This window comes from Ptiloglossa arizonensis, chromosome 1, assembly GCF_051014685.1.
Source record: "Ptiloglossa arizonensis isolate GNS036 chromosome 1, iyPtiAriz1_principal, whole genome shotgun sequence".
NCBI lineage: Eukaryota > Metazoa > Arthropoda > Insecta > Hymenoptera > Colletidae > Ptiloglossa > Ptiloglossa arizonensis.
The window spans coordinates 683524-800062 of NC_135048.1; the positions used below are offsets into that span (position 1 = coordinate 683524).

Genomic DNA, 116539 nt, shown 5'->3' on the forward strand with positions numbered 1-116539 from the left:
AACAAAACCTGTTATTGTATTAAATCAGTCTTAGTTCAGTCTTATATTGTGTGAATGTAACTAATATCTCATTTCAGATCATTAGCATCAAACTAAATCAAATGAAGGAATATTTACATTTTTTAAAAACTGGAAACATATTAAACTTTCAAATATTATACAAAACCCGTACTTTATGTACAGGAAATGTCATTAGATAGAACATTATATTGATTTTATAACCATTATATAATACTGTTGAGGACAAAAATGATGATGACGATGTTACCAATGTTTTTGCTATGATGACAATAAAATGTAAACTACCAAACTAATAAGCAAAGTAGATATAATAATCATTATAATAAATGAAAAAGAATAATAATAACTTTGCTTATTTGTATATACTGATACCAAAATGCAATAATACAAATTGAAAGTATCTTCAAAGAATGATATGTTAAAATATCATTAAAACATTGAATTGCATTAAATTGATAAAGTGTTATATTAACATGAGAAAAATTATATTTTTTCTTTCAGTTTTTCCTAAACTTGTCTTATTAGATATTTTCTTTCTTCGTATCCTTCCATTTCAATTCCACTTCCATTTTCACATTCTTTCATATAATTTGCATTCCTTCTCAAATAGGTACATCCATAAACAACCTTTTAATTACAACAATCATGCATACATATGTATGTCTAACATCAAATTGCATTTTAGTCTCCTTGTATATTTAACAAGAGACAATATCATTAACTTACACAAATAGTTAAGCATTTTTATGACGCTCGTCATGATAGTATTCTATACTGTTATTTTTCATTGGACTTTGTTCGGTCACACAATGATAAAGTACTTCTTTTATATACATATTAGAGAAAAATTATACTTTTTAAATTGTATATAAAAACATTCATATAAAATAATTAGCTACTCGGATACACGGATATTTTAAAATAAAGTAATGCAAACACAGAATAATAGTCACAATATTTCTAATTTGTATCTTGTCATTAAATTGACATTAATAATCATACTTCAATCCAAAAATATAGATCAGTGCTCTTCTAATAAAATATTGAATACGACATACGTGATAGTCTCATTTTTATTAATAATTTTCATTATATCAAACTCTCCATAACTTCTGTTGAATTACTTTCAAATTACCAATTCTAACATACGTTTCAACTGAATACTGACATCATTTTCATTACATAATCTTTACCTCCTCATCATTTGCAATCATTGTCTGATAAAATAATAAAACAAAGGGCCAACTATTTTAGCATAAAAAATAAATAAAATTGTAGTTGAAAAATTCTTCAACATGAATTAAGTTTTCTACAATCTAATGCTATCTCATGAAATAGTCAATACTGAAGAAATTGCCCTCATTTTATTCCACTACTTTACTCATATTTTTTTTTTTTGTTTCTCTTAGCATCTCACAAATTTACAGATACCTGATTACTATGTATGAATAATGCGAAAATAATATTCTCTTCTGATGGGAACCTTCATAACGATATGACTTCAGAACAAAAAGTTCATTTTGTACTTATTGCTTGGCACTCAAAGTGAGAAAACCCGAAGCTTTCAAAAGACTCCATATGGATTTCCATATTATATACAGTCAGTAGGAAAATATTGCCTCTAATACTTGATCTGTGGGCTTAAGCGTTACACGCTTATTTCTAAAATCGAGAAAGACAGTAACATTGTACTTCCATCACTGTCGCATATTCAACGCATATAAAATTTTATTTTCATATATCAATCAACTGATCTAAATAAGAAGAACTCGATTATTACCAAAATCTACAACTGCAATTCTACCATCGGGACATAAAGCGATACCCGATGGTCTGTCCATTTCATCTTCACCTTTTCCATAGTTGCCAAATCTCCATTTTAATATACCAGCTGAATCAAATACTTGTATTCGGTGATTTCTAGAGTCCGCTATAATAATATTACCATTGTCATCAATTACTAAACCCTGTGGTCTCAGGAACTGTTTTGAACCACCTGCACATTCGCATTCAAAAATTCTAGCGTGCATAAAATCAGCATCGATAATTACAACTCTGTGATTGTTAAAATCCGTCGTAACAACATTGCCTTCTGGATTAAACGCCACTCCACGTGGAGAATCAAAATGCTTCCACATATTTGGAGCCGACTCGTAACCATATTTTCGTAAAAAAACACCCTCAGGACTAAACAATTGGACACGATGATTTCTTGTGTCAGATACAACTATTTGGCATTCGGAATTTACCGCTACGTCCCATGGATAATTAAATTGTCCACAACGACATCCCTTTTCGCCAAAACTTAGAAGGAATAAGCCTTCCATTGTCAACACCTGCAAAAATAATAATAATATACAATGATATTACGGAACAGTAATAAGTTGTTCAATAAGTTTTATCAACATATAATGTAATTATCAACTGACACAAGCTTATTCCAACAAAATTGTTATTTAACTGGACATAATTTCGAAATTTGTTAAACCTTAATACAAGAGTGAGTCTGTAAGTCTTGCACAGATTATGTCTAAATGTTCAGTCTGGTTCATTTCACTCCAAATTAATCACTTTTATTTCGATGTTAGGAATTTTATTTAGATTGCTATATATATTATTACCACCTATGTAAAACTGGTAAAGAGAGGGATGGGACGGCAGCTAAAGCTTCTTTTTTTTTCATAAAAGAATTTTACCTACCTCACTGTTAAATATACAGTCATTCACAGTGAAAATCGTACAATACGCATTAATACGTTAAATATCCATATTCTATTTCGAAACGATTCTCATTAAAGTATAAAACTAATAACTACAGTATGAGGCAAATAACAATAGTAGAATAATATGAACTCATGATTCATCATTTGATTTCCGGTATACCTTTAAAGATATTATAAAAACAATAAGTAGAAGTATTCCTATAGTTCAATATATTATAAAAAAATTTAAGGAAAGAATCGTTTAAAAAATAAAACAAAAATTAGTCGAAAGCAATAAATCGAGAATGATGAGAGATGGAAAATTCGAAAAATAAAAAAGAATTCAAAAGAAAATGCACCAAACATTGTAGCTGATATTATTAAAATATTCACAAAAATCTATAAATACTGAAACTGTTCGAAGAGTGTTACGAAAACACAATTACAATGCTCGTGTAACTTGATAAAGACCTTACGTGCATTAAAACTAACTTTTAGTATGCAATCCTCTTGAAGGCATACTAGTGGAAAATTATTCATTTAAAAATACAAACTTTTTGACATCAATTTCTGATTACTTTTTAGTTTCTAATGCTGATATACAATACATAATCTGGCTGATTCTAATGCTGATATACAAGACTTAAATTAATAAACTAATAAAATAATAAACAATTTCAGATTCGTTATCAGCGGCCCCAACAGATTTAACTTACTGATTTTCAAACGAATTGAACAGTCTTTTCACATTTTGTCTATGATTTCGCATAAATTCACTACTGTAAAGCGTTCAACAATGTGGGTTTGGGGGAGGGGGGCTTGAAACGCCAGAAGCCCGTCTCCAATGCCCCCTGTAGCCCGACTACTCAAGATCTTCATAAGAATTTAGTTTACTACATAACTCGCATTTGGTATATCGGATTACGGAGAATTCCACATAACTTCCGGTCTCTCGCCAGAAGCCCGAGAAATCATTAAAAAATTTTCTCCGCTTAAAAAAAAAAGGAAAAGAGCCACCCGTCTCAGAAAGATCTGAGTTTGAATCTGAGTCTTAACAATCCGACCGATCGATTCTTTTTCTCCTATAAATATCTTTGCTTTAATCGCAGAGGATAGTTCTTTTTAAGTCATATTTCCTCTTATTCGTAAAATCATTTTTGTAATACAAAAATATTACACATATTTCTATTTTGCAAATGTGACACTTAATTTTTAAACGCGCATCCAAAGCTTAAACGATTTGAAAAAGATATTTCCATATTATGTGTTCGTTCTGCTTTTAATTATATTTCCTTAACTTGCAGAAGCTGTAAAATTATGATCAGTAAATCAGACGTTTTATTTGAGTTTTGTAAATTTGTAAAACATTCAGAAGCGTCGATATACTATATGTTACGCAGTGGTATGTGTCACTAATCTTACGTATTAAGTTTATATTCAAATTATTATTCATGAGTCGGTGCAATCATTAGGTTTCATGTTTGAGAAGTTTATTTATATAATAACTATGTAAAAAATCATTTAAATTAAGAATTTATCGTTCGATAAAACTTATTGAGCAACCTAGTACTATATTGTTCAATAAGTTTTACCGAACGACAAAACTTATTGAACAACCTAATATTATTTTTGAGTATCTGTAATTCAATGTAAATTTGATATTACACTTAATGTTATTTACTGCTTATTAAGAAGACAACATAACTTTAAAAAATTATTACAATGAATATTTATTTTTATTACCTGTATACGATGATTATCTTTATCAGCTACAACTATACGGCGACGTGCATCAACTGCTACGCCAGCCGGACGATCGAATTGTCCTGGTGCGGTACCATGGCTACCAAATCTTCTCAAGAAAAGACCATCTTGTCTATATATTTGTATGCGGTTATTTGATCTATCTGCAACTACTATTTGCCCATCTCTATCGCATGCTACACCCCAAGGTCGGCAAAGATTATTTTGTGGGTCACCATCGTTCCCAATGATTTTTAATGGCTTTATTGACAAATCAGTGTTTCGATTTATTTTAACTGTAACCGGAAAAGTGTTTGAAGGAACTGGTCTCCCTCGTGGCACTGAAGTAGGAGGAATCGAAGCTGTATGTCTAAGAAATATTTGAGGCGAGTTTCCACGACCTCTTACAGCTCGACGATCGCCTATAGGACCTGGATTATTCACTACAACAGCTCCAAGATTTGCGATAACATTAAGTATAGACCCCTCTAAGCCGTTGAAAGAAATCCAGTTTTCTTCTTGTGAAGGGAGACATTGTCGACTTTGACGAATTTGAAAAACCTATAATTAACGAAAATAATGTACAACAATTTTTCAAATTTGTAAGAGAAACATAATACTTGTTATTATTTTATAAACAAGGAAAATTACTACATTCTAAAATAATCCTTATCCAATATTATAAAAGTAATAATTGTATACAATTCGTACACATATATTATTTCATCTACGTATTCTTATATTGTACTTTATATACATAATATGTATGTGTATATAGAAAACAGTCTGTACACATATTGTAAATATAGTAATGTATATCAAATTGTAAGACGATGGAAATTCGGTTATCGCTACTTGAAGACAGAGAAATGAAACTTGATTGGTTTACGTTTTGACAGAGTGTAAAATAGTAAGAGAAAGTGAAAGACAAATAGATCACGGCAGATAATCAAAGCAGATAAACAAAGGATATAATTAAATTTGATTATGAGGTATCTTCCTTGTCTTTCGTCAGATGCGTATTCCTTGTATAATGTTAAACTATTCAAATGTGTTCGTGTTTCGTATCATTTTCATTATCCGAATCTCATCAACCCTTATTTAATTAAAGCAGTGTTATAAATGTTATAATGATATAGTCAAAAATAGAAATGTTTCTTTTTTGCTTCGGTAACTCATTAGTAACCGGAGTTACCGACGACCATGGCAGCTCTAGGTAGTGGTAAGAATAACATTTTTCCAACTTGTAATATATTTCTTTGGAAAAAATGAAGAATGATTTTCATCATCAACCATTAACAGTTGAAGACTTGCCCATACGTAGAATTACAATATGTACAGGTATCTCTTCCGCACATTTAGTAACATATTACGCATTTAAAGTGATAATAATGGACGAATTATTATATCATCACGATAAAGTGATGAATTTCAGTGATTAATTAATTTAATTCCGTCATGTATCTTAATAATCAAATTACAGGAAGTCGTTGTGTACTTCATTTAAGAAATAAGAGTAAATGAAAGCTTTCATATCTGAATAAAGAAAAAAAATGATTGGGAATTATGGGTTAATAGAAATAACTACAACTTTAACTTTATTTCTCGGGAAGGCATACAGTTCTTGCTACAACTTTACGGAACATATAGTAAGACATAGCTCAAGTATAGATTCCCAGAATCTCTTCGACGCATAGTTCGACTACATGTATATTTCTTTTAGAAGATTAATTTTTGTACATAAATACGTTAAGATGTATTTTATTTTCAACAAAAATAATAAAAAACTAATTACTGTATTACATATTGTCTTCTTCATATCGCGCGTCTTGATTTAAACAGAGAAGAGTTTATGTTGTTTAAGATTACTAAATTAAAAAAATATCTTTGCATATCCTATTAAATATTTTTTTGAAAGAAAAAAATTTTACAGAACAACATAATTACATATTCAAATTAAGTATTTAAAACAAACAGTAGGAAATACAGCCACAAAGAAATGTAAAAAAATATATTTCATTGTTAATTATGTAGTATTTGATATTAGCAATAGTAAATAATGATTTTTTTCTGTTGTTTAAAGTTATTTCGTAAATGCATTGTATTTTCTTAAATAAAAGATAATTTTAAATTGATAACTACTGTGTAATAATTTTCATCAAATTTATAATATTTTTTGTAATAGGCCTAGATTTTAATATGTCCTTTTTGATTCTTTTAACGTTTATTTTGGATGCAAACTTTAAATTATTACTTTCTCATATTTTTCTAATTTCTGTTAGTAGGTGTGATAATTTCTATTTTTAGACTTAATTTAAAAACTTAGATAAAGAACTAGTTTTTTGATAATCATTCAGAGTATTAATTTACAGTTTAATTTGGTTGTTTTTTAGTTGTTTAATAACAAATGCTTCTGAGCCAAATAGTTGAATTATTGTTTCTAGTAATAATCAAGGCTTTGGACCTCAATAAATATAGGTGGAAATTTAGGGATTGGGATTGCAATATCCTTTTCTTTATCTCTGTCTAAGCTTGTAAGTATTTCAAATTAGTTTATTTTTTGTGGTTCTTTTAACCATTTTACTTTTTTTTTTTATTATTTAGTTAGTTATTTAATGTGTTGTTGGAGTTGTTGTCTTTTGGTAAATTTTGTTTTCATTTTTAAATCATCTACCATTTTCTGTATCGGTTTACGATCTTATATTGTCATTTATTCTCCATTTTTCACTTTCTTAATTTTTTAGCGCTGTTGTGTATCAGGTTCAGTTTCAGTTACAAATTCTGTTTGCATGCCATAACCGTTTATAAATCAGTAAAGGGTGTTAGGGTGACCATTATTGATATTTATTTACATTTTCACTATTTTTATATGCACTAGGTTTAAATTTATCACATACAGATAAATGTTTAGCTCAAGCCAAACCAGAGTTAAATGAATTTAGATCAGTATACTATACTGTATATTGTAATAGAACTGTTACACGGATCACGAGCCACTGACAAGGGAAATGTCAAAAGTGACCTTTACCGATTTTAACGAAACTTGGTGAACTTATAGATTTACATATACAACAATCGTAACCGGAATTATAGCTATAAATAGTCAACATGTTACCAAAAGAATAAATGTAAAATTTGGAAAAATCACTTACAATTAGTTAGGTATACTTGAACAGCCTCACCAACACTAACTGTTATGTAGTGGTAAGCATAAAAGATTGATAATATTTTATTCTTAAGTTCAAATCCCATGTAGTGTGAAATTTTTTTCAATTAATCATATATTATTTTTGAACAATTAATTTAAAAGCTTAATAACTTTAGTCATTTTTATTCCTTTTTTTTTAAATTTATTTCATTTAATAATAACTACACAGCTAATCATTCATTTTATTAACTATAATTGTATGTAAATTTGTAAAAATAAAAAGATATATATAATTTAAGGTATAAGCAAAATAATTTTATTCTGTACCTGTACCTGCATTTGGGTGAAATTCATCACAAATGCAATGAGAAGAAGAAAATATTAGCAATCTCTTACACTTTCCACTATGTCACATTTACTATTGGTAAAAATGCTCTACTACTCAAGTATACCTAACTGAGCGATTTTTCCAAATTTTACACCTACTTTTTTCACAATTAATTGATCATTTATTACTATAATTCCATTGCGATTGTTGTATACATAAACCTATATACCTACCACACTTCACTAAAATCGCTAAAAGTAGTTTTTAACGTTTTCCTTGTTGCTAAACATGTATGTTTACTTGAACTCTACAAATGAGACTATATGATAAATTTAATAGAAAATTGACATTTCGGAGCCTTTTAATTTTTTGTTTGTAATCAAGAAATGTGTAAATATTTCTAGATATGTAATTTACCAATTTCAGATTCTCTCCTTTTTCTCATCATTTTCTAAGCAACAGAAAAGAGGAAATTAAATGAAATCTAAAAACCGTATTCTTGTTTGTTATCTTTCTGTAGTAAATATAATGGGTAGAAACTTGGTAAAAATTATTTTTGTTTTTTGAAAACTAACAATAAACTTTTGATAAGTCTAATTCAGTTTAGAGACACTTTTCATGTGATTGCCCTTCATATTAAAAATCGTGAATACATTCTATCGATAAAAATGTTTCTTTTAATTTATATAATCATTGTTACCTAGAACTATTTTTTTAAGAAATTGAACTAGTAATGTAGTATTAATAGTTTCATTTAAGTATTCTTATATATTTTATTAATACATACCTCAGCTGATGCCATGTCCTTAGTAAGTAACAAATTCAGTGGATTACTAGCAAGGGTTTTGGATTCCATTGCTTTACTAAGTTTATCAGCAGCTCGCGATAATCGGGTTATTCCAGATCTAAGTCCTTCATCTCTTGCTTTTAGAGCAGCAAATTTAAGAAACCGAGCTTTCTCGATTTTATCTAACAACTCTTTTTCTCTTGTTTCCAAAGCAGTAGCTACTCTTCGTACGCATAACATAACATCTGCAGTTGCTTGCCTTGCTTTTTGTTCCAAAATTTCTGCTGCTATCTATTACAGAAGAAAAGAAACTTTTTATAATGCATGAAATTTATATCTATAATTCTATATTATTTTAATCATAACAATACTTCATAAGATTAAAACTATTGAAGGCATATAACAAATAATTGAATCTCTTTTCAATTTCCCATAAGTCATATGCAATGTGTTCATTTTATTTAGAAAATTGTAACTATATTGAAAATACATTATACAAAAAAATGTTTCAGATAAATGTTATATGATACTTAGTGTTATATATCGTGATGATAGTTATTTGACTATGCATAGGTCTTGAAAAGGTCTATAAAGATTACACTTAATTTTTTTTATTAAATATTCTTGTGCCTGACGTCAAAATATTTTCAAAACATTTATGTGTATTTTGGACAACAAAATATTTTGATATTAGTTACAAGAACACGTAATAAAAAATATAGAGCACAATATACAAAATTAAACATGACCTACACAGGGCTTTTCAAGATCAACATAAGGTCAAATAATGATATCATTAGAAAAGAAACAGGAAAAATAAAATGTAATTTGGAAAATGCGTAATATTACACAAATATTCAAACGCCTGTTTCGGAATTCCAATTTCGGACACAATCCATAGTAGCTGTTGCAAACTATGTGAATTTTGTAAATTCTCTAAAAGTCAATAAAGACAAAAAGTTCAATGTTTCAAAAAGTCTATTGATCCTAGACCGTTATTCTGAAGTCATATGTTCAGTTTATTATAATCTTTTATTTGCGATAAGAATTAACTCGATTCTATATTCGGCTGCCCTTTCAAGTATCATGTATTTCGTGAATTTCTAATTGTGCGAATAATTATTTTAGCACTTAATATAAATATTTACTTGTACAGCATCCAATTCCTCTCTAAGAGCTGTAATCCCAAGTTTCGCTTCTTTCAGTACTTGATTTGCTTGCATTCCAGCACCTTCAACAGCTTCCATTAAATTTATTGTAATATGCCCATGATGATGATGCGTTCCACATTCACCACAAAGAGGTTTACTACAAGTTTGACAATAAAATTTGTTAGCATCGCGATGTACATCGCAAAATGGAGGTAGTCCTGTAGAATTCAAATTCGGCACGTTGATTATCGGAGGACTTGGTATTTCTTTAAGTATACTTTGTGTTTGATTGTGTTCATCCTCGTGAGCTAACTCCGTCAGATTCTGTATAAAACGTAATAATTTATTTTAATTAGTGCTACTAAGACAATATTATCAAAATATAAAGATTATATTGTTCTTATGAGATATCATACAGAATGGTGTATGCAACTAATTCAAAATGACGCAATAAATCGAAATACAGAATTTCCCCATAACAAAAGAAATTGACAAATCTTCACCAGTTTGCAACTTTTTTCTAAAACATTGCCACAAAATTATTCTCTCTAAATCCTGAAATGGCTCGCATTATGTTAATTATACCTCATTCATTCCCTTTTACTCTCAATTTCATTTCCAATATAAAAGCGTTTAAATTTTATCTGCGCGTACAAGAAGTTCTCAAAATTCAATCCAAAGCTGGCGACAACTTCTCATACCATACAGTATAAGTAATTGAAATATTGAGATCCGTATTTTAGGGTACAATATTTAAATTTAAAATATTTGAACAGGACTTCGGTGACAAGAGTTAATTTTATGGAAAGAAACATACAAGGCATTTCGAGAACAATTTAATTTTTTTTAAATAGAATTACTAGTGAATCCTGAGAAAATAAATATTTGGGCACAAGGCGTGCTTTAATGCATACATAATTTAATTTCGTAATTATACTCGTGTTTAAATGTATTCACTATGAATTCTTTTATGTTTAATCCCAATTTCACATATCCTTATTTGTTGTCGTCTCAAGTTTCTTGAGAGCGACTAAGTGCCGGTGAGAATTCGATCAGAATGAAATAAGTAACTCGAGCGATGTATCTAGAAGTAAAATATATTTCTTATGTAGTCGAGTGGACCCAAAGACTATACAAACGAGCATATTTAACTTCGCTACACGAAACGTATCGTACAATTTTGCAATGGGTAAATTTTTAATTCTTTATACACGGATAAGACCGAATTTAATTCAACTGTAGTTTATAAATAATTGACCAGTCACTAAGCGATTTGTACTGTTCGGGTTCTCTTAGTGTAAAAACAAAGAATATATAACAATTTACCGGCTATCTGCACCGCTCGACAGCAATCGACCGTTATGCAGCAAACGCATTGTTCATTTTTGGTCGGCACGAACGATAAAGGATTTCTTCACTACTCCACACAGAAAGAAGATTGGTGGATTTAAATCTGGTAAACGCGGTGGTCATATCTATGTATCAGACCTGCGTCTTATCCATCGTGTTTTGAACACGAGGATCATGCATAAGTAGACTGGATGACGTCTCTCTCGCGGTACAATTTAACATAGTTCAGTCAAGAGAGTAGTTCGTAGAAATTCTAAATATATTGTACTTGTCAATACCGTGGACAAATATAATAGATCAATAATATGATTTTCGACCATTCCTGCTCATTCATTAATAGCGAAGTTTCCTTGATTAAATCTTTGAATCATTGCACGAGGATTTTTGTGGACCCAAACCATCACAGTTTATCGATTCAGAATGCTACTGTTTGAAAAACTACTTTTATCTGTAATTAGCACATATTCCTTGTTTTTTTATTTATTATCCAACGGCAGAAATTTCAACCAGCAACACGTTCGTTTCGACGGAGTGCTTGAACGTGTTGAATTTTATAAGGTCGTAGGCCTTCTTTGAGAAGAATTTATCGCATTGTCTCGTGAAAGAGACAAAACCTAGTTGTTGAACTACATTGCATAAACCTATTAGTGGATAGGCACGAGCGAGAGCAGTAACTTATTATTTTTTACGCTAATGAAGACAAATTCGGCTATCTTCTCGATACGCAGAAATATGATGCATGTTGATTCTAGATCTTAATGGACTTCCGTTATTGCTAACTATCCTACGGTATAGTTTCTATACTAACGAATAATCTTCTCCTGTTCCGCTAACAGCACGTAACATTAGCTCAATATTCTTATAAATGTTCCGCACCATTCTAGTTACACTACGTTATGTGTGTGTCGTCGCAAATACGAAGGGACAAGGTTACTATTGTACCTCATAAATGTGCGAACCTTCGTTTTCTAAAACCTGGAGAGCAGGTAACTACCAAACGAGGCAGGTAGCATCGTAAACCGACACTCTGCGTACTACTCCGACGATACTCGACGTACAAGCTAATTATTACTTAGAATCATGTACCACCACCATCAAAATTTCGCATAAATTCGAACTAATAAATCCGGTGAAAATATCCATGCTTGACATCTTCATTAACAGAACCTATCAATCACGAACAAGTACTCAAGATAACGACCTTTCAACGACAAGACGTGAAACTATTCATAGTGAATAGTGAAAATTCTCCTTTCTCCGCCTTGTAAATACACCGAATTTTAATATTAAATACCTTGTCGTAATTCAAACACTTCTTTCAATACGATTGCACCCCGTTAATTCGAAGTGCAATCCAATCGAACAATGTCACGAAGATACCGTGGTGCCGCCAAATGTTGGCACAAGTTGTTTACATCGACACTCCGTCCGGAGTCCGTCGTTGCTCTTGCTATCGCAAACGACAACCGCCGTTGGCCGAAAACGACAAAAACCAATGGCGACCGTAGCAAGACCAAGTGAGAGAGAATACTGCGCCATTGGCGTAGCCTTTTAATCAAATGTTAGCTATTAAGAAACAGAATGATTTCGTTCCTGTTTAAATACTATCATTGATTCGACAAGTTGCTCGTAATAAAAAAATTAATACAATTCAATATACGCAATAATCACTAATATTTTGAAAATTATTTATAGCGAAAAGAACTAATTTGTATTTATTAAAAGTAATATAAATCCGCTTATACTCATTTCTATCTAGATAAATTCTATATAATTACAATTTATACAAAAACAAGTCATACTAAAATTAAAGCAAGCATAAACTTCAAATTTTCTTACATTACAAAACAATAATAAAATTGTTAATTTCATGTATGTTACATATTTCCTTTATATATGTTTAAATAAATTATTACAATTTTTCTTTATTCAATTTTGTCAATTACTTGTAATCTTAATATTATGTCTTCTGCTAAAAGTAGCACTTATTCTATGCTTCAACTTCAACATTATATTTTTCGCCTTAAGTTTAAGATACATTTTGAACATCTTTTTAGGTTTTAATACGTCAACTAGGATTCTGAAATTTTATTTAAAAAAAATTCCTTCCTTTCCAGTGAAAAAATTGGAATTCTTTTCAACTTTGAACCACTATGCGACGTCACGATTATTGTATCAAACTATTAATAGATCAACTGATCTTGCTAGCAGCGTATAGCGTTTATTAAATATCTTATTTTATTTGATATCAACTACAAAATGGGTACAAGCAGATTTATATTATATTATTTTTAATAAATGCAAATTAGTTCTTTTCGCTATAAATAATTTTCAAAAATATTAGTGATTATTGTGTATATTAAATTGTATTAATTTTTTTATTACGAGTAACTCATCGAATCAGCGGTAGTACCTAAACCGTAAGCAAATTATTCTATATTATTTATCGGGAATCTACGCCGATGCACCTTGCTACGAATTCATTCTCGCTCGAATTTGGGATCGCCACCATCGGTCTTTGTTACCGTGTTTAGCCAACAGCGATTGTCGCTTGTAATAGCAAAAGCGGTGATGGACTCCAGGCAGAGCGTCGATGTAAACAATTTATGCCAACATTTGGCGACACTACGGTATACTTTGGTACTTCGAGCCGGATCTAACTGTGTGGATGAATTCATCGCTTATTATTAACATTTTGTTCCTCCAAATTGGATTCTACATTTTAGATGCTTCGAGCCGGGATCAGCAACGACAACGCTCACTCATAAATTACTACTGAATCGTGATTTCGAAAAGAGTAAATAGACACAGATAAATTAGCTATTTACTTTTAATTTTTGACATTTTTAAATTACTCTTACAATCCAATATCCTTCGGATTCCGTAAATACCTTGTGTTTGTAGGGTTTCGATTTGTTTTCCACAGTTTTTCGTGGATTAAAATGCTCAATTACATTGTATACTTACTATAGAGTGACTTCTGTTAATTATTTTAGCAATAGTTCTTATTGATAATCTATCATCAAAATGGCTTATAATTAACACTCGAATTTCTAATAATATCTGTCCAAAAGTTCAGATTGATTTTCCATTTTTATGTATTAAACTATAATAAATTTCGTAAAAACTAACAAATTTGTATCGTTTATTTTACACATACTCGACATAAAATAAAAGCAATAGCTTGTAACGGTAATAATTCAGTTACCGATACCGCGCGGTATTATTTACGAAGAACGTATAAATACGTTCAATTATTAAATTCAATTCACAATGTTTGTGCCTTTATTTAATCCATAATACGTCATTATCAATCATATCATTTGACATAGATATGACATTTAATAACGATTGAAGTAATTGTAATTTCATCTTCATAACTGATGTATACAAATTTCTATAAGCTTTCTTTTGCTGTCAGACAGCATGTGCACTCTTAGAAATGTGTAGTTACGTACAGGTGCCGCAACAAAAAAGTTAATCGCAACTTACAATTAAAAAAATATCAGATTTAAATATGCTTACCAAAAGTTGGCCCGAGGCACACGTATCGCAGACTGTATCAATGCAATCCTTGCATATGTTATTAGTAGAGTTTCCAGTTTGAGAGAATTGTAAAGAAGCCGGGCCATTAAAATTATCACCATTTACAACTTCCAATAAACTGTTAATCAAAGAATCAACGCTGAGATCGTCTGATGATTGACCGTAACACTGAGAATTTGTGCTACTTCCTGAGGACGCAGTACTCGGTGAACTTGCATTCGAATAACCTGACTTGATAAACTGCCATGGAAATTTATTTGACATCTGTAATAAAACAAAATGTAGATCAATTATATATTAAGTTAAGTGTAGCAGTCATTTGATTTACGATAACGATGTACAATATCTATGTCTTCGACAATAAAATTAATTCTCAAGTACTATAAAAATAAGCAACAAAAATGTATTAATATATATAATAATATAGTTTCAAAAAAATAGTATATAGTAGGTACTATTTAGCCCGAATCATACATTTACAGGGCTTCAAATGTATTAAAATAAAATAGTTAAAAGGTTTGTATGTTCACATTATTAGTTTATTATTTGGTTGTATTGAACAAAATTTTGTAAAGAACATTAGACTATCCGTTAATGTATTGTAACTATCAAATATTATTGATAGTAATAAACTGTCAAATATTTAAACTCTTTAACAAAGGATTAATAGCATAACATTTAAGGCAATCTCTGCTAGATAAACCTTCAATCAGAGTTTTAAATTCAGGACGAAATATAGTAATATTTCTGTTTGTGTCAAAAATAATATTTATTACATAATACAATATTTATATTTCAATATGATTAATTTTTTTGTAAATATATTAACTCATATCTTACAGGTCCCGCTCTGTATACGTATACAGTAATTATTCATTGAGAGCTCAGTTTGATCTATGCTAGTATTGTCCAAACAAAAACTTGTGAGATTTATGGGTTTCTTCCACTTCAACATAAACGTAACACTAATATTATTCACAGATAATAATAAGTTACCAACGAATCAAATCAGATATCCAACCTCCAATTACACGCATTTTCGTTATTGGCTAGTTGTAAGTCAACTGAATATATAAGTCTATCGCGCGTGAAGAAGAGGTATTACAACAGAATGAAACGAAGAGATACTGAACGACGACTGGAACACATTGACGTAGACTTAAACTCAGAATATTAACTATCGACAGAACAAAAAAATATTCGTAATATAATCCCGATTAATTGTACGTAATAACAATTATTATCAAGAAAAAGTTTTTACAATTAAGTAAAATTTTCTTACTTGCTCACCCTACACATCTGATAAGATGTTTTCGTTTCCTTATTTAATTTTTAATTCTTCTTTATTTCGTCCGTATATTTACAAAAGTTTAATTATGTAATAAAATCCTCGTATCCGCGGTTTTGTACATTTTCCGCGGATTGGAAGACACTACTATGCAATGTGATCACTTAGCACTTAAATGTGGAAATCCCTGATGGGAATTGAGTGGATTAAAGGCCTAGTTCCCTTGGCTCACTATCGTTCAGTTTGTAGGGACTTGGCAATTTACGATCTCTGCATAGTACATACGTATACGTTGTGCGTAGCGTTTGTGCAGTTTCATACGACAGGAACGCTAGCTTCCTTAGCTGCAACATATGTATACGTTCTGCGAGAAAGGAACGCTTGGAAGGAAAAGCGGGCAACGCTAAACTGAATAGCGTTGATCTTCAAATTAAAACCTTGTCATTCCCCCCACTATTTCTGATTTATTGTTACCTTGCAAAAGCGACTACGGGTTGTAGAGGCTGACAGTGAACGAAAAACGGTACGAAACAAATAAAACAATGATACTTTGTCTCGCCCCGCTTTTTGGGTACTCAATACAATACTGATACAATGATACTGACGTATCATGCACGTTTAGAAGGGAACCTTTTCTCCATTAACGGCAACCGTGCACACAGCTGCATTACTACAAAGTAATGCAACCAAGTCTTTGTGACCAAGTGAACAACGGGACAAATGGTTCTGGTCAGTTAAGGAAAAATCACTATTCTCCGATTGTCCTTTCTTCTTTACACGTTGTTCGAACGTACACTGCACGGGATTGATGTGCAAAAGTATTAAACTACTAATTACATTACGGAACGACTTCAATATTCCTATATATCTAATCTATAGAAGATGTTTCGCTTGAATCACTATGGAACAACAAACCACTGACCATAGGTCATTATGTACACCAGATCTGTGTAACTCAGGCTGATTAGTATCAATAGCCAGAGGAAAATATGCAGTAACGCTCGCGATATCTCCAACCTCCTCATCGCTGATGCCGGTCCTACCATAAGCTATGAACGAAGAAAGTTGAATAAACGTAAGTGATAAGGGACCGCCAGTTGTGCAGCCCTGATATATATTATGAGTTAAGATTCGTGGTACCATCGAGGTCGGATGAATTCTATAGCTCAAAATTAAACGAAAATAAACATTAAGAAAATGTATTGGAAGCTTTGTTTACGAAAAAAAAATATATTTAAAAATCAATTTAATACACATGCACCTAATTGATAACCGGTATTACACATTTCACTACAGACAACTATTGTGATTATTTTTGTATAAAATAGATGATCAGGTACTGTTTACAATCAATACCAATCTATTAATGCGTTCGTAAGTTGTGCTAAAGATACTTTAAACGTCCTATAGTGAAATCCCTAATGTCATTCATCAGTTAGGTGCGCGCATACTAGATTGATTTTCAAACACGTTTCACTTGGAAACAAGAACAAACAATTTTGTTCTTCTTTATTTTTGTCTTATTTTAAACCATGAAATCTCTGACAGAGTTTGAATCACAAATTTTGACGTATAATGAATAAAGTATACCATAGGTTATCATTTCAGAGATTAGATCATTATTTATTAAACACATCTTTATTATGTTTGCAAAATTAATTCCGATTTTACCCTTCAATTTTTAACTAATACTTTGAATAACTTAGTTAAATAACACGCACGCACACATATATTACATATACTTAAATGCAATTAGAAAATCTATTTAAATATGCAGCATACATTAGAATACATAAATACAGAATTCTATATAAAAATGTAGTAACGAAGTATTGAAATATTTAATTATTTATATATTAAATATTATGTATACATGGTGCGTATTCTTTGTACGTTATGATGCCGGGAAATTGCGTTGATCTTTTGTAGACCTTAAAATAGACAATTTCGAAACAACGAAAGTTGTTTACACTTTTGCATTTTAAGGGCATTGAAAAATATTATTACTTCGTTGGCTATGTTCAAAATTTTTCATAAAAAAGGAAATTCTGATACAGAAGATAAACTCCTTCAGGTGCTCCATATCTTAAAAGTATATATACGTGGTGACATCAAAAAGAAACCGGACTACCTTTATATTCGACGTCAATGTTAGACAACGTTTTATGACTTTGAATCGCTGGTTTATATGTACTTGTGCACCGGTATGCCATGTGCCATCAAGCAGTGAGCACAGTAACGTGAATTAAGAGCAACTTAGTAGAAGTGTGATTGTGTTGTTTTGCGATATGAAAACGAATCTTAAGTTGGAACAACGGGCAAGCGTGAAGTTTTGTGTAAAACTTCAAAAATCTGCCACAGAGATATATAAAATGCTGCAGCAAGTCTATGGCAATGATAACACGGGCCGCACTTAATGTTTTGAGTGCCACTCGTAGCTCAAAGATGGTAGAACGTCTCTGGAAGACAACGAAACATTTGGAACATTGCATGCCAGCACAATTTCAGAAAATGTTAGCAAATTTGACTAAATTTCATCGTGCTAACTGTTCGTGAAATTGCAAAAAATTTCAGAGGCGATTACGCGAAGACGTTCGTTGAAAAAGACCGGAGCTGTGAAAAACAAAAACTGGTTCCTGCAACGCGAAAATATTTACAAAATAAGATGACGGTTATCTCACGCCCTCCGTATTCGCCAGACTTAGCTCCTTGTGACTTCTTAATTCTAAAATTGATTTCCAAAAAGTTCTTTGAAGCATGGAAGCTCCGTGAGGTCGCTGTACCAATGAAGAAGTAAGTAGATGGAACCATTTTGAAGGCGGCGGAAATCAAATTTAAATTTGTTGAATAATAACATTTTTATAAACACAGTCCAGTTCCTTTTTTATCACACCATCTACACGAATATATAGATGTGGAGCACCTGAAAAGGTTTAGCATCTTCTAGTTTCAAAACTTCATATTTTTGGAAAATTCTAAGCATAACTAGCAAAGTGGCACAATTATTTGTGCGTGTGTGTACATACGCACATACATATATACATACAACGGTTTATTAAATTTTTAATTAAATTACAAAATTTCTTAACTTACGAAACAAAAGACGAAAGTAGCATTTACGGATTCCTAAATGTGCAAGCCAGATAGAATGATTGTCGTAGATTATCTGTACAAAATTATTTGTTACTTTTCATGTTGCTTAATACACAATAGAATAATAATTGTTCTTACCTCAGTGCCATCCAGTATAGTGACATGTATCGACATTGAATGAGGAAATACATTTAGTAAATAATAATTTAATCTTTAAATTATTAATGTATTTCATACTTCACCTATCACAAAACAATTGACAGCATTTTCGTTTCATAGCGATACAAATGATCTGTCAGGCATACGTAGATTACACGTTGTATCGGAATTAATTCTGAAAACATAATAGAATAATTTAACAGATAATAATTGAATTATAACCCGGACCTATTATCAGAGAATTGTTCTTTCATAGTAATTCATGTAACATATCGATCAAATATTTTGAAAAGTTAATGTCGTTCCGTAATACGATACATAACATAATACTTCTGCACATCTAAGTCCCGCAAGACGAGCGAGTACAAGCTACGAAGAAGAAAGGGTAGTCGAAACGTGACGAATTCTCTCAAATGGTCAAAATCCATTTGACTCCGTATCTCGTGTACATACCTCAATGGCTGGTCATTTCAGTGGCTGAAATTTTAATCCTGCGCGACAGAAACTTTAAAGCGTTACCAAACACGCATCGGACTGCACTAATGCAACACTCATGCAAATTTAGATTCTCTATACTTTTTAATTATATCTTTATATAAACAATATTAACCGATTTGTAACTTTTTTCAATAAACATAACTACAAGCAGAACTTCAATTGGACAATTTTTACTTATAATTTATTTGAATCATTTCTGAACAATTGTTAACTTCGTATAATTAAAAATAGTCTGAATAAGGTCGCGTTTGGACTTATTTTTGACAGAACAACTTCATCGATACATTGATAATGCTCCCATAAATACATAATAAGAAATAGACAAGCTTTTGATTTGCATTAGTGGTTGCTACATCGATAAGTGTGCGGCACCGTTTTGAAATTTAGCAACCGGGTTTTAAATCCATATCTATCACCCGTTTGAGTCGATGCACAGTGGTTGGAACGCCGAAATACCCCTAAACTATACAAATTTTTTGTTCATATATTTATGACTAATTTTTGATAGTCAATTTACTAAAATATTTTGCCGTACAAATGGATTTATATAATTCTGTTTAATAAAGAAGAAAAATACATCCGAAGTTGATTTTTTGCATTCTAACTAAATTTTTATACATTTCTAACTCTTATATAGTTTTCAGATTTTTCTTTCATTTTTAAGAAATTCTAAATATTATTTGGAAGAGAATGCATAAAAATTTATTAAGTTTTTTCCGTCTAACGTACAATTAACAGAGACAAATATGTCATAATACCTTTCAACGAAAAAATTTAATTGAAGTATACAATTAATAAAATTTCATTTAATTGTTTCTCTATTAGAGAAAATGAAGAAAAACATTTTTATGTAGAATTTATTTCTCCTTAAGACTTATTTTAATCATTTCTTATTAGTATATTTTTACAAATAACGAATATGTACATACCACAAAAAAATAAGAACTATATATCATATCATTTTCGATAGACCGATTTTATTCAAATCTAAATCAAATCTTGAGAAAAATCGTCTATTTCAATAGTCAAAATGTGATCAGAGATGTGAAAAGCGTATATTTTCGTAAAAAAAAAACAAATATTTTGAATATTGAAATATTTTTTTCCAAACAGTTTAAAATTTAATTCGAGAGTTAAATTTTCAAAGTAAGAGTATTTGTAATATTTTTATATTGGAAAAATGATTTTACACATAAGACAAACGATTAATTAAAAAAAACTATCATTTGCCATTTACGTCAAATAAAATAAAAATTGTGTTTTGTGACGGCAACTTTTTAAAGTTGGTAAAAACTGTCAAATTTCGGGATCTGTAGTTTTTAAACAATTTTAAAAATAGGAAAATGATAACATAACTCCTACTCCCCTCCATTTATAGATAAATTGCAACATATATTTCAATTTGAACAAATGTGATCAATTTCGCGTAAAATGGCCTTTCTATCAAGAAAGTTACGCATACAATATACATATTAGTCAATAGGTATCTATAGTCAGTGATTAAGAAGGAAAATTCTTATTTAGACATTCTGTTTTTTTAAAACACAAACTTATTGCAGTCGTTTTAAACGTTTATGTCTTTCAAACAAGTCGATGAAATTACTAATGATTCGTTTAAAGGAATTTAACCCTAAAAACTGAATAATAATCATTTTTAAATCTAATGCATAAATAATTTATTTCGTACATATAAATATTCATTTATACAATTAAAATATGATTTATACCTTACAGAGTAGATCTACATTTACATCTTGTTCCTTTTCTTGATTATCTTGAATGCAATTCCCCCAAAAATTTGCTCCACGATTATAATTCTTCCCATGATTCATGATGAGATGGATGTATAACTAAAAGTCTTATAAAAATTCAGTATCAAGATATTGTTTTGCCGTGATACTTTCACCTGGAACAAAATTCATTAAATATTTATTTCGTAATATTTTTCCACAAAATATAAAAAAAGCAAGTGTCGTTAAAAAATAAGGCTTCTTAGTTCTGTAAAAAGAAGACTATTGCTCTCATTGCTGTATGTAACAGTTTGTTCAGATATTAACAATGTTCCTTATACAGGGTATTCCAACTTTAAGGTAATAACCTTTATCAATATATTATATAAGTCTAAATAAGAAAAAAATATACCTAAAGGAATGTAATATTATTGAGGTACGATTTCGCTACTACATAGCTGCATTAAACTAATAGTAACCACGATTAGCGTAAACAAACTAAATGTAAATATTGCTTATATACTTCACCATTATATCGCAATAATCATATTTGTTATTATATCCTTCGAAATTTGTATTCTTGTTTATAACTTTTTAATAAAGCGTTAAATAACTTATATTTATATAATATTTTTCTTTTCAGACGAACAAAATAATCTAAATTGAAGATCATTGAAGATCATTTCAAGTCAAATGCAATATAAAATGAATCGTTTGAAGACACTTTTAAAATATTTGGCCTTTTTTAAATGCCCTACCCTTGTTCTCAATGATCGCTAAACTAGTCACTCTTGAAAAATTGTCATTGTAAAGTAAATGAAAAATATTACACTATTATTACGGTTGACAAACAACAATATTAATTATAATAATGATTTATTATACAATAGTTTGAGAAAAGATTGTTCAAACAAAAATTAAGAATTGAAGTATTATATTTGATTCTTTTAAGTAAAAGACACCACAGAAAGTTAAAAACAAAACAATTGCTGATAAATTCTTCAAATTATTTTCTTAATTCATTTCCGCATATAAATCATTGTACAAAATACAAGAATTATGTGCAGTAACTCCTCGTTAAAACCTACATTCTGAAGTCCACTCAAAATGTTTTATGGAGAGATGGTAGTAAATTCATTTTTGAAATTAACTTTTTGTATTTGTATCTAATTGTAAAAGACAACTGTGTGCAAATGGTCCGGCAAGGAGTCTGAACGAAATACACCAAGAGTAAGCACATCAACCAACGAATTTGGTTGCAGACGAGCTTCAAAACGATATGCGCGCTTATCAATATTTTTTAATGTATTATTATAAAAATATTCAAACAAATTTTTATTTGTATATAATTAAAAATAGTCCAAATAAGGTCGTGTTTCAACTTAGATTTGACAATACAATCTGACAGATCCATTGATAATACTCTCATGACAGTGATAATTTTTAGTTTGCAATTAGTAGCTAATACACCAAGTTAAATAAATATTAAAAATATTTTTATATCACAAATTTGCCCCCTGGATCAAGTCTGAAACAATTTGAATAAAATATTTTCACATTTTGTGTTTTTTACTTTTCGACTGTATGTTATTAATTTGCTGTAGCGGGGCTTTAGAGTTTTAATCAAAACAAATCGACTATGGGTAGAGTGTTTGCTAACTCAAGCGCGTTTGTTAGTCAATCACTATACAAAACACGTTCGTAATTTTACAAAATAGACTATCCTGTAAGCAAAATACATTAAATTTGAGTGTTTTCGTAAGAATATAACGTTATCCCGGCCACAATAAGGACAATATGTCTCTTCCCGAACCTCGGACAAAAAGGGAATTAACAATCGGTTGATAACCGATTGATGAATAATAAATCGGTTGATGGTAAGTGTGAAATAAACAGTATGATAAAATCGTCGTTACATTTTTGAAAACCTTTTAAAGGCCTTCTCGCAATCTAATACGGAATATAAGAATTATCTTATACGGAATAAAGTACAGAGCTTTCATTGGAGACAACCAGTTTACGATTCACCTCTGTATTAATGATTACAATGCAAGTTCATAAATTAAAAACCATAATTTAGATATAATCTTAGAAGATATACATAGATCACAATACAGTAGCAGTTAATTTTGGTTAAAAACGTTTAACATTACATTTGCATATTCTGTTTCACAATAATAAGAAAAGAAATGTATTTTTCGATTTTTCGATCGAATTGATAGGTCAAATTTTTTAAATAAAAATACATTTCTGTATCATAAACATGATTTTACTAACAAAACAAAAAATTAATTGGACAGTGCAATCCTTTACAAATAAAACAATATAATAACAAAGTTCGTATGTTCAAAAATTGTAGAGATAAACATTCTTCTGTGAAAGCAGTTTCAGTAAAAATAGAAGAGAAGTGCTAAATTTGAACATCTTTATTTGTTTAAACAATTTTTCAAATTGCAAAATGTAACATAACCCTCGTTCGTTTACACATAGACTTTAACATATGTGTACTTCAATTTGATCAAAATCCCTAACATCGAGTACAAATGTGTTCGATGTGGCGTAAAATGACTCATATCCGTGCGAAAATTTATGGCACATATACAATTTAGAAACGACAAAAAGAAAAATATCCAATAAGATTGATATACAAAAGTGTTTTCGGAAGAATGGTCAAAAATATCAAAGGAAATTACTTAAAACTTAATATAATCCATGTCAAGAAGATTACAAGTCATTATTGAAACTAAAGGAATATAGCAATGTATTGTACTTTTCGTTAAAATCGTAAGTGTAGAAATACATATCTTTGATGTCCAAATTTTTGGATTTTTTTTACATTTAAATATGTCATATTAATATTAATATATTAATTATTAGATTAAACATTTTTTTACAATTAAACTTTATATTATAAATTCTATGAATTGAATTAAATTTTTATCCATGTATCAAAAATGAATATTGTGTAAACTAAATCAATATTGTTTTATACTACTCGATACCAGGTTAAAATTTATGGTTTGATATCGACAGTATTGATTCGGTATTATTCTTATTACTCATTGTCTGGTATACCTAAGATGAAATACAATTTCTACTCTCCTTATATCGCTAATAGAGGGCGGATACAGACAACGACGTTGTAGAACATTCGTGACGGAGTTCCCGCTATGACCGACTGTGAAGAAAATTATCAAATTCGCTGAAGTGCTGTAAAGTACGATTGAAAGGCAGTTAATGTTCATTTTGGGTAATCAGCAGTCCATTTTCATGTACAGAATGTATTTAGTAACTAAACCGGGCCATAATCCAGTTTCTACCAGAGATGAAAAAGAATTGTAAAGGAAAATTTTCCATTGTTTAACAAGTTATATTATCTTATTTAACAAGATCTATCATCATGTAGCGATTTTTTTTATTTTTTGAGTGCATCAGTGCAATTGCACTTTGCATTGTAAAATCGTGTAAAAATTGAACGCCCGTAAAAAATTTTTGAACGTAATGATCGTACTATTATTCAATTAACTAAAAACAATTCGAAAATGAGTGCAACAAAGATCACTGAAGAACTTAAAAATAATTTAAGCATCACTGGATCTTCTAACAACGTACGTTATTTTTTGCGAGTCAAGATTATCATGGTAGAACAGCTCGAAGAAAATATTGAAGTTTATACAAAGTCACGAGAAAACATCCATGGAGTTTTGGAACAGAGTCATCTTCATGGATGAGAGCAAATTTAATATTTTTTGCTCCGATGGATACATCACAGTGTAGAGAAAAAGAATATCAATTTCAGAACTTGCAGCCAACAATAAAACATGGTGATGATTCCATGTGTTTGGGGCTGCATGAGGTACCGCAGTGTGGGTGAATTGTATTTCATTGACGGAATAATAGATCACAAGATGTATATTAATATTTTAAACTCTCATCTTCATTTAAGCTCTGAAAAGTATAGGTATTGAAAATAATTTTGTGATCATGCAAGATAATCATCTTAATCATACTGCTTACAATATAAAATTGTGAATTGCATATAGTACGCCAGCATATTTAAAAACACCCCCGAAATCACTAGATATTTACTCGACTAAGCATTTGTACAATTTCATTTAAAATGGACTTAAAAATGCCTTAATCAACGAATGGAATAATATCACTAATAAAATCCCTTCTGATTTAGTTAATGCAGTACCTGTAAGGTTAGTTGCAATAGTAAAATCGAAGGAAAATTCTACTAAATACTAATCATATTATTAATTATTCGTCATTTTTTTATTAACAGTTATTACGCGTTCATTTCTGTCATTTTGTTTATTTTTTTTTTTTTGTTATTTCTATAAACAATATAAATATTATTATCGTTTATTTGATGTTGTTGTTCTGCAGACTTTGCAAAAAAGATGTAATATGTTTCTTTGAAAAATACTGTTTAATATTATATTATTATTTAGAATTTTAATCGTAATTAGTCGCTATACGAATACTTTTTATTAGAAACTTTAAATTTATTTTGGTCAGAGATTAATATTGTATCACAGAATGAATTCATTTTGTACATAAACTTTTCGGCGAATTGTAAATGCATCATATTATTTGTTTTCCTACTAATGGTTTTGTCCTTGGAATTCGTGCATGTAACTATTATTTCTAGTAAACAACGAGACAATTTTGGATACACTTCTTTCTGGAATTGCATAGTTATCATTGATGCCAATTATGATCCAGAAGTAAAATGGTGTTGTCTGATTTTTCATATAATTATGCTTTTCTCTCTTTCGATCAACTTTTTTGGTTGACCACAACGAAGCTTATTAGTAATATTACTTTGTGTATTCAATTACTTTTATTTACAAGTTGTGCAATTTCACTATATAATTTATTATATTATATACTATTAATTATCTGATTGACTCGTTTGTTTCGAATTTCTTGAGATTAATTTTATTATATTATTAATAATGAAAATTGTGACAGAAATTTTGAACACTGTTTTGCTTGGATTAACTGCTAGTGAACTGAGCAATGTTTGTTTACATTCTCTTACCGTCAGAAATCCTTAGTTCAAAATTCGAATACATTTATGAATCACTTCTGATATATGTTTACAATGAATGTATTCTGAAAACGTTATATATTGTTAAATTATTTTTTAATTTTACTTATGTAGTTTCAAGACCTATCTCTTGTTTTATGTGTCATATTATATTAAATGCATCAACTTAACATACATATTTTATTAGTTGAATGTTAGAATTGTAAGCGTTCAAATATTTTTGTGTATAAGTGTATGTAACATTAAACAAGACATGCCAGAAAGGAATATGGTTCACAAACGTTTTCTCGCGTTTATCAAATTCTATGATCACTATGTCATTTTTGAATTCTGAACATAGACAAAGAAATATTAAAAGTCATCAATTAAAATACATATTGACTGAACATGTATTAGTGCAAATGAGAAAAATATTGTTTTAAATGTTTTTAAAGAGCAAGTGAGAATTAATCCAAATAAGAATCTGGACGACATAATAAACCTAAGTAATTGTATTACAGAAATTTTCGAAAGATATAGATAAAATGCGTCGTGTGTATTACGTTTTGGAGAAATGTGGAAAAACATTATACAATTTTTCAATATCTTTATTACGATATACACCAATCTATAGGATTAGAACAAAAACTAATGTGTCAGAATGGAGAGATATCGTTTCCGAAAAGACCCAAGAATGGACCGAAAATCGAGGATAAAATAGACGACTTCGATAAAGAGGCAATAAAACGAATAGTTCATTAATTTTTCCGTCGAAGTAAACTACTCACAATTAATAAAGCATTGGAAGCTGTCAACGCTAATTCTTCTTTACCAAACTTCAAAAGAAGCTCATTTCACAAGTTATTAAAAGCACTGAAATTTAAATTTTGTCAACGAAGGGGTGACAGTTATTCAACTGAAAAGGAAGACATTGTTATCCGGTGGAGGAACTACCTAAGAAAAATAAGGGAATGTAGAACAACCAATCATCCTATTTATTACTTAAATGAGACAAGTCATACAAAAAGTAAAGTGTGACAAGATGCGAGTATCCTTTGTAAAAGATTTTATCACCCGAAAAAAAAATCCAAGTGGTGAAGAGAAACGATTAATTATTACGCACATTGGTAACGATTCAATTACTTACTGCTCAGATTCAATTACTTAAATTCTATCTGAAGTCTTCTCAGAATCATTTAATGATAAATGATTCTACAATGTTTTCTGTACTGCTATCTAATTCTCAAAATTTATTTTTAACTTTAGTGACAATGTGATCCACACATTTTTTCTAATCATCAGTTGTCACTACATTTACTACCTCATGAAATCAATTTTTATTGTTAAGTAATTTTGTATAATTTTAAATGTATAATTAATAAACTGAATTCAAAATGTAAACAAGCTTTTTTACAACTTATTTGTAAAATATATTATGTATGTGTGCTCTTATTTCTTTTGTTATTTATCTATATTTGTATTGTCAACGAATATTTTCACATTCAGAAATGTAATTTCCTCTTTCTCAATATTTAAATTACCTACAATTCTATGTAGGCCCTGGCTTAGACACGCGTCCAAATATTTTCTATCACATTCAGATCAGATAATTGGGAAGGAGTCTTAATCACTTTTGGATAATTACATATCGGTCACATCTTCTCAATGTGTCAAGTATGTTTCGGGTCGATATCAACATAAAATGTAAAACAATTAAAAATTCCCAATTTTTTATATTATTTTTCCAAATATTCGGATAAATATATTTATCCATGTTTTTCTCAATAAATGCTAAGGTGCTTACTTCAGATGCAGACACGTAACACTAGATCATTAACGATCCACCTCTATATTTAATTGTGGAGTTCAAATTTTTTATTTTAAATTCTTCATTTTATCGTCATCGCATGGTAATTTTCACATCGGAACAAAAAACATTAAAATTGCTTTAGTCGATAAAAATTACTTTTTTCCAAAAATTAATGTCTTTGGGTAAATATAATATATGTTAGCAAACTCTAATCTTTTCTGCTTATTTCTTTTACTTGCAAATGACTTGTCGCGTGCTGAGCGACCATAAATATCTTCTTTTCGTAAAACTTTTCTTACCGTCTCTGGATGAACACATTTTTATAGATATTTCTCAACTTCGTTAGTCAATTTTGATATACTAAACTTCAAATTCACTTCAATTTTTCTTATTTACTATTATATTATATTGTACTAATGCTTCTGACAATAATTTGTACGATTTCTCTATAACTTTTACTATTTTCATAGTTCTTAATAACAATCTGTCGCTCTTCTACAATTCTTTGCTTCATTTTACATTTTTCGCTTTACTTTTTTACTTGAAATATATTTCAAATGCTACAGTAGACAATACTAATAATTGTTAGACAATGTAATATTCTTCTATTGCAAGACTTTCATTTTTTTCTGGGAATTCCCCATGCAAAAAGAGTCTACTGAACGATTTCAGCTGTAACATGTTTTCTGCGCTGTTTTATAGTGACTTTTTTTTCTGTATTTAAAAATGTTCATTGGCCTTGATGTTACTACACAATGAATACAAATATGTTTAAAATATATATTCAACATATTTTTGTCCCAAGACATCCCTAAACATTTTTACAAAATGAAGTATGTTTCATATGGACGGTGTATGATTTTGATTATGACTCACTGTATATTTACTTTAAACTTACGTGTTAGTCTTGCACAACTCCGGAAACCAGCTACTAAATAAATAGACCATTATTATCGTCCCGTGTTGAATTGTACATTTAATTCTCCAAGGACGAGGTCAAACATCCATATTGTATATTTTGTGAAAATATTACAATTTACCGATATATGGGATGAAATATATTTTTTAATGAATTGGTATCAAGAATTTGTTCTACTAAGGTTGAAAGTTTATATGCTTTATGTTATTGCACGATAAATATGTTTAAAATGTCAAAATACAGTAATATGCGATTCCAGTGTGCAAAGTATTATTATAACCAGCGAAGAAATAAGTTGAAGTCGAAGGAGATGAATTTGAAACAGAATTATCAATCCTACACGTATTCTTTGTTTTCGAGTCCATAAAGTTACATTTATAAACTTTAACCGCTAATACTTCGGTAAGCGAAACCTTAGTGTGTAAAATAGCACAAAGTATTTTTTAATTTATACAAGCACGCGTAGCCACGCATGCAATGGTAGCTTTATCGTTTTGTATAAGTAAATACCGGTCCGCTCTTATATATTATTGAAATAAACTTTCGTCCGGGTCAACGTTTATTTAGCTTCTTTATAACGCAAAATATCAGTCGTTATTCCTTATCCATTGTAAATAAAAATATGCCAAACACTGAGAACACTGAGCTTCTGATTTAATAAAGTTTGTTGATATGGCAAATAAATCAATCGAAATTTATATTAGTGAAAATAACTTTTTCGAATACAATTTAAATCCATTAGGTTTTGCAGTCCGTTTGACTATAAAAATTCTTATTTCCTCAATGCACAAAACTCTTGAAAATAATAAAATAATGCTATTATAAAAGACAATTTTTTTTTATGTACCTACGTGTTTTTATAAATCAATATATCCTTTTTCTTACTTTTATGGAAGTTATTGTTTTGAGTTTATAACTAAGAAAAATATAAAACATATTCTCGTTGCCGTAAAATCCACATATGCTAATGGACTAGTTAAGCGTATTAATCGAATTTTGAAAATATTATTGCAGGCACCCCGTAGGTCATTTCGATCTCCACTTTGTGCATGAGTAAGAAAAGGAAAACCATCAGTCCTTACCGACTGTATCTATTGATTCAGTGAAATGAATTTATCTTCCATTGGCTAATAAAAATTGTTTGTAAAGAATCTAATTTACATCTTATTAATTATTTTATATAGTTTTTGAATAACAATGTAGTCAATATTTTTGTTAATACTTAATTTATGTATCGACGAGTATAAACAAACTGTAAGATATTCACCATATCTGATCAAAGTTTTTTTCAACAAAAATGAATACAGTAATAAAAACTAAAAAATTCACGGTACTCTAAACAGTCTCCTTGGAGAGTGTACTGTCACCAAAGACTCATAGTGACGAAGAAACATCCTCGGTGTAAATGTGTTTTGTCAATTAGGTTTTGCACAATGGCTGTGGTTTGTTGGCATACTATTAATAGCTTACGAGATATTTAATCTTAAAATTTTGACGGTATATTTATCTGCTAAAATAAAAGAACAGTTTTTAAGCAAGAGCGCCTTTGTAAGGCGCTTACCTACCATATGGCATTAATTTTTTATATAAATTCGAGTCCCGTAGGGATTTTTCTCCACTAATACACATTTTCTTCTTATTTGCGCTTTTTTCTTTTTGTTGTGCCAACCTTTTAATGTTATATTTGAATATTGAAACTGAATTTTTTGTAAACATTGTACTTAATTAACACTTTTGTTGTAACGAATACGTAAGCTGGAATATTTCCCATAACAACATACAAAACTCTGAAATTTTCTTAATCGTGAATATTCTTAACGAGAATGTTGAGCAATGTTATGTAAAAATCGATTATCCGTCCGTTGTTGACTTCATATTGCTCATATAGGTAATGCCATAAATTTTCTTTTGTTATATCTTTATCAATACTTTTATGATTTGCATGTAATAGGTTGTTCAATAAGATTTGTCGTTCGATAAAACTTACTAAACAATCTAGTACTTTGATTAAAATAGAAATATTAATTAAAGCAATACCATTTTGTCTTTCTATTATATATTTCATATTCGTGAATATACAGGATGTCCCACACAACAGAGACACATTATATCTATAAAATGTTTATAGATAGAAAAAAATTTCATAAGGCAATAAAGCATATTCTAATAGTATTTTATACATTTTTATACATTAATGTACCTCCAAAATTCATCTGCACCTATTTTTTATATTATGCCTCGTACTTCTTAATCGGTGCATTTTTTCGTCTCTGTAAAAAAATATCAAAGGATTTATTGAAAATAAAGTGAAATTTCCTACATTAAACAACATATTTTGGAAGAAATATCTAAAATTATTGAAGAAGACTTAATTATATTTTAAATAATGTAAAAAAAGGAGAAAGTTTTCGGATACAGGGTAACTCGAACATTTGTTACATCGTCAGTCATAATGATAACAATTAATATATATAAACTAATTTCAGGGCTAAGGAAACTTTAAATTGCAATAACATATAAACTAGTAGTTGTGAGGCATAAATCTCTTAATACTTGCAAAGAAGAAAGAAGTGCACCAACTAGCGTATTCAAAAGTGTGGAGTACGGTATAAAACATCGGCGCGGTTAAATTTTTTAAATCCATTAATATATAAAAATTCACAAAATTTCAAATATCAAAACATGCTCCATTCTAAACCATTTAACTATACTTTATAACATTTTTTGTTATCTATAAGAATTTTCAAGATATAGCTAGTCTCCTTTGCGTAGTCGGTTGCCCTGTACAAGATGGACAATTTAAAAGAGACTACTTAATTATCTTCATTATTTATGGTCTTACAAAGAAACTCTTCAAGATAAAGTTGGACTGTTCAAAGGGGCACATGAAACGGTAGTATTATTCTTTTCCAATTTCATTTTTTACGAGAATTTAAGATCATTGATATTTTTTCTAAATAACAACCTTTATCTTTTTTTATATCTTTGTAGAGAATAAAAACACCAATGATTTGAAGTTGCATATTGTGTTTAAAATGATGGCTGTTAATGCAACAATCAAGTCTAAAAATAATACCACTTTCTTGCTCAAGCTGTTGCAAACTTGTATGCAGATCATAAGACACTGCACTTAAAATATTAAATGCAGTTGCTTCATGTAATAACATACTCATTTGAAATAATAATTTCGATCAACGCTCTGTATGACGAGAATCATACCATAAACAAATTTTTGAAACACATTCATTAAACAGAGAATATGAAATGGTGAATCACAATTGCCTGTCGAATTATCAAGAAAAAAATTTTATTATCTGTACATCAATCATTTATTAAACGCATTAATAAGTGTTTGGAAGCGGAAGGTCATCATTTTGAACACTTTTTATGGCGTTCTTCTATCAAAAATTTTGTATTGTTATTAGTGTATAAATGTAAAAAATTAATGTAATACCGTAACAATTTTATAGACCCTCTAAATATCTTAAAGAATAAAAGTTTTACAAAAAGATATTGAAGACAAAAAGCATATGTACTTTTACGGCATTTTATTGATATCATTTGAATTCTGTCTCAAAATCTTGAAAAATATGTTTCACCTTTTGTTTTAACTGTCTGCTGCAAGATACTTCATTGTATCAACTTAAATGAGATACTCCGTACTCCATTCTTTAATTTTGTAAGTGATCTTAATATATTGAAAGATTCATCCTGTAATTAAAAATAAAGCGAACTAATAGAATTAAAATTTTTTTATACTCAATAAAATTTATGCTCAAACGTAAATAGTAATATATAATTAAAAGGAAATGTAAACAACAAAAATATATATACAAAGTGTTTTAAACCACCACTACCACCATCCCCCTCCCCCTCATTAGAATGAAGGGAGTGACTTGTGTGGAAAACCCAAAAGATTTTCATAATTCCGATATGCTGCATCAAATGATAATAATTGAAAGTTTTAGTACCGACCGGAAATGTAATATTCATAACATTTTCGAATGGCACATAATATTTGTTATTGCATATTTGGAGTCTATGTAAAAAAATATGAACATTTTGTCTCAGTTCAAATTTTTCAAATTAAAAAATTCAAACGTAAATAGTAATATATAATTAAAAAGAAATGTAAACAACAAAAATATATTTTAAAAGAAAATTAGAAATAAATTGCAAAATTAAAATTGCCCTTTAGAATTACCACGAAAAAAATATAGAATTTTTATAAATTTTTTATTTTATAACATAATTTACAGAATAATTCCTTTTTGTTAATAAATAAATAAATCAAAAGAAATTTAATTTAGAAATTGTTTCATAACATATCTAATAAACATAATAGATCTAATATCGGTTCACATAATTTAAAATAATTTTGTAAATGTAATAAAAAAAAATTTTAACTTAAGTTTACAAACGGACCATTGTTTTGAAAGATATAAAAATCTAGTTTCTTTTCGAAAGAATCGACTTCTTGAAAAATTCCATTAGCTAATGATCGAGTTACTTAAAGAAATTACAGTTTTAATAACAAGAAAACTTTCTTTGCGTAGAATTCGAATATCTAATAAAAAATATCATATTCCATTTATAAAAGTCGATTTCCGGTATGAATATTCCTTTCTCAGTCAGTAGTTGTTTTTAATAGTTTTGAAGTATTAGCATTTTTTAGATTTTCCATAAAAACCACTCCTCTCCAATTTAATATGGATGACTGTGATGTGGAGCACCGTGTATCTTATCGAAAAAAAGCCCTGAGGAATTTTCTAACTTTTAACATTAAATATCTCGTCAATTACCGTCTACCCACAATACAATAAATACTTGGAACTGTCTTTCAAAATTTATCTCTGTGCAAAACCACATTAACGAATATCGTTGTCAAACTTGTATCGAGAAATATTTCCTAATGAGATGATCCTAATTCTGTCTGATATTGAATCTTTCGTTTCTCTTAGTATTATCTTCCTCAAACTGCTATTTATTTTTTTACTTTCTTATTATCAATCCTTAATTCTTATTATTTAACAAAACTTGGTATTTATACTATTTATTACGAGATCATAGTTCAGTTAACAATAAGTATATACAAAAACTATAAAACAATACAATTCCATATTTATATTGTAACTTTGAATAGGAGTGACTCGTTACTATTGTATTACCTTTATCCGATTTATTCAAAGATGTTTGTGTGTATAGTTTACTTGTAATATCTAGATATATTTTTTTTACATTTTTTGTACAATAGTAATATTCATATTGTTCGCGTCGTATGATTAATTTAATTATATTTTTATTTGTAATAAATATAAGAAGTAAGAAATTTTGTCCAATAATAAAGATTAAATACTAGTAACGCCAGTATTAAATTATTTTATGTACTTCTATCTAATATATCGTTGAAAAAGTAACAGTATAAAAAACAATTTAAAAAAAAGTATAAAAAACAAAAAGTAAAATCCAATGTTGCCAATTCGAAACCCAGAACCTTCAACAACTTCAAAATTCAAAAGAATTTGAAACTGCAGAAATGTAGCTCAAGTAACGCTAACAACGTAACAGTTTTTGTTTTCGTTAATGACACAATTCTAATAAAATACATTTCTTTTAAAACTCTTTTTTATAATATAAAATATTAAAAGCCATAAAACTTAGTTCAGTTCCAAATTTGTTAAATTTTAGAATTATCGAATTTCCTCTTGTGAGTCTTTAATACTAATCCAACATTCAACGCAACAATTGAGAATGGAATAGATTTCTTACAATTTCATAGTTCACGTAAAAATTCATACAGAACAAAATTCAAGATTTAACTAAACTATTATAAATTTTGTTTTCATAAACAGTCAAGTCTGCCCAGCAATATTGAAATTTGTTGGTTACAGTTATTCGTTACAGAAATGCCTGGATAAATACAATTAATGTTTCACGATTAGTTTATGTCAATCTATTAACACGTAAAAAGAAGCATAAAAGGGAACAAATGAATAATGAAATTCGATTATTACGCGTGATTTATTTCTTTCCAAAAATGATTAGACTTATCGGGATATTACAAGCTACAACTTGTTGACACGGTGTAATTATATGTATTCCGTGACCTATAAAGATCTTCCACATTTGTATAATTAAATTCAGGCAAAAACATTCCATTACCGGACGAGTGTATGGAAGTAGTAAAATTTTCTTAGCAACGTACAATATTTTCTTTGAATAGAAATTTGAGATACGTTAGCAGAAGATGACTAAAAATATAGTAAATCTACTTATGTGATTAAATCGCTCTCGTAATGCGTTTTATTAAATACTTAATACTTAAATGCTCTTGGCATACAATTTTAATTTTTGAATGTTAATTAAAGTTAAACAAGTAATATGTTTATACTTCCTCATAAAATGCAAATTTGGGAAAAATAAAATTTGATTTAATATGTAAATACATACATATATATGCAGAATATGTAAAACTGCGGATACAACTGCGGATACAACTGCGTATCTACAAATTCACATAATTCGAAGGCTTACTGTATATACAAGCAAACGGTACTCTTCCGTTAATGAAAACTAAACAGTTTTCACTAGTTTTTATCCTATTATAACAAAATAAATACCATTTTATAATGTTCTATTATTTATCCGTTAATTTATCACTATCTGTTTACATTAAATAATAAAATTCACTCTGCAGATAACTTTCGGAATTCAAAGTCTGGCTTTATATTAGTTTTGGAAAGTAAACGCTACATATTAGCCTGCAAACTTTTCCCTTTTCCTTTTTCCAGCAGCTGGTCTGCAGCAGTTAGAGGGTGCTATCCTTGAAATCGCCATGGCGACCAGGGTTAGACCTACTATTCTTTTCGGGGGTCAAAAAGAAAGAGAAAGTGGAGTATCTGTCATCTAAAAGTTCGAAGTAACCTATAACACGACGAATCGTGGAGAATCATAAACGCAAAGAATAATACACATCTACATACTTTCGAAAAATATAGTGCTCCGATTAATTTGTTAAGTAAAACCTCATACAATAAAATTTAATTTATTGTTTTAATGATGAATTAAGTTTGTAATTCTTCAAAAAAGTAAAATAAATAATCAAAGTAATCAATACACTTATGATAAATACTATAATCAAAGACCCTTTTGGTATCTTAATAAATAATTTATCTATTTTAAACATTTCGTCTAATTATTAAATTATGAAATCAAATTAAAAAAGTTATAACAATATAATTAATAATTACTGATAGTAATTATTAATATATTAGTAATTAGTAAATAATAACTATAGACAGTAGGGTAAGTACAAATTTTGTATCATTGACGTCAATAGACTGTCACAAACACAATCACAAACACGTACCGAAGTATTATAAATCTACCAAATATGTATTTTCTAGATGATTGATTAAATTATAGGAAATAAAATTTTTAACAAAAATTTGTGAAAAAGGCCTAGTTCTGTAGTATCTCGTGTATAATCGTTACTCATACTTGTATCATTTACAAATACGTTTGTTCACACAATTTAATTTTACTTAAAAATATATTCTATACCTTATGAATGTCCAAAACAAAATATTGTTCAAATATTTCATTATAAAACTACTTATCGAAATTCACTTTTGATAATTTTCATATGTTTTATTAACGATTTATTTTTAAAAACATTTTGAAAGAAACAGACTTGCATATATTTCGTTACAATATTATTGTACTTCTTTTCTAAATTATTTATTACAATCATAATTAATATAATGAAAACGAACAATGTTTCCGAATTTTATTTTCTGTCGTTGTACAGCGCCGTGATAGGTAAGTACTTTCCCTCTTATTCAAATTTCAATGTCGTCCGAGGAAAACATTTTACGACACAAATACGGAAACGTAAACGAACATATTTGACCCATGCCAAGCAAATTTGAAATTCCAATTGCTACACTCTCTTCAACTCGGTAGCAATTATCAACAAATTAGACAAACATTACGTTTTATACATTAAATCGATCCAGATTGTTGCTTTCTTTCATTTCGTGAGTTTGCGAAATGAAATCAATGTATGATCCTATTATTTCATTTGTTTCGTCGTTTACCGTTTATTATACAAAAGAAGCAAATTGGTACAAAAAAGCAAAAATATACATACATACCTTCACCACACTGGAGCACTCCGCAAAATGCTAAACATTCAGTGGATCATTGGTTTCGTTGAAACAAAAAGCAACAATTATATCACTTTTAAAACTACTGAATAATAATTTCAAAACAGCGATAAAACTATAAAGCGGAAAGAAACAAAAATTGAAAGATCAATTGGTTTTTAATCTTGCACTCGCTACATGTAGATAACCGCAAGGATCCATGAACAAATTCACAATGATTGCACTAAATTAGTTGGTATCTGACACGTGCTCGTCGAACAAAATATTGAACGCGTCGAGCCTCCGATCCGCACTGAACTCTTGAATTCGACTACTGGACTAAATCTCGTTGAAACTCGACTCTAACACCCCTCCCCTCTCCTTTTCCTTCCGCTAAGCCGGTGGACTTCTCTCAACCAATCGAAAGAATGCATTTTTACCCCTCATTCGAATTGGTGATTCTCACCCCCGCACATTTCTTTAGTGGAACTCACAACAATTTCGCCCCTTCTTCGTATCTACCCTATCTTTCTTTACTTTTCTAATATATTCTCACCTTCTGTCTCAAACATTAAAAGATCGTAATTTCGAAAATTGTTACTAATGTAATTTTTCAGTTTAAAATATGAATTTCATTTAACATTAAATCCCTATTAATTCAGTTCAGAACTACGATTATCCAGACAATGCAGTACAAAATATTAATTTCCAATAATAATTTACGGTTGTGATTTCCACTCGACGATAAGTCCAACATTTTTATTCTTCTCTTAACATCAATGTAATGTACACGACATACAACGACACGAATCCATGTATAATGAAATAATTGAATCGAATATATGAATTGATTATAATATTTACGAAGTGTAAAATAAGTGATTAATCGAACAAAAAAAAAAGGCTATAGACCTTCTTTGCAAGTTTTACTGTAAAAAAACTTTTAAATGGATATCAATGGAAATCTTTTTAGAAGAAAAATATCGTTTCATAAATGATCCAACGTGTACATGTAGAAGTGATTTGTAAGCGGTAAAAATAAAAAAGTAAAACATTCGTTGCAATCACAATCACTTTCACAAACTCTGTCACTTTGACGAATTCGTCTTCCGTACATACGTACATGTGTGACGTGTGCGAAGATATTTTCCTTTCGCGTACTTTGTTTTACGAAATGAAGCTTAATCCCGTTGAATCATTCGAAAATGTAGAGAGTTTAGTTGCAGTACCTTCTACGGCGTACGTATGCATGTACCTACATAGTCGGCCATCCGGTAGAACAATTTCCATGTAAGAGATGGAAGAGCGCGTGCGCTGCGAAATCATGAATGGAGCCACCGCTCAATGCGAATTCAGCTATACTGTCACAGTCATACAGCCATTCTACTTTTATTTATATCCCACCAACAATGACCTTGAGATATCGTAGGCTCGATCAGAATAATAAAGATTTTTTTCCGCAGAGAGACAATTGTCACCGCGATCGTCATAAACAACCGTGAGCTAACAATTATTGTTATTGAAAAATAATAGAAATACTAGAAAGATCGAACTGAACACTATTTAATACACTAATTTGATTTTTCAATTCCTCGAATCATAATACTTGCTATATTTTCGAATCAAAATTCTTCCTTGGATTAGTACCCAAGTATGTGCTGGATTTTACTTATTATTAATATAAAGTTTTTGCTTTTCAATATTTTACGTTTTCAGTAGTGGTACAAATAGATATTATTATCGATTGTGTAGGGCTAGTGTAAATGGTATGTATGTACATAGAATTTGAAAGAAGGTCGCTTCAGTCCAAAGAAATAATTCCAAAATATAATATATATTTTTTTTTCCACGAATCTTTGTTATTCAGATTATTGATTTTGAATTGCCGTTAATTTCTATACATTTTCCAAAAGGATGAACGAACGTGTGTTTTGCACTTTCGGCAGTATTGAAAGTAAATTTATACTTTAAACGTGTGTGTAAATAAATTTTCAACTATTTAGAAAGATTTAGTTGCGCGTACCATTAACACTTCAAAACTATCATTTTATATACATTCTGAAATAAAATGGGTACATATTTTTATTCGAAAACACGTAATGTTATGTAGTTTTTTTTCCTACCTATCCGTAATTTTTATTTTTCAAAGTCCTTTGATGGTCAACATATTCTATGTAGTCGAAGTTGTTTTTATGAGCAACACCACTGCATTAAGAAAAATGTGTTGCACAATTTTAAATGTTGAGGATCTTGAAACCTCGTAAAATTTAACCGTGAAAATAAATGTTTATCAGAATATTCGCTCTTTTGAAACGTACAATAATTTTCTCCAAATTGGTTTTTGGATCACCAAATCAACCGGAAATATTCTAGGTTTCCAAGTTAGAAGAAATATACTGTTTATTGTTCGCAAGCATAATGGTTACAGTTTTAAAATTTACATTCTCGAATACAAAGCTTTATATAAAACATTTCTAATTTGTTGTTTTAAAGGCAATCACCTGTTTTCAGGTTATACCGCGTTCATTCCGGAAATAATGAAAGTTGTATTGTATGAAAATTATATTATTCCTATATAAGACTGAAATTTTATAAAAAAAAAAAAAAAAAAAAAAAAACAAGTTTTGATTAGTGTTTTCAGAAGATTTTTCTTTTAATGTAATATTTTAATGCATGGATAAATCTGAATAAAATATAATTTTGAAAGATATGATTTCTCCTAGAAACATCAATTGGTGTATGAAGAATTAACGCAGCACAGGTTTATGAATGAGTGCCTTGGGTGTGAGGATCACGTGGTGGGGCGCTGTAGCGCTTTTAACGATCGAGAACATCTCGTCTCCTCCCTTTCTCGGGCTTTATTACACCTTTCCTTTCTTTTTCTTTTAATATGACAAAATAGTATAGGACTGAATAATTAAAGAAATTTCAAACAAATTTTTCTATTTTTATCTTACAAAAATACATAATATATAAAATGAGTACAACTTATAAAAGAATTTAATTCATATAATATATTTTTACACAATCTTTCTATTGGCTATATAAACAAGTTTTAAATTCTTGTACATTTTGATCAAACACCTCTTACGTTCTAAAGAAAATAGTGTTTTGGAATATCCTATGAAGAGAAAATGACGTCTTCGATATTCCCTTCACGTAATACTATTGATGAGTGTACTTATAATTAGTAACATTTTTTTTAATGTATACAGAGGTACGTAAATTATTACACACACCACAATGTTTACACCTTTTTGTTACTGTTCTGTAGTCTGTCATAATTTCCGTTTGAGAAATATATTCTTAAAATGTACATAATAAATAATTAGTAAATGTATATAAAAGAATAATCATGGTTACTTCGACCACTTCTTCCACATTAATATTCGCGACTCCAATATTGAGGTATGTTAAACCTAAACTAATTATCAGTGTTTCTGATACTGTACTTAAGTAAAGAAACTTCCATGATTTAATTAAATGTCAAAAATTCATTAATGATGTCCATAGTTATGCGATAACAACTTTAAGTACATTACATAGTCAGGTAGTGTAAATTTCGTATAAAAGAAAAAGAAACAAGTAAATGTAATTTGTATTAAAAAAAAATGTAGGGACAAAATGTTTGCCTTTTCAACATTCTGCTTCAGATATTTTATTGCATTTTGTTAGTAATAACTATTCTTTGGATGCAAAAATATAACCAGTAGTTCGTTGGTACAGTAGTACCCGACTATATATGAAAAATCAAAACCGAACATTCCCATATAGTCGAGGTTGGTCGTGAATTTATTCCAAGAACTGATCTTTTTTATCTCGAACTAAGACCCAGCCTCGTGTGAACCGTCTGATAAGAAGAGTGAGCAAGATACAACAGGAGTGAGCGTAACAACGAGTGTCTCGTATTACAGGCATTCGGTCGCCGAGTTTCAAATACTGATGTCACACGTATAACAATATAACAGCCATTTATTCAAAATAAAATCTTTTAGAAAAACTGTAAGGAAAAATTATTATTAGTGGATTAATGAAATTATCCTGATAATAAGATCAAACACGACCGTACTTAAACTGTTATTACTTATACGTTACACGAATCATTTTTTAAAAACTTTCAAATGTATGTAATTAAAAATAATGCAAGTAAGATCATGTTTGGACTTATTTTCGAAGGAAAAATTTCAAGAAACTATTGATAATATTCTCATAAATATATAATATCAAATATAACAATGTAGTTTTCATTAATGCATGAAATTTCATGAAAACTCTGCGTTAAGAAAACATATGTAATGATGGAAATGATTTTTTTTGCATGTATTTCGGTAAAATCTTCGCAAACATTCTGGCACTAATGTACTTTTTGTGAATAAGTTTTGCGCCAAGATAAAACATTGGGCAAAAGTTTGTAAATTTCTGCAAGGTGTTGAGTATAAAGTGTGGGCGTAGAGAATTACTCGCGTGTAGGCGTACAAGTAGGTGGATATATTGAGAATCGTTGAATAATCTGTTTGTAGCATACACACGCACGCGCAAGAGTTCAACCCTGTAATATGAGAATAAAATGGAACTTTACTTACTTTAGTCAATTCAATAAATTGTCTTTAATTAAAATTATGCACACCTACAAAAAAGTTATTTTAAATGAGAGTTACAAGTAGGTTCTACCACTATTACTGTAAGATTCGAAAACTTTAAAAATTGTATAAAAATATAAAATTCTCAAATGTGTAAAAACGATATATTAAGAATTTCTTTAGTGGTCTTCTTTAATAATTAATATAATAAAAAGTATTGTTCATTGGAGTTGGATTAAACAATTCTTATTGTTTAGAGCTTATATATACGAATATCGTAATATGTAGAATACACTTCAATAATTTATTGGAGATTCAAAAGGAATAAAAATAATTTATAGAAATATTTGTCTTATTTGTCCTTGTGTCCAAAATATAGCCATTTTTATACTCCAATAACGTGCAGTTGCTTAGCTTTGTAGAAATAGCTGGGGATGAAATTTCATTACTGAATATAACTTTATTTAAGTAATTTCGCTTATATAACAGGTTCGAAAGGCTCAACTAGCTCAATTTATGATTAAGAATTATCATAATATAAGAATAGCTATAACTTGAAAACAAGATTAAATAATACACATATTTATATGAATTTTTCATTGACACGAGGAAAACTAAATTAATTAATTGTTACTAGATAAATTACGAACCTCATGATTTAACATTCATAAATATAATTTTACAATACTTCATGATAGTAGTAATTGCAAATTATTTACTATGAATAGTTGACCAAATCTATACTAGTATAACCTTATTACAATGAATAGTTGACCAAATCTATACTAGTATAACCTTATTACAATGAATAGTTGATCAAATCTACGTGGTTTTATTACTATGAATAGTTAATAGAATATGCATAACTTCGTTACTATGAATAGTTAATCGAATCTAGACCACTTCATTACACTCAAAGTACTCTCTTCGTATTTTCACAAGAATTTTATACAATTTACGCAAATCTTACTAACATTTATTATTTCCAGAAATAAGTAGAAAATGTACTCATATAAACAATGGCGTATTATAATGATCATATTACAATCAATATTTGACTAAATAATTCGTGCTTTACTCTAATAATTAGTTCTATTACACAAAAAGAAGACTTGAAAGTTTTTGTCCGCAGTGAATTCTCTGAATTAGAATAACGTATGGGGATAGTTAAGTACAATTTCTACAGAATGATTCAAAAGTAATGCCACAACATTTACTGACATGCTATATAAACTATACAAAAAAAGTCTTGCAAGAAAAGAATTCTAATAAACATGATTCCAACATACAATTTCTTTAATTACACCACAAATTACAGTATTGAAATTTCTAGTAAACACCATAGAAGCATACTAAGAAGTTTATATGACTTGTAAATGCATAACGTAAGCAGAAACAGGTACATTTAAGATATAATTTTAAATAGAATTTTCTCACGGAATTTTGAGAGTAGATCATCTATGTTTATTGCAAAATGTGAAACGAATTAACGGCGCCCGTGATAAATTTTGCGACATCACTGTTGAATCACTTTGTAGGTACTACACCCACGTTTTATGCGTGGGCATCGCGACGGAGGTGTCGTAGCAGTTTTGCTTCTGCAATGACCTTGGAAGCACCCACGTCACTGAAATAGACCACTGAGCAGGGGTGTTCGTTCATCGACGTCCCAACCATTCTTCTTAATTTTCCTCCCTACTTGCCACCCGTATTTCCCATATACCGTGTAGTACACGCGTGCGCGCATCAAACGTGAAAGCATAACCCTCAATTTCTATAAATGCATCAAATTCACGTTGCCATAATGATTTTTGGTTTTACTTATACATTCAATCGTTTCCAAATGAAATTCTTATCAATACCTCTGACTTTATAATAATATAAATTCAAGTTATCTACATTTTAGATATATTTAAACTATTATTAAACATATATAAATAATGTCTCTATCAACTACAATGTTATGGTTACGAGGGTTATTACAACTTATAGTAGAACTTGTTATGTGGGTATGATACTATTAGTCTTACAAGTATCCAAAATTTACCAATATTTTTTTAAGAATAGAGTAAAATTATTTAAATTAAACCACTTTCAACATTGTCTTAATTGTAAAATTTCTAATAAACAAATCAAAAATATTTTTAGTTTTGTTTAATTAGGTATATTGCTTCACATGTACTACGTACATCTTTGTTTTCGTGTAAATGTTCCTATATATGTAGGTTAATTGTACTACAAAGATTTACTATTTTTTCCTTTGAGAAATATAATATTTTAAAAAATTATTAAAATCTATAACATTAGTATAGCTGATATTAATATATATTTTCTTTCTGCACAGAATAATATTTAGCGATATAAAAAATCGTTAAATATTCAATTACAATGCAAGTATATTTCTTTTAATTTAATGGTATACAGTGCACATTCAATCATGAAATGCATTTTAGAGAACAGTTTTCCTAAACGGTCTTTGAAATCCCTGATTATGTACCTACCATAAGCTTCACAATACCAAGGAAAAGGGCAGAGTCCATAGTAATTCGGTAAGTAGTGGGGACAGGTATGAAGAAAGTTTGCTGACATATTCGTAAACAGTACCAAATTCATTCGCTAGAAAATGTCATATGATTACGAACTGTTTACTTTTGGAAAGCGATTTCTTAAATCATTTTTCACCAGGTTCCTTATATTTCGTAAATAACATAAAAAATTAATTAATACTGTTCATAAATTCTTAAGTAGTTAACAGGTTAAAACGGTTGAATGTATTTGTAAATGGTATTATAAATATTAAATATTAATATTTGTCTATCAATAATGACGTCTTAATTAACAATGAAAAGAAAAAATGTTATACAAACACGTGTATAGCATTCAATAATGTTAGTAAATACAATAAATTAAAATAAAAATATTTACTTTTTTTTTTTAAGTTTATTAATGTTACGAATTACTCAAATCCAATATTATCCTGTAATTTCATCAAAAAATGAGATTGTTTTCTTTGTATATTGTATTACCAATACTAAAAGTTATTTTAATGTGACACACGTATACTCGAATTATACTCGTATACATATTCAAATCATATCTTGGATTTTCTAATATCTTCTTTTTTTCTTTACACGATTTGCTTGAAACACCCTAAAAGATGTAGAATGTTAGTTAAACGAAACAAAAGTTAATTACGCAAGACGTAATACTTAGATTACGTCATTAATTCTAGATCACATTTAAGAAATTAATTAATTAAAATTTGAATACTCCAATATACTTCCACTATATAGGGTATCTTATTAAAATTGACACAACGAAGTATCTCGTAATAAATACATTAAAAAAGAAGTAGAATATATCTTTCAGAATTTTGAGAGGGGATTCAAATAGCATTATTAATTTTTTAATTTTTTAGCGGTTTCAAGGTCATGTCTGGGTCAACTTCTTTCACTATCGTTATTATAAACCTATATTTTTTATTTCAGAATCTTATTTTCCATAAATATATACATAATTTTTGTCTGAAATATTTCTTTATAAAACCTCCATTCTTTAGCTTGCGTTATTGACTTGATAATTCAGTATAGTCCATCGCTTAGTACAAACGGAAAAGTACTTACACAATTCTTGGAAGATCAAAAAATCAACTACTTCAAAAGATATTTTCACCGAATCATTAACTATGGACTAAATTTAATAAGCAAACAGAACATGAAGCAAAGACAGCTTCAGAATTTGTATCAATAATATTTTATAAAAGTTCATTATCAAGCAAATTATGTTTGCCACACATATTCGAGTCATTGTCATATCTTTGACTTCGTAAATTATAAATATTAAGATTTAACGATTGTAAATAATTTAAGTTAATTTTATATAAGGCTTCATCAGTGGTGTCTGCAACAGTAATAAAACTTAAATGGTCGCAAGTTCTCTTGTATTGGTTATTGTAGATCAGATCATTAACCACGCTTTAAAACAGGATAATAATCAATATTCACTCATGTAAATATAATATAATTAAAAAATCTCCATTCAAATTAGTATGTGTATACTTATACAATACAGTTAATTAAAATTTGTGATTAATTTGGTAATATTATTTAATACAAAATTAACGTATCGCATTTTTGCAGTAAACAATACATAAAGACCACACAAAATGTTAACGAAAATATAGGACTTCTTTCTAGGATTAATTTCTTAGACCAATATAAATTGGAAGATCTTTTTCTATTTTACAATCTAAAAATACAGTTTCGAAATATAAGCGGGTAAAGTTTAAAAGTTTGCGAACGTCATGGATACCATCTTCTTGTGTAAGCATGTATTTACTTGTACGACGAACAATCAGCTGACTGAAATTCAAATACGTAGTATGTACCAAAACTCCCATTAGTAATACTTAACTACTTATACCTTGATAATAAAATTTCAAGTTGCGAAATAGTAAAAGACATTTAAATTTTTCGCGTGAGGAATTGATTTTAAAAAGGATTATCAATTTCATTACTTATTGTTTTTACTGCGAAATTGTTTTGGAGACTCCTCCCGAATAATTCCAAGACAAAAAGAAATGTCTTTTAAGTATCGGATCATTTGAATAACGATAAAACATGCTACACACACGTCGAAGTTTAATATATAAAATTACACAAGCGTGGATCCGCTACTGTTGTTCTAAATAGTGTACCAAAGTCCACCTACCTATCATTATTTTTTTTTTGTGTTTATTGGCAGGGAAATGATGTTTCAATACCTTTATTATAATTTAATTTGTATTAAATTACAATAACCTTTGAAACTATCATACCAGAATTTTATTAAATCACTGATTGGAAGGAGTAAAAGGTAGTATAGTGGAGACTGGCCAACTCCTTCACGCATCGTGCGTTACGTTATCAAAGTTCGCGTTAAAAAAATATTTAATACAATACAAATTTTTTAGTTTCACTACTCTCAAAGTAGAGAATGGAAAATTAAGCCATACAAACAAAACTTTATTGTTTTGAAAATAAACTGATTTTCGAAAACCAAATGGATGCAAAGAAAACCATAAAAGTTAATCAAAATTTTTATTTTCAACAAGATGGAACATCTCTACACCATACATTACTAGTTCGCTTATGGTTAGATAAGTTTTCAGAACAATGGGTTGGTAGAAAAGAATGAAACAAATGCCCGCCGAGATCTGATTTATACCCATTCGGTTTTTTTTTTTTTTTTTTTTTTTTTTTAAAGGCATTTAAAATTTGTAATATTCAAAACTGGGAGAGGAAACGTTGAGAATTTGGAAAAAGGTAAAGGAATACAGAAATATTCGAAAAGAAACTCTAAATTAAGTGAGAAGTGAGTTTCACAACGAATTATATTATTACTTACTTATATTATTTCCAAGATCAAGTTATTTAAACTTTTATTATAGCGGTTTCTAAATGTGATGAAGGAAAAAAGAGCGAGTGAGATGGAAAAAGGAAGGAAGAACGTGCGTTTCCATCCCAAGCCTGCTAGTGAACTCATCAATACAGCTTCCTAGCAGACCCTGCCTCATACACTGGAACATTAGGTAATTAGTAAAGGATCATATATATACCGATTGGAGTTGATATGAAAACTTGTAGAAATCGGTCGGCAGTTGAATTTCCTTCTGGTAACAAATGTGGATGATGCCATCACACTTTTATTGTTATTTTGCGTGCATCGACCTACATAATGTTCTAACAATTTGTTCTGACTTAGATCTTCATATATAGATTTTATTACTGCTAGAATTTTGGAAGGAAGTGCCTTTTTTGTATTGTCTCCTTTGCTTCAGATTTCTGCCAGGTATACCACGACTCAATGCCTTTAGGACAGAATGTATTTTGATTTTCATTCACTGAAAACTTCCATCGAGCAGTAGTTATGTGTATAGGAAAAAGTTGTTCAGAATATTGAGTTTTACAACATATATCAAATTCATCAAAATCGATACTGAGACCCCTAATATAAACAATTACCAAAATAAGGATAACAAAGGGCTTTTTAGAAATTTCAATTAAATTTTTGTACAATCTATTTTCTAAAAAATGTTATTTACATTAAAAACAAAAACATAACAAATCTGCTTTAGTTAAACTAATATTTGTCTGATAGACTATTTAAAAACAAACTATTTAAAAATATTAATTGACACTGACTCAAACAAGAAATTTTTTCTTTGACATAATATTAAGCCTGCTTTTAAAGTAGACAGAGATTGTAATGGCCTGCTTTTAAAAATAATCTTTCTAACGATACTAAAGTAGCCATAGGTGATAAGTATTTTAAAGGCAAAACATATAAATTTGTGTAGACTGATATTAGTTCTTCCCAAACTTTAAATAAATTTTCGCTTAATATCTAAATAAAAGAAGAAAAGAAACTATATTAAATATTAGATAATTTATATTTTAGATAATTATTTAGTTCAAAGAAGGTTCATTTAATTGTTTACATATCAATCATAATTATAATATTTGTCTTATTTTGTAATTTTTCTTTAATCAGTTGTGAAAAACATTTCATGTTTCAATAATATTTTAGTTTTTAAACTATTACAAAATATGTATACTGAAAAGCTATTTCTTTTAAAAATTGTTTAAATCCTTTGGTTTCTAGTATTGAGAAAGGCATAGATTTAGTGATTTTATTATAACCAAATCCTCCCTCTGTAAATGAAGTGAAATTAAATATAATTTTTTTAAAGAAAGAAAATTGAAGAAAATTTACTTGTGTGAATTCTTATGTTTTTAAGAACTTTTGTTGTTGTTAGTTGATACATTGATTTTTTAATATTTGTAAATACTAATGACGATGATGATGATGGTCGTGATTCCTGTAGTATGTCATCAACAATTCTCTACATCACCCAATCCAAGTATTACATTATCATCATCATGTATCTGAAAAATATATATATTTCATATTATTCGCAACACTTTATGACACTTTAATTATTCAAGATCTTAATGAATTTATTAAAAAGTACTACTTCATGTATTTTATCTATATCACTAATTGATTGACTTGAATTTTTATGTAGCAATGTGTATATTCAAATTTACTAGATTTCAGTAAATTTACTAGAAGTCGAGCATAAAAATTACGAAAAAACCTTCAGGACAACCTTATATAATGATATCAACTTATTTCCATTACTAACTCTATGGAATCATTTATCTGGAGTACAGCATAAATAGTAAAGATCTTTCACATTCAAAACATTGAATATAAAGATTTAAACTGCCGTTATGAAACCTATAGCAACCAACCGCATGGAAAAGTTAGGAAATTGTAGATAAAAGATATTGAAAACTATTAGAAAACATCGATGGTTTCGATATATCAATTTCCCAATATCGATGATAAAACATCAATGTTTTTCTACCGACATATTGATGTTTCCGAAATAATACAGCATACATTATCATTCGTTAGTAAACCTTAACTAATATTTTGAAAATAAAGCCCGAATTACAACATGGTAAAAGATTTTCCCATTTCTCTTTGCATAAGGAATTTGCATGTTTCGTTTTATCCGATCTTTTAAAACACTTTGTACATATAATATATTCAGTAGTATAGTAAAATCTCAATTATCCATTCTAAAAGAAGTTTTAAGGAACATAGATAACCTAACGCTGACAGAACGATTTTAACCTATCAAACCTTTTAATTTTGATGCGTCTAATGTACGTACATATAGTGAGTGTCACTTAAAATCGTATACCGTCTTGCTTATTAGATATTCGCTTGAAAAACATTATTATTATGCACATAGGATAAAGATATTTGAAATATAGCTACTTTAATATGCCTTTACTTAATATATGATGGCTGTAAATGAAAAACATTGTAATCAAGGAATTAAACATATTTAGAAATAACGTATTGAAATCATCAGTCACTAAAAATCATACAAATCGGTACTATTGAATAATTCGGGAAATACTCTATATTCTTAAATATTAAAATTGATAACCAATTCAAGAATGAAACTTTCATTTATTAAATATATTTCATTAAGTTTTAAGATCAATTTCAATACATGTAACTACCAGTTTGCTTATTTTGATTTGTCTACATATATGTATATATATAATACATTAGAACACAGAAAATACATTAAAATATGAAGTATAGAATTTGCAAAGCCATTGACATGTTCAGAACATATAATGTAGCACTCAGTACAATATTAGAAACAAACAACATATAGTGCACAATATAATATAAAATATAAATATATATAGCATTCAACACAATACTTAAGAAAATATACAATGTACATTATACATTTGAATACTTCAAGATACAAAAAATATGTACTGTGAAATACAATTAACTTAGTATTTTGTAAAATTAGGGTTGAAGCTAGTATACATTTTCTGAAATTATAATAAAATATATTTAATAAATAATAACTTAATTCTTGAATTAGTAACATATTTTATTCTTTACACATCACAAATCTATTACATGTAGGTTAAATTAAAAATATTAACTTCATAGACTCCATTTGATAAATGCTACTTTTACCCACTTCTGCAGAAACGTACTATTTGGCAGTTATTAGCAGAGATGCTAGGTTTCTTGCTACCAATCTGACTCAGTTTTCATGCCATTAATTGAAACAAGAATTGTAAAGAAAAAATAATGGGGGAACTAACTTAAAAGCTCTTTCTTTACTTATTGATATAAAAAGAGCTCCAGCTAATTGCTATGTGGTAGTAAGGAACTTGACATTCTTGGTTATTGGGCACCTGAACCTCTAGTTAATGTAACTGTTAGATAACTTCCAAATAAGTTGAACTGGAAAATATCTGAATGTGAAGAAATTGGTCATCAAAAGTTCTTATCTGGTTCTCTAGCGTAATATCATTGGAACAATGTTCATTAAGCAGAGTTTTCTTGCACATGTTAAAATGGTAATTTGCATAACTAATGTTATGAACATCAAAATGGAGTGTGCCTTAACAAATATTCTGCAATGAATTTTTAGTTGAGGTTTTCCTTTTAAAAATTCAGAAAAATATGGCCTGTTTCATTGAAGTATTTTTTATAAATATCTTTCTTCCTTTAGTTTCGTTATTCATTTTCCAAAAATTTGTAGTTAATTTTGGCTAATTGGGGACTAGGAGACACCCTTTTTCACTTGATCAGAGCATTCTACTAATGTTTTCAATGTGTATCTACAAAAAAAAATTGGTCTGCTGAATTACTGCATCAGATGTATGCACATATGTATGAACATACTATGGAATTTTCTACTAATGGTTATTAAGTATTAAGTAATTCGTAATATTTTTAATGTTGAAATGTTAATTAGTAAATTAAAAAACAATACATTTGGTATATTATTGTATATAATTCTTTTTATTACTTTAATTTATGTTTACAGTAACAAGATGGTAAACGAACAGTTAAATCGTAAACATATTAAATAATATAATATAGTGTATATAATAAAATAAAAGGGTAAAACTTTTCAAACAACTTTATATACTATAATTATTATTTGAAGTTATTGTTCGTCAAATATCTATGGAATGCTTAGAAATGACAGAAACTTTAAAGAAGCCTGTTACTTCAAATATGGTAAGTTCAAGAATTAATATTTTTATTTTAAAGATTTATTATAATGTCACATTAATTATAGTTTTCAAGTTTTATATTTATTTATACTTAACTTATAAAATAATATTTATGATTTATTATTTAATATTACAGATAGATTTACAGGTACTTGAAAAACCATCAATATCAGAGGAAGGTTTAAATACAATAGCATTGAAAGAATCCCAAACAGATGAAGTGAATGAGAAATTAAATGAATCCAATATAGAAGAATTGCAACCAGTGCAAAACAAAGAAGATTTAGCAAACACTGTAAAGAATGAGAAAGATATAAAAGACATTGAAGTGTTAGATTCTTCCAGTTATTTCTATTACAACTGGAATGATTCACCAAAATTGTTATGTGAAGCAACTAGAGAATATCAACCATCTAATTTATGCGAAAATTTTACAAAAGGTTGTCAGTGGTCTCCAGATGGAACATGTCTATTAGTACCTTCTGAGGATTTTAGAATCCGAATTTATGAACTACCAAGAGAATTATATTCTGAGAAAATTTCTGCAAACTCAACATCTACAAACTTTCCAGCAGTATTAACTATAAAAGAAGGAGGACTTATATATGATACTTGTTGGTATCCTTTTATGAATTCTTGGGAATCTACAACTTGTTGTTTTTTGAGTACAAGTAGAGAAAGTCCTATACATCTGTGGGATGCTTTTAATGGACAATTACGAGCAACGTATCGAGCTTACAATCAGTTAGTATCATAAATATCTGTAGTCACTATTTGTTGTATTATAGTTTCACAATAAAAAGAGGTTAACAGTGTTAAGTCTAACAATATATATTATGATAATTTATGATATTGATTAGAGATTTGCACAAAGAACAAACTAAAAATCTTTTATAACATTCATGTATACTTGTAAATACTTTTTATTAAATAAATTCTTGTAAAACTTAGTATCGAAATAAGTACTTAGAACTATAATCAAGTTTGAAAAAATTTAATAAGTACCTGTTATTTATAATAACCTATAATAACCTCTAATGTATTAAATTTCGAAGATGATATCTGTGTAAACAAAAACAAATCTAAATTATGTAAATAAAAATAACATGTATTTATTTAATGTGCATACAAAATGATCACCTATGTAAAATTTTTAGTTTAAATTTTGAGAAAGAGAATTCTCAAATAATGATATATATGTAACATACTTGACACTTCATTATTTTTTTATATTAGAGTTGATGAAGTAGAGGCTTCAATCAGCGTACAGTTTGTTGATTCTGCCAAAGAAATATGGGCTGGTTTTAAAAACGCCTTGAGAATTTTTTATGTGGAACAGCCAGGTCGTCAAGTAAATACTATTCAATTTAAAAAAGATTTTCCAAATGTCACAGGATTAGTTTCTTGTATTCGAGAAAATCCAATTATGCCAGGGTTAGTTGCTTTTGGCACATATTCTAAATATATTGGTAAGTACTCTTTAATCATATTCTAAATATTTGATTTATCAAAAGATTTATAAACCACGCAAGAAATATGTGTTTATGTATTCACACCCGTAGAAACTTTATCTGCTAATACTTTGATAACAAAATATTGGATTGCAAAATTTGTACAGGATTTTTCAATTTCTCTTTGCACAAGAAATTTGCATATTCTGATTTATTTTATCTGTTTAAAACACTATCAATACATAAACATGAATAATGTTTATTACTTATTTATACTTGTGTATGTGTAGGTTTATATAGAAGTGGGCCACTATGTACTTTTAAAACTGGAAGTGGTGTAACTCAAATTGAGTTTAGTCCTTGTGGTACAAAATTATTTTCAGCTGTTAGACGCAGCAGTGAATTTTTATGTTGGGACCTTCGTAATCCAGGTACTCTACTTTACTCTCTGCAAGGACGTCAGTCTGATACAAATCAAAGAATACAGTTCAATATCATGCCTAATGGAAAGCAAGTGGTGTCAGGTAAATTGATTAATAATTATACTAGAAAGTAGTATAAACTAATAAAAATAATTTGTTTTTATGTTGGTAGGTGGCACAGATGGAAATATTGTAGTTTGGGATTTACCAGAAAGTATAAATTACATAGATCTTAATGCATTGTATAAAATAAAGTTATCTCGCGAGTGTATAAATGGAATAAGTTTACATAAGAGTTTACCAATAATTGCTACTAGTTCAGGGCAGAGACTATGTGATAGCACAACAAAATACAGGGACAATAATGTACGATTGTGGTATTTTTCTTGATGATAAGTTAATAATGTGTCAAATTATTGTAAATATAGATTTTATCATTTTATAAATTGAACTTAAAAACCAATTATAAGTATGCTTTTGTAAAGTATTTTGCAATGATAAAAATAATATGAATTTTGAAAGCAAAACAATATTGTATTGTATAATGAATCTGATACTGAATGATACGTTTGAGTCAAGAATTTAATATGATAGTTAGTTAATAGTTCCTAAAGTAAAACTGACCATCCAAGTCCTTTGTAGATATGGGCAAAGGTCGTGGTCCGTGAGCAACAACAGTTCAATCTCACGCGTTGTAAGTACAATGCCACCTGTCATGGCAGGCAAATTAAAATGTGGAGACGGTATAAACACATGTGTAAAGTATGCACATAGTGCACAGACAAGATATAAAATCAATATAAACTTTACATAAAATAAACTTTACAGGAGTGGTGTTACATGATCTGAGATATCGATCGTGTAAAATATTAATTGTTTCCGTGCAACTTTTTCATTTAAAAACGGTGATTTTGGTAATTATAGTCAATTAAACCAATAAAATCGGTAAATTAGAAAATGCAGATGTCAGTCATTTTTTCTTGTTCCACGTCAGGTGCTTGACGATACGAACTGCCAGTACTCGTTCAAATTATCTGCCTGCATCATCAAGAAGACAAATGGACCAGTATGCGGACCTACCTACCTACCTACCTTTCGGAGGAGAATTATTGTGGCTACCTTCCAGGTAGAGGGGAATTGTTCAACTTCCAGACTGTGGTTGAAAAGCTGCTAGAGGTCGTCACTAAGGACGTCCTAGGCCCAGGAAGACGCAAATTCTGTCAGATATACCAGCTGGACCCGGGGCGGTGCTTTCGTTCCGAGACTTCGGATAGCCGCAGTCAGTCCCTCTTCGGTGACTCTTAGCTCGGTGGACTAAGTATTAGGATCCGCTGGAAGACGAGGGTCACTTTCCTCCATTATAGAGAAAAGGGCATTGACCACGTCCCTGAGACGAACATCTGTCCTGTCTAGCTAAGGTCACCGATGAGGAGCTGATCGCGGCCATCCGAAAACTCGGGACAAAGAACACTGTTCCGGGTTCGGATGGTATGTCTGATCGTGTCTGGTTCTTGACTCAGGGTGTTCTTGGGCCCCACTTCCGATGGCTGTTGAACTGCTGCCTGGAAGAGGTGGCTAAACCGGCCCCCCTGAGGAAGGAGGGCAGGCTCGTGTAGCGACCTATATGTCACTATGTCGCTGATGTGGGCAAGATGTTTGAAAGGGTATTGGCTATTCGCATCGTCGAGCTCTGACGCGGGTGGTCCCGATCTGGCTAAGTGCCAATTCGAGTTCCGGAAGGGACGGTTGACGTTCAACGCAGTTCGACATATCCAATCCACTGCGGACTTGTCTGAATCCCGAAACGGGATGGTGCTGGCTGTATCATTGGATATCGTCAACGTCTTCAACATTCTACTCTTGAGAGTAATTAAGTAACTCGGTGTTGTTCGAGCCCCCACCTATATACGGGATGTGGTTGAGAACTATTTCTGCGGCAGGTGGATAGAGTACCCCTGCCGGTACGGGAGGCAACACAAGGGTTGTACTCCGGGGTCTCGCTAGAATCTATGCTAGATCCCTTGCTATAGAACATCGGATAGGACATGTCCTGCGTGATAAGGGCTTTCCCGAAGAAGTCAACCTAATGTATTATAATGACGATACGCTGGTGCTAGTCATCAGAGGTCATTAGGGGGCCGTCTAACGGGCCGAGGAAAATATCCGATGCGTCGTCGAATGGATCAGGAGGATTGGCCTGTAAGTGGCATACCATAAGATCGAGGTGCTGGATTTTTACACATATCAACGGAAGCCGCTACCCTCTCTAATCCGGGTGGGCGACGCCACTATTGAGATAAAGTACCAGATGTAATATCCAGGACTGATCAAGCACGGCAGTCCATGATGTTGAAGTGGCAGCAACGACTGACCCAGCTGACGGCTGGATAACGAACTATCGGGGCTGTCCAATCATTTTTGATGGAGTGGTCGGACTTTCGATGGCCTTGTCTACTGGATGATACAGGTATCTGGGCATGAATGTTTTGGGTGATACCTGCACCGTATTAGAAAGGAAGCGACAGCGCGTTGCTAGTACTGTCACGGCGATCAGGACACAACGCAATATATCTTAGAGATGTGTCTCGCACGAGCAGATGAGTGGCAATGTCCTGGCGGGGGAAATTGGTAGGGATCTCTCATTCTCGGGTGTGGTAAGTTCTATGCTCGATGATGAAAAAAAGTGGGAAAAATTCTTTTTATGAATGAGTCGTGTTGTAGGAGTAGGCCGCGGGAAGGGATCGTAAGGGCGTGGATGGGTATCGCCGCATGCCTCCAGTTGTACGCCGACAGAAGGAGACTTAAGATGTTTGAGCTAAAGGGGTTCAAGGTGTCTTAGCCCCTCTCAATTGATTTTACCAATGGGGAGGGCAGGGCATGCTATCGCGGTTTGTGCGTGTGTATGGATGCGCTGGCAGCGGGATAGGGGAGAGCCGCTCACTCTTCCGTTCTTCCCTCGCAATGCAGTTGGAGAGATCGCGCGCAACCGATCTGGATGGGCCTCACGGTCACCCATAGGGCGGGTTTCTAGATCAGGTCTGCCCAAAACTGGCTTCGGAGCCGAAAGGAAAGAGCTTCTCCCACTTTGCTTCTATTCAACATTCAATTGTCTTGTCTCTCCTAGCCAACCACCTGTCGTTACTTCTCACCCACCACTTGAGCTCGCATTACGTTATTCATTTCTAAGCTATTCCTGTCTCTTACGAGTGATGATAGTAACAGGAGACTAAACGGTGTGAGGGGTTCCTTTCATGGGCAGATCTGCTCTAGACAAAAGACGATGTGGCAGCGTGATTCTGCTCGCAGCCATAATAAGGGTGACGGCGCTGAGGTGGCTTTGCAAGTAAAGGCCTCTCGTTCCCCCCTCGTCAACATCCACAGGTGGGGGTGCGGGGGGGAATTAGAAATCTTTCCGCTGTCGGTCACATCCTCAACCGCCATTGAAATATCAAAAACATTAGTATTCTTTACCGCTGACTTGATGTCTCGCGGGACGGCACAGGGGCAAAGAGGGATCGGACCGTCCATCCCCACACAAGCCGCACATTCTGAGTTTTAGACATAGTCTCTGCTATAGTAATAGGAGTAGATTTTAATTGCGTCCCTATTTCAATATGTATGTATATGAATACGAAGCTTGGAGACTATAAACTACTGAGGTTTCGTGTATGCTTATATTTAAGGCATAAAACGTCTCTTTTATCTCATGAAAATTATTTAATATAAAAAATAATATTATGTAATATTAAAAATTGTTCTATGGGTGGAGTAATGAAGATGATTTTGGAATATAATTAATTTTCCTTAATGGAATCAAATATCTTGTATGATACAATCCGACTTAACTCTAGGTATTTTCCACAAAAAAGTATTAAGCCATGTTTCTCAAGAGACAATGTTCCAAACGAATTAAAATTTGACATTCCTATTACCGCATACAAGAAATACAGAGCGAACAGAATAATAAAAATCAGAAAATTAAATTTTTTCTTAAAAAAGAATATATATCTTTTTAAGAAAACAATGAATACATTTTGTATTCATTTCGTACACCAACACATGAAAGCTATTATAATATTTACCAAGAAAAATTTTGTTATATCTACATTTGTAACTGTCCAGAAACTGATTAACTTTTGTCTGCCTGAAAAATCCTAGCGACAGTTGTGTGCCACACACCACTGTATATAACTTCTTTTGAAATAAATGAAAATTCATTTTTATTTATTTCTAAATTAAATTTTTATTAAATTATTTTTGTTCTTGAAAAGAATTTCACTTACTTCTACTGGTAATTATATAACCAATGCTTTCCTAGAATCACGGTGAGAGAAATTTATATAGATTAAAATACACCGAAAGTAAATCAAATACCTGTAAGCACAGTAAAACACAATTTATCAGCAGGACTAAACGGACGAGTTGCAACTGTTATTAAGAGTACAAAACAAAATTAAACGATTGAAATGGGCTAAAGAATACCAAAATTGAACAATTGAAATGTAGAAAAAGATATTTTGAACGAACGAATCGAGAGTTCTAACAGACGAATTTTCATGCGTTAACTAGTCTGCGAATATTTAGCTCTCCAATGTATCATAGACACAACTAAACAAGGTGGAGGATTTGTTTTAATTTGGGGATGATTCTCCTCTGATAGAACTGGAAAATTGATTAAAGTACCGATAGTTTTTAGCGATAATGCGTGGGCGCGTGTACGCACGCAGGCGCACAGAGACCAAACAAAAAATTATTCATATTCTTCTGTAGAATAGGATTTTAAAATAAAAATGTGGGTTTGCTATTAAAAACAAGTTAATTTCGAAATGATTTTGAAAACGTCTACAATATTCAAACACCTCAAAAGATTGTCAGAAAGTTACATACTATAGCTCAAGAAAGTGTAGAATTGCGACGGAATTGCATAATTCTTTTTAGAAAATATAGTAATTTTGGGCCTACAATTTATATAAATGCATATACCATAATCAATGAATGTTAGGTGACTGTATAATGAAAGGAAATTATGCTAATTTCTTAGAATACCAACACAGATCTTATATTCAAAGATTGTCTATTAGTATAATATTCAATTGTCATGATTATTATCGTTTATTTGTCATATTTTATTGAAAAAGGTAAAAAACTGTAAAAATGGACTATAAAGCAAAAGAAACAGTAGTTTATGAAAAAAAAATCTTAAGCATAAGATTTTTACGTGTACCAGTTAGAGGTTAATGGAGTCCAGACTATACCATGAATTTAGAAGCAAACTACAGTATGTACAAAGAAATTACTGTCATATAATATTTTATAATAAATTAAATAAATATTCATTACATGTTTAAATGAAGATAAAAATATTATTTATCATTTTTGTCGTTTAAATTGAATTACATATTTTATGCCGATAATTGAAAAAATAATTTATTACTAATTATTAATAATTATTTAATAATTTATTTATTAATTCACGTTCAAATTATATTTAGTTACTTCAAATTTTGAAATATATTAATATTAAGTTGCAGCTAATGGAATATACTGAATTTTTGCACATTTACACTCTTATTCTAGATATATCACTGTTTACAATACACACAAATCAGCTAGCTTAGAATTTAAAGAACACGTGGTAGAAGATATATGTATACCAGACTTGGTCACACTGATTTCGACCACGTGAGGAGAACGTTACTTATTTCTGGTGACTCTTCTCCTTTACGGTACCTTGATTTTGCGCGCCAAGGTGCTTAAGGTATGTATATATGCGTAGTAGCTATTTTGTGTGATCGTATAGTGTTTTTTTAACTATTTTTATGTAGTTACGTGCTATATGACATTTGTTATTTTTAGATATCTTATAATGAATTTATTTGAGCATTTATTCGTATTCTTCTTAAAATAATAAAGTTTGTTACTAGAAAATTGACATTTTTAAATGACTGCCATAACAGTGATGAGTCATAAAGGTCCTAACGTTAAAACAAGACTGTCACATTGTCACGACATTGGATTTTTCGATGCAACACTGACTGCTACATTGTCGAACAGTATTACGAGTTTTACTGTTACGCAAATACGTACCTTCATTGTTGCGCGATATAGATGCGCAGAAGTATTATACCACAGCCGAATGAAGAGCAATTTTAACCTTTAACCTAAAAAATTTAAATGCAACTAACTTATGTATATGATTTCGTACAAATCACTACGAAATAATCATGTTCTGCTGATACATTATGATATATACAAATAAAATAGTTCAAAAATAAAACTTTTATTTATTAAATATATATTAAATTAATATATATTTATTTTGGGAACCATTTTCCATACTTTTAATATGTGTACTACTATCTTGCATATTTCATTCAAATGACATACATATAATACATCAGAATGTGACAAATCATTAGAATATGTCATTCTATTGACGTCTGTAGATCAGTAAATACATATTAAACACTTTAAAATATAAAGAATATTTAGCATATATTATAATAGTTTGAAGTATACAGAATATATAATATACATTACAATACTTTAAGATGTAACAAACATACAGCATTCGGTAAATAGTTAAAAATATAAAGCATATACAATGCACACACAATATATCTACACATAATCCAATCAATTAAGTTGCTATTTTGTATGTACTGCATATTATGCACATATTTATTTATTTTAATGTACGTATATTATTTGTTGTTTATATTTTAACGTTGGTATATGTTCTTTAAATATATATAATATATATATAATATATATGTGTATATATAATATGCGCGCGCGCGCGCGCGTGTGTGTGTAATTGAGGGGACATGAATTGAACGTTTAGCTGAATAAAAAAATGCTTACATTTATAAAAAGATAATGAAACTTGAGGTTCAAGGAGAACCAGTAGGACAAGATGATGATCACAGATTGGTTGTACAAAATTACCTGTTACTATTCATATACAACAATTTACATATTAGACAATATAATAATTACTATTTTTACCTTAATGTGATTTAGCATATATTGAAATTTATTATGAAAACATAATGAAATATATTTAATAAATAATAATTTAATCGTTATTTTAAATTTTATATATTTCGAAAATGTAGACAGAGTATTATTCTTTTATGGTGACTCATGCGATCTATCACGTACAAGATACCTACATGTATCGACATTAATTTACGCATCTATGTTGCGCAGCCGTAAGGTGCTTGGCGCGCAAGAGCAAACTGCCTGCTATAGTGGTGAAGGGGTGAGGGAGTTGGACTTTCCCCTTATGCGGCATGAATCTATGTACCGGGTGCACAATGCATACATGATTCGCACTTGGCGTTTGCCGAATGTACGATTTTTACGTATACGTTATATTCGAATCATATAATGTATTAACAAACTGCTGTAGTAATTTAAATGCATAAAAAGTCAATAAATATATCTGTTTTCGAAATTAAAACTAGATTGGATTAAAGATAAGATAAGTTCATTGAAAACGGAATCTAAAGTCGTTGTGTGTGTATGTATGTCAACATACATGCTTTGCAAACTCGCCGGGAATGTAAAACGTTAAACTGTTGTGCGATTATGTTCCCAGTTGTATATGTCTTTCAAATACAAACGGGATTTTGCTAGTTGCATTGTGAACTTTAATATTTTGCTAGTTTTATTAGTTGCATTGTGAAAAAGAAAAAGCAGGAAACAGAACAAATTAAACAAAGAAATGAAAAAGGGACTAAAGTAGATAGTGCGTGCTAATGTGTTATGTATTAATGCGCACTAATGCTTAATAGTTACCATTACAACCTGTTTTCTTCGGGTGCTATAGGAAATAATCTATATGTGAAAAATTAATAAGGATATAAGAAACCTCATCATAATCTTAAAATTTTCGTGAAAAACCCTTATAGGCACGGTTATAAAGCAATGAATGAAATTTTATTACTCTAGTTTTTGAAGAAACGTGGGTTGTGGAATGGCTTCTAATATGCAGTCTTTCCCGCGAATGCTGAAAATGATGCGGGAAAACAGTAATATTAAGGAAAAACGTGAAGCTTTAATCTACATTCGCAGGTAATATTGTTGATATTTTATATACAAACTTATCTGTATTGTATTAATATTTATTTAATAAAAAAGTATGAAATTCTCTGCATAGATAAGTGTAATTAAGTGTTAGATATTGGTTTGTACATTTTTGAGAATTTATTAATTATTTACATTGATACTGCAATAAAAGTGCTTAAAAATCTTACTTTCTTGTAATTCAGTGCTTTATTAACTTTTCCCCATAAAAGGCATTTTAACATATTATGATGATGTATAAAACTTTAAAAAGGAACTTTGTAGTAATAGTTTATTTTAGCAATAGCAAGAAGTTGGAGTCAGCGAAAGCCATTAAGGAAGAACAATACAAAGAATTGTGCAAATTAGTTCTTGATGCATTTGCAAATGGGAACAGTGACATACAGAATGAAGCGTATGAAACTTTAAACGTTATTATGCGAGACTTCAAAGATCATTCTTTGAATTTGTTTGAATCCATGTCACAAATAAGTCAGAAAAATAGGTTAGTTTTTAAAACAATATTTAAATTGCAGTAGTCTTACATTGGTAGATTTACACTTATTTTGATAAATATTAATTCTTAATGTGAAATAAAGAAATACATCATTTGATTTGATATAAATTATAAATGTCAATCATTTCTTCTTAATCCAATTTAAGTTTAATTAAACATTGCTATAATGTTCAAAAAAACATAATATTTATATATTTAATAATATCCTTAATCCTTTGTGGATAAGGGTCAAAATATTTTTGCCTGCAGAATATTTTTTTGTTGCTTTTGAATGTATGTTAAGAAGTATTTAGCAAACTTGTAACAAATCAATAAAAATTGTTTTTTTAAATATTGTATGTGACAATTTGTCGAATTAAGATAAGATTATATAGATTAATGTAATTTTTAGATATGCAGTCATTTTCTGCTATCTGTTTTAAAATCATCTATTTTGTCTAAGATTTATGTTTTAGAATGTCCATCCACAAAGAGTTAATATCTATAGTATTGCATTCAGTTGCACATAACAAACATTATATGATTATTCAATTGTTGACATTAAACTATTATCTTTAGAAAAACATTTTTAAATTAAACTATAATTATAATTATACAATACTATCATTGTAATTTCAGATTAAAAATTCTTAAATTATTAGAAGTAGTTGAGGACAATGCTATATCAACAGTTGCTTATGATGCGCATACTGTAAACTTTTTTAATAATTGTATGTGTACAATACAAACAACTACAATGCCATGGACAGCACCAACTGCATGCATAGATAATCTCCAAGCATTGATAGAAGCTGAAAGTAAACCTTTATCGGATGACCAAAGATTAGAAGAAGAAACTATTAATTATTGCATAACTTTATTAAGAAGAATATATAAAGTGGCTGCAATGACATCAGATATTAAAGTTCAAAGGGTATAAAAATAATATTTGCAGTTAAGAAAATATAAATTAAAAAAATATGATTTATTTTTTAAATTAGTAACAAAAGATACAAAAATTTTATATTTTTTCAGTTTAATGCACTCTTATTAGATAAAATAATGATACTAGCTTATATGGGTCATAAACGACAACGAGGTCCTGCTTTAAAACTTTTACAACAAGCACTTGCTACGGATATATTATCGCATGTTCGTACTAAACTATCAGATGCATGGTCTCAATATAAAGTAGCATTGCAATCTATATATTGCAAGCGTATGTTACTTTTGGTATCTGTTTGTGAGTTAGACTGGGCTACACAATGGAATGTTAGTATTCAGTTTCTTGGCGTGGACCTTCATCGTGGTGCTGGCTTGATAAATAATTTATTAAGTGTTGAAGAAAAAGCATTTAAGTCTACAGATACAATTATTCGCAGGTATAAAAATTGATTACATAGAAAATAGTACCAATTAATAGAGATTAGAAGTAACGCAATATTTCATATTTTAGACAAGCATTTCTATCGTGGAAGTTACTGGTGGATAATTTTGCTTTAGACCCACAAGAACTTGCTACTGCTAGACGGATAAAGTTATTGTGTATTCCACTAAATGCTAAAAATAGTAAAAACGAATTGATAGCATTGACAAAATTAGAAGTGTGGTGGCACGTAATTATTAAGCTTTATAAGGACATTTCCAAATTTGTCAATCCCGTGATTACACAGTTCTTAAACTTTTGTTTTGGTCCTCTGGGAGATACTCCATTATTATCTTCAAAATTTGACATTGTAGCTTCACCAGGAAAAAGGTTTTTCAAGACAAAAGTTGTTGCTGTAGATGCTTTGTGCCAACTTCTTGTCACAAAACAAGAAAATACTGTCTTTTCTCCAATTTTGGAAGAACGACTCCCACATTCTATATCTGATTCTGTATTTCAAGAATGTTATAAAGGTATTATTCACAGTGTAGGAGAAGCTTTGCTTGTTCTTAGTCAACTTACAGATGCAGAAATGAAAAATAGATACCAACTTGGTAAAATATTGTGGACAAGTTTAGTTAATTATATTCAAGAAACAAAAATGGAAAAAAAGGTTGGTTGATATTTAATAATAATGGTATTTCACACTATATTTTATAAGTGAGGAAATTTGAGTATTTACTAATACTTTTAGAAATCGTATAAAATAATTGTTAAATAATATTATATTACAGGAACTTACATATAAAGATATGGTATTAGTTATCACAGAATTAACAAATTATGCTATGGATAAACCAATGATCAGAAATTTAATCCTGGATACAATTTTATTCGAAGTTGCTGATCTTAGTAAGAATTTTAATTTTCAAGATGATACATTATTAGGATTGGTATTAAAGCTTTTACAAACTCCATTATTAAATGAAGCAAAAAAGTAAGTATTAGTACTGCGAGTATAATGCAAAAAATCATATACGCTATAAAATTTTATTTATGATACATAATTCTAATATGTTTTACTTAAATGGAAAATTAGAATTATGTTGTAAATATAGGAAAAGAATATAATTAAAAAATAAAATGTAGCATTGTAGTTTTCAATCTATATCTTTCAAGAGGCATAGATTGAAAACTACAATGCTTCATTTTATTTTTTAATTATACTTTTACCCTGGTTGCCTTAAAAGCATTATTAAGTAATTTTAGAATTAAAAGCATTTTTCTAACAAAATTTATTAATATCTGAGGAAATATAATTACAGAACATTTCCAGGTTATCTTTGATTATGTAATATTTTTGATAATACTAAAAATTTTCTTCTTTCAATCCTTTGTGCTTGGATATTTAGTTAATGACAACATGCAACTATTATCATTTGAGTCAATCGTTGTGTAAGAAGTGATATGAGTTTCTTAGAGCCTAGCTCACAAGTCACGTGAGAGACAATATGGAATTGAGAAATTCACATATCTCTGCCGGGCGTTGCCATTACCTCTTAGATATACTTGATAAAATTTTGTATTCGCAGCATTGTTACAAAATTTGATGTGAATATCTATAATGAATGAACAGATCTTCATTTTTTTAATAGAAAGAATAATATATTCATGTTACTGAACTTAAGCTATTTTCAATAGCATTTACTTTAAATGTTATAATTTAAATTATCGAAATAAAATTGTGTATAACTGTTCTCTAATGAAAAACGAATTGTTGCAACTATTTTATTTAAATAAATAAAGGAGAGGAAGAACTTAATATATAAGTTAAGTCTAAAGAGATAGGATAAAATAAATAAGTTTAGCAGGGCATTAAGACAACTGAGACTACTTATGAACTAGAAGTGAATTATTTATTTTTTACACTTTTGAAAGTTCAAGAACATTCTATGAAAAATATATTTTTGATGTCTTTAATAGATAAAGTATACATTCCTAGCAGAAACTCTACTCCATCTTTTTTATCGAGGTGAGACTTAACTTTGAGAGGGGAACATATGAACTTAGAAATAAGCTTTAGATTAGTAAGGACTAATCAGAGAAGCTCTTGGTTAATGTTAAAAGCACTGAAAACTTAGGGAAACTTCAATGTTAGACATGTTTTGACTTGTCTCCAGTGACAGTTCTCCTTGTGGGTAGATCCCCTCTATTTGTATGCTCTGAATTCAAAAAAAGAAGTGTCTTGAGATCAGGGCAGAGTATTGTAATGTTTCTTGTTGTAAAATTCTTAACTTCTGTTAACTCCCTTGAAGGAAGTACTAGTCTTCTCTCATAACCTGCACGTTATTATGAACTAAGTAATTACAATACATGCTGCTAATGTGTATAGTGGATGAAGCAAATGTAGTGAACTTCAGGTATTCTCGAGCATATTATTTTTATAATCTTGCTATTTTTCTTCCATTGAGTATTGAATTGGCTAGTGAAGAAACATTTGATTCAAGGTATGAATATCACAATGATGATTGTTTTTTTTTTTGTAATCTCATTGTGTTCTATCTGTTTACACTAAAAATAAGTGTAAATTTTATTTAAGTAATTTAAATAACTTTTAAACCTACAACTTTAGAAAGAAAATAGTCTTTGTCATTATTTTCTCCTTCAAAATGAACATCTCTTGATTCAAAATTTTCAGATTTTACAAATATAATAAAAATATTTTAGGCTATGAAGATATTCACTCTGTTTGAAATTCATTAAATAGTTCTAGTGTGATGAAATCATTTTTAAAGTTGTTATATTGAAAACAATAGTTCTATAAATAAAAATTCACAGGTGTAATGAATACTTTATCTAATTAAAGATCAATAATATTCTTTGCTTTTTTTATATATTATTTTATAACATTGTCTAATGTATAATAAATGTAATAATAAATGTTCAAACAGACTATAATGTTTTATGTGAATTTCACAAGGAAGTGTATGTTTCACCAAATTCATAAATTCTAAATTTTATTCAAATTATCAAAGGTGACAAAAACTTTGGAATATTATTTTGAACAAGTTATGTTTTTTGTTATGTTCTTTTCATATCATGAACTTCTTAAAGAAAATTGTTAATGTATAATAATAATGCATTTAAGGTAGTCAAAATACATTTATTTACAATACGTATTATTATTATGGAAAGGTGCACAAAGATTACATAAACGTTTCTTTTTAAGAAATCATTATGATGCACTAAAATGTCTATTTTGGCAATGCATTAAGTCTCAACAAAGAAATGAATATTATTCGCATGCATTTAAATTTGTAAAAGAAATATATGGAAAATTATATACTTTATCAAATGCTGAACATAAAAATCAGTAAGTTACAAGTAGCTTGAAATAATATATTACAGCTATAATTTTGTATTTTATTTAACTATGAATGTTGTATAATTTTATTGCTATTTTTTAGAATTGTTATTTTTGAATTATGGCAAATTTTAGCAGAAGTGCTAATAAAATACATGGATGATCTACAAGAAATTAATGATGGCAGTGCTACAGAGCATAATTTAAAAACGGTTGAATCAATTGTAATATTTCCATTTATGTATATATATTTGGAGGATCAAAAAGAGGTTAATATTTTATGTTAAATATTTTTACAATAATGTTTAAGAAATTCAGTATTACAATGTTTCTTATATACTTTTAATTTGAGTAAATGTAATGTGGATAGATTTTTACATTCTAATATTTATGATTATTTTAGGAAGAAGAATTAATAAAACTTTGGAAACGTTTATATAAACAATTTGAAATGCGAACAGACCTCATGGCCACTGTAAAAACGAATGAAATTTTATTAAATATTACAAATATCATGCAATGTTGTTTGGTGAAAAATGAAAAATCTTATCATCTTATTCTAAATTGTTTAGATACTTTGTTAAGTATCGTCAACTATAAATTTCTAGTGGGTATGTTAACAATTGAGTTGAGAATGTGACCCAACAATAGTTTTGACAAGCGTGGAAACGATATATTCAATAACTTGCTTTGATTTTATTTTCACAGGAAATGTGGAAGTCCCATCTATTATACACCTTATTGTAAAACTCATACCTTATTGTTTAGCTAATAAAAATAATACAGAATGTGAATGTATTCTTAAAGCTCTTTCTGCAGTACTTATTACAATTTATGGTCATAATCCTTATAGAGTAATATCATATTTACAATTTTGTAAACCAGCTATTGAACTCATCCTTGCATTTGAATCAGAAACAGTATGTAAAGAAGTATGTATTTAATGTGTATTTTGTAAATATTTAATATAGCAAGCATAATTATGTTCAAGTATTAAAGTGTATATAATTCTTAATTTCCAGATAGCAAACACATGGGAGGCCATTGTTAGTATTTTTAAAGGTCTTAATAAGTTGGTTACTTATGATCTTATTTCATGTTACAAGAAAGCTATTGTTCAAGGTTTAAATCATTCGAATCTTGAGATACAAACTCATACACTATCTCTTTTTGAGATACAAAATTCATTAAGTAGTGATGCTAAATTAATACTGGAAGAAATAGAAAAAGACACAAGTAATATTAAAATATTAAACAAGTCTAATATTCAGAAGAAAAATGATTACGTTGGAAAATTACCAAACCAAGTCAAAATGGTTGGTAGCTTCTTAAACAGAGAATCTAGCCATCCAAAATGTATATTTGAAGAACCTGATAAAAATGATAAAGTATTACCTGATTCTGATTCTCAGGTAAATATGTACATACAATTAATACATGTGTGCATTTGAATAAAATATATTTAGTATTGCATTTCATATATTGGTTATCTTTCTAAATTTTTAAATAGAATTATACATTTATTTAAATTAAGCTCATTTCATTATACCTTTTTTGTTGAGTTTAAAAAAATTATAAGTTTCATTGAAAAAATTAAATTGTAAGTAATAACCATTGTATAAGATTTGCAAAGAGTGTGATGAATTTGAAATATCTTTGTTCAAATTTAATAAATATAAATAATTTATTATATTCGCAAACTTTAGAGAATTTTACAAAAATTACTTTATATATGATGTCAATATATGACATTTGTAAACATGTATGTTTTCATTAGAATATTTTTAACATTTGAAAATTTCAGGATTATGTTTTCATCAAGACTGATCTAAAATTCGATGTTAGTCGGTTGACTGAACATCAAAAAGAGTCTTTGAAGCGTAGACGAGAAGATATTCCAGCATTATATAATGATCTATCTCAATCATCTTCACAAGATACTCAAAATTTGCAAGAATGGTTTGATAATAAAAATAAAGCTTTGGAAGAAATTGAGAGAACAAATACTAAAAAGGATAGTGTTTCAATGCGAAACATTCTGAATGATGATGCAAACAAAGAGAACAAAATTGAATTAAAATCAGAAATTATTGACAAAGCTACTATTCAGAATGATACAAAGTTATTAGACAATACTGGACAACATGTATCATTGGAATCTATACAAACTTCAAAAAGTAATGTAGACAATAATGAAAATTCGCATCTAGAAAATGTAAGAATAACAACGGAAAGAACTTGTGACAATTTGGAAGTAAAACCTTCATTAGACACTGCAAGAAATGATTTAGGTTCGGACTCTCAAGAAGAGTTCTTAGTAAGTAAAGATAATGACCAAAGACTATCTCCATCCATATTAGACAGTGGTAAAAGACGTAATCGAAATAGTATTGTCGTAAAATCTGATATTTTACTAAAACCTGAGGAAATCAATAGCAATCAACCAGGACAGTCAAATACTTCTTCTGGTTTACAAAGAACGTTAAGAACAAAAATCATTCAAAGTAAATCTAAAATGATTAATAAACAAAAGATTTTGGATAATATGGAAAATAAATCACTTGATGAGGATAAGAAAGGTGTCAAACGTAAATCACCTTTGGATAGTGAAAGTGATGGAACTACTCCACATCGAAGAAGAAAAACAACTTTGTTAGAAACTGCTAGTGATAGTGACAGCTCTAAATCTACAGAAAGTGATAATACAGTAATGCCTGTGGAAGGAATAACTGAGGATGGGAATCTGAGTCAACGCACCAGAAATGAAATATCTCGATTACGTATAAATATGGTATTTGATAGTCCATTGACAAATAGTCGTCGATCTAAGGGCCATGAAGAAAATAGTAAAGAAGCTAGTGCTAAAAAGCAATCACCTGATAGCAAAGGTACTAAATCAAAGGTTGGAGACACAAAATCTGGAGACTCTATAAAGAAACCTCAAAAAAGTAACGATAAAGAGTTAAATAGTATTCAGCATACAAGCAAAAGAGGTAGACCACCGAAAGTAAAGCTAAAGGTAGAAAGAAATAATGAACTTACTAAAACTGAAGATACGAAAAAGACTTTACAGAGTAAAAAAAATGAATTAGAAGAGAAGAACAAAGTTCAAGATGATAGAGAAGAAGAAGAAAATATTTACATAGAAGTTGCTTCAAAAAACATACCAGATACTAAATGCAATTTGCTTAATGTTAAGAAATTTAATAAATCTAAAGGTGTAGATTCTCAGGATGGTATATCATATAATGATGTACAAAGTGGAGACATTGATTCAAATAAAAGTATTAGAAAGAACCAAGACATTCAAATAGTTGAAGAATCTCAACAGACTCAGAATGATACAGAAGACATAATAGCAAATTCACAGGAATTTAACTTAGAAAAAAAGTGTAATGAAAAACAGTGTTTTATTAAAATTAATAAAATGGGTGATATACGTCATATAATAAAGTTTCACGAAATTACAGTTATGAATGAAGAAACAGGTGAAATTGTTTCAAATAATTGTGATAATGAAAATAACGAAGTTCCTAAAGATGATGTTGAGGAACTTGATGAAACCAATGATGTTAATGTGAATAAACCAAAGATTTTGACTCCTCCCATGGAAAACGATCCATGCGATAATGAAAATGATGTTATATTTGAAGTACAAAAAGTTAACGAGGAATCATTGGTTAAATCTGTTTTTGGGTTTTCATCACCAAAAAGTAATATCAAACGTCAGTTAAAATTTAAACCATATCCAACACAAGGCCGTGCAGCTCATATGTTAGGATTAGTAACAAAACAGGCCAGAATGGAAACTGAATGTCATACTATAAATATAGATGATGAATCTGCAATTAAAAAAACAAAACTCAAAGATACAGACAGTGAAGCACTTCTTGGAAGAAAGGAAAGAGGGCCTTCATTCAAGGAAGTTGACAAAGTAGCATCATGTAGTAGTCGACAAGAGAAAATCTTCAGCAATATGAGATCATCAGACTACTGTTTATCACCTCCAATAAAATTATTTTCTAATTTAAAAAATGATGGTGAAAAAATTTTTTCGAAAGTAGACAAGTCAGTGGACTGTGAATCTATAGAAATTGACGATCAAGTTGAAAATATAAGTGATGAAACTCTTCTTGAAATGGAAGAATTGCCAATTTTAGAGTGGTCAAGTGCAAATCCACCTTCATTAACTGCATCTCCCAGTGTTAGTATTCTTAAACGTTATCGACAGTCTGGTCCAGAACCTGACCCAGAATCTACAACTCCTAATAAGGTATTTTCTTTTCTTAAATTTTTAATATAAGATAGTTTCTAAAGAATTTACAACAAAGTAGATATTTTAAGATAAAAGTAATATCATTTTGGGGAAAAGTTTTTAACATAAACCCTTATTGTCTAACATAACGATTGAAATGTTTTATAACATCAACTCTAGTTCTTGAAATAGTTTTTCGAAATATTCACTATGTTTAATAATTTATAAAGAACTGACATTAGAGGATTCTAGTTACAGTTTCATCGCTTCCCACATTGTTTTTACATTGGTTCAATACAGATAAAAATTTTAATTTTTGGGCAAAACTTCAAGGTTAATAATATTAAACATGTTTTGCTCTTATTTATAAATTAGAATTGAAGTGTTTCATTGAATATTATAAAAATATTTACAAACAATCAGTAAAATTGCAGATAAAGTATAAAACATTGACCGTAAACAGTTGAGTTGAATTAGTTACATTAGGCCAGTTTGTAGCAAGAAAATTGAAATATAAAAATGTTTTTAAATCAGGAACACTTTGTATTTTTACAAACTTAAACTTTGTTGGATTTTATCGAATTTTGAATATGTTATAGTGTTCGGCGATATTTAAATGAAAGATTTTTCAAAATTTTCAAAATTATCGATCTTACAGCTGTTTAAAGTACGATCCTAACTCTTTTTCAATACATAATAATTGTTAAACTAGCAAACAGATGAGAATCAGTTTCTGGATGTGGACAGTGAATACATAGGAGTACCAAATAAATATTATTTCAGTTTGAAAAAGTTTATTAACCATTTTCTTTTACAATTGTTCTAAACAAACGCGATTTTTCAATAGCAGACAGCAATTGAACAAAAATATGAAAGAAAATATAGTTCTGCTTATCTTCTTCATGAAGAGATTTTCAAAAATATGGAGATTTCAAAATTGGCTACATAAAAATTGATTTAAATTAACATTACATCGAACATATGTGATGTACGAGTTACCTATTCGTTTCTACATTGTAAAATACTTGTTCCAACGTTCAAATGAAAAGAACCAACTGGCCAGTGTACGTACATGGGATTTATGTTGATGGAGAACTCTGATATCATAACAATGCGTAGCTCCCACTGATCTATGAGAAGAAGGCATTTACAGGATGTAATGCTAGCTGTTTTGTAAATTGGTTAATTAGCAGGACAAATGTAGTGATACAGAAAAATAATATAGCTGGTTAGATAATCGTTAGTAATTAGGAAATAGTTTCGGTAATTTGCTGAGGTAAGTCCTGAGTATGAAATTTGAAACAGTATAGGTAGATCTACTTTTATTATTGGTGAAATGATCAGGAATGCAAACGATAAAGGTGATAGTTCTTGTTATAATAGCGATACGTGTATTACAAGGAGCGAAACAATTTCCACTTTAATGATTGTTATGGTTCGTCATGATATTCGATGTCTTCGACAGCAACGTTTGCGAGTTCCATAATCATGAGATAGGTTTCTATTAGAAAAAAATCGATATCATTCACATTGCGTGCTATAGAGCTCGTGATGTTCTGCAATTGTACTGGAATAAACAGATCTGGATGAAGATGTTTTTTCTCGAGTAGTATCTATTATGGATAGTAGTTGCCATTGGCACTAGTAAACCTGACTAATTCTATTTGAACTATATTTATCCATAGAGTTAAATTTGTTACGTATTTTAGGAAACAAATTCTCTCGCTTACTGTGTACAATCCTTTGGCGGTATTATCGATTTTGTCTAAAAGTTTATGGATAATGAATTTCATAATAAATTTCTGGTTAGCATGTACAGTGAGGAGAAAAACTAAACCAATACAACTGTTTTTTGTAGAAAATAATAGTTTAGCTGAGGAAAAATATAAAATTTGTAAGGTTCTTCATAAAACATTGTTCCTCAGATATCTCGAAGCTTTTAGTATTGTTCTTAAGTTAGTGCATTGATGCAGGCTTTTAATTCTTTTTATATCGGATTCGGCGGCCACGCCTCAAATTTGGAGTACATATGTCCAGCTTTTATAAATTTGTATTTTGCTACCTAAATTCAGGTTAGAGTTTCTTGCTATGACCCAGTTCATAGTTCTTTCAGTGGCTTTTATTTGTTTGATTTTTTCCTGTACGTGTTCTTTCCAATCTAGTTTATCGTCCAAGTGGAGTCCGAAATATTTGACAGAATTTCTTTGTGGAATTTTTATAGATTTTCAATGTTAATCTTTGAGGTTGGTGTTTTATTGAGCGTGAATATGATATGCAAACTTGTTGAATTCATTTTTATTTTGTTAGTTTGTGTTTAATTTGTTATTTCGTATAAGTGATTTTGTAAAGCTAATGTTACAGTTTCGATGTTTTTATTGGTTAACAGCATGGTTATCATCCACAAAGATATTTACAAATTATGTACATCTCCATTTGGGCTATAGTTATGTCGGCAATGAATAAAAAATACAAGGTAGGATCAAGGAAACTTGCAATATTTGCTTTCTTTCATGAAGCTAATTATGTTGTTCACTACAGTATACATAATATAATACAAGATTTCTTAATGTCAATACACATTAATACCACTAATAGCATTAAAAGAAGTACATAAATATACATAATGTACAAATTAAGAAGTGGTTATGCAAAAATTATACACGACTATATCTTTGAAAAAGCAAACTCACTACACTGTAGCTCCTCTTTTTTTTCGAGGGGGAAATCTTCCAAAAACACACCCGACGCCTTGGATTGGAACCGGGTTTAGTGTGGGATTCCCCGGAATTTCCAGATGGGGAGCTTGCCCACTAAAATACCCACGGGTGGTTTCGAGGGCCATTTTCGTACATTTTTGGGTGGGTACCGGGAACTGCAAATAGCATAACATCCGGTCTTCTCTTCCTCCACATGCAAATGTAGCAAATGCTCTTCTAAATATTCTAATTTTTGATGGATGTTTCCTACATTACGTTAAATAACTGTTTTCCAGTCATCATTTTTAGACCTGCATCCGCAACATTTTGCATCGAAGAACTCGCTGACATTTTGATATTTATATAATATAAATATATTTTCGCTAAATTAAAACAATTAATCACTACTTAAACATGCACTTTAAATAAACTGTGGACTCTGTGAAGTCACTGCTCCGACTGAATGTGATCAGAAAGTCGAAGACTTGGCTGAACGTATAATATAAATACTGAGGTGTAGAAGGTGAGAACGTTAAAGAAACTACACCTGCACTTCTTAAAAGTATTTCGATTTTATTGATCGCACACTTAACCAGTCTTGATTCTTGTATGCGCAATTATGGCACTGATAAACTAGATCGAACGTCGAACTGGGATCTTCGATCTCTGATCTCTCCCGGCGCCGAACACGCATCCGTAAAATTAGTGAGAAAAGACGAAGGCAGATGTAGAATAGAAAAAAATAGAAAACTGAAACGTAAAGAAAGTGGAGAGAATCGCCGAAAAACCGAGAAAGCGACAGGGTAGAAAAGTTTGGAAAATGTTACTCGTTTGCACTCGCACAAGTTTGGGTCGAAGACCGTTCGACAGCTAAACGAGGAATTGCCGGAACTGGGAAACAAAAAGCAAGAAATGTAGAAAAGAGGAATGACAGAGAAGTGAAAGTATAGAAGAAAGCAAAGGAACTATGGTCTACTTTAATATATTCCAAATATTTGCCGCGATCATTCTGGGAACAATGGGATCCACCGACAAGGCTGTGCTGGACAATTATTATTACAATTGCGTGTATCATTATAGTTAAATTATTGTTAAATTATCACGGGTCGGAAAAGAACCTTGTTAACGATAGAAAGGAAGATCGACATTCTTAACAAGTTGAACGCGGCGGGAGAAACTACCCCCAATTTAGCAGAGCAGATCGATGCATTCAACGCGAGGAAAGTAAATTAAGAAACTGTACAGCTAAAGGAATTCGTAAATTAAAATTACAAAAGAAAAAGGATATGCAGTTTCGAGGATATGGAAAACCACCTTCAGACGTAGTTTTAAGAACAGCGGACAATGAGAAATTCACTCACGAATTTATTATTACAAAAAACAAAAAGCCCTGGAAATCATAGAAAATGAAATTGAGATATCGTCTTCATCCAATGCCAGTAAGAGCTGGTTATACGTTTGTTTCAACCCTGGGTTTATCAACTGTAGATCGAGACCTAGCACAGGAGGGAAGCCATGTCGCCCGACATAGTCCGTGACTGGAATCCTTTGGTGAGTGACGCCACCATGCATCCGACTTGGCCCACCTGTACCGAGGGATGCAAGACCCACAACGGGGAGCATAATAATGTGAAAACTCCACCAGTAGTTTAAACTGGTACTGCGGGGGTCTGGTGAAGCCCACAGAAGGAGGAGAAATTCCCCACTGTTGCCGATCATGGTTTGGACTCGCGGGGGCAGTGGTATAGCCTATATAGCGGGGGCAGTGATATAGCCTATATCGTGGGGGCAGTGGTATAGCCTATATCGCGGGCTAGAGGTAATACCTCGGTGGGTGAGCTGCACCATCAGCTCGGGTACCGACCTGCAGAGCCGGTAGAGATTTAGAAAGGTCTCGCTTACCCCAAAAGGGATGACTGGAACTTGCACTTTGGCTTCAAATTGGTAGTCTACGTGGAACTACTCCGCGTCGACGCGCTGATTGATCGTATTTCAATCCCGCACCCATGGGGGCCGTGTTTGTTGTTGAGCCCTCGAGGCAGGCACAGCCACGTAAAACACAACTAGACGAATGTAGATCCTCCTCCCGTTGCAGGAGGACTCGACAAGCAACAACATAATCGAACGCAAGACAATCTTGCGCTTCGGCCAAGACTCCTCGGGCCGGGAGCCAAGCCCCACCCGCTTCGGCGGGTGTATCCCGGATTGCGTTGAATCCTTTAAATTAGTACAGGACTCGAGGTGGCAGTGAAGATTCGCCGTTGTCACTCTCCGAACTATGTGACGGTGCGACAAGAAAGTAGATGCCCGAACACCAGGCAAAAGTAGTAAGAACGCTGGTATGGACATCAAGTCCGAGGTACAGCGCGTCCCTTCGTTCGCGAATGGACATTGAACGCACTAGAAACTACATGTAGATCGAGACTCGCCGCTCAGTTATTCAGTGTGTTCCTTGAATTCGTCCGTGGAGAACCCCAAGCCACTAATTTGGCATTAAAGTCCCTCAGGACAAGTACCGTTCGGGGAGAGATTCTTCCCATGCAATCTCTAATCTCTGCTCGAAATTGCTCAAAGGTTGCGAAACGACTGTTGAATGATACGTAGCGTCCAACCGCAATAACTTTTCCCCACTGAACGACAACAAACACCACCCTGCCGTTTTCCAGCAGAGAGCACTGCGAGGACCTATTACTGCCTATCTAATGGTTGCCACCGAGTCACTCTCGTCTCCCATTCAATATGGGTGATCTGGTACGCAGTATGGCTCGATGGCGACTGACAGGCTAACTCTCCACTCCGTGAGAACCTGACACAACAGGTCCTGGGACGCACGGCAGTGGTTGAGGTTGACTCGAAGGAGAAGCCTTCGAAGAAGAAGAGGGTCATAAATTTATTTATGACTGCACTTCCTGGCGTTTCTCCTTCGGCGAGAACGTCGGATCAAAGTAACATGTTAGTCGAGTGTTTACTCACTTTTGGCACTTTACAATTAAACAAGAATGAAAATATTTTTTTAAAATTCTTTATTACAATCTATGCACCGTACAGATATGTAATAAATGAAGTGTACTTATATAAAAATGGTACTGTTTCGATTAATTTTCATTGACAGTTATTTCCACTATCTGTCTACTCACTTTTGTCCTTGACGTGGGTTGCTTTGCCGCTTCTAACATAAATAACAAGATGAGAAATTTGGCGAAGCAATTGTAAAGACGGGTTAAGAAACGCAGGTTGTGATAAGTACCATTCTTGTATGTAGTGATAGGTTTTGTATTTTTTGTATACAGGTACTATTTTTGTGTTTCTTATGTGGTAAATAAATGAAGATATTTTATTTAAAATTGATTTTAAATACAGTATGCGTTTTCACGTGTGAAATCTAATTTATTTTAATGGAAAATCGAAAGAAATTGCCCATCAGTATGGAATTGAATCCTAATTTGCAGTGTAAAATTTCAATACGTTACCATCACGCTACAATGATACTTGCCGGTATCACTTCAACTAAAATTATACTTCAATGTAATAATGAAATATTTACCTAGAACCTTCAGTGACAATTATTGAAATAGAGAATTAATTATGTACATAAATTAATTTACTCTTTCCTTTTTTAATTTCGAAGATATGTATGTAGTCTAGTACAAATAGGAATACGTTTGCCATCGAAAGTTTTAGTTTTAATCATAAATATCTAAAAAAATTATCGAGTATCTGTTTTTATAACAGAGTGTTACATTTGCATAAATAGAATGACCAAATTTATCAGTATGCAAAGTTTCAATTAATTCGGTGACATAAAGGCTCTGCATTCTCTTTCTTACTATCATTATCATTGCATATACATTTTACATATACGTGCAGTACGAATAGAATATCGAAAGAATTTTATAACTGTAGCTAACAATTTCTAAGAGATTATAATTGATTATGTGATACAGTACAAGACACATGTAAGATCGACAAACATAATGTAACATGCCCAATTTTAACGCCCGTTCTACGATTTAAGTTTTGATAACGTGTATTACAATCAACAGTAAGGTTGGTCATAATTCTCACTGTCCTCGTGAACGCTAAATTTTCTTTTCGAAGATATTATATAAGGGTTTCTTTCTAATATTTTCAAGAAAATTAATCCGAACGTTCGAATGTGGACAAGACTCACCGGTAGTATGTTTGACCCAATTTCCATACTACGAGTCTCACACGATATTGAAGGCGAAGGGGTTAAGTTAAACATTTTTGGTGTTTCACTTATATTTATTTTATTCTTAATGTACAATAGAAACTATCATAAATTTTATATTAATTATAATACTTTATTTTTGATTATAGAGAAAACGAGTAAGTTTTGCAGATCCTCCGGTTTCAAAGGAAATGGGATATGACATTGCAACCAGCGATTCTCCACATAAAGCTAATAAATTAGTTTCACGTGGATTATTAGGGCGCAAAGATTCACCATTAAGGTTGAAACAAGTAAAACAGAGATTGATACGTTCTGACTCGGATAAAATGGAAACAGAAGAAGCAGCAGACATAACAAATACATCTGAAATTGATTTACAATGTGAAAGAGAAAATGAATTATTAACAAAATTAGCTGAAGAATTAGAATATTCGGAGAACATAGCAATAGACACTGATGTTCAAGGAGCATGTACTTCTGTTGAATTAACAAATATTATTCCTGTAGAAATTAATGCCTGTAATAAAATTAAAATTGACAGTTTAAATGCTGAATTTGAAATTACTCAAGATACAACATTTTCTAAACATATGGAACTAATGTCTACAAATAAAGTAGATCAGAATAAGAAAGACGGAGTCTCGGAAGCAGCCGAAAATTCCGTTCTGTGCGTTAATGTAGAAAATACTGAATTTGATGAGTCTGTGACACATGGAGATATATTTAACGGAAAAGACACGAAGCATAGTGATAATATTGAATTTATAGAAAATACCATTGGTAATAACATAAATGATGAACCCAAAGCTTGCATCCAAAATATTTCACTAGATTCTCTCAAATTCAATATTACAGACGATTCCATCATAAATCATTCGTCTGAAAATCATACAAGTTTAGAAAATTTGGAGGATACGGTAGATGCAGGAAATCTCACTAGTTTAAATTCTACCGCAAGCTCGGACGAAATTTTCTGTGGAAGATTGATACGAACAAGTACGCAAGCAGTAGAATGTACAGAAGAACAAGATACCTTACCAGTTACAGATTCAGTATTTGGAAGTTTACCATTAAGTCAGAATAGTCAAAATCCAAGTGAATTCGATGTAGAAATTCCACATCCAGAGTTGTTGGATTCCATTCACCCCATATATCCAACATTAATTTCGTGTACAGAACCTATAAACTGTATCATTGAACAGTTAACTAATCCCCTTTGGGTTCAAAATCTATCTTCGTATTTGGCAAATAGAAAACTTCAAACTATCGGTGATCTTGCGCAATTATCTGAACGTGAAGTAAATAGAATTCCTGTAAAAGGTAATTCAAAAGTGGAATTTGTAAAAAGTATTCTAAAGTGTTTTGAAAAGACATATTTTGTAAATGAAACAAGTAGCGTAATTGGTTGCTTGGATAATGCTTTAAATAGTAAAGCACTTTCTTCTGTAAATATGAATGTACCTGTATCTACAGCAAAAATAATATCTCAAGACCAATCATTAAAAACTGTTTCTGAAAGAACACAAACTGAATCAGAAAATCATAATACTTTAGTTACTAAACCAAGTTCTAGCAAAGTTGTTGACAATGTTATTGCAACTGATAAGAATGCACCTGAACAATCTACAAATGTGATGGAATCCACTTCAGATGAATCTTCAAATGCACCCGTATTAGAGGTTTCAATATTATACCCAGGGACATCGTATGAATCTGTTGTAGAAACAAAAGCCACATCATCTGTTTCTACTAAGGTTTCAAACTCATCAAACCTGACAACTACGTATGTTAGAAATAATATCATATTTTATTTCTGATTTTTAGTAGTTTGTAGTGACTCGCGTAACATTACTTTTTTACTATAATATGATCAATATTATTTTACCTTAATAAAATTATTAAAGTCATTAGCCGTTTTTTAGTGTGAAGTACTCTTTTATTTGAACGAAATATTTTATTTCGATTTAATACATGTTTACTAATTCATTAAGAAGGAAGACTGGAGTAAAATGTTGAAATGAAAATGATTTTCGGCAATTCTTTTTTTAATGCAAAACCGCGATGAAACTTTTTGCCACTTTCCGTATATATTTTTAAATATTTAAAGGTATATGCATTTTTTTTTCAAATTTTTTAAAAAATAAATGGAATTTTTTTCGTAATAAAATTACGCATCGTATGAACTTAAATCTGGTGTAAAAAGTAAAAATTAATGATAATACATGATTCTGGAATTTCTTTTAAATTTTCAGAGAAATTTAAGAGAATTTTATATTCGTATGATGTGTAATCCTATTACAAAAGAAGCTCCGTTTGATTTTTTATTCTAGATCAAAATAAAAATTTATATTTTGAAATGTTAAAGAATATATATGGAAAGTAATAAAATGTTTCATCGAGATTTTACGTTATAAAAAAATTGTCGAAAATCACTTTTATTTTAATGTTTTACTTGGACCTCCTCTTAAAGTCTACAAGTTATTATTATACATATATTTTTAGAGGAAAATCTTTCTTTAAAAATGTAGTTTACATATTCATGGTAGATATAAACTATAGCAAAGCAAAGAAGTTGCAAAGGTAGTGTATTCTTGTAATTGTTTAATGTAATAATATTGTGATTCTTTAAGTCACTTTATTTGTATTAAGTAGTTTATTTTACAATTTCATATAAATATGTCACATATGTTGGTTAATAAAATTCTGTGTTTGCTTAGACAAATGATAAATGTATCAGTACCATCTGCAATGGTTACCAACTCCACGTCAGAAGCTACCGAAGTTACTGAAGGTTCGAATTCTTCCGATTCAGACGCAATTTCTATAGTACATTCAATGAAGACTGTTGGTACTTGTACTAGTACTGATTCTGTTTATTTATCAAAAACAATGGTGAACAAGGCTACAAAATCTGTCGGTGCACAAATGGCGCTAGAAGATCTTCTGGATGAAATAGACGTTAATTTGGTATTGGAAAGCGCAGTTAGAAGATGTACTCCAGAGAAAATCCTTTTGCAATACAAGGTAAATGCTTGAAAAATAAGTTAATTGATTTCTGATTCTTGATTTTTGTTTATGCACGTATACCACTTGTTTTGCTTAATTGTAATGAAAGAAAACATTGATTAAATAAAATATTATAGTTAGTCTCATTTTCGTGATCACATTTAAATGTGAAAATATGAAATTTGAATGTGAGATATGAACTATTTTCATTATTTGGTTTCTTGGGAGTATTTGTACACTATACTATAAGGAAATTCTTTTTACCTGTAAGACTGATTTTAATGAAAGTTTGTGTGCACGTAGAGTATAATAGTGTATATATAGAGAAATTTTGTTATCAATAGGAAATTGCTTTAAGAAGGTGAAATCCATTCTCGAAGGTTTTAATGTTCTTTTCTATTTTTTTTTAATTCAACTTTTCTTGGGACTTTTCCAACTGATTGATAGAGCATTAAGAGTTAAACACTTTTCATACGAAAAGTTTTGTTGTATTTCGTATTATTACGAAGTTATATTTGAAAAATGAAGGAGAAAGTAGCACTGTAAACACTGATCTCAATCGATTTCAAACGTTTGGAGAGTTTACAACGACTTTCATTTTCTTCATAACTTCATAGACGCGCAAGATAGAACAAAAATTTTCAAATAAAAAATGTTCAGTTTTTAGTGTTCTATCGTTCAACGGTGAAAAAATCCCTTAAAAAATTGTATTACAGAAATGAAGAAATGTTAAATTTTCGGGTATTGATTTTATCCTCACGAGAATATATTTTGTTGACAAAAACATTGTGTCGTATACCGCCCAGTATGCTTTACACAAACTTTCATTAAAATCAGATTTATAGATTAGGGAGATTTTCTTATAATATAATGTATGAATATTATTTTGATTCACTGTAAAGTGTTCCAATTTTATACTCATTGTTGTAACTCGAATTACATATTATATAAAATGTTCCATTTGAAACAGGCCATTAAATATTCTTCTTCAGTGAAAAAGTATGGTTGACTATTTCATACACAATTTGAACACTTTTAAAAGATGAACATGTTGCAAGAAAAATGTATTTTTCGATCCCATTTTTTAAGAGCTTCTAAGTTCACTGATGTGTCTATATATGTAAATACATATCTTTTCTCTTGCATTCGGTTGTTCGGAAAGTTTGTTCCAATTTTGAAAGAAAATTCAAAGGCAACACATTTAAATTTCGGTACACATTTCTTGAATTATGTAGTTGCCATTTTGTTCTACAACCTTTCTCCATCTTTCATTCAACTGGAAGATTCCATCCTTCCAGAAGTTCTCAGCTTTTACGGCAAAAAATTTTTCAATGCGACTTTTCACATCAACCAAAAAGTTGAAGTTTCTGTCATTAAAGGAATTTTATAAAGGCCTAAATACGTGAAAATTTAAGGTTGCAATGTCTGATGAATATAGTGGGTGGTGTAGGGCGTTCCAACTAAGCTCTATCAACTTCTGTCAAATAGTCAAAGACACATGCGGTCGCCCATCATTCTGATGAAACACGACGCCTTTTCGATTCGCTACTTCTGGACGTTTTTGTTCAATCGCTGCTTTTAATTCGTCTAATTGCGAACAATACTTTTCTGAATTTATCGTCTGGTTGTTTGGTAGAAGTTTATAACGTAGAATTCCTTTCCCAGACACAAAACATGACTTCCTTCGGGTGAAGACCGACCGACCCTTTGGGATCACTAAAGATAGTTCATTTAGCTTTCCCTAGTATCTTTTCAGCTCAACGTTATTATAAATAATTCATTTTTCATCATACTTGCTTCAAAAATTGTGTCTTCTCGTTGCGTTTATAGATCGAATCGCAAATGAAAATGCGTTCTATCAAATTCTTTTCCGTTAAATTGTGAGAAACTCATTTATCAGAACGGTTTACGTGTCCAGGCTTCACAAAATTCTCGTGGATGGTTGTTTTTAATATTTTTAACATTTCTATTAATTCACGTGTCATATAGCGTGGATTATTTTTTATCAGAGATTTGATCTGATCTTTCTCAATGGTGGAGGATCTACTCGAGCGTTTTTGATCAAGGTTAAAATCGTCAGCTTTAAACCTGGAAAACCATTTTCGCATATGTAGTTCTTTCAGTTATAGCACCGTCACTATAAACGGCACACATTCTTTTTGCTGCTTATGTGACATTTTTGCTTTTCTGATAAACGAAAAGCATTAAAAGCCTATAACGCAGTTGGATTCCTTCCATATTCAAAAATGTCTAAAACTTACAAAAATTAACGTATTCTAACCAAAGCTTTTTCCTAAAAATGCTTGAAGTATTACTTTTAGGATATATACGCATGCCAATTGTTCTCAATCATTCTTATACATTCAGATCTGTCCTAATATCATCTACAGAAAATCGGCACAAACTTTCTCGACAACCCAGTATGTTGTTGGGAATGACATTTTTATATATTTTCATATTTTATGAGCGAAAATTGGATACAAACTGATTGCTACTAATAATATAATGGCAATAATAATTGAAAAATCATTACCCATAAAATTCAGATATTTTTTACAAATTGCAATTATTTTAGCAGAGCATGTACCACAGATTCGTTTATTACATGAACATATACAGCATGCTATTTGACACTGTTTGTGTTTCATCGAAATATGTGTCTGGTTTTGTGATGGTGTACACGAAGATATTTTTTCTCTTTCTACTGAGGATCGTCCAGTTAGATATATGTAGTTACTTGCAAGTTCTTCAATTAACTGAAATAAGAGATCTCTTCTTGAAATATTCTCTCCTGTTGTTTCTTTGTATAATATCCAAGCATTTCCTCCGGCAAGATAAAAGATATTGTAAAATATTTGTAATGGCCATCTTTGGGATCCAGCTTTCACAGTATACTTTCTGGCCATGTGATCTGTCACATCTAGGCCAAGTTTGGTGTTATAAAATACCAGAGTTTCAGACAAAAGTTTACCAGCTTATTCAATTTTAAGAGACTTATGTTTTGAATTCAGTAACAATACTTTTTTTATTCAATTTATTCTTGTATATAGTAAGAGTACAATTTTCTGTTTTGTAAAGAATTGTCGAGAAATGAAGCACATTATCCTTTTTTGATTTTGCAAGTTTAGGTAATTCTCTCTTATTTTGCCTAATGATGCCAACTAAAAATGTTCTTTTAGTTATCAGTTTTGTTGCTAATGATAAACTTATAAAGAAATTACACTGTTGTTACTGTTCTTCCACAATCAATATGTTTTTCTATTAGTTTTAGGACGACAAATTCATCCAAAGGTATTGATAATTTACTTCGCCTTTTCCTAGGTACGGAAATGCATTTACAACATATTTATTTTTTGTATCCGACGCTAATCAGAATTTTATACCAAACTTATTCGGTTTGTTCGGTATATACTGTATAAATTTACATCTGGCTTTAGTCGGGAATAATTGTTTATCAACTGTAATGATAACTCCTGGTTTATAACGTTGGCTTGGTTATTTTCAAAGAATTTATTTTATACTTTTGAAACTAACGCAAATTTATCTGTTTGTAATCGTTGGCTTCTTTCGTTCTTCTTATCAAAATGAATTATCCGAAGTATTTTGGCGAATTTATTCCTGCTTATTGTTTTTAAAAAAAATTCAAGTTTCTATCTTTCGGACCACAAGTATGAAACTCTTAAATTTTTTGCCTCGTATGGCCCACGAACATATAAAATTACTATAAATGCATCCAGCTCTTCTAACGATAGAAATCACTCGTTATCAGAATTTAATGGGCTTCTGCTTCGGTGCAAGTTTTTATGTGTCTCATAACACTATTGCAGATTATCAAAGAAAATGCTGTTCTTACACGACCTTTCACGATATGTCGTTTCGCATATGCCGTTGGTCTTGACACTTCCTTGAAAATATTGTTGCAATGATAATCTTCTGGTGTTGAGCCTTCGTGATGTTTTTTCCACATAGCGCCGCCAATAAATATTTCAGTATTCCGATACATTACAGACATTTCAATATCTTGATCACTTTCATTTTCGGAATTAGAAAAAATTTTGATTCTTTGTCTTTTTTTTTGCAAACGTCGTAATTTTTTATCTTCACTATCAGTATCGAATGACTCGCTTGTACTTTCGTTGTACGATTGTGGATATTCATTTTTACTGTCTGCTAGATCACTTTCACCACAGTGGGTATCGAAACGATTTTCTTCCAAATTATTTATTTCTTCCATTGATTTACTGCTTTGTAAAAAGGGGTTGAAAGAAATTCTGATATTTGGGAATTTTTTCTGACGATACGGAATGTATAACATTAAAGAAAATTTAAATATGTTCATAAAATAATTCGCGTATCATGTGTACCTAGAAATTATAAATGTTCTCGTATCATGTTACTAGAATTTTTTAGTCTCATGGTAGGGTGGATTTTTCTATTCTTAATGATACAATTCAATAAAATTAGAATTTTTAGAAAGTGAACGAATGTTGCTGTTGTTGTTTTGTTTAAGAACGGCAACCTTTTTAACCCTCGCAGGACGAGTGTGGATCACTCGAGTGTTTGAAGAGATTTTCCTTACATTTAGAATGGCTGAAAATTTGAATAACGATAATTTTGATGATCTTTTATTCAATGAGAACAATTATAATACTAATGAAGTATCATCGGATACTGAAAGTTTATCAACGTGCGTGGTTCATAGAGATCGTAGGTGGTTTATAGTATGCCCCTCTAGAAAAGTGACAGCGTTGCAGCGTGATCCTGTTGTATCGAGCACGATGAGGTCAAGGGAAGCTTCAACGTAAAGCCCCCGCTTCAAAATTTATGGTCGTGCTCGCGGTTGCTGCGCTACACGAGAAGGGCCATTGAAAGTCTGTTTGTTGTCCATCTCCGGTGTCTCTCTTTGATCGTGCGTGCGAGGACGATAGTCATGGGGGTTTTAGTGTGTAAGTTCTGCACCTAAGAAGCTGGAAAGGGGAATTTCACATGCTCTCCTATCTCACCTTAACCCATTTGCATCATCGGTCTGCTTAGGCTGCCGCGTTCAAACATCAGCGACGTTCAACTGACGACTGACCTGTATCACCTGTATCATATTAACAATATACTGTTTAAAACGATTAATACACAATATTATTTAGCAAAATATTTTTTTATAGGCATTTTTGCGTGCCGCGCGGATTTTTACTTGCCGCAACACTCATAGTGGCAGTTTGAAAGATTTTCACAAAAGAGTAAAACTTATTTAGAATACACTGATGTATATCGAACTAATGGAACCAAAAAGTTCTTAGAAATGGTTAAATGTACCAGTTGTAACTGGTAAAATGGGAGTTGTAGGCTCGCGGAATATTCCACGTTCGGTGATAGTGGGCAGTCGTAGGTTTGCGTATTATTACGCGCTCGGTGATAGTGTACAGTCGCGACTCTCGAATTATTCCGCGCTTTAATGCAAATGGGTTAAGGTGTTGGGGAAGTTTTATGAAGGTTCTCCCAAATAAAAAAGAAAGAAAAGCGTTCAGTTGGGGAAGCCTTGACGAGGACAGTCGTCGTTTCGTAGGATGTGGTCTTATAATCGTGGGCGACCCTTAAAACTAGCCGACTATGAACCCGGTGCAACAATGTCATGTTATTAATCGTGTCTATCGATTACTGATTTGCTCGTTCAATGCTGTAAACTAAGAAATGATATTTTTCAAATACTTTTCTTCTCCATTTGTTTGGTGAGAAAGTTCTTTGTACCTTATATGAATTTGTATTCAAAACCACTGACCGTCATTCACTTGTACTCTGGGCAACTTACTTTTGACTAAGTTGTCGTCTTTTGCTTGATCTCGACATATCGATGTGTTGTTTTTTGATCACAGACGAGTGTGCAAAATTGTTGATCCCTGTACGAGCCCCCAAATAATTGTACTCGTACGGTGTATCGATGTATATTTAAGTATATTATAAGTTACAGTGTTATTAGTATTAGACGTGGTGTTGGTGATTAGTTTCGTTTTTCACTAAAGGTAGATCGACCGCGTATAAGACCAAGCTTATCGTCTTGATGCCCTCGGTATGCGTCTTTATCGTCTTTGACGCTTACGTCTTTTACCGGTCTTTCGTCTTAGTGCATCTTTCCAACTGTCCCGTCTCATTACGTCTTTTTAACCCTACTGTTACGTACTCTGAACATACTGTGGACATACTGTGTCCCAAACGTTCCTCTCGCACTCTATATAGCCACGCACATTCATTCTCTTCCATTCTAATCCTCAGTCCCTCTTACTTCAGACATTCGGTCACGTTCGACCATCCTAATCATTCGTCTTTTCGCAAGACCCCCTGTAAAGGGATACTCGTGCCTTCCATGAAACCTAACAAACAGATCGGCGCCAAGTGTTTACCCTAACGCATGTCTGTCAGCACGCGCTATCTCTTCTAAGCCTGCGCTCGAAGCAGGCCCAGGCGGACACGGAAACTCCGATACCACAGATGTTAACTATATTATTTGATCAGGGGAAGTTCTCAATGCAGGTAATCTTCTCTGTTATGAATTTTACATCATCTTTGCTAATGGTATACCCTAAGAAGCTTAACTCTCTCTTACTCATATTGCATTACAACGAATTTATCGTTAGTCCATATTCCCTTAGCCGTTTTCTTTGTGGGAGAAATCATTCAAAGACTTCTCCGACCCCTTGAAGTGAGATCGGAGAGAGTGTGGGATTCCCCGCCCTGGTACTCCGGGTACAGAGTTTATCCTCTAAAATCCATTGCCCATTAAATGAAGACAAACCCTCTATCGCACTCCAGCAGAGAGCACAGCGGATACCTATTATCGTTTGTCCAAATGGTCGCTACTGAGCCGACCTTGTTTCCTACCTACCTAGTCTGGGCGACCAGGAACGTGTTACGGTGATCACCGATCATCGATAGTCTTCGAGCCGGTTGTTGAGTCACTTTGATTGTAATGTAGTAACGGGAAAACATTATTAGAAGAAATTCCATCTTTCGATTTTTTCCATACCGTTTGTTGAAATCTATAATTTGGAAGGAAAATGAAGTTGATCTGATGACGTCAAATTATAATATTTAATGTGATTTTTTAATTAAAATACTTGAAAATTTGTGGTTAATATTGTTCATCGTTTCCACATTTTAAGCTCGATTTTATCCAAAAAGTACTTGTAATCCCAGCCATCCCTTATTAGTTTCCGTTTCTTTCTTTTTTCCATAATAACTTCAAATCAGGATAGTAACCCCTAGCAGTTTTTTTCTTTTTTTTTTCACAAAACGAGAGTATGCATACTAGTTTTTAAATCTCTATTAATTGTACTACATTTCTATCACTTCCTTTCTTTCCTATTAACCGTTCCATTTTATGCTATGCAAAATACTGTTTTTTGTTGTTGTATTCTTTTGGAATTGTTCATCTTAGCAGTTTAGTGATCTAACAAAGTCAGAGAATAATTAATGCGCCAACTGTGCTTTTTCGGTATATTCTATACTTAATTGGATACTGTGTATTATTTAACGAATTTCATTTCAGGATACTACTATGGAAATTGTCAACCTTTTGCTGCCCTTTGCTTAACATATTTTGCTGCCCTTGCTTTAACATCTTTTATCGTATCTTTAGAGATGCTCTGAGTAATCCCATTCCAAGATTCCTCAATGGCAGTTTTTACTCATTTACTCACGCTAAGATCGCATATGCAAATGTACATACTTAATATTCCACGCATTGATATCACCTTGCATTTCTTTCATTATAGTTTAATATACATATTTCTATTGCAGAATAAAACATCTTATTGTACTAGTTCTAATGTGAGTAGTTTCATCACATGCATCTATACTAGAATTCATTTTATAGACTAATCGTGTAAACAAAATATAAAGTGGTGTTAACAAAAATGTAAAACCTTGCTTTAAGATTAATTCTTTTAGACAGAATCGCGTGTTACCGCTTCTGCTAGGCTTTTTGCTCCTAAAGGCCATTACCATGATAAGGGAACAATACAATATTTTTTCTTACTTTTAGGTTTCGCAAGAACGTTATATTATCCGAAAGCAGTCTTTTTTTGTTGTTTCTAAAAAAAGTACAGCACATTCAAATATATTAAACGTTAAGAAGTTATTAATTTATTTCAATTTTTCTCGGGTGGTACCTTCACCGTTATTTGCTCTGCCACTTATAGACGTAGCCGAAAAAAATTAATAACGGGGTTTGATTACGATCACGTAAGAGATCGATGTAGTACAAAGGTCCACAAATGTGCAAAATTTTAAGCAAACCGGGGGGCTCATCATTTCTGAATAAGTTTTTCTTGGCCATCTCTGCGTAATGTATTTTCGACTACTTTTGATAATTTTTCACACACTGAAACTACTCACTTCTCGTTTCTTGCGATTTTAACATATCAATATTTCTTTGTACGAGTGCATGATTATATACTATCATAAAATATTCAAAGTTTTAACTGTAGTTGCAGTTATGTTTTGTCTTCATGAAATTTCATGTTAACAAATACACTTCCTCCCACGTATCTGCGAATTGTTGTAATACTTGCATGTAGTACATACGATGTAATATTTGTTTTCATCCTTGTATAATTAAATATACAGTCGTAAGCGGTACGATAATAATTTGTTCAATGTATTCAGTAACAGGTTTCCGGATTTTCGATGACTTTTAAAGAACATTAATTTACATGGATTTTACTTTTCTAACACTTTCCTCAACTTTTAACCTTAGTTTTGATACAACATTACCAAATTAATAACTTCACTGTAGGTACGTCTTTAAAAAACTGGTCGGATTTTCATAAGTTTCTAAGGTGTAGCTGCAGTTGACTCCTCTCAAGGCTTGAGAAATTTACACTACAAAAAAGTACTTTGAAATTAATTATCACTGGGTCTACTGCAGTTTTTATGGTCTGTAGTGGGAGGTCATTCACATCTAATTACTACAGTCAGACCAGATTGTTGCGTATCAGTGCATTTCGAGTAAAAAAATGTTTACGAGCAGTGTGAGTGTGAAAAAAAAGTTAAAAACCGAAGTACTAGCGGACTGTGTTCTGTGATAACTCTTTCAATCTTATCTCGGCATAATTTCGTACTAAAATAGATTTTGGCCCTAATACCCATCAAAGGTTAACGGAATTCCTACCAGTTAGTATTATTTCAGCAATGAAAACGAAAAGATCATTCTTATAGAATATTTCCCACAATTTGTTACCCATTGCTACGTTATTTGAAGATTAACGTCAAAAGTTGAACGAAGGTTGGGTGACATACATTTCTGTGTTAGGTGATCCAACCAACTATTGCATAATTTGTGCGAATTACTATCGCATTCCACTGAATATTAATTTTACAGGAATGAAAATAAATATACATACTGTATGTATTGTGTGTAAGTATTACAGCCCCATTAATATGTGGGCAGCACATGGGCATTATCTAATGTGAAATTTCGTGAAATCACAGATTTGTTTTATTGTGGTTCGAAAGTTTCAATATTTTTTATAGTTGCATAATAAATACAATAATGCACGGTTAAGTTTTCACCATTTATCTCCCCTAATCCGTTTCAGCTTCCGATTAGAATTTGTGCGTCGGGAGTCGTATCTATAAATTTTAATTATTTATATTTCGGTAACAGAACCTCAGATTACTAACTGGTAAAGGACTTTTTGTTTTTCATTGATACGAGGAATTGATTCTGAAATAAGGTTCCACATTCTTTTAACACTCTATAGATTTTATCTTAAGTATATATATCAAAATAATTGTTATGTCATTGTTTAGTAAATATTGCTATATTTCCATAGAATAAAATGATACACGTGCCACAAATGGAATTGGAGAAGGAAACGATAAGAATGCTTGGCGTCGAAAACAGGAAGAGCTACAATGAAGCGACACTAAAGACCGCTTGCCGTGCGTGTGGAGTGAATAAAGTTTTACTGCGACTTCCAGACATTTTTAGTGCTGATAAACAATTCTTCGTTAAAGTATTAAATGCTTATCGGAAAAAGATAAAAACTAGTGATTGTTTGAATATCCTCGACTTTGTAGAAGTTAAGGATGCTGTTTGCCAAAAATGTTCGTCATCAGATCTCGCTGAAATGTTATCGATAAAATTAAAAGAGGAAGAACAAGAAGGAATAAGAAAGCCTATGACAGAATTATCAAGTTTGGATGCTATGCTGAAGAGAATGCCGATGGATGTAATTATTAGTCATACAGTGGCAAACGATGAACTTATCCCGTCACGTGTTGTTTTAGACATAGCTCTACAAAACAATAGTCCAAGTGATATAGCACAGGCATTGGAATCCCAGTCTCCTCTTGTCACGAAAAATGTTTTTGATAAACTTTGGTCTTCCCAATTCGCAATCAAACATATTGAAGAATCCAGTAAATCTAAGGAGGATTTGCTTAACATTTTTAAAGTCGTCAGTTCAAAACTCAACCAGCAAGATCTCTTGAAAGCATTTTACGAATGTATGAATGTCAAAGTAATGGTAAAAGAAGAAAACGACATAAATGTATCTCTATAGATCGATTTACGATCCATCTGTCTGACTGATATTTATTATTAATATTAACTATAATCAGAGTTCAGTTTTCTTTTAATGATACCCTGCTTAATATTGACACACATAACTTTTTGTAGTTTTTTAACCAAATTTCAGGAAAAATATTTTAGGAAAACGGTATTATATTATAGTATGATATTCGTTTGCAGGCTTCCAGTAGAATACTGAACGTATATGTAGTTGGTAAGAACACTTGTTTTCTTTTCTTGTTGTGACTTAACGTTTTCAAACGCTATTGTATTAAATATTGTAAAGGTTCAACAATACTTGACAAAATGAGATTATATTAATCACAATAATTGTACGATACATTATATAAATGTTCGTTATTAAAGCAAGTTTCGCGTTTTATTCGAATGCATTAGTATCGTAGTAGTTTCATTGGAATAATGAAAAATGATTCGGCTATTTTTACTTTTTTCATCGATTTTATAGAATTTTGTTTCAAAACTATCTATTAAGGATACAATTTGTACATGAAAAGTTCAAATATCAATTGAAAGATCCTTTTTATTAATATCTTATAATTCACTTAACTTAGATAATACAGGAAGTAAATTTGTAACTAGTTAACATGGTATGAATGTGTATAAATATAAGATATTACATTTCTGTTTCTTCTTAAAGAAGGCCAATCACTGTAAGTAGTATCAACGACAAGATATAAAATAGAGCGGACATTCATACATATTTGTCCCTCAATTCGGGAGGGGGGAGCTCTGGAGCACCCTTTCCTTTTTTTTTGAATCACATCCAACATTATCGATTCAAGATGAAATAAGATTAAAATAAAAATGTCGCTTTTAATATTATAAATATTGTTATAAAACTAAATATGTATGGTGAGAATTTGATTACATACTTCAGAAACAATCGAAATTCACATCTAGTGAGAAAGTGAGATCCGAATCATGCGGTGTATTTTATTTGCAAAATAAATTTCATTCTTGTTTCCCTAAGTAATTCTTCAAACTAAGTAGTACTTGGATCGACACACAATTTTAATAAAGAAAGTTTATTAACATCTTCAAAATGTAGAAATTTGTATCGTAATAAAAATTGTTCTGCAGGCAACACTTTGTTGAAACAAGGAGTGGATATATTTTCTCTTTTCGAGAAATACATTTAATGTGTTGGCTTTCTGACAATGTCTCGCAATGCTAACATTGAGATAAAACATCGCATTTTTGTATTTGTCGGGCACCAGTTCTTCATTCTTGATCGTCTCTTGAAATAATGACTTTCAATATATGCGTGATGCTTACAAATTTGTTTGTTTCACAGTTATGCTATCTAAAGATTTATAAAAATAAAGTAAGTATTCTTCTCTTGATGATCCAGGCACATTAAATTGTTGGTCGGAATTTCCACAAAAATCAAACGGAGTTCTAATATTTTCTTCTGTATCCCATTAAGAACTTTGAGTTTGATTCTTTTCTTCTGATCCACTCTTACTGTAAAGGTCGTCTTCAAGTTCACTTGCACTGAAAAAATTCTCTTCTGATTCATTTTTGCTATAAAAATCCTTTCCCGAGTCGTTACTCTTACTTTCGTTAGAAAATATCAAAAGACGAGACACATTTCTTTGCTTCCTGATATACAAAACTTCGCTATCATCGCTGTCTAAATCACCCATCTAGAGGGTAAAACTTAGCAATAACGAACTATTTTTTTTAGCTAATTCTTATACTTTATACTTACCTTGTACTTTATTTTGATAATAATTGAGGAAATAGGTAAAAAATCCAAGCAAAATTTTTTTGAATCTTAAAAGTACCATCTTGGAACGAACCAGAAATTACCAAGGACCTTTATAGTCCGCGCATGTCATTTATATTATCCGAAAATATTCGATTGTGCATACAAAGTAAAATATACAAAACAATTCGGGGAGTACCCGATATACACAGTAAAATACACAAAAGAATTTGGAGAATACTAAATCAACTTAGTTTGTAAAAAGTAATACATTGAATGGGGAATATGCAACGTACCAAAGAGTATAATTAAACTGTTTTTGATAAAATACCAGTTTTATTGGTAATATAAAGGAAACATACCAGCAAATGACATCTTTATTACATCTTGCTTTGAAATTTTTAATTTTTACAGTAAATGGCGATTTGTTATGTGTACACGTTAAATGCAGTTAATTGGTTAAAGCGAATATCATCGAATCTGAAATCAAATTAGAAGCTCGATCACGAATCTGGCGAAAATCTCCTCTCAATTGGTTAACTAAAGTTTTTACATCTCGCAGATGACTAAGTGGCTGTTCTTTTCTCTGATTTTTTACTGTTTTATGAAGAATATATGAATTAATTATACACGTTTCTAAATCATGAAAAAATAGCTTATGTAACCATTTCAAGGGCTTTTTTTAGGAAACAGTATATCGAGGCATATTGATTTGCATGATCAACACCGCCCATATATTTTATGTAGTTTATTATAACATTATTATAACTTTAACACCACTTCGTAAAATTTTTTTTACAGAAGTTATTCCTGCATTATCACAAGTGATCAAACATGTGACGATCCTCTTGTCTCTCCGTATTATAACTACTCTCCGTACTACCTTTGCGATATGCTGTTGCAGATTTCTTGTGGAATTTTTTTTTTTTTTTTTTTTTATATTATATTTGACAACTCTTTTCTATTTATTAGGATAATTCCAGTTAAATGGTATTTGAATTTGCGTAACTATTGAGCCAAGGTACAGCTTGTGTATTACCGATCCGTGAACAAATGATGTCTCTGTGCACATTATTCAATTTATTGAGTAAGCATTTTATTCAATAACATCTTGTAAAGGTGTAGTGGAATTCCGGTTGATATTGGAAAATCAGGTCTTATCAATTTCTCTGTTGCGAGAGTTTCATAATAGAACGGAGTACCACAAACACAGCCAGTATTTGAATCATGTATTATATAAACTCTAATATGCTATTTGGTTACATTAGTCACGGGACTAATCGTGATGTTACCATTTTTGATGCGCGTATCTCAACAGTGTCGAGGAAATCGGTTTCAATAAGAAATTTATGGTTAATTAAATTATGAAAAACAACTCGGATGATTATCGAAAATGTTTTTTCGCCTGTCGTTAACTCCGCACAAAACTCTACTAACGTTACATTCTGATTAAGGCCTACTTCTCAAAATTGGATTTCTTTATGCTCTAACACGGCAGAATTTATTTTAACACGCTCCGTGTCGCGTAGAGCGTATACGCCCCACGCTGAACTTTCCGCTCAAGACATGTACAAAGTTCACTGTAATATACTTTTCTGACCATAAATAATGTTGTTTTTCTCTCTCTTCAAATCACTGGAGAAGAGATTTTGAGTGTTTGATCCCCGTACGAGTCCCCAATAACTGTTGTACTCGTGCGTGGTGTATGGATATATATATTTATATTATAAGTTACAGTGATAATAGTATTAGACGTAGTGTCGGTGGTTAGTTTCGCTTGGTGCGTTTTTTAATTATCTCGTTTTATTGTCTTTTTACTCATACTGTCCGCGACACACTCTCCGGACATAGTCTCGGCACCATACTGTGTTCCTTAACGTTCTTCTCGCACTCTATATAGGCACGCACATTCATTCTCTTTCATTCCAATCCTCAGTCTCTCTCACTTCAGACATTCGGTCACGTTCGGCCATCCTAATCTTTTCCAAACACTCGTCACTTTCTCCGAACCACATGTATTCCCTTTCATCCCCAGGCATTCTCACGCTCGGTCGTCGCGCAAGACACTCTGTAAAGGATACTCGTGCCTTCCAGGAAAGCTAACGGACAGATCGGCGCCAAATGTTTAGTTTAACCCAAGTCCGTCCGCACACGCTATCTTGTTTAGGCCTGTGCTCGAAGCAGGCCCAAGCGGACTCGGAAAATCCGATAGTACCAGAGACGTCGGTTATTCTCCCGTTTACGATGTGCTCAGCTTCGCCCAATTATTCAGAAGGCAGAGCCTGCCTATACCCGACTCACTGTCCCAGTCCGTTTGTTTTAGATATCAAGACCAGTCTACTAATCTTCCAGGCCCTGGGAAACTTGAATTTGCGTAACTCTTGCGCCAAGGTACAGTTTGTGTAATACCAATCCGTGAACAAATGATGTCCCTGAGCACTAGGAATTTTATTCTGTGTGGGAACCCACACTTGTAACACCTATTGAGCACGTCGAGGACCAAATATCTGTGCCATTCGATTGTGACGCCAATGACCTACTCCGAAGTACTGTTCGGTCCAGAACTCTTCTTTGGCTTCAGACGCCTGGAAGACCGGCTAAGTTCCTCTAGATCGATGTCTGATTTCCTTTCACTAGGGTCTTCTGTCTTAGGAGAGTGCACAATAGCTCTGAATATTTAGGCCTTTGTCCTCTCCGTTAGAAATAATTTTTTGACGGTTTCCAGCAATGCGTTCCTGTCCGTAGTGGCAGGGGAGCCCTTGAGACCCCCTAAACGTCTTTATAACATTCTGATAGGGTTTTCCCTAGACGTCGCCTGCAATCTGTCCGCATAGCTTGGCCCATATCTTGTCCTTTATTCTGGCGATCGTCGTCTTCAGTGCTTTGACCGCAGCTGTATACTGCCTCTCTGGTGACCCAGGACCATGTCTGTAGGAGTTCCTTGAACCGGTGCATACTGATAGACCCGTTCTCCGTGTGGTGGTCCTCGCTGCCGCTACGCGTCTCAGAGTGGGTTACGAATTTGTGTGACCTGTATTTGTGATCACAGCCAGTGACGTCGTCGAGTTCTCAGAGCAGGGCTGACAGAATAGGATGTCAGTCTTCAACCTGCCGATAACCCTCTCAAATGTATAAGTGCTCTTGCCTGTTCCCTTGCGTCCTGGCCTGTTGACCCCCAGGCGAGAGACTTTGCATTAAGATTTCCGACGACGATTGGTCTCGCGCGAATTGGTGTAAATTTATGCTCGACGGGAAGTAGTAGTTGATCACCATCCACGCGGCCACTTCTATAACTACATAGCCGAGACCAGCTGCGATCTTTTTCCCTGACAGTTTCCCTACGGTTCTAGTGGCAGGCAGCCAAACAGAGGTCCCCAGATTTTCGTCTGCAAACCATTCAACTGGGCTGTAAAGCGACTCGCCAGTGGCGATAACGTCCGGTCTTCTGCTGTCAACCGTACGATTCAACAGGTGATGTGCCATATGGCACCGGTTAAAGTTTATCTGCACGATTGTAATCACTTCTCGTCCATACTTCCGGGCACAGCCTCGATTTGCTCCTTGTGCATCTGGCATCTGATTGAGACAGTCAAATGTGCGAGTTTACCTTCTGGATAACCCTTCTTAACACACGGAGAGCATTGCACGAGCTCTAGACAAGCATAGCACCTAACGATTGCAGCAATTACCTTCACCCTGCTAAGCATCTACTCTATCCTGATTTTACTTTTGTTCACAAGGTTTCTTGCAGTTTCCGTAGGACATTCCACTCCCGCCAGTTGTGTTCCTATATACGCTGACCTCAACACCTTGCACACAGCTGCCTCACAGTTAGCAGCTCGCAGGATTTCCTTCGCTTCTTCTTTGTTGACCGTTGGATCCACGTCTTTGATTTCCAGGGTGACCTTGGAATACAGCCTCCTGATTCTGAAACTGTCCCTCATGGTGTCCTTCACCTTTTGGTGGGACCTCCATGTTAGCCTTTGAGTTAAATTCAATAAAAACGTTTCTCGCCTGGGTCTGCCTGACCCTCTTCATAGCTTCAGCGTCCTTCCCAATGATGACTTTCATTTTCTTCACCACTTTCGCAGAGGAGCCCTTGTTCTCGAAGGTGACGGACATCGTCTCACTCCACCTTGGAGAGCTTTCTCGTCACCTTCTTGCTGCCTTTACTGCTATACTTCCCTGTGGTCCTCTCAGCGGTAGCCTCCTGTTGGGAGTGCCGCTTCTGGGAGTGAGTGCCTTGTCACGCCTCTTCTTTACGTCTCTCCAGGCTTCCTTTCGTGCAACCTTCTTCGGGATGTCCTGGCCATCCGAGGTCTTTGTCTTTTTCTCCACTCTCCCTGCCCGTGGTGGTGACTATCGCTATTCTTCCTCGTCTTTTCTGGTATCTCGTTCAAGGATTTGTTCCTGATTTTGTTGAGCGCCTCGGCACATCCAGTGAGTCTGTTTTATGGTTTTCAAGAATTTCGCTACCGCCACAGATTTATGCTTAGAAGGTCGTACGGTTTGGTTTTCGACAATATGGCCAAACAATTTTATTTTACTGATAAAAAACTGACATATTTGCCAATTAATTAGCAATCACTCACAGTTTTTCACGTGACCACATGGCTTATACTTTTCAACCTCTATCCCGGATGAGCCCTCAAATTGTAGGGATTATCTTTATCAAATCCTACGTTTAGAGGTTTGAAAAGTAAAGAAACTTGTTTTGCATTAATACTATGTTTATATAAAAATAAAAGAAAGAACTCGCTCACAGTATCTTTCTCACTCACGTTGCTTACAAAACCTTCGCTAGACTTTCTCCGACTAGCTCTCCTGCGTTTCTCACGCACCCTATTTTCTCAAGTATTTATTCCCTTTTATTCGAATTCTTAACCTTTCTCACTCGATACACTTGGTCACGTTCACCCAAAATTCATCAGTCTGGCGCCATTTTAATCGTTCGTCTCTCACGCTTTAGTTAGACAGTTTGTCACTCTTCAAGCACTTTTTTTCACGTCTCAGAAACACTTCACTCGCTCGTCTATTCTAAACACTCTTCACATTTTCTCAAAACCATACGTATGTCGTATTTCCACATTTATATGGATGTTAGTTGGATTGATACACAATATTAATAAAGAAATTTTGTTAACATAAGATCGCGACCCAAAACTCTTCATCCATTCTCACTCGCGTCTCCTCTTAGACTGACTCGCTCGATATTCTTTTGTCCATTCGTTTGACTCCCTTTCTTTACCTTTCATACTTTTTTCTCACTCATTTCTCCAAATTGTCTAAATTGTTTACATCAAAGATTCATACCGCTAGTTTAATACACGCACACACAAATCCTTTTCTTTCTCTCGTTCTCTTACAATCTTCACCTCTACAATAATAAAGTTGTACAGCCAACAGAAATACATTTTGTTACTATTGAATTTGAAGCGTTGGATGTGATGCAAACTTCACGTGAATTGTAAAATACCTATCGTATTAAATATGAAACTATAGAAGTCATTGAAAACAAGAAAAGTTAACGTACACTGTGTATGCGCTATAATATAAAGCAAATAATTTTATTTAAACAATATATAATTAAAGATAAGTTTCAGTAAATGCTTGTTGAATAAAAATAATTTATGCATAGTATATACGATCTATAAATTATGATAAAAGAGGCGCATTGCCGTTTTTTGTCAAAACAAGTTATGGGGTATTTTGATTTGTCGCCTTGAATGTATACTTCTAAAACCATTTATAGAAATATCGTAAAGTAACGGAGATATAAACTCAATCTAAGTATTTAACAATTGAAAATCCTGTTTCTATCCAAAATCTCGTATTCTATTACGTGATCATTTTTTAAAAGAATCAACAATATTTTAATTACATACAAATCGGGAGCTTCTTGGGATTCAACTTCGCACGTCTCATAAACATATTAGAGAACTTTCTCAGATTTTGTAATTAAAAATCCGAGTTATGAAAAATAAAAATAAGAACCAAAAATGCTAGAAAATATCTGTATTGTACTGAAGCAGTTGTGGAATTACGATTATACTTTTTCAGTAAGTATTGTTGTTTCTATTATTCTCAATTTTGTTTCAAGTTTTTTATTTTAGAGTATAATTAAAATTAAAAACTGACTTTTTCGTTGCCCGAGATAGTCGGGGACTATCTCTGCGGCTGATGGGTGGAGTACCACGGTCGGTGCGGGAAGGCACATAGGAGGATGTATTCCGGGATTCTGTGTTAGGACCCTTGCTATGGAATTACGACACCGTCCAGCGTAATCAGGATCTACCCAACTACATCAGTCTAGCCTGTTACGTCGACGATATGTTGGCGCTGAGCGTCGGGGGTTGCTGAGGTGAAGCCACGGAATGGATCAGGGCAATTGGAGATAGCGCTCTATAAGACACACAAGATGCTGGGTTTTTATTCAACTTGGCAGGAGCCACTTTGATCTGGGTGGACGACGTCAGTCAAGGCGAACTTCTGGATGAAATATATGGGACTGATCCTCAACAGTCTCTGGCTTTTTGAGGGGCATTTCGTTCGCCTGGCTTCGCGGTTGGAAAGAGTATATCGGGGTATTGATATACTCACAAGGTTTCTTGCAGTTTCCGTAGAACATTCCACTCCCGCCAGTTGTGTTCCTATATACACTGACCTCAACACCTCGCACATAACTGCCTCACAGTTAGCAGCTCGCAGGATTTCCTTCGCTTCTTCTTTGTTGACTGTTGGATCTACGTCTCTGATTTCCAGGGTGACCTTGGAATACAGCCTACTAAACTACATCAGTCTAGCCTGTTACACCGACGATATGTTGGCGTCGTTGTGCACGCTCCTCCTCCTCCGTCCTTTCCGAGACGATGGGGATTACTCATCGTTTAACGTTTTCAACGCTATAACGGGATGCCAGATTGGAGAAAGTTTTAGGTTTGAAGGCAGTTCTCCTCCTCAGATGGCGCCGGACAAGACATGATTGTCTCATCAGACATGATTGTCTTTCAAATGACTGGTTTCCATATTAACTCCACGAGTATGGTCGGAATGGCTATTACCTGCCATTGGTTCTCCAGTCTACCTGTCAAGACTCAACCGAATTTGGTTTTCTGCAGTGTGATCGTTTCATTTTTCAGTGTAAATTGCTCAATGCACAAGAGCTTCAAAAACAATTCCATACCGATTAACCTGTCTATTTCCGAAGGGGTGTTAAATCGGGATCCGCGAGTGTTATGTTTTCAGGAATCTTGACTGCGATTTTTGTTATCATTTGCGATAGTAGAATTTCCACAATGCGTTGTATTACTAAGAAGTTAAGATTTGCTTGAAACTTGTTGATTCGCGATTAAACCTTCGCCGTGGTTGAACTCATTATGCTTGTAATGTTTTGATTAATCCCTACCACCGGCACTTCGATCCTTTGACACACTGATCCTAGTTTCTTTGCTACAGCCTTTGTCACAAAATGCGATTGTGACCCTGAGTTTGGTAATACGTGAATCGGGTGAGCGTGGCCCTTGCTATCAAAAATGTGGATGACCGCGGTTGACAACAAGGACTCGGATTGCACGCTAATGCATAGCGTTGACACATTGGCCTGCACCGTTGTCTGTTGTTCAATCGGTTGGTTAGCGTGCAACAATATACGATGCCTTCAATTACATTGTTTATACGTCTCAGCGGTACAATCTTTATTAAAATGATTTGGACACAGACAATTGATTCAGAGTTTCGCGCGTTTTACTATCTCCGTTGTTTGTTCTAATTGAGCGTTATTTAACTTTGGATATGAAGCCGTGAAATGTTTCCCGTTACACAAATGGCACAACACTGTCGTTATTGTACGTGTAAAAGTTGATACATGAGTTGCCCTTGCGGGATATCGCAGTTTAAATTCCGATCGTGCATCTGACTGCATCGCTCCCGTTTGCGACCTCTCAAGTGTCTCGGATTCTAAAAGTTTTCATCTGCTGTGTAGAAAATCTAGTAATTGCTCCATGGTCGGTAGAACTGAACCGAGACTTCTCTTTCCATCGCAATCGCGCTAATTCCATCGCAAGTCAACCCTCTGCACTACACTTGATCGCTACGTCCCATTGCTCGATCTGTGAGGGCCTGGCGAGGGATCCTGATAGTCGATCCTTTTGGTCATCAATTTCTTGTCTATTTCAGCCGATGCTGAAATTCTTGGAATTGGAAAGTCCTTAGTAATACAACTTCCCAACGAAGTGGGCGTCAGATAAGTAATTTTTGAACGCAGTTGCACAATCCTTAATATTTGCAACTTTTGCTTCACTCGCTCGCACAAATGAATACCCAAGAGTCCAACAAGGCGAGTTGGTTCTGGATGGTCGACTCATTTTTAGAAATATTTCGATTTCTTCGTGCGAAGAGATAATAGTAAAGGGATTTCTATAATTGAGAAAATCTTTTTTACCTGTGGTTCCTTGATCAGTGGTTGTTGATCGATCCTCTATGGAGTCCTGGTGGATCCTGTCAGGATCACCAAAAATGTGACAGGACACACTCCAAAGTGTCACTTGTTAGCGAGAAATTCGAACCGCATTCGAATCTTGACCCGTCAAAGTTAAATATAGCAATGAATTGGTATATTTGGATCACCAAATCCAAATAAAGGACTTTTACTTTAAAATATTTGGAATCGCAAACTAATGGAAGATTTTAATAAATTTGTACCGTAAAATGGACAGCGCAACGACGTGCCGACAGTTAGACTTCAAAAGGCAGACTACTTTATTCGAGCGTTTGGCGGGTTTATACATAAGCTGTTATCTTAAGGAATGTTCTGGGGTGCTGTGTAAGGTACAGGCTGAAGATTTTCGCACGGTTAATTTCTGAGCAGGTCCTATCGGGAGAGCTCTCGTAGAATTAGGAGTCAGGATTCACTGACAGCATTCCGGGTAATCCGAGACGATGAAGTCATTCGTAGAATTAAATATCGGGAGTCGTATCAGTACTATATGTCCCTTGTTCGTTTTTGTCGGAGTTATCACGAATATTTAGAGTACATCAGGGTAGATTTTAGTTTCTTCGCTTTCTTCTATACTTTCACTTTTCTGGCATTTTGCTATTTTATGTTTCCTGTTTTCTGTTTCGCAGTTTCAGCGATTCCACGTTTTGCTCTTGAGCGGTCTTGGATGCAAACATGTGGCAATTAGACTTGTGCGAAAGTGAACGAGTGGCACAAGTCTCTTTCCAGAGATTTCTACCCAGTCACTTCTCTTGTTTTCCTCCGATTTTCTTTACTTTCCTTTCCGGTCTTCGTCTTTTTCTATGAGTTTTAAGGGCGCGTTGTTCGATGCTACGAGACAGATCAGGACAGATCAAAGTTCGACACGGTAGAGTCCAGTTCACGCAAAAGTTCCTTTTAGGGGTTCCGTGGTGACGTGCGTAGCAGTACGATAGCCTAGATGCGTTATTAAATAAATCGGAGTATTTTTAAGAAGTAAAGGTTTAGTTGCTTTTGATGTTTCCACTTTTCACACTTCAGTGTTATTGAGTGCTTAAATTACTGTAAGGATATAAATGTCACCTTTGATGTATCTCTTCTTCTGCGAAGTGAAAAGTGCAATATAGACAGAGAATTGTTTAAGACTTGACCTGAGGGCTAAATTTTCAAAATAATAATATTTTTGTATTGTAAAAATGGCTTTACGAATAAAACAAAAAATTATTTGATTAAAGGAATGTGTTACTAGAATAGAAGAGAACAAAGTTTATGTGTCTTTGTGAAAACAGTTTTTATGAAAATCAGTGAAATCTGCTCATTTTTGGGGTGTGTATGTTTTAATCAATTTCGAAAATAATAAAATTATAACTTAAAGCCCTTCTACTTTCCTACAGACTGCAACATATTTCTATTTGTACGTAATCCCTGACATTGAGTACAAAAACGGTCGATTTGGCGTGGAATGATGCATATTAAAATTTTTGAACAACAATTTGGACCAGACTTATATATTTCATTGTACTTCGTCACTTTTGACCATGGAATTTATTTACAGACATTCCCCATTCGTTTTCGTGTAAAAGTAGTCGCGTCTTATATCTTATTCGAAGCATTAGACTTATTGGATCGAAATCAGAGACGCGCTTTCAATTATATTTGAAATTGTATATTCCCAATGAAACTCGTATCAAAATACGATTCCTGCTTTTCCGACATCAGAGATGTGTCCGATAATTTTGATGTTATAGGTTTAATAATCGATACATGACATTCAAAATGCTACACGTTTATTAATGGCATCTTTTTTATCACTTTAAGTGTAGGTATATTTGGAAAAATTTGCAGTTTAATAATTTTAGATACGTTCCTTTTCTTCTCACTTTTAAATAAAACAATTATACTTGTTTACGTAAACATTTTTACAAAACAGGAAAATACTAATAGCAAATGAAAAATAAGGAGAGAAAAATAAATATCATGAAATAATTTGATTAAGAACATTAATTTATAACACACTGAGTCCTTGACTTACACAAACAATTCGTTTTAAAATTGTCAGCATAAATCGAATAGTACATACTGTATAACTATAAGGAAAAAGAAATGGTAGGTACAATGAGTAAAGGAAATGTGAACAGTGTCGATTAATTTTTCCTTGGATTTACGTAGGCTAACTGTGAATGTCTGATTAGAAATGATGTGATTTTTCTTTCTATCTATAATGTATTTCGCACACAATTTGAATTTCAATGTTAATAAGAATTAGATTCATGTATACTTATTTGCAAAAAAAGAAATTGGTGGAAAGAAAACTTTATTTAATATTTAAATAAGTATATATATACAAAATGTGTATAGGAAGATGAGTGGAAATGAAATCATGTACCTATGAATACAAGATTCCATATTTAAGTGTATTGTATTTTGTATTATAATTTGGTAGTAGAATAAAATTTAACAAAGAATAATTATTTATATTATTTTAATTTATCCTGTTTTTAAATAGTACGATAGATTTTTAATGCTATTGTATATAGACATTTTACTTCGTAACCCTTTGTAATTGACAGATCTGTTCGTCCTAGTAATCTCCAACAAAATGTGTTATACACCGTAAAATCAATAAATATTCTCTATTTTTTCTCTAACACTTCAAATATTGATTTTATTAAAAATTTATTATAAAAGGTTCACATATTTATAATATTATTTTCGTGTCTTGGTGTTTGAATATTTCAACAAATAGTTCGATAAAATCGGTAAACGAATAGTTTGTTTCCAATTATGAATAAGAATAACAACTTCTAAATGATTTGAGGAATAATATCAATCAAAGATTCATATTTTATTTGGATGTTTCATATTTCTTCTTCATTGCAATAGGAACATATTTCTTAATTGAAATATTTATATTACTAAAATATTATAAACAGAATGAAAAATATTACAATTCTCAATATTAAATAGTACTTGTAGTAAAGTTGCGTAATAAATAAAAAAACTTACAAAGTATTTTTGTAGAATGTCTATTGTAATGTAAAATATATTTCATAAACTGAATTATTGTAATAGAGAATTCAACTAAAAAATGTATATGGCTTTTTAACATTGTATAAAAATTTAAATAAAGTTGCTTATTAGCAAAGGATATATATCATTGTTGTAACACAGGTATTATTAGTTTGTGCATAATAAATGAGAGACGAAAAATTTGTGTTTTCCCTTCCTTTCTATAATACTTCCAACCTACTTTCAAACCGGGAATTGAATACTAATGTTATTGAAATATATAAATTATATAATATAATATGATAATTGAATGTACGGAAAGAAAAGAAATTATAAAATATTAACGTTAAAATAACTTCTGTGGTTGAAGTTAGTCTATTATAATAAAAAAAAATGTGATTGTGCAGTAATTTAATTCATAAAAATAACTTTTCATAATAGTGTTTTCCTTGATGTACTCCGCATTTATCATTCAAGATCGTAGTATAGTAAGTCGTTGAACTCATTCAGACATCAATTATAATACTATGAAGTCAAGAATATATTAAGGCATTTAAAAAAGTCAAGATAACCGATTTTTTATCGGGAAAAGAATAACTTTAAATAACTTTTGTCCGATAAATCAAAAATATTTGAAAAATTGTAGTGACAGTTACGTGCCACACCCTGTAGATAAACGATAAATAAACAAAACTGTTCTTACTCTTTAAAACATAATTATTATATAAAAAGAGCAGTCTTTATTTGGAGCGACTTATTTCCCTAGTCTTCCATGATAATTTATATAAACCAACGAACGTCGATAAACAGAAGATGATTATGTAATAGCGTGCACACGAATGGGTAGCAGGCAATGAGTAAGTGAATGCACTAATTAAAATGAGATTATCAGATGTCATGTACTTGCAAAATATCAACATAAATTAAGGATCTGAATTTCTAAATTTTCTACCCGTTTATAAAATGGTGTATTGAGTGTAAAGAACTTAATGAACTATTCTATTTGTGATAAATAGGATAACATCGAATACTCAGATTACAACTCAGAGATGAATGCAAAAACGGAGTTCTTTTCCTCGATTTACATTTTTTTTATCGATACTTGAAATAAGAGGAAGATTTCCTTATGTTTTATTTTAACACTTATCGAAATGACGGAGTAAAGAGATTTTCACTGTTTTTGCCTTAATTGAGATAGATTAGGACTGTGTATTGAACCGAATTAATTGGCACGTGAAAAGAGAAGACTTGATTTAATAACGTAATACAGAAAAATTATATCGAATAATATCTTGTCAATTTCACACAAGATTAGAGATCCGAGGGAATACTTTTATAGAAATATTGTGACACGTTAGATATTCGAGATATGGAGCTAAATCTATTTGGAGCTCTTACGAAATTAACTCTTTTATAAATGTTAATGAGAATGTTTAAATATTCATGAACATATTCTACCTATAAACATCCTACAAAGTGAATGGAGGAGGAGAAGCTAATTTAGTCATCAAAAAGCTATGCAATAGTGAAACTGTTTATAATTCGAGGTGAACACATTGCAATAGTTTCCGACGAAAAAGATGTGGTTTAAATATGGAATTAATAAGATTTCATTAAATTTGAACTTTATTAAAGATTATAAAAATTTATTCAACATTTTTTTATAAAATTGAATTATACTAAGAAAAATACAGAAAATAAGTTGAATAATACACTTAAATATACACCGAATTGGGAATATATTTACACAAATAACGTGTGGGAAAAATGCAGAACTCGATATATTATAGACAAATTTACTTTGAGTACAAGATGCACGCTATCTATTATATGACTTAATATAATAAAGTATTTTTTTTATGCGCAATAATAATGACAGAAATCGAGGTGGTAATATCTGATGACCCACTCTATATGTGTTCTACATAATTTCTTATTTAATTCAAACTGTAAAATATGTGTGCTATTCTCACAGATTATTTTGCATCAGCGCTGTCCACTATTGGGACCCCATACGTGCTTGCTTCCCTTACTAACCGTTGATTTCCCACACAAATCTCCCTCATAAAGAAACTCACATTCGCTACGCACGAAGTATGGTTACTGTTGTGTTTAGATTGGAATAGGAGTCTAAACGCGAAAACTCCAGAGGTTTTCCGAAACTTGATTGGGACAGCGCTGTAATAAATAATAAGATACCCATTATGAATAATTAGATACTTCGAATTAAAACAATTGTTAAAAAATTATATTAATTTATAAGAATTCAATTGAGCAATTATGAATCATGTATTATATTAACTGGGCACTGCTTCGCTAGGTTTGCTCCTTTCCTGAAGTTTGCACAGTTATTTCATAATTAAGAAACAGTGATGAAAAATTATCAAATTAAATCATAATTATAATAAAAAAAATGATTTTGTAAGGTGGAGATAAAAAATCAAGTAAATAGGGAGATGAAGGTTGTAGAAAAAGAGAGGAAATATGTTTTTAGTTAAAATTTAATAGGAAACTGATTACTTTTGTCTTGTTTGAAAAAAACCATATTACTAATGAATATTATATTTGACCAAAATATTTCATTACACAAGTTGGAACGCTAGAACAGTTTTTGTAGTTAACTGTGATTTTCTCTGTTATACTATATGGTTACCTCATTAAACTGGCTATGAAACGGCTCAAGAGGAAGATAAGGAGTTTAAGTACTTCGCTTATTGTGGTTGTACTTATGAAAAAAATGTCATCAAATGAATAGAAGACGCTTTATAGTTTCAAAACCTGCAACAGAAAACCGCATCTTATAGTAAAGTTTTCTGTTTTCACCGTTACAGATTTTTAATACGTTGCAGCTAAATAAGACAGAAAACATAATTCCTATATGATAAATAACACGAAGATAATATTTGAAACACACTCTCATTACACAGTATGTCGACATTTTTTAAAGTATCGTTTTGAAATTATTTTAAAAAAGTATGTCTGCTAATTTCGGAGAGAATGTATGTGTAGATGAAAATCAGTGCAGTATAATTTTTTCATGAATTTTCGCATTTTTATAGTTCACTCGGTCGATTCATATAACACAAATGTTCAGTAAGTAGTTTAACTTTTTTAATTTTAATTATTGCTTTACTTAGAGTTTGTTACATATCCTCAATGATTGATAACGTAGTTTTATTTAAAAAAAGACATCGAAGGTGACTTTTAAGACGCGTATAAAGCTGTCCAGATTTAACCACTATATCATATTAAAATGTCAACTTTCGTTACAAATTTGAAAAAAAAAAAAAAAAACTTATTGTTGGTTTGAAAATCAAGCCTTACGTATTTTGTTTCCACGTGTAGTGCATAATTTTCATTACTGCAAAATTTATTACACTTGGATGACATAAATCATTTTTTAGATACAGCGAGTGAATTAAATAATTATGACGAGTTGAATTTAATAAATTTGATATTTTTTTGGGACATTATAATGAATTATTGAAACAGTAATTGGAATTTTGAAATCGAATCGTTAGTAAAATCAACTAAGATTCTTTTGGGAGATAAAACTAGAAGTTACTTTATGTGCTCCTCGATGGGAGTCCTCCTCCTGATCCGGATAAGGTCAATGTCGAGACGAAGTCCCAGATAAAATATCTGAAATTTACATGTTCGCAGAAGAAGACCACGCCCATCCAGTTTCTCTTGCTGTCGAGTATGGCCCTCACGACGCCCTCACGACGCCCTCACGACCAGAGGTCTTCCCCGATCATCTTGACGAGGACACGGCGCTCAACCGCCTAGGCCCAGCACACTTTCAGGATGTGCTGCGCTGTGTCCTGATCCGCTGAACAGTGCCATCTGTGCGTTGGCTATACGTCTCCTTGCCTATACGGCGCAAGTAACATCCGAAGCATCCATACCCGGACAGCACCTGCACCATACGGTAAGTGAGGGAGCTATAGCCTCTACTCAGTCACACCAACAGGAGTGACCGGACAGTCCCGACAGGATAGTGCCACTGCAGCAGCATAGACTGCCATCTCCCATCCCTCCAGGACCCCCCTCCCCTCCCGTGGGACTTGCAATGGCTTTCGTAGAAAGTGGCAACTAAACAGTCCTGACAGTCTGGTGACTAAACGAGGTTTGGTCCAGTCGTTGCTGCCACTGCAATAGTATGAAGCATTGGGCCTGGCGTTTGAAAGCTTCCATCTCCCGTCTTGACAGAACAGTTACTCGCTCAGACGGAGACCTCGTACATGTAGTTTGTGAGCGTTCTATTGTTCAGTCACGAACGAGAGGACGCGTTGTGCCTCGGACTTCAATGTCCATACCAGCGATTCTACTTTTGCCTGGTGTTCGGGCATTTACTTTCTCGTCGCACGGTCACGTTTCGGAGTCTTGGCCGAAGCACAAGACTCTATGCGTTCGATTAGTATCAGTTTGCGACAGGAGGAGAGTAGTCAACCCTGCACCGTCGCGTGATGCGTTCGAGTATTGAGACGCAGGAGAAATGACCCATCCTGTTATGCGTTATGCGTTCGAATCATCGTACAGGGCCATCAATTGGACCATGCTCGTGTAAAGGCAGCGAACTCGGTCATTCGTACTCCGCAGGTTGGAGAGGAGCCAACTCAAAACCCTGAATATTTCCTCTAACCGCGTGGTCAGCAACCGGAAATGTTTCTCAAAACGCCAGTGGACTGTTTAAGATCAGCGCCAGGTATCTCATCTGGGACCTTATCTTGATGTTATTAGTCTTACCTAACCGGATAGGTCTAGAGGGGGGGGGGGGGTGGTTTCCTATCGAGGTATATGTCGCCAGCACCTCGGTCTTATGAAGCGCCACCGTCGAATGGTGCTGCGGCGGTAGCATTCGGATGTAGAGGACAATGCGGATATACCAATAATCCTATAACGTCTCCACCTCCACTATCAATTGCTACTTGGACACTATACGCACAATGACATATTATGGTCCCTTCCCCTCTTAATCCCTCAGGACCTCGCCCCTTCGATTTGCCTGGAGGACTCCAAACCACCAGTTGGGAGGGTGTTGAAATCTCTCACGTGCACTGGCTGGGCATGAGCTCGGAAAGGTACGCCTTCACCCGGGTTAGGTACTACTTGAAGGAAGCAAAGTCACTGTTCGGCGACACATAGCACCTTAACACAGCTACTTCCTCTCACTGAACAGTGACAACCCATTGTCGCCCCTCCATGTTAACACCACTGTGTCGCTCACGTCACTAATCCAGTGTTGATCGTCGAGGCACGGTACAGCTCGGTGACGATTGCCAGCTCAACCTTCCACTCTACGAGAACTTGGAACATTAGGTCCTGTGCTCCACGACAATGATTGAGTTTGGTCCGAAGGAGGAGTCGGGGCGCCGTTATTAAATAGTTGCTCCGTCTCTTGAGGCAGCGGTTTGCACATCATCCACCTCCACGATGAACGGCGCCACCGCTGTTGCCATTGGTGCCTCCACTACAGGTACGGCAGCATTTGCAGCCGGAGTTGCATTCGCCAGAGTCTGCCCGTTCTTCAGTGCTTGCTTCTTCTGCTGTCACAAGGGACAGAGGTACACGTTTTGTGCCGTATTCTGTACCCGCAAGGGGGACATTTGGAGATACCTGCGGAACTGGCTGGAGCAGCGTGGTCATGTCCAGCTATCGGTCGTCCCGACTCCATGATATTGGGAGAGGGGCGGTAAACGCCCTCCTTTCAATAAAGATAGAGATAGAGTTGCATTGAGGGGAATGGGGGGGGGGGGGCGGGTATCGTATGTTATGTTGTATGTAGTTTCAGGTGTTCTCGCGAAATCGTACGAGTATAGTTACCATGGAGGTTTTAGTGAGTAGGCTTCGCATCTAGTGGTGCCGTGTGTGAGGAATTTCTTTCTCAAAGATCCACAAATGTGTGTTCATTTCAAGAGCAGAACACAAACTTATTCGCACTAGATAATTCTACTTTTGAAACTTGAGTAAATATTGTTATTAAAACCAGTAATTACTCAATCTCGGTTTGTGATAGAAAATTGCTTACTTATTTCAGTTTCAAGTTGATTTTAAAAGTGAAATAGGTTAGAAATTTGTGCGCGAGCGGAGATCGAATGTTACGTAAATTGTCTGACAAGAAAAGTAAATGAGACATATATAGTGTAGTCCGCTAACGCAATATATATATTCACACTACACCTAATTCGAATGATGTTATATTTGATATACTGTGGCGGAGCTACCCACGTTTGCCACCAGAGGGAAACTGACCACCGACCGTTTCCCGCAAGTTCCTGTACCTGTTCCGAACGGTATATATACGGTCCCTTACCGTTCTCCCAATGTCCCGGCGTATAAGGCAGGGCCTGCTGGGATGCCTTACTGACGAGTCCACTAGCAGGCCCGGAATTGAAACGCGCTTTTCCCCTCTTCTTTTCCACCTTTGACACTTTATAGGACCGCTAAAATACTTTTATCGTGAAAATCTCACTAATCCAGTGGTAATACTGATACGAAAATGTAACGAAAAATATAAAAGTGTGGTAAATAATAAAAATCACTCTCAAAATACTCTAGTCGACTTTTACGTAAGTTGCTGGCTACAGTTTTTCGAAATCGAAAAAATTAAATGGTGAAAGTAGTTACTATAGTAAAACGAGTTTGATGAACATCGTGATTTCTAAATTTGGTACCAAAGTTCAATTTGCAATTTGCATGTTGAGGATCGTTTTCGGTACCATGGTTAGCAGAATGAGACTTCGGTTCAAAGCATTCATATTTATTTGTAGAATGAGAAGTGGAAGAAAGAGAAGTATCGTTAAAGACTAAATTAAGAATTGGAATATTATTGTTCGAAGATTTAATACCCTCGGAAATTTTCTCGGAAATCTTCTGCAGCTTATTGTATTTGTGTTTCTTACATTATGTAATACATGGACTGGGCTTTAGTAATAAGTATATTCTAAAAGTAATAAATCAATTAATTAAATTAATGAGATAATTTTCTGACGTTTGAGAATATAAGAGTACACGTTCATTATAAGCCTGTTTGGTTAACATGACTCTAAGATTTTTTCTTAAAACTTGTGTCTAGTACGTAATATCTTTAGTAAATGTTCGATCTCTAATTAAAACTGTAATCGCAATAGATCACTGAACTGTATCTCGATAATTGCTTCTTGTCGAAATGTATTTGGTTAAGATAGAAATTTTTGAATTTGTGTTAAATTTCTTCGTATCCTCGAATGAAATGCCACTTTTGACACTAATGTTTATTGTGTAACGGATGGTATTAGACAAAATAAAATTCTTGAGATCGGTTTTTCACCAACTTATATTTTGAGAAACAAAAATGATTCGCGTAGATATACAATGTCGATTTAGCAAAAATTCGAACTGGATGTCAACGTGTCGATAAAATGCATCCAGAGAGTAGAGAGCGACTGATATCGTAAAACCAGGTTTAGAATGTTTTGGTGTAAAATATAGGGAATAGAGCGACACGGGGTTTGTAAAGCATGGACATCGTGTTTAGGAGCACGGATGACGCAGACTTTGTGTGTACGGAGAAACTTGGCATTTGAAAAAGATTTACTTGAATAGGAAACCATGCGCAGATATGGGTGTATAAATAAAATATATAAAAGAATATACAGGATGTTAGAAACATAAGTTTACACACTTGGAAAACATACAATTACTCGTTAAACTGAACTAATAATGCTATAAAGTAAGAAAGTATCACTCTTTACAATAATATAGAATTACAATTTATTAATAATTATATTTATTTACTTTATAATATCATAATATAGTTTCTGTTGGAGAATCAACCAAGTAACGTTACTAAAATCGAACATCCCCAATAGAACTGACAATATTGATTTCTCGACTCGCGTCGCCTAAGTTTTACTTATTGTTAGTTTAGTGACGATATATTATGTTTTTAAAATTTGTGAGTATTTTTTTCAATACCATATATATATTCTGGAAAACTTTCCCTTTCTATTAATTCGTATATAGTAATTTATATGTAGGGTGTTTAAAAAACATATAAACTGAAACACGTTAATTCGTCACGATAAGAGAAATATAAAAGTTCTTCGATAGTCTGTAATGTGAAGCTTTAAGTTCTATACGTACGTGTATACTATAAATTTATAATCTATTCAAACTGTTATTTTCAACTGGTGGGCTGTTTTTATATAGATGGGCGTGCAGCTCATTCCGAGATAAATTTATTAACACTTTAATCGTTCGAGGTTATTTTGTAGCAGTTGAAAGCTTACCTTCGTTGAATGTCTTGAAGACTTTTTTCACTGGAGTAGTTCATCGATTCGATTCTAAACTTGTATAAAGTCTATTTGCTTAACTGCGAAAATCTCAAGAGCTACCAAACCGATTTCAATACAGGTTTCCCCAATAAATTGATCACTTATTGAGGAAGGTTTTAAGCCACGGATCTTTTCTGCAAAATCAATTTTACGTTAGATTGCTACCATTACATTTCGATATGAATTTGCGTTAATCGATACTATTTACATATTTTTGAAGTATGAAAAATTATGAAAAATGTCAGCAAGCGTAATGGCACTTTCAGTTTTTTGTCTTACTCTTCGATTTTTACGGTCCCATTAAACACTTTAGTTGTTTAATTCCATTATATCTTCTTGTATAAAAAATTTTTAATCAGTTTGAGAGATATGTAGGTAAGGATTGTGTACCAAGATTATTTATTATCTTGTGCTTTTGATAATTCACTAGATCGAAGCTGGAGAATAGTCCTCTTTAATAATAATATAAAATTGTATAAATTTATAATTTAATGCGGCCGTAATTCCTGATTGACAATAATAATCCGATTTTCAGAAAGGTATTTATGAATATTTAAAAAATTGAAATTAGAGTATTAAAGTTGTTGGGTCCTTATAGCATGCATGCTGTTTATCCTTTAGTGTTGAAATCATACATCGAAAATGTCAGATCTTTCCCGAGTTGTAGATTCCATGGATGTCTCTAAGATGCCGACCATGCCATAAATATTATAAATATCTCGAAGACGTCGTACAGTGGGCCGGATTCCCCAAAACACGAACTAAAGTCAAATTTTCTATCTATAATATTTTTCGAAAGCTTTGAAAATAGAAAAAAATGTCTATTTCAGAGCGATTAAATTTTTTAACGAAATTAGCATACATTACTGCTTTATATTTTTATATCAATAAAGATTAGCTCAAATTTACTGATGTATCATTAGAATTGTCTTTTAGTTATATGTATGTAAAAAATGAAGAAACTATTGTACACTGTATGCGTTACAAACTACTTAAGATGATTCAACAAAAATTTTTACATCTAATTGTATCTTTGATAATTGTAATGATATATTTAGAGTCAATTCACCAAAATCGATTAATGTCGTACAATGATCTAAAACTGTCAAAACGCGAACGTCATCCAGATTTTTTTGAGAGTTTTCAAGACAAGAAGAAGTGCTTGTTTTAAAACGATTGCATTTTTCTCTGACATTGTCATACTTTACCTCATTATAATTATATCCGGATAGAAATTTGGTCAAGTCTTATTAGATAATATCAAAGAGCATTCTTTCAGCCACAAGTAGATGTAACATTTAGAAAAATATACATATTTTAATCTTTTGGAAAATTCATTACTCGAATCCCTATTTTTCTCGTCTTTTTTTTATTTTTGACAATTATAAATTGGAGGTTACGCAAAGTCGCAACAAAATTTGCACGAGAGCGTTATTTGGAACCTACTTAAGATTGGCCTATAAAAATAAAAATAAATGCATAGGTAATACATTCAAATCTATATGCCATGTGGAATAGAGAACCTGAATACGTGCCTATAGTGTCCATGTCTTAAAATTGTATGCATATTTAATATTAATTATAAGGATGTAATATTAAATATTAAGAGTATGATACTCGTGATTTGTAAATAAAAGTTATTTCAAATGAAAAATATAAGTTTAATTATTTTTAAGTCTGTGGAGTCATTCGTAAATTGCAATACATTTGAAATAGAGAAGTCTTGAACGTCTGACATCATCAGTTACTCAATATAATATTAGCGCACTTGATACGTTTGCATTGCTAATCGTGTGTATATGTATATGTAATAATGTAATAACTTTACTTTAAAATTTTGTAACGATTAAATCGTAAAAATTAAAGAAAAAAAATTTGGAATATATATATATTATTTCTTTTACTAGCATTTTTTAATATAATGAGTTATTCTTAATGTATATATTGTTGTTCTAAGAGTAATACAAATAACATTTTATAGGTATAAAAAGGGGGAAAGTTATATTTGTATACAATATTCGAAGAAAATGCATTGTTGTAATAATTTTTTTAGTAAATTATTGTCTATATTTTCAACATTTATAACTTTCGATAGTAAATGTGATAAACTATTATTGTGTTATGAAATAATCGAACAACATCCGAATCGATAATTTATTTATAAAATAGAAATCTATTTTTCAAAAATAAGACTACATTTTAATAGGAATTTTTTTAAACCATTATTTTTCTATATACAGATAATGCAACTATCCTCTTCTAGATTTAGTAAAATCCAATTTCGAAAACGGCTTCATTCGACTCTGGACACATTTGGTACAAACTTCTTCAGTTTGAACAAATGAATCTATTCTGCAAGGTCGCCAATTAAATGCCAATTTAAGGGGTTAAATCCAAGGCAGCTAAATTTGCTACGAAATATAGTAGAACTTCGATCATTGTATAATATTGATAAATGAAAGGGACGATCACTTATTAACTAGTGAAGTTATAAGTGGGAGGAAGCAACTACCTTAGGTAACGGAAGTATAGGAGAAACTTAATCTTGTGACACTAAAACACTTTCTACTCTTTTTTCTTTTCGAAAAATGAAAATAAATACATATAGGTATACTAAATACATTGCAATGCAATGAACAACATTTTTTGTTCAGTATTGGAATATTCCAAAGTAATTGATTTTCTATTTCACGATTAGTACAAATGGTCAAAATTCTATTGTGCAAATCGTAGTAAATATTTAAACACCAAAATGTTACAATACAATATTATATACAATATTATATCTCTACTCTATCTGCTCACATTAAAAAATCATAGCTTTATGCAGAAAAAAAATAAAATTTTATTTCCTTTATCCTTATATGATGAAAATGTGACAAATGTGAATATTTTATGTTCCACGAGGCTGATTATCATGAAAATGTATCATTACAAACTGAGGCTTCTTTGTTCCGCAATTGCTACGAGAGATTTTTCTTGATAATATGTTGATATTTTTAAAAAATTAGCTTTATTTACTTATCAAGCTAATTAATTATCTTAATTTATCAATACCAGATTAGTTACCTCGATCATTTAATAAATTATGATACTTTCAGAAATTTTCAGATACATTTTCGTGTATCGAGATTCTATTGTATCTACATAAACACTTACAAACAAGTAACTCACGTATTTGCATACATTCAACGCTGTATGTATTATATCGCTAATAATAATTATTCTCAATTTTAATACACTTTAAATATTTATGTATATTTTCACTGTTTCGACAATGTTTTCATACACTAAAACAAATCATTTCCTTTATTTTCATAATTTCTAACGTATTCCTTTTTTTAAAAATTTCTATAAAACAAAGTACTCTCGACGACACATTAGTGAATTGCAGTTTTCAGAAAATACATAGAATATAGATACGAGATGTATCTAAAACATAATGAGACTGATTTCGATTTCCAACATCT

The 116539-nt window shown here is 31.7% G+C and overlaps 3 protein-coding genes and 2 long non-coding RNA genes across 21 annotated transcripts; 3 read left to right on the forward strand and 2 right to left on the reverse strand.

Annotated features, from left to right (window-relative positions):
* Positions 1-268: 268 nt before the first annotated feature.
* Positions 269-38648, reverse strand: Wech (tripartite motif containing 71 protein wech). Of its 3 annotated transcripts, XM_076307522.1 has the most exons (8): positions 37468-37753; positions 21542-21720; positions 14756-15040; positions 9878-10204; positions 8730-9020; positions 4467-5027; positions 1802-2357; positions 269-1683 (listed from the first exon to the last, which is right to left on the reverse strand). In XM_076307522.1, the coding sequence occupies exons 2-8, from the start codon at positions 21644-21646 to the stop codon at positions 1670-1672; spliced, it is 2139 nt and encodes a 712-aa protein (XP_076163637.1). In that variant the 5' UTR covers positions 21647-21720; positions 37468-37753; the 3' UTR covers positions 269-1669. The 3 variants fall into 3 exon arrangements, with proteins under 3 accessions (XP_076163637.1, XP_076163629.1, XP_076163623.1); XM_076307514.1 differs by lacking the exon at positions 37468-37753 and adding an exon at positions 38582-38648 and having other exon boundaries at positions 269-2357; XM_076307508.1 differs by having other exon boundaries at positions 269-2357.
* An 8625-nt stretch (positions 38649-47273) lies between these two features.
* Wdr79 (Telomerase Cajal body protein 1 homolog) lies at positions 47274-54362 on the forward strand. 12 transcript variants are annotated; one of them, XM_076304007.1, is made up of 8 exons: positions 49261-49494; positions 50613-50989; positions 51175-51337; positions 51463-51659; positions 51792-52399; positions 52892-53124; positions 53397-53630; positions 53701-54362. In XM_076304007.1, the coding sequence occupies exons 4-8, from the start codon at positions 51606-51608 to the stop codon at positions 53916-53918; spliced, it is 1347 nt and encodes a 448-aa protein (XP_076160122.1). In that variant the 5' UTR covers positions 49261-49494; positions 50613-50989; positions 51175-51337; positions 51463-51605; the 3' UTR covers positions 53919-54362. The 12 variants fall into 12 exon arrangements, with proteins under 12 accessions (XP_076160185.1, XP_076160177.1, XP_076160194.1 ...); XM_076304070.1 differs by lacking the exons at positions 49261-49494; positions 50613-50989; positions 51175-51337 and adding exons at positions 47274-47341; positions 47467-47607; XM_076304062.1 differs by lacking the exons at positions 49261-49494; positions 50613-50989; positions 51175-51337 and adding exons at positions 47299-47390; positions 47467-47607.
* LOC143143145 (uncharacterized) lies at positions 47392-49724 on the reverse strand. Of its 2 annotated transcripts, none has more exons than XR_012991033.1 (3): positions 49225-49724; positions 48792-48964; positions 47392-47886 (listed from the first exon to the last, which is right to left on the reverse strand). It is a non-coding gene; the product is annotated as an uncharacterized LOC143143145 (long non-coding RNA). The 2 variants fall into 2 exon arrangements; XR_012991034.1 differs by having other exon boundaries at positions 49189-49724.
* A 4322-nt stretch (positions 54363-58684) lies between the features above and the next one.
* LOC143150181 (uncharacterized) lies at positions 58685-59793 on the forward strand. Its single transcript, XR_012992975.1, has 3 exons — positions 58685-58806; positions 59106-59286; positions 59385-59793. It is a non-coding gene; the product is annotated as an uncharacterized LOC143150181 (long non-coding RNA).
* Positions 59794-60932: 1139 nt separating this feature from the next.
* Positions 60933-91591, forward strand: LOC143151700 (uncharacterized). Of its 3 annotated transcripts, XM_076321106.1 has the most exons (16): positions 60933-61281; positions 61485-61607; positions 61900-62103; positions 62734-63028; positions 63130-63476; positions 63551-64133; positions 64255-64457; positions 66690-66833; positions 66928-67093; positions 67228-67435; positions 67533-67756; positions 67847-68236; positions 68629-71097; positions 78117-79753; positions 80688-80994; positions 90801-91591. In XM_076321106.1, exons 2-16 carry the CDS (start codon positions 61510-61512, stop codon positions 91530-91532), a joined length of 8007 nt encoding a protein of 2668 aa, XP_076177221.1. In that variant the 5' UTR covers positions 60933-61281; positions 61485-61509; the 3' UTR covers positions 91533-91591. The 3 variants fall into 3 exon arrangements, with proteins under 3 accessions (XP_076177221.1, XP_076177307.1, XP_076177365.1); XM_076321192.1 differs by having other exon boundaries at positions 60933-61607; positions 67533-67744; XM_076321250.1 differs by lacking the exon at positions 61900-62103 and having other exon boundaries at positions 60933-61607.
* Positions 91592-116539: the final 24948 nt, after the last annotated feature.

Bases quoted from the DNA above. Each gene is read 5' to 3' on its own strand.
- Wech (XM_076307514.1), bottom strand. From the start codon at position 21,646: ATGAATCATGGGAAGAATTATAATCGTGGAGCAAATTTTTGGGGGAAT. The intron at 15,041-21,541 runs GTATAAATCATA...GTTTTATTACAG, and splicing joins ATGTAGATCTACTCTGTAAG to ATGTCAAATAAATTTCCATG. The intron at 2,358-4,466 runs GTAATAAAAATA...TTATTTTTGCAG, and splicing joins AAGATAATCATCGTATACAG to GTGTTGACAATGGAAGGCTT.
- Wdr79 (XM_076304070.1), top strand. From the start codon at position 51,606: ATGGAATGCTTAGAAATGACAGAAACTTTAAAGAAGCCTGTTACTTCA. The intron at 51,660-51,791 runs GTAAGTTCAAGA...TTAATATTACAG, and splicing joins AGCCTGTTACTTCAAATATG to ATAGATTTACAGGTACTTGA. The intron at 53,631-53,700 runs GTAAATTGATTA...TTATGTTGGTAG, and splicing joins TGGAAAGCAAGTGGTGTCAG to GTGGCACAGATGGAAATATT.
- LOC143151700 (XM_076321106.1), top strand. From the start codon at position 61,510: ATGGCTTCTAATATGCAGTCTTTCCCGCGAATGCTGAAAATGATGCGG. The intron at 66,834-66,927 runs GTAAGTTACAAG...GCTATTTTTTAG, and splicing joins AATGCTGAACATAAAAATCA to AATTGTTATTTTTGAATTAT. The intron at 67,094-67,227 runs GTTAATATTTTA...TGATTATTTTAG, and splicing joins ATTTGGAGGATCAAAAAGAG to GAAGAAGAATTAATAAAACT.